Below are 144,179 nucleotides of genomic sequence, written 5' to 3'. Positions count from 1 at the left end.
GGTCCTGACTGTTAGAAGGAAAACTAACAAACAGGAAGGACACCCACACCAAAACCCCATCAGCACGTCACCATCATCAAAGACCAGAGGCAGATAAAACCACAAAGATGGGGGAAAAGCAGGGCAGAAAAGCTGGAAATTCAAAAAATAAGAGCACATCTCCCCCTCCAAAGGAACGCAGCTCATCGCCAGCAATGGATCAAAGCTGGATGGAGAATGACTTTGACGAGATGAGAGAAGAAGGCTTCAGGCCATCAAACTTCTCAGAGCTAAAGGAGGAATTACATACCCAGTGCAAAGAAACTAAAAATCTTGAAAAAAGTGTGGAAGAATTGATAACCAGAATAGTTAATGCAGAGAAGGCCATAAACGAACGGACAGAGATGAAAACCATGACATGAGAAATACGTGACAAATGCACAAGCTTCAGTAACTGACTCGATCAACTGGAAGAAAGAGTATCGGCGATTGAGGATCAAATGAATGAAATGAAGCGAGAAGAGAAATCTAAAGAAAAAAGAAGAAAAAGAAATGAACAAAGCCTGCAAGAAGTATGGGATTATGTAAAAAGACCAAATCTACGTCTGATTGGGGTGCCTGAAAGTGAGGGGGAAAATGGAACCAAGTTGGAAAACACTCTTCAGGATATCATCCAGGAGAACTTCCCCAACCTCGTAGGGCAGGCCAACATTCAAATTCAGGAAATACAGAGAACACCACAAAGATACCCCTCGAGAAGAGCAACTCCAAGACACATAATTGCCAGATTCACCAAAGTTGAAATGAAGGAAAAAATCTTAAGGGCAGCCAGAGAGAAAGGTCGGGTTACCCACAAGGGGAAGCCCATCAGACTAACAGCAGATCTCTCGGCAGAAACTCTCCAAGCCAGAAGAGAGTGGGGGCCAATATTCAACATTCTTAAAGAAAATAATTTTCAACCCAGAATTTCATATCCAGCAAAACTAAGTTTCATAAGTGAAGGAGAAATAAAATCCTTTACAGATAAGTAAATGCTTAGAGATTTTGTCACCACTAGGCCTGCCTTACAAGAGACCCTGAAGGAAGCTCTAAACATGGTAAGGAACAACTGCTACCAGCCATTGCAAAAACATGCCAAAATGTAAAGACCATCGAGGCTAGGAAGAAACTGCATCAACTAACGAGCAAAATAACCAGTTAATATCATAATGGCAGGACCAAGTTCACACATAACAATATTAACCTTAAATGTAAATGGACTAAATGCTCCAATTAAAAGACACAGACTGGCAAACTGGATAAAGAGTCAAGACCCATCAGTCTGCTGTATTCAGGAGATCCAATCTCACGTGCAGAGCCACACATAGGCTCAAAATAAAGGAATGGAGGAAGATCTACCAAGCAAATGGAGAACAAAAAAAAAGCAGGGATTGCAATACTGGTCTCTGATAAAGGAGACTTTAAACAATCAAAGATCAAATGAGACAAAGAAGACCATTACATAATAGTAAAGGGATCAATTCAATAGGAAGAGCTACTATCCTAAATATATATGCACCCAATACAGGAGCACCCAGATCCATAAAGCAAGTCCTTAGAGACTTACAAAGAGACTTAGACTCCCATACAATAATAATGGGAGATTTCAACACCCCACTGTCAACATTAGACAGATCAACGAGACAGAAAGTTAACAAGGATATCCAGTAATTGAACTCATCTCTGCAGCAAGCAGACCTAATAGACATCTACAGAACTCTCCACCCCAAATCAACAGAATATACATTCTTCTCAGCACCACATCACACTTATTCCAAAATTGACCACATAATTGGAAGTAAAGCACTCCTCAGCAAATGTACAAGAACAGAAATTATAACAAACTGTCTCTCAGACCACAGTGCAATCAAACTAGAACTCAGGACTAAGAAACTCAATCAAAACTGCTCAGCTACATGGAAACTGAATAACCTGCTCCTGAATGACTACTGGGTACACAACAAAATGAAGGCAGAAATAAAGATGTTCTTTGAAACCAATGAGAAAAAAGATACAACATGCCAGAATCTCTGGGACACATTTAAAGCAGTGTGTAGAGGGAAATTTATAACACTAAATGCCCACAAGAGAAAGCTGGAAAGATCTAAAATTGACATCCTAACATCACAATTAAAAGAACTAGAGAAGCAAGAGCAAACACATTCAAAAGCTAGCAGAAGGCAAGAAATAACTAAGATCAGAGCAGAACTGGAGGAGATAGAGTCAGAAAAAACCCTCCAAAACATCAATGAATCCAGGAGTTGGTTTTTTGAAAAGATCAACAAAATTGATAGATCGCTAGCAAGACTAATAAAGAAGAGAGAAGAATCAAATAGACACAATAAAAAATGATAAAGGGGATATCACCACTGACCCCGCAGAAATACAAACTACCATCAGAGAATACTATAAACACCTCTACACAAAGAAACTAGAAAATCTAGAAGAAATGGATAATTTCCTGGACACTTACACTCTCCCATGACTAAACCAGGAAGAAGCTGAATCCCTGAATAGACCAATAGCAGGCTCTGAAATTGAGGCAATAATTAATAGCCTACCAACCAAAAAAAGTCCAGGACCAGATGGATTCACAGCCAAATTCTACCAGAGGTACAAGGAGGAGCTGGTACCATTCCTTCTGAAACTGTTCAAATCAATAGAAAAAGAGGGAATCCTCCCTAACTCATTTTATGAGGCCAACATCACCCTGATACCAAAGCCTGGCAGAGACACAACAAAAAAAGAGAATTTTAGACCAATATCCCTGATGAACATTGATGCAAAAATCCTCAATAAAATACTGGCAAACCCCAGCAGCACATCAAAAACTTATCCACCATGACCAAGTGGGCTTCATCCCTCGGATGCAAGGCTGGTTCAACATATGCAAATCAATAAATGTAATCCAGCATAAAAACAGAACCAAAGACAAACACCACATGATTATCTCAATAGATACAGAAAAGGCCTTTGACAAAATTCAACAGCCCTTCATGCTAAAAACTCTCAATAAATTCGGTATTGATGGAACGTTTCTCAAAATCATAAGAGCTATTTATGACAAACCCACAGCCAATATCATACTGAATGGGCAAAAACTGGAAAAATTCCCTTTGAAAACTGGCACAAGACAGGGATGTCCTCTCTCACCACTCCTATTCAACATAGTGTTGGAAGTTCTGGCTAGGGCAATCAGGCAAGAGAAAGAAATCAAGGGTATTCAGCTGGGAAAAAAAGAAGTCAAATTGTCCCTGTTTGCAGATGACATGATTGTATATTTTGAAAACCCCATTGTCTCAGCCCAAAATCTCCTTAAGCTGATAAGAAACTTCAGCAAAGTCTCAGGATACAAAATTAATGTGCAAAAATCACAAGTATTCTTATACACCAGTAACAGACAAACAGAGAGCCAAATCATGAATGAACTTCCATTCACAATTGCTTCAAAGAGAATAAAATACCTAGGAATCTAACTGACAAGGGATGTAAAGGACCTCTTCAAGGAGAACTACAAACCACTGCTCAGTGAAATAAAAGAGGACATAAACAAATGGAAGAACATACCATGCTCATGGATAGGAAGAATCAATATTGTGAAAATGGCCATACTGCCCAAGGTAATTTATAGATTCAATGCCATCCCCATCAAGCTACCAATGAGTTTCTTCACAGAATTGGAAAAACTGCTTTAAAGTTCATATGGAACCAAAAAAGAGCCCGCATCTCCATGACAATCCTAAGTCAAAAGAACAAAGCTGGAGACATCACGCTACCTGCCTTCATACTATACTACAAGGCTACAATAACCAAAACAGCATGGTACTGGTACCAAAACAGAGATATAGACCAATGGAACAGAACAGAGCCCTCAGAAATAATACCACACATCTACAGCCATCTGATCTTTGACAAACCTGAGAAAAACAAGAAATGGGGAAAAGATTCCCTATTTAATAAATGGTGCTGGGAAAATTGGCTAGCCATAAGTAGAAAGCTGAAACTGGATCCTTTCCTTACTCCTTATATGAAAATTAATTCAAGATGGATTAGAGACTTAAATGTTAGACCTAATACCATAAAAACCCTAGAAGAAAGCCTAGGTAATACCGTTCAGGACATAGGCACGGGCAAGGACTTCATGTCTAAAACACCAAAATTAATGGCAACACAAGCCAAAATTGACAAATGGGATCTCATTAAACTAAAGAGCTTCTGCACAGCAACAGAAACTACCATCAGAGTGCACAGGCAACCTACAGAATGGGAGAAAATTTTTGCAATCTACTCATTAGACAAAGGGCTAATATCCAGAACCTACAAAGAACTCAAACAAATTTACAAGAAAAAAACAAACAACCCCATCAAAAAGTGGGCAAAGGATATGAATAGACATTTCTCAAAAGAGGACATTCATATAGCCAACAGACACATGAAAAAATGCTCATCATCACTGGCCATCAGAGAAATACAAATCAAAACCACAATGAGATACCATCTCACACCAGTTAGAATGGCAATCATTAAAAAGGCAGGAAACAACAAGTGCTGGAGAGGATGTGGAGAAATAGGAACACTTTTACACTGTTGGTGGGATTGTAAACTAGTTCAACCATTATGGAAAACAGTATGGCGATTCCTCAAGGATCTAGAACTAGAAGTACCTTATGATCCAGCCATCCCATTACTGGGTATATACCCAAAGGATTATAAATCATGCTGCTATAAAGACACATGCACACGTATGTTTATTGCGGTACTATTCACAATAGCAAAGACTTGGAATCAACCCAAATGTCCATCAGTGACAGACTGGATTAAGAAAATGTGGCACATATACACCATGGAATACTATGCAGCCATAAAAATGGATGAGTTTGTGTCCTTTGTAGGGACATGGATGCAGCTGGAAACCATCATACTCAGCAAACTATGGCAAGAACAGAAAACCAAACACTGCATGTTCTCACTCATAGGTGGGAACTGAACAATGAGATCACTTGGACTCGGGAAGGGGAACATCACACACCGGGGCCTATCACGGGGAGGGGGTAGGGGGGAGGGATTGCATTGGGAGTTATACCTTATGTAAATGACCAGTTGATGGGTGCTGACGAGTTGATGGGTGCAGCACACCAACATGGCACAAGTATACATATGTAACAAACCTGCACGTTATGCACATGTACCCTAGAACTTAAATTTAAAAAAAAAAAAAGTATATACTGAGCGTCTACTAAGAGAGAGCCAATATCTCCTAAATATAAATAGTTATCAAAACAGCATTTATTTTCAGGTTGCAAACATTTTAAGAAGATGACAGGAAAGTACATATAAATATGAATACTTTTAAAAGAAAATGCTTATGGTTTCATAAAAGTTAAAGGCCATTTTTGTTTGTAGTTTTCAGTACATTTTTGACAACTTTTCTGATGTTTAATTACTTTGGGATTTATTAAACAACTCCTTATGCACTCAAAAAAAAAAAAAAAGAAAGAAAGAATCACCTGTATTAAGTAAGATAAATAATTGGGCAATTCTAAACACTGGGCCCTACTAATGGCAAATATTTAAGCCCAGGAATCAAGCATCAGTTAAAGAATCTTTGTCTTTAAGAAACCTTATTTAAATGTATCAAGATAACTGAAATTCAGGTCAACATAAGCATCAAAAGTACATTTAAATATAACTATTTTTGTGTCAGTCTAAATTTGCCCAATTATTTCTTTCAATTGCAGATCAGGTGGAGAAAATAAGTATATTAGGTATCCCTTAAAATGTACATTACATCTCTGCTTTTACTGTAAAAAAAAAAGAAGTTTCAGAATATTGTTCTCTTTATATCCATATTCAATTCTCTGACATAAGCCATCTACCACAACAAGGCCACATTTTATAATAGGTCCGCAGTCCCATATAGAAACCCTTGGGCCCTCATGCTTTTGAACCTAACATTTTTCAAATTTCAGAAAACTAATACAGTGCATATGCCATGTTTTACATAATTTCTTCAGGGAACTCTGAGATGGCACTCTTGTAATCCAATATTAATGGTAATCAATGTATTGACTACTCTTGTAATCAATCATTAATATGGCACCAAACTGGGATAAAGACTCACATTACTTCAGACTAGATTTTGCCTCCCTATAAATTTACTGAAATTTTCTGGGGGGAAAAAATTGATTTTCAGAGCTTTCTGCTTTTGGAATCATGAATATATGATTCTAGATGTGTAATTTAAATGATTATGTCACCTCAAGAAGAGAACTAATAAATTTGTCATGGAATGAAGGAAAGGAGAACAGATGTAATCCTTCAGGTCTAACAAGAAATTATATATAATTCTCTTACCTTCTCACCATCCTAGTCCACCCTCACATTCAGGCCAGAATCAAGCAGGATGACATACTTTACAGATGTCACTTAGCTACATAGTATCATGAATTTAACATAGGATTAAATCTCTTTCTCTCTGTCTTCTTTCTCTCCCCCAGGATTTTGTCAGTAGTGTGGATTGGGACCAGCCTCATGCGAGATCCAGAAGTAGAAAGGACTGGAAAAGAGCTTCTGATGGACACATAACTCCTGCTACATCATATAGATTGACAGAACATATAAATATAAATAATCATATTTTATTGTTCTATTTAAGCATTATATTTTATTGATAGGTGTGTTAGAAAACAAGATTTTATAAAGCTTTCCCAGATGGCAAAATTTAGAGAAAAATATTTCACATCAAAATTTAGGGACTTCCTCCATAAAAATAGCACCATTTAGCTCTAAAGCAAAAGACTGCATTTCAGTTTGTTCATGACATACAGTGGGTGGACAGGTAAGAAACCAAGTGGGCAACTGCTTGATTTACATTTTTGTAGCCATTATAAACAAGACTGGTTCAGATTTTGATTTGATGACTAAATTGTTTTTTTTTTTTTTTTTTGCACAGGGAAATATTTCATTACTCACACCAGAATTCAGTTCTAAGAATTTTCTTGCATGTAATGTTTTCCAGTGTTTCAGTGAGACTTCCACTGTCTCTGACCCTAGAGAAAACTCTCATGGTGAAGCACAGGGCTTCCTGCAGAAGGCTCATATGGAGACACTAGCACCAATACTGCTATGAAACACATTCAATGCATGCTTTAAAATTCAAATGACTAGCATTCCTTTTAGCCATATTTGCTTATGATCCTGGCCTTTTATCTGGCAGGGATATTAACAAAAACTTAGTTTTCGAATAATTTTAGTTTCTCTCTTAAAAATGGAAAACAGCTCAAGTCTGTACTTGCTTGGGTAGAAGATAGAATGTCTTATACAGAATTCATTCCATATAACAGCTCTCAGAAAAAAGCAAAAGAAGAAGTTATTTCAATATGGAGTGTCATAGAAGTCATGGAAATCAATATTCAATATGCAATAAGAAATGTAGTGATATACAGATCATAGGATGATACTGAACTCTCCCATCTTTTTTCATTCCTTTGTCTAGAATTGCTGACAAATCAACATTTTTATCATACATATGCCAATATCTAGTTACAGATTAAATTTTTTGGATCTATGAGGGCAAAAGTGAGTTGCTGTAACTTTAAAGTACGGACATTAAGAAAGAAAAGAAAAGGAAAGAACAAAAGAAAGGAAAGGAAGAAAGGAAGGAGGAAAGAAAGAAAAAGCAAAGAAAGAGAAAGAGGGAAAGAGGGAGGGAAGGAAGGAAGGAAGGAAGGAAGGAAGGAAGGAAGGAAGGAAGGAAGGAAGGAAGGAAGGAAGGAAGGGAAGGAAGGACAGCAAGCCTCGATATATTTGGATTATGTTTATACCAAAAATATTGCCATATCTCAAAAAAAATTAAAACATTCCTTTTAGAATTCTATCCACAAATTTTTATATATGAAGAAATGGTATGTTTTAGTATTTGGAAACGTCCAGAAGTCACTTTTAGGCTTGTATAGTGAGTCAAATTAATCAGATTGTGTTTTGGATGTGCTATGGCTTAAATGTGTCCCCTCCAAAATTTATTTGTGGTGATATTAGGAGGTAGGGCCTTTTGGGAATTAATTAAGCCATGTGAGCTCCACTTTGATGAATGAATTACTGCCTTATGAAGGGGCTGGAGGTAACTAACTTAGGCCTTTTTCTCTAGCCCTTCTGCCTTCCACCACCTGAAGACACAGCAATAAGGCACCATCTTAGAAGCAGAGAGACGGGACTTTTACCAGACACCAAACCTGCTGGTGCCTTAATCTTGGATTTCAAATCTCCAGAACTATGAGAAATAAGTTCTTATTGTTTACAAATTACCCAGTCTGAGATATTTTGTTATAGCAGCACACATAGGCTAAGACAAAATGTTTCATAAGCGTATTATGAAAGAGGAGTCCCAAAATGTTTTGAGCAATGACAAAATTTTGGAAATACGTGTGTGTATTAGTTGAAGTCCCATCAGGAAAACAGCAATCACTCTACATATCTTAAAGGATATTTAATCCAGGAAGTTGGTTACGTAGCCAATGGAAGAGCTGAAGACACAAACAGGAGGCCAAAATAGAACCAGAGAATAGCAGGAAGTTGTACCAGCTCTGGGACTGGAGGACTGTGGGGGAAATGGAGTTCATAGGGTCCAGGCAGAATCTTGGAACATCTGGCAAGAGATAAAACCACCGGAGTGATGGAGCAGGCGACGGGAGGCACCAGTGTGAGCTCAGACCAGAGAGGGAAGGACTGGCCAAGGGAGCTGGAGCCACAGCAAGGTGTAGCTACTGATGGAGATGCTGCTCAAAGTAAAGGCTGGGGAAGGAACACTCTGGCCTATTCACCCCTCTCACACCAAGCTTTTCCAGGACTCCTGTTGATTGAGCTCCTGGGAAACCAGAAAGAGGTGAAATATGGAACTGCACATACGTATTCCTGGCAATAAAGTGCAAATGGAGGGTGCAGATTATAGCTGAGAGCAAACCAGTAAGTGTTAGCTGCTAAAGTACACTTAAAAAGAAGATTTATGTGGAATTTGGTATTTCTCTATGTCTGTTCATTTGTTCCTCAGATAACTGAGCACATTCTGCATTCGGGCACAATTTCAGGCTTTAGGAGGAAAAACACCATCTCCTGCTTCACAAAGCTTCCCTACTAATGAGGAAGACAGGCAAGAAACAAGAAAACACATAAATAAACACAGAACTGTAAGATAAAACAAAGTGTGTGATTGGGCAAAGACCCCTTTGAGGTCTTCACGTGTGAACTGAGGCTGGCCAGGTAAGCAGGACTGAGCTGTGGGGGAACCCGGCAGCCTGAGCATTCCAACTAACAGAGCCACAGTGCCTCTGGAGCACCACTGTGAGGGAAGACAGAAGGGTGGGAGATGAGGCTGGAAGGCTAGATGGCATAGGGCCTTGGAGGCCTCATTGATGTGTCCTGTCCTAAGGGTAATGAGAGGCCCATAGAAAATTTAAATCAAGGAGTGGCATGATATAACTTTTTATTCCAAAAATATTACTCATACTGCTGTATTTGCACAATATTGTGGGGACAGGGGGACAAAAGTGAATGCAGGCAGGCAAATTAAGACCTCTTAATGGTCCAGGAAAGATGATAGTGGTATGGACTATGGGGTCCTGACAGAAACAGAGAGAAATAGATGAATTTGAATATTATTTAGAAATTAACAAAAAAATGTTTATGGAGTGAATGTGGGGGAATGAGAGAAAAGGAGAGATCAAAGGTAATTCCTAAATTTTTGTTTTAAATAACTGAGAAGATAAGTGATATAGTTTGAATGTGTGTCCCTTCTAAATCTCATGTTGAGATGTAATCCCTAATGTTAGAGGTGGGGCTTGGTGGGAGGTGTTTCAGTCACAGGGGGATCCCTTATGGTTTGGTGCTGTTTTCACTATAGTGAGTGAGTTCTCTTGAGATCTGGTCATTTGAGAGTGTTGGCACATTCCCCCCTCACCTCTCTCTTACTCTTGTTTGCACCATGTGATACATCTGTTTCCCCTTCTGCCACAATTTTAAGGTTCCTGTGGCCTCACCAGAAGCCGAGCAGATGCCATACTCGTGCCATACTTGTACAGCCTGCAGAACAGTAAGCCAATGAAACCTCTTTTCTTTATAAACTACCCGGTTTCGGGTGTTTCTTTATAGCAATGCAAGAATGGCCAAATAGAATGGGGGTTCCATTTACTGAAATGGGGAGGATGGGATCTTCTAACTCTTCATTGTTGAAATGTCACTGAGAGGCTGCTTTGGATATGTTAACGTATGAATTATTCCTCAACAGCCAAGTGAAAGTATTTTATGCCATTTCATTAATAGAATTATACTAATCAGTGGAAATAAAGCTAGATATATAAATAAATTTAGGCAGCACTAACATTTCGATGGTAACATAAAGCCATAGGATTAGGTATGATCACCAAAAGAGAGGGCATAGATAGATTTCATGTCCCCCTGGAAGAAGCATGATTGGCTTATATTAAAAATTCAACATAAAAACCTCTTGTCTGAAGGATGCATGGGACACCTTTTGGAATAGATGTTTCCATATCTGAATTTCTTTCTATGGGTACTTTGAAGAGCACTAATTGAAGGGACCTTGGGCATTTGTCACATGGAAAATACACTGACAACTTGCCACTTAGATTCTTCTTCCTGTCATTTTCAAGACTTCTTGTCTTTTTCAGGACTTTCATTCGATTTGGAAAATTTTCAGTCATTATTTCTTTGAATTTGCTCTACCCTTGTTTTCCTCCTTCTCCTTCTGGATGACATAGATGTTACTCCAGTGACACAGATGCTACTCCAGTGACACAGACGTTACTCCAATGACACAAATGTTAATCCAGTGACACAGACGTTACTCCAGTGACACAGATGTTACTCCAGTGACACAGATGTTACTTCAGTGACACAGATATTACTCCAGCAACACAGACATTGCTCCACAGATGTTACTCCAGCAACACAGACATTACTCCACAGATGTTACTCCAGTGACACAGACAGTACTCCAGTGACACAGATGTTACTCCAGTGACACAGATGTTACTGCAGTGACACAGACATTATTCCAGTGACACAGACGTTACTCCAGTGACACAGATGTTACTGCAGTGACACAGACATTATTCCAGTGACACAGACGTTACTCCAGTGACACAGATGTTACTTCAGTGACACAGTTATTACTCCAGCAACACAGACATTACTCCACAGATGTTACTCCAGTGACACAGACAGTACTCCAGTGACACAGATGTTACTCCAGTGACACAGACAGTACTCCAGTGACACAGATGTTACTCCAGTGACACAGATGTTACTGCAGTGACACAGACATTATTCCAGTGACACAGACGTTACTCCAGTGACACAGATGTTACTGCAGTGACACAGACATTATTCCAGTGACACAGACGTTACTCCAGTGACACAGATGTTACTCCAGTGACATAGATGTTACTTCAGTGATACACATGTTACTCCAGTGACACAGACATTACTCCAGTGACACAGACATTACTCCAGCAACACAGACATTACTCCACAGATGTTACTCCAGTGACAGACAGTACTCCAGTGACACAGACATTACTCCAATGACACAGACATTGCACTTTTTGACTACATCCCACACCTCTTGCACACTTTGTCCTGTTTTTGCCCATTCTATTGTCTCTTTTTCTTTCTTTTGGATATATTTAATATACCTGTCTTCCTGTTTACTTATGCTGTTTTCTACTGTGTCCAGTGTGCTGTTAAATCCATTCAGTGAGTTCTTATTTCAGACATTAATTTTTCAGTTATAGAATGCTCACTGGATTCTTTTAATAGATTTTAATTCTTTTTTAAGATACTCCTTTTTAAGTCCATTTTTTGGTCCAGATTTTGCTCTATTTTATTTGACATATTAATGTCAGTCATACTAAATTCTTGTCTTTTATGTCCAAAATCTGGGTCATCTTTGGTATCCTTTGACTGACAGATTTATCATTTGATTATTGGTCACAGTTTCCTGCTTATTTACATTTCTAGTGATTGAATGCTGGATATTATGGATGACACATCATGGAAGCTATGAAATACATTATCCTCCTCTAAAGAGGGTTAAACTGTTCTAACAGGCAGGTTAATTACTGACAGATCACCTATATCCTGTCAGGCTAAGGCAGCCTGAATGTGGTTTTGTGTTTATTGCTTAGTTATAACTTTAACTCCTACTGTGTGATCTTTTCACCTGAGAGTGGTCTTTCTGGGGTCTCAAGTGAAGGCCTGGGATAAATATCTCCCCCAAAGGTCTCGCCATGCTAAGCTGGAACTCTAATGTCTCCAAAATATACTACACAGTTAGAGTAACTAAAACAGCGTGGTACTGGCATAAAAACAGATACCTACACCAATGGAACAGAATAGAGAGCCCAGAAATAAACCCACACATTTACAGCCAACTCATTTTCAACAAAGGCACCAAGATCATATATTGGGAAAAACCAGAAAACTGGACATTAACATGCACAAGATTGAAATTAGACCTCTATCTCTCACCATATACAAAAACCAACTTAAAATGGATTAAAGATTTAAACATAAGACCTGGAACTATGAATCTACTAAGAGAAAACACTGGGGAAACACTTCAGGACATTTGTCTGGGCAAAGATTTATTGAGTAAGATCTCAAAAGCACAGGCAATCAAAGCAAAAATTGAAAAATGTAATGACACCAAGCTAAAAAGCTTCTGCACAGCAAAGAAAACAATCAACCAAGGGAAGAGGCAACCTACAGAATGGGAGAAAGTATTTGCAAACTATTTATGTGATAAGAGATTCATAACCAGAGTACATAAGAAACTCAAACAACTCAATAGCAAAAATCAAATAATCCGATTTTTAAAAATAGGCAAAAGATCTGAATAGATATTTCTCAAAAGGAGATATTCAAATGGCAAACAGGTATATGAAAAAAATGCTCAGTATCACAAATCATCAGGGAAGTTCAAATTAAAAGCACAATGAAACCAAGTTAAAATGGCTATTATTTAAAAAAAGAGAGAGAAAATAACACATTCTGGCAAGGATGTGGAGAAAGAGGAATCCTCGTGCACTGTTGGCGTAAATGTAAATTAGTACAGCCACTGTGGAAAACGTTATGGAGCTTTCTCAAAGAAACAAAAGTAGAACTACCCTATGTCCCAGTAATCCTACTGCTGGGTATATTTCCAAAAGACAGAACATTAGTATATCAAAGAGATATCTGTACTCCCATGTTCATTGCAGCACTATTCACAACAGCCAGAATAGGGAATCAACCCAAGTGTCCACCAGCGAATAAATGGTTAAAGGAAATAGGGTATGTATATGTATACACACACGAAGAACTATCATTCAACCATAAAAAAATCAAAAACCCTGTCATTGGCAGCAATGTGATGGACCTGGAGGACGTTATGTTAAGTGAAATACCGCAGGCACAGAAAGACAAACACCACATGTTCCCACTCATATGTGAGACCTGAAAAGCGTTGATCTTATGGAAATAGGAATAGACTGGTTGTTACCAGAGGCTATGAGGGGGAGGGATGAAGAGAGGTTGGTTGATAAGTACAAAAATACAGCGAGGTAAAAGGACTAAGATCTAGTGTTCAGTGGCACAATAGGACAACTGTTTATCATATATTTCAATATAACCAGAAGAGAACATTTGGAATGTTCCCAACACAAAGAAATGATAAATATTTGAGGTGATGAATATCCCAGTTATGGACATTGATTATTACACATTCTATGCTTGTACCAAAGTATCACAAGTACCCCCAAAATATATACAACTGTAAGAATAGGTTAAGAGTTATATCCAATATGACATTCTGTGTCTTCTTGTTGTTGTAAGTTCATTTCTATTTTTTGTGACTATTGATCTATTTGAACTCACAAAAAGTAGAATAAAAAAGAGAAATGCCTGCTCTCCAGGATCTCTGGCTGGCTCTCAGCCCCAGCAGCTGCTTTTCTGTGTATGCACACAGCAGAGTCACCCAGGCCCTGAGACATTCCCACTCACATGCTGAGCTCCCCTCTCTGTGGTGCGCCCTCTTTGTGACTTTGCCTCCCAAATCTCAGTCACCTTAGTTCCTCAAACTCATCTCTGTCTCTTCTACCAGCAAGACCACTGCCTCCTTCCTGGGATCATTTTTCCCTCAGCAATGACCCAGAAATATGTCCACAAGATGCAAGCCTGGGTAAATTTGGCGCTAACCTTGTGTGTCTCTGTGTTTTCAGCACTGCAAGCCAGACTTGATTGCTTTCTAATGCCTGCAAACTGTTTTTCTAAATGTATTTTTCCAGATGTTACAGTTTTGTTTTTTTTTATGATAGGGTGGTAACTGTGATTTCCATCTACTTTCTCTATGGCTGGCAATCTAGTTATGCCTTTATTGTTTATTTCTAACCTAATTCAATTTTGATCTCAGAATGTGGTCTCTACACTATCAAATATTTGAAGTTTCCTGAAACATTTTTATGACCTAGTAGATAGTCAATTTTTATAAATAGTCCATGTGTGCTAGAAAATAATGTGTATTTGTAATGTGTGGCTATTGGAATCTACTAGTACCAACTATATTAAACTCACTAATTGTATCGTTCACATCATGTACATCATTATTAAATTTTTTTGCCTGTTTTATGTATCAGTTACCGAAAGGAGCATGTCAGTTGTTTCTGTTTCTCCTTGTGGTTCTGTTCATTGTTCCTTGATGTGTTTTGAGGTATTTTCAAATTCTGAATAATTTTAGGATGATTTTAGTTTCCTGTGTATTCGACCTTTACTAACCATTCTTCAGTAACGCCTTATCCCCATTGATACTTTGACTAAAAGCCTAGTTTGTCTTGTATTAATGTAGCAACACCAGCTTCTCTTTTTTATCCTTTTACTTTAAACATTTTTGTGAACTCGTATTTTAGGTGTAGGCCTTGCAAGAACAGGTTAACAGTTAAATTTTGTTTTTATATCCAATATGACATTCTGTGTCTTCTTGTTGTCGTGGTAAGTTCATTTCTATTTTTGTGACTATTGACCTATTTGAACTTATCTATCATTTTATTTTTTTCTATATTTTCAGCTTTTCCTATATTCTTTTTTCTTTCTTTCTTTCTTCTTTTAGACTGACTTGGTTTTCAACATTTCATCCCGCAACCTCTACTCTTTCTGAAATTATTCCCGGTTTTGTTATTTACTTGGTGGTTATCCTTAGAATATTAACATGCTCTAAAAGTCAGGATGCTGGTAGGAAATTAATCGCTTATATGAGAACATTTCAATAACGAGGGTCTTCTCTGAGGCACAGTCAGGGTTTAGCTGGGTTTTATAAGGAACAGTAATCAATCATTGTCACACTTGGGTTTGAAAGGTCAAGGAAAGGAGACAAACCCACAAAGGGTAGAGATAGCTGTGAGAGCTTTAAAAGAGGGTGTCTTGGGCTGGACATGGTGGCTCACTCCTGTAATCCCAGCACTTTGGGAGGCCGAGGGGGGCGGATCGTGAGGTCAGGAGATCAAGACCATCTTGGCTAACACGGTGAAACTCCGTCTCTACTAAAAATACAAAAAATTAGCCAGGCATGGTGGCGGGTGCCTGTAGTCCCAGCTACTCGGGAGGCTGAGACAGGAGAATAGCTTGAGCCCGGGAGGCGAAGGTTGCAGATCGCACCATTGCACTCTGGCCTGAGAGACAGAGCAAGACTCTGTCTCCAAAAAAAAAAAAAAAAAAAAAAAAAAAATATATATATATATATATATATATAGGGGTGTTTTACAGAAGCTGCCTTTGGAGAGCAAAGCTGCCACCTGGGATGACCCAGCAGAGGGAGCCCGGGAGTACATCCCTCTTCCTCACGCCCTTCTCACCTTCAGTGCCTTCCAGAGCAAACCCACGAAACAGGCACAAGGGCCAGTCTTTCTGCCCAGAGCGGGACAGGCCTGAGAGGATAACTGAAGAAATGGAGCACACAAACGTATCTGAAGCTAAAGTAAATCCACCACTCCTCTCTCCCGAATAAAACAGGAATCCTAGAGCACATCAGTCCGACCACTTCATTGTAAATTAGTATAATATTGTTGTCAGCCTTTTACTTGCATGTTAACCCTCAAACTTCACATTTTTCCTTCTTTTACTCATTTATTGCTTTTTGCACCCTAAGCCAATGTCTTTCTTTCTCATACTCCTTCAAGAGTTCTTTCAGTGAGGGCCTGGTGGTTGCGAATGCCTTCAATTTTTTTTTTGTTTGAAAATGTCTCTATTTTGTCCTTATTTTGTAATGAAAGTTAAGCAGACCAAATAATTTAAAAGTAAGAGTTATTTTCCCTGAGCCCTCTGCAGATATTATTACAATTGTTTTTGGGTAACAGTTGTAATAATTAATGTCTTTTAATGAAGAATTAAAAGACATTAATGTCTTTTAATGAAGTCAGCGCTGGTCTAATTGTTATTCCATTGTAGGCAGTCTGTCTTCTCTCTTCATCTGCTTTTAAGATCTTTGTCTTTTTTCTTTCAGCTGTTTAATTACAGCTTTCAGGTTTCTTTTAAAAAATCTATCTTTTTTTTTTAACTTCTCAGCCATGCTTTTCTTAAATATTCCCTCTTCTCCACTTTCCCTATTCTTTCGCTTCTGGAATGTTGATGAGTGTGTTTTAGACCACTGTTTCCCATTTACTATCTCTCTTAACTTCTCTGACATATTTACCATTTTGTCATCTCTTAGTGCCATATCCTAAGTACTTTCAGATTTCTTTTCTAGCTTACCAATTCCCTCTAAGCTGTATCTAATCTCCTGTGTGAATTGTCTATTAACTTTATAATTTCATTGACTGATTTTTCATTTCTAAATCTTGTATTCTCTCATTTGAAAAAATCAGACTTTTTGCGCGGTGGCTCCTATTTGTAATCCCAGCACTTCAGGAGGCCAAGGTGAGTGGATCACCTGAGGTCGGGAGTTCGAGACCAGCCTGACCAACATGGAGAAAACCCTTCTCTATTAAAAACACACAAAATTAGCCATGTGCAGTGGTGCATGCCTGTAATTCCAGCTACTCGGGAGGCTGAAGGCAGGGGAATCGCTTGAACCTGGGAGGTGGAGGTTGCAGTGAGCCAAGATCGCACCATTCCCAGCCTGAGCAACAAGAGCGAAACTCCATCTCAAAAAAAAAAAAAAAAAAAAAAAAAAAAATCAGACTTTTCTTATTTGATGTCCTTAACATTTTTATTTCATCCTTCATTGTATTAAATATTTTATGAATGGCTTTATTTTAAGGTCCTGTGTTTGATATTACAGCATCTGTGTTCCTCAGAATCTTCCTCTGCCATTGCTGGATCCACTGCAGATGTTTTGTCATTTTGACTGTGAGGGCATGCCCTGCAGAATTTTATAGAGGGTAATCCTAAACAAGATTGAATTGAGAGCATTTTCACCCTGTATTTTTTTTCCTAGGGAATCCAGGACATTATGATTCTGGGGATATTTTAATTTAATCATTAACTTACAATTTTCTGGATCACAAAGGCAACATAATTAAAATTACAAGCAAATATAAGGGTATTTTCAAGGCTACACATTCTCCAGAGAGGGAAGAAAAAGTATTTTCCAATCCAGAGCTATGGGCAAGACAGGCAAGTCATTTTGTCAGATCCTTTTGCCAGAGGGAAGATTTCTTCTGGCCTGAAGCACTGTCCTGCCCTCTGCTCTGAGCACTGCTGCTTCCTGGAGGTGGCAGCCCTGCAGCAGCTCACTGGGAAGGTGGGCTGGCTGAACAGATAGGATGATAGGTCTGCTATTCAGCTTTGGCACTCAACTAATCACCCCCTCAGGGCTGCATGGCCCCCTCCTCCTCAGCCCTGTAACTCCAGGGTCCCCTCTCCCTGGCAATGCTCCATGCTTGCTGTTATGCTCTGCCATGGCCCCTGTACACACCCTCACCTGCTGGCTTCCTCTGTGACCCACTGTCACCTGCATCCTTTAGTTTATAAACTTCTGAAGACTCCTGTCATGTTGCTGAGCAACGTTTTGTATTTACTCTACAAACAAGCATTGTTTCTATTATTTCATTTAGAGAGGGAAGATCAGTTTGTACTCAGTTCACCCTCTTGCAATGGAAATAACATTTTACATAACTGATGTATTATGTTTGGTCTTTTGCTTTAAAAGTCTAGAAAGTAAGTAATGTACTTAGTCATGATTCGGAGTAAAGATGGGAAAATGTAATACAGGAGGAAATGAAGTCTTGGGTGGGAAGAACACTGAACTGCAGCCATAAAACCTGAGTTCTGCTTCCTGTTCAATCACGAAAGCACAGTGTGCCATTGTCAAGGTGATTTATTCTATCTTGGCATCAGTTCACTCAACTGTCAATAAGGTGGATTTTCTTAGATGCTCTCTAATGTGCCCTCCTTTTCTAAACTTCTATAAATTTTAGCTACTTGAAAAATTTATGTATGTATGCTACCTACTTCCCTGAGAATGTTGAGTAAGAGAGAACACTACCTACCAATCTCATTATAAAGACCAGTATAAAGACCTTAATATCTCCTACTACATCTCCTTTGATTTAAAAAGAGGAAAAAAGTTAAAGTTCTTAGATCATAGTTCAACATAGTTTTAAAGATTCTTATCCAGCTTGCTCAAGTATAACAGATCATTCCTGGTGATAACATAGGCAGCAAAATGCAGCTGGATGTAAAACCAATGAATAAGGATTCCCAGTTATGAGCTTGCCAAATAAGCAAGAAAGACTATAAGTCTTCTGTCAGGTAGTTACTAAGCATGGAAAAGGCAAAGCTGCCATGATTTACTCGCTATCTGTTACCAACTTGCGACTGCTTCGCTTGGGTTCCTGCTCTGGTAACCAATGGCCATCAGGTGTAGCCCGAGAGCACCTCACCTCAGCTATACCATGTAACTGTTTTCTCCATAAGAGTAAGGATGTTAACCCTTGTCCACTGGGGAATGAAGCCCATCCATTTTCCATGTCTCAGATGGATGTTTCTGTGTATTCTGCAAAGTCCTTTGGAGGGCTCTCAGCAGGAGCTCCCCTCGTCCACAGCAGTCTTGCTCAATTATGAACCAGTGAGTGCCCCCTTATGTTGACTTCCTCCTCCTCTTCCATTTATTCTTCTTAGTCCCCCCACCAATCTTTTTCTTTGTGATCACTTTCCAGAATAGTCTACCTTTGCTGGGATACTCCATCCAGTCCTGCTTTGAGCTGAAGGCACTCATTTCCATAGACATCGGAAATATTGCTTGTGGTGAGAACTGCTCTGAGAACTGCTGTTGACTGAAGGAGCTGCATTACTCAAAGCTATGCTGCTATCCTGGGGCCAGTTACTACTTCGTGACTGGTCAGTATTGCAGTACAAAGACCTAACCCCTCGACTTAGGTTGGACAACTCTCAAAGGCCGCCTCAGAATCAGCGTTCCCCATAGGTCAGTGGACACCTCTATGGCTGTCACATCACAACCCAACTTCTCCATTTGTTTAAATCCACTTCACCCACTCCCTTAGCTGTGTTGTTACTCAGAACACAGTGACTGACAAAACTGCTCAGCAAATTTCTGTCTTAGGGCCTGGTTTCAAGGCAGCTAAGACACAGCTCTTGTCTTGGGCTTGTTGTTTTGAGTTTCTGTTGGTGGGGAATGGCAATGCAAACTAAGACATTTAGAGTGTGTTTGTGTTTGCATGTGTGTGTGTGTGTGAGAGAGAGAGAGACAAAGAGAAAATTTAGGGGTTTTGATGATCAATTCCTTATAGCAGGAATTTCTTAAGTTTATAACTACAATATTTTGGGCATAGGAAGCAATCGTAGTGAAAGAGAGAGTCATAACTTTTTAAGATGGAATTCAGGTCTAATAACTAAAGCATGCCAATTAGTTATTGAGTAGGTGAAGAGCCATAGAAAATACATGCATGTCAGTACAGTATGTAGTTTTTTTTTCCAATGTCACTGAAAAACCATATTTATGTATCCTTATTTTAAGACATAACAGACAATAAAGTTGCAGATTTTTCTTTTTTTCTTTAATCTTTCCAAGGCAGTGAAGATCTATAACAATATTCACCTTTCTCCTTCTGTATATTCCTCAAATTTCTTGGCACTTTTGCATTTTAGCTGCTCTCAACTCTGTAGTTCCAGTTGCCAATTAAGTATACATAATAATTTAAAATTAACAGGTAATATATAACATTTTCAAAATTACTAATACATTGATAGGGATGTTAAATTCAAGTCTAAGGCTGATTCCTGCAGGGCCATTTATTTTTGGCATTTAACACCACCTGCCTATGCAGGAAATTAAGTAATGTTCTTTCCTTAACTATAATTTTTTTTCTTTTAATGATGGCAATTGCAAAGAAGAAATAAATCACAAAGAAAATAAAAACAGAACTATGTATGTGACTATTTGTTATTACACTGCCTTTTCCAACAAGGCGCAATGAAATTGAAGATCAAGCAATAATGTAATTATTTATGGACAATCAATCTAGAGCACTCAGACTCCCAAGACAATGCATTTCTTTTGAAAGGCAATACATTTAAACTGTATGATTCACAACTTCTAATACTAATTTTACTTTGCCTACATTAATGTGGTTGGTGTTAAAGGAAAATAAGGAAATGCTTTGGCTTTTATATTTTTGTGGGTTTGTATATTTCATGTAGAGCATCAATACCACATTTTGTAGTTATGAAGATTATATCATTTAAATAATGCTTCTTAAAAAAAAGCAAATATTGGCAAGCAGGACCTAGTTAAACTAAAGAGCTTCTGCACATCAAAAGAAACTATGAACAGAATCAGAATAAACAGATAACCTATAGAATGGGAGAAAATATTCTCAAACTATGTGTCCAACTAATGTCTAATATCCTAATCTATAAAGAACCTAAACAGTTGAACAAGAAAAAACAAATAACCCCGTTAAAAATGGGCAAGAGACATAAACACTTCTCAAAGCAAGACATACAAATATAGCCAACAAACATGAAAAAGTGCTCCTCATCACTAATCATCAGAGAAATGCAAATGAACACCACAATGAGCTACCTTCTCACACCAGTCAGAATGGCTATTACTAAAAAGTCAAAAATAACAGATGCTGGTGAGGCTGTGGAGAAAAGGAAATGCTTATACACTGCTGGTGGGAATATAAATTAGTTCAGCCCCTGTGGAAAGCAGTTTGGAGATTTCTCAAAGAATTGAAAACAGAATGATCATTTGACCCAGGAACCCCATTACTGGGTATATACCCAAAAGAGAACAACTTATTCCACCGAAAAGACACATGCACCCATATGTTTATTTCAGCACTATTCACCATAGCAAAACCATGGAATCAACGCTAACACAGGAAGAGAAAACTAAATGTCACATGTTCTCAATTATAAGTGGGAGCCAAGCATTGGATACTCATGGACATAAAGGTGTCAACAAGAGACACTGGAGACTACTAGAGTAGGGGGTAGGGAGGGAGGGGGAAAAGAGTTGAAAAACTAACTGTTGGGCACTCTGCTTAGTACCTGGGTGATGGGATCATTCATACCTGAAACCTCAGGATCACACAATATACTCATGTAACAAACCTGCATGTGCACCTACTAAATCTAAAAAGTTGTAAAAGAAAAGTAAATAAATAAATAAATAAATAAATAAATAAATAAATAAAACTTCTGAGATTTAAAGCGTCATTGTTAACTACTTGAATTTTTTGAGGACACAAAAATACTTGGAATTTGTTGACAGGCAAACACCTTATTTGTCACTTTGTTTCTCTATTATAGAGAGGTGATTGCTCTTGTTAAATGCAAATAAAATAGGTCAAGGCCAGACCTAGGTGATGTTCCAAGGTAAATTTACATTGCATTTTCCCATGTGCTCCCCTCTCATTGATCAGTGCCTCTTGCTGTACCCCTAGCCCAGGGCAGCCAGGAGCATCCTAGAGCTCTGAAGTAGTCCCTATTTATCCCATCCCCTTCCTTGCTTTCTTCTCCAGTTCATCTATCTTGCTTTCCAAACACTCAGTCAAGGATTATCTCAAACGTAACTGAAGGTCCAATCTATATGACATAACTTGATGGACACATGTTTCCAAATATGGACTTATCATAATAAAGAGCTCTATTAGGGCTCTATTCTTTTCATCTGTGTAGGTGTTACAGGACAACCAGATTCATATGCCTACTGCACAGTAACAGACCAATACACAGGAACAGCAGGGTTTGCAGCAGAGAAAGAGTTTAATGATCACAGGGCAGCTGAGAAAATGTGAGCCTTAAATCCATCTTCCCAGGAGTTCTGGGTTGGGTTTTTAAGGAGATCATGAAGGGTGAGGGGCTGGAAAATTAGAGTAATTGATTGGTTAATGTAAGGGGGGATAAAATCATCAGAATATGGAAACTGCTCTCTTTGGTGTCAGCTCTTTGTGGGATCCTTTACCAGCTGATGCAAGTAGTTCCACAACTATTCAGGACCTGAAGGAATATCTCAAAGGGAAAACAACATTTCACAATGTTCCCGTTGTTATTTATAGAGCAGTTAAGGGGAACTAGAACCTTATAACAGGGTCTGTGTGATTCTGGGGCAATAGGTACCAAACAACTATGAGGAAGGGGTCAGAGAGCAGCTGACCTCATGACAAATGCTGATAGCTTATGTTTGTTTTTTTCCCTCCCTTATTCCATGATTAATTTTATAAAGTTTACAGGGGCAGTTTCATAGGTATATCAGACTTGAAGCGTCCCTCATTAAAAATTCATGACTCTGAGGTAGCAAAAACAGCTAAACTCATCATTGGCACCTAGAGAGCAATTTTCACTAAGCAAGGCCACAGATACCTGTGCAAAGAGGAAAGCAGCACTGAAACCAATCTCTGAGATAACCTCACCAATCTAGTGTGCAAATGCATGGATGGTGCATGGTAGGGACTCAATAGACAGTGAATGCAATTGTGGGTTGACAACACAAAGTGGCAAGTGTTGAACTCATGTTTCACCTCATTCTCAGCTTTCTATGAGATTTTGTTCTTAGGCACTGTTAGAGGGCCAGAAAGTCAATCTCATAAACAAATGCAACTTAATGTAAGGTGTTAATAAAGAATTTCCAAAAATACTCCTCCAATACACCACACACACACACACACACACACACACACACACACACATGTCCCCATGATATCATGTAAATACATCTGTTACTGCCTTTCTCCACATGTAATCACTGACTGGATCTACTTCTCCTTCAACTTGGCCACATATCTCAAATTCAAGTGCTTACTAGGTCTTGGCAAACGACATGATTGTCCAGGCCAGGTGGAGGCGGTGAGAACTGCATCTTCTAAAGCAGCAACACTGCCCAGCTGCCAACTGCCATGTGTAATGTTGGCCTGATGTGCTGTATATTCTGACTTTTTTAAGTTGAGAAAGATATATTAGCCTAATGTAAAATTAATGGGCAACCAATTCAGCTCTGCATCAGCTAATAGAGTGTTCATCTTTGCCCAAATTGGACCACAGGTTGCCAATAAAGTAGAACATGATTCTCTGAAAGCGTATCTAAGTTTTGCTCTTCTCTCTTTCACACGTAGCCTAGTATCTCACGAGTAGTAAGAGCTGGGTCCATGGAGGAGCTAAGTATGCACACAGTGCTAACTGTTCCCAGGAGAGTTCATTGCTTAGAAACATCCCTGGGGCCCAGGGAAATGATTATCTGCAGTTAGTCATTTCTCCTCTAACAAGAAAATTTATATTTTTATAGACACTTCCCCTTACCACAATACATCAAAAATAGAAAAGAAGACGTAAAGATCATTCAAGGCAATATTATCAAAGACCATAAAGTAAAATATTTTCTTAAAATAACAAACCCTTGATATTTTATTATGTCAGGTTTGACTAGAAAAACAAAATCAGCTAAGACATGTCTACACAGTGCCAAGTCCTCCTTCAACTTGCTCTTCTGAGCACAAATGATACTTCGGGTGCTTTTATGCATAAACTCTTGCCCACATTAATGTTTGCAGTGCTTTGTGTTCATAAAGTTGCTGCCCAGGAAATTATCAGAAAGAAAAAATTGTAAGTGTCCTGAAGAGAGTGAAGAATCACTTGATTTTATGAACTTGCTCTTTGTTGACAGAGTAAAATAACACTTAAAGTATCATTCAATCTACTCTACCAAAGTACAGTACAGATTTAAGGAAATTACATTTAATTCAGACAAAAAGAAGAGCTTAACACAAATGATTCAAAAATTGATGAGATCTATTTGTTTCAAATTCATTATCTACTATTAGTTTTTTACTTATTCAGACGGCCTAAGTTTAATCTCCTTACTTTCCATTAATGTTGGTTTTATCTGTTGAAAGAAAGAAAGAAAGGAAGGAAGGAAGGAGGGAAAGAAAGAAAGAAAGAGAGAAAGAGAGAAAGAGAGAGAGAGAGAGAGAGAGAGAAAGAAAGAAAGAAAGAAAAAGAAAGAAAGAAAAAAGAAAGAAAGAAAGAAAGAAAGAAAGAAAGAAAGGAAGGAAGGAAGGAAGGAAGGAAGGAAGGAAGGAAGGAAGGAAGGAAGGAAGGAAGGAAGGAAGGAAGGAAGGAAAAGACAAGCCAAAATACTTCTGACTTGCTGGTCATTGCATCACATTACCTGGGTCTAGGGTATATACTACACAATGAGCTTCATGAGCTCCATGAAGCCCTTGAAATTGTGGGCAAAATAGTCTCTGTGTCTGTTTTCTCTTTGGGAAGAGAGTTCAGATCTTTTATTAAATTGTCAAAGAGACTAAGAAAATATTAATAATCATGGAGATACATGATCTCCCAGTTCTCTTCCAATACTGAAATTTCTGATTATTTCAGAAATTCGTGCAGATGAATGTGATCATGAAAATAAGTAAAAATTGTGTAAATACCTCACTGGAATAACAAATTAGTCAACTTAAGAATAATTAGCAAATGGCTTGTATGTATTAATACTGTATCCTTTGAGATTGCTTACTATTGTTACAAAATGCAAAACCAACCCTCAATATACAAAAAGTTTAACAAATCAATAATAAATGAATGAAATACTCAACAGAAAAAAATTGAGCAAATGGCACCCCCTCTTTCCAAGCACCAACCCGGTGTGATAGATATAAACATAAATATATCTATTTTAATGAGCTATATCTAATTGTCTGTTGCTATATAACAAACCAACCCAAAACTAAGTGGCTCAATACAATCAATAATTGTTTATTATAATGCATCATGAGTCTGTGAATTGGCTAAAGGTTAGTGGAAACCATTTGGGCTTACACGTCTGCAGGCTGCTAGGGATTCTACTCTTGGTTGAGAATGGCTAGGACAATATAGCCTAGGCAGCTCAGCTCCATGCTCCTCCTCAGACCACTGGGCAAATACAGGTGTGTCATACTCATGGTGATGGCAGATGAGCAGGAGGAAGCAAAAACTTTGAAGGTCTCTTAAGGTCTAGGTTGGAATAGCTTCACCATCACCTCTGCCTCATACTGTTGCCCAAGGCAAATCATGTGGCTGAGGGTTGAAGAAATACACCCTGCATCTTTAATGCAAAGAACTGAAAGTTATGGAAAAAAGCATAAATACAGAGTTCTCTATACTGAGTGTATTAATTAAGTTTATCACACTTCTGAAGAGTTCAAACAGGAAGCAGGTTTATTTTTCTCCTTCCATTGCCTTAAAATATGTTCTATTGAATCTCCCTTCTCCTACCCCTTGACCATACCTCGAATTTTAGTTCATTTGCATTGAAACATCTCATCTGAATAATGACTCCTCACTTTCAGGCACGAATATGTTCAGGCCAACCATATACAACATCCAATTCAGAGCTTCAATTTTGTCAGGGTTCTTTGCTCACAGACTTGTAGAGGGGACAAGGGTGAGAGTTCAGATCCCCCCTTCAAGGAAGGATGTGCCTCCCAGCTGCAAGGAGTGGACAGCAGACAGATCCAGCTGTCAGCCCCTTCAGGGCAGCCTCAGCTGCAGAGAGCCCCCACCCAAGCCCACACCCTGTCTGAGCACCAGCATCCAGTGCCTGCGGTGGGGACATAAAGGCCAGGCCAGTTGGCCCCAACCCAGACAATGCTGGTGGGCAGTTCTTGCTGCAGATTTCCTGCTGGGGTGGCTGATGCTTCCTAGGACCTGCCTCACTGTCTGCCTGAACTTGCTTCTTCCCTCTTCCTTTCACAAGTGTCAATTCCAATAAATATTTTGCACCCCAAACTCCAGCTCAGCATCTGTTTCCAGAAAATTCAGTCTGTAACAGATTTGTTCTGTAACTATTTCCCCTCTCCTCCTGCTGACTTCTCCAGGGTATGTGCCAGGGAATGGGAGACCAGGGGTAAGGATGGAAAGGTCGTGTCACGTGTGCTGCTGTAATTCAGATGCGCTATATCAATCTCTCTCTCCATGTAGCTATCTATACACATCGACACATACGTGTCTATATCTACCCATATATATCCATACATACGTATCAATATCTTGCCATATATGTAAACACATATATTTCTACAGCTATCCATACATATCTGAACATATGTTGTATCACTACCTCAGTGGTAAAGGAAAGAAGATGGTACCACTGCTGCTGTTGTAATCCAGTTGTGCGGAAGGCATCTAACTATATCAGTCTCTCTCTATCTAGCTATCTATGCATAGATATGTAAATGTACCTATATCTATCCATACATATCTACACATATGTATCTATATCCATACATATTGGAACATATATATACATCTATCTATGCATATCTACACACACATATGTATCTACATGTATCTATATATACATATCAAAAGAAAACTGTTTTTCTACTCAACAACACTTGTAACACTCAATGTGTGGGTTTTTTCTACAGTAAGAAATTCTCCAATTCTCTGTGGATATCAACTGAGTGTCCTAGAATTAATTTAATTTTGACACCATCTGGAGTCACTTCATTAGCATAATGTGGCATCAGATTCCACTAATTAAGGGCTCAGACCCACAAGACTGACACTTTAAACATCAACTGCAAGTCCTGGGCCTCCCACACTTCCAAACGCCTACAAATTAGGGGTTCCCACCATCCCTTTCTCAGGATTGGTAATTTGCTAGAATGGCTCACAGAACTCAGGAAAACAAGTTTACTTTCTACCACTGGCTTATTAGAAAGGATACTACTGACTGGGCGTGGTGGCTCAAGCCTGTAATTCCAGCACTTTGGGAGGCTGAGAAGAGAGGATCACCTGAGGTCAGGAGTTCAAGACCAGCCTCGCCAACATGGTGAAACCCTGTCTCTACTAAAAATACAAAAATTAGCCTGATGTGGTGGCACATGCCTGTAATCTCAGCTACTTGGGAGGCTGAGGCAGGAGAACTGCTTTAATCCAGGAGGCAGCAGAGGCTGCAGCGAGTCAGGACCATGCCACTGTGCTCCAACCTGGGTGACAGAGTGAGACTCTGTCTCAAAAAGAAAGAAAGAAAGAAAGAATGCTACTGAGGAACAGCCAGATGGAAGTCATGCATAGTTCAAAGCATGGGGGAGGGGCCCAGAGCTTCCATGTCCTCTCTGGCCACCCTCCCAGTGTAGCAGGACAAACTGCAGACAAAACCCCTCAGACACCGAGTTAAAGAAGGAAGGGCTTTATTTGGCCAGGAGCTTTGGCAAGACTCAGATCTCAAAAACTGAGCTTCTCGAGTGAGCAATTCCTGTCCCTTTTAAGGGCTTATGACTCTAAGAGGGTCCTTGTGAGAGGGTCGTGATCCATTGAGCAAGCAGGGGGTATGTGACTGGGGGCTGCATGCACCTGCACTTGTAATCAGAATGGAACAGAACAGTAAGGGGATTTTCACAATGCTTTTCCACACAATGTCTGGACTCTATAGATAACATAACTAGTTAGGTCAGGGGTCAATCTTTACTTCTTTCTTTGGAGGCAGAAATTGGGAATAAGACAACATGAGGGTGGTCTCCTCCCTTACCAGCACTTCAATGTGTTCACTAAACTGGAAACTCTCCAATCCTTTTTGTTTGGGGTTCTTATGGAGGCTCCATTACAAAGGCATGACTGATAAGATCATTGGCCACTGACAATGGAACTCAATCTTCAGTTCCTCAGGAGGTCAGGACTGGGGCCACATGGTTGATTCCTCTGGCAGCCGGGCCCCATCCTGAAGCTGCCTAGGGCCTACCAAGAGTCATCTCATTAGCATAAACTCAGGAAGAATTAAAAAGGGCTTGTTTTGAATAACAAAAGGTGTTCTTCTCACCCCTACCACTCAGAAAATTCCACGAGTTTTAGGAACTCTGTGCCAGGAACTGGGAATAAAGAGCAAATATATATATTTCTTGTTCTAGCACAGTGTCTTTCTCTATCATCATCTCCCAGCTGTCCACCTGCTTATCCTGCCTCCATGTATCCCCCTTCTAGGCATACCTTCACTTTTGTGGAGATAAGGGAAAACTGCCTCGTGGCTACTCTGACGTGGATGGGGGTAGATGCTTCTCTGCCCTCTGTTCACCTCTGCCTTGAGCCTCTGGTCCCATGCAGGGTGGCTTGGACAGTGGTAAGAATCTTGTCCTTCCTGTCTGCTCCTGCCCCTGTGGCCTCTGGCAAGAGGCCTTACCTTCCCTTATATATGTGTTCTGAATGCCCTACAATCCCATTGCTTTTATAAGTCAGTAGATTTTACTAAAGTTTCAGAAATAGCTGTAAAAAATTGCAATGTAGAATTAAAATTTTAAACTGGATGCTTAATAGAACTGATCAGAGTCCAAAGGATAAAGGAAGAAAAATTAAATCCTTCACATGAGATCTTCTTTGCATACACCTTGTAGTTAGTCTTATTTTCCTGTACAGGGTATTTCCCCCTCTCTGTCCCTCAGAAAGCTACCCCTTCAAACTTCTATACAACCTCCCAATCTCCTTTTCCTCTGGAATTTGTTCCTTCACCCACCAAAGAAATCCCTGGAATGAAGTATCACTGATGTCTAAATTATCGAGTAAAGCAAGATCTTTGGAGATGGGTAGGAAGGTGAATAACTGGATTGCAGCTTCACAGTTCACAGTGGATTTGGAAACTTTTTTTCTAAAAGAATCTTTGCATTTTATTTTAAACGGCAATAAATGCACTCCATTTTTGGCCTTGTCTCCTGTGCATGACAAAGGACATGCTCTGCCACTCTCATCTTTTCCTTAAACGTCCCCCCCCAACTCCTGCCCCAGATCTATCTACATGCAAGTTAGGCCTCATTCCACCAAAGAAAGCATGGCATTTAAAAAACAAAACAAACAAAACAAAACAAAAAAACGTATTGGCTGTCTCTTCTGTTCCAGAACACTGAACAAAGTTTCACATGATCTTTTCAAAATATTATGATGATGACTGGGTGCAGTGGCTCACATCTGTAACCCCAGCATTTTGGGAGACTGAGGGAAGCGGATCACCTGAGGTCAGAAGTTCAAGACCAGCCTGGGCAACATGGCAAAACCCTGTCTCTACTAAAAATACAAAAAATTAGCCGGTGTGGTGGCACACACCTGTAATCTCAGCTACTTGGGAGGCAGAGGCAGGAGAATTGCTTGAAACCTGGAGGCAGAGGTTGCAGTGAACCAAGATTCACACCATTGCACTCCAGCCTGGGCCACAGAGCAAGATGTCGGTTCCAGAAAAAACAAAACAAAACAAAACAAACAAACAAAAACAGAAAAGAAAGAAAAGACATATTGTGATGATATCCTTTTGTATTATACTAAATTTAGTTAAATAACTTTTTCAAATATTATGTAGTACAAACAGAATATATCAAGCTTACTTGGCTAGGTAGCAAGAAAAACTGACTTGCAATAATCAACCCTGAGACATATCTCAGCAATATGATCAAACACTCAAAGCTAACATTTAAACAAGACGACACTGGATCCATCTTTCTGAAAAAGTAAGGCAAGACAATGCAAACCAATGATCTTATATTCAGCTAAACTCTCCTTCAACTATTGTGGCTACAGAAAAGAGGTTTTGTTTTGTTTTAACTTTTATTTTAGGTTCAGAGGCATATGTGAAGGTGTGTTATGCAGGTAAACTCCCATCATGGGGTTTGTTTCACAGATTATTTCATCACCCTGGTTTTAAGCCCGGTGTTAAGCCTTAGTTATTTTTTCCGTTCCTCTCCCTCCTGCCCCTCCACCCTCAAGTGGACCCCAGTGTCTGTAGTTCCCTTCTTTGTGTCCATGAGTTCTCATTTAGCTTTCACTTATAAATGACAGCATGTGGTTTTTGGTTCTCTGTTGCTGCATTACTTTGCTAAGGATAATAGCCTCCAGCTCCTTCCATCTTCCTGAAAAAGACATGATCTCATTCTTCTTTATGGCTGCATAATATTCCATGGTGTATATGTATCACATTTTCTTTATCCAGTCTGTTATCGGTGACCATTTAGGTTGATTCCATGTCTTTGCTATTGTGAATAGTGCTGCAATGAATATTCACATGCATGTGTCTTTATGGTAAAATTATTTATATTCTTCTGGGTATATACCCAGTAATGGGATTGCTGGGTGGAGAGTTCTGTTTTTAGCACTTTGAGGAATCACCGTACTGCTTTCCACAATGGCTGAACTAATTTACACTCCCACCCACAATCTATAACTGTTCCCTTTTCTCTGCAACCTCACCAGCATCCATTTTTTGACTTTTTAATAATAGTCATTCTGACTGGTGTGAGATGGTATCTCATCGTGCTTCTGATTTGCATTTCTCTAATAATCAGTGATATTGAACTTTTTTTCATATAATTGATGGCTGCATGTATGTCTTGTTTCGAAAAGTATCTTCATGTCCTTTGCTCACTTTTTAATGCAACGTCTTTGTTCATAATATTTTATGAACAAAATATTCATAAAAAATGAATATAATTATATTATGAATATAATTATATTATGAATATTATAAATATTCATTTATTTGTTGTTTGCTTTTATCTTGTTTAAGTACTTTATAGATGCTGGATATTAGACCTTTGTCAGCTGCATAGTTTGAAAATGTTTTCTCCCACTCTTTAGGTTGTCTGTTTATTCCGATGGTAGTTTCTTTTGGTGTGCAGCAGCTCTTTAGTTTAATTAGATCCCATTTGTCAATTTTTGCTTTCGTTGTTATTGTTTTTGGTGTCTTTGTCATGAAATCTTTGCTCATTCTTATGTCCAGAATAGTACTGCCTAGGATGTTTTCCAGGGTTCCTGTATTTTGGGTTTAACATTTAAGTCTTTAATCTATCTTTAGTTGTTTTTTTATATGGTGTAAGGAAGGAGTCCAGCTTCAGTCTTCTGCATGTGGTTAGCCAGTTAACCCAGCACCATTTATTGAATAGGGAGTCTTTTCCCCATTGCTTGTTTTTGCCAGCTTTTTCGAAGATCAGATGGTCACAGGTGTGCAGCTTTATTTCTGGCCTCTCTATTCTATTCCATTGATCTACGTGCCTGTTTTTGTACCAGTACTATGCTGTCTTGGTTACTGTAGCCCTGTAGTATGGTTTAGAGTCAGGTAACATGACGCTTCTAGCTTTATTCTTTTTGCTTAGGATTGTCTTGGCTATTCGGGCTCTTTTTTGGTTCCATATTAATTTTAAAATAGTTTTTTTCTAGTTTTGTGAAGAATGTCATTGGTAGTTTGATAGGAGTAGCATTGAATCTGGAAATTCTTTGGGCAGTATGGCCATTTTAATAATATTGATTATTCTTATCCATGAACATGGAATGTTTTTCCATTTGTTTGTGTCATCTCTGATTTCTTTCAGCCGGGATATGTAATTCTCATTGTAGAGATCTTTCACATCCCTGTTAGCTGTATTCCTAGGTATTTTATTCTTTTTCTGGCTATCATAAATGGGATTGCCTTCCTGATTTGGCTGTTGTCTTGGCTTTGTTGGTGTATGGAAATGTTAGTTATTTTTGTCCATTGATTTTGTATCCTGCAACTTTGCTAAAGTTGTTTATCAGCTGAAGGAGCTTTGGGCCAAGACTATGGGGTTTTTCTTGATATAGAATCATGTTAATCTGTTATCTGCAGACAGGGATAGTTTGACTTCCTCTCTTCCTATTTGGATTCCCTTTCTTTCTTTCTTATGCATGATTTCCCTGGTCAGAATTTCCAATACAGTGTTGAACAGGGGTAGTGAGAGAGGGCATCCTTGTCTTGTGCTGGTTTTTGTGGGGAATGCTTCCAGCTTATGCCCATTCAGTATGATGTTGGCTGTGGGTTTGTCATAGATGGCTCTTATTACTTGTCATATTATGTTCCTTCAGCATCTAGTTTATTGAGAGTTTTTAACATGAAGGGATGTTGAATTTTATCAAAAGTCTTTTACACATCTATCCAGATAATCATGTGTTTTTTGTCTTTAGTTCTGTTTATATGATGAATCACATTATTGATTTGCATATGTTTAACAAACTTTACATCCCAGGAATGATGCCTACTTGATTGTGGTGGATTAGCTTTTTGATGTGCTGCTAGATTCTGTTTGCAAGTATTTTGTTGAAGATTTTTGCATTAATGTTCACCAAGGATATTGGCCTGAAGTTTCTTTCTTTTTTTTTTTTTTTTCTTTTTGTATCTCTACCAGGTTTTAATATCAGGATCATGCTGACCTCATAGAATGAGTTGGGACAGAGTCCCTTCTCCTCAATTTTTTGGAATAGTTTCAGTAGGAATGGTACCAGCTCATCTTTGTACATCTGGTAGAATTTGGCTATGAATCCATCTGGTTCAGGGCTTTTTTTCATTTGTAGGCTATTTATTACTGATTCATTTCAGAGGTTGTTATTGGTCTGTTCATGGAATTAATTTCTTCCTGGTTCAGTCAGTCTTGGGAGCATGTATGTGTCCAGGAATTTACTCATCTCTTCTAAGTTTTCTAGTTTGTGTGCATAGAGGTGTTTGTAGTAGTTTCCAATGGTTATTTTTTATTTCTTTGGGGTCAGTGGTAACATCCCCTTCATCATTTCTAATTGTTTATTTGGATCTTCTCTCTTTTATTTTTTATTAGTCTAGCTGATGGCCTATCTTATTAATTTTTTTAAAAAAATAACTCCTGGATTTGTTGATCTTTTGAATTTTTTTTTGGTCTTGATTTTCCTCCAGTTCAGCTCTGACTTTTGTTATTTCTTGTCTTCTGCTAAATTTGGGGTTGATTCGTTCTTGCTTCTCTAATCTTTCTGTTGTGATGTGTAGAAGACATAAATGGCATAATCTACATGGCAACTCATAAACAGATGTGGAACTTCACATCTTGGTGATAGCCAAGACATCTTATTCCCAAGAGCATAGAGAAAATTCTTTAAAAAATTGATTGTATATTTGGTTACAAATAAAACATTAGTAAGTTTGGTAAAGTAGAAATATTACAAGCATGCTGTTTGATCACAATGCCATAAAACTCAAAATCATTAACAAAGTCAAAGGCCCTCCTACATAGAAAGTTTAATTCTTAGAGGAAAGGGGAAATAAAGACTAAAATAAAAGAATTCTTAAAACAAATTTAATGAAAGCATGTACATCAGAATCTCTGATGCATGAAAAGCAGTGATCAGGGAGTTTATAATAAACATTCTTATTTTAAAAATTGAAAAAATTGAAACAAATTCTCAATTCAAGAGACAACAACAATAAAACAGAAACAGGAAGAAAGCATAAGACAAATAATAAAGATAAATGCAGAAATTAATGGGTTACAAAAGAAAAAATAATATACCTAATTAGTAAGTCAAAATAAATATAGTATTTTATTTTTAATAAATAAACATTAGTTATCTTAATTTAGAAAAAGAGAGGAAGCACACATATACAAAATGAGAAATTACAAAATTACAAAATAATTTCAAAAACGTAGATGAAATAATGTCACTGAGAAACAAAGTTTAGCAAAATTAACCCAAGTAGAAGTAGATAAATCAATTTACTGAAGACAAAGAGAAGGCTATTAAGGAACTATGTTGTAAAAGAAGCACTGACCCCAGGGTGTTCCACAGGGGAATTCTACCAGCCTTCAAAACCTTATTGTCCCAGTGCTCTATAAACTGTTCCAGAGCATTGACAATGAAGGAGAAAGTTTCAGTGTTTTCATGAATCAAGTAAAACATTAAGAATTAAACAAGATTAAGAGATCACATACATAACAACAAAAATTCAGACAAATGTAATTTATAAATATCAATACAAAAATATTAAATAAAGTATTGGCAAACAGAATACCACTTCTTAGGAAAATAACAATAACCAATTGGTATCTACTCCAAAATGCAAGGTAGAGCAATGTTAGGACATCCATTAACATAATACAGCTTCCTGAAAGACCTAAAAAGAAAAATTGTGATTATTTCTATAGGTGCTGAAAAAGACTTTGACAAAATTTGATACTAACACAGATGAAAATATTCAAGAAAATAGGAATTGCTATATCCTTAACCACATCTTACTTAATAAGGAAATGTTAAAGTTATTTACACTTAGATCAGGAACAAGGCAAGAATGTTCATACTAAATTCAGCATTCTACTGAATGTGCTGGTAATTGCATTAAATTAAACAAGAGACAGCAAGGAAAAGCACCAGAATTGGCAAACTACAACTTGTAGAAGATATGAGAATCGATCTGGAAAAGTCTGGAGAATCATAAACCAACTCAAATAATAAGAGAATTCAGGAAGTTGGAGGAATATAAACTTTATAACATACAGAAATTAATAGCCTTTCGCTGAGTGTGATGGTGCACACTGGTAGTCCCAGCTACTCCAGAGGCTGAGGCAGGAGGATCTCTTGACCCCAGGAACTCAAGGCTGCAGTTACCTATGATCACACAACTGCCCCAGCCTGGGCAACAGAGTGAGACTCCATCTCTTAAAACAAACAAACAAACAAACAAAACAAAATGAAAAAAACAGAAAAACAGAAATTAAAATTAATGACCTTCATATATTAAGCCAATAACAAGCAGGAGAAAAGTCTGGTTTTACAATCACAATTAAAAAGATAAAAATATTTAGGAATAAACTTAAATATACAGAACCCATACAAGGGAAAAATTTAAAATTTTCTGAAAGACCGACAAGTAGTTGTGAACAAACAAAAATGCATTCCTTTTTCTTATATAAAATGATCCAACATCATAAGGTATCATTTCTCCCTAAATTAATTTGTAAATTTGATACAATCCTCAAAAAATACCAAAAAGCTTCTTTACCAAGGTAGACATGTTGATACTAAAATTCATGTACAATCAAAAATGCAAGAATAACCAGAAAAACATTGAAAAGAAAAAACTATGAGAGGAGGCTAGCTCTTTGAGAAATTAAAACGTAATTCAAAGTATCTATAATTAAGTAGTATACTATTGGTTTATTGTGTAATAGACAGTAAATTAGAATTAAAAGTCCAGAAACAGAACCACATACATATGGATTACTATAAAGGTGACATTTCAAATCACTGTTGCAAAGATGTACCTTTTTAATAAAAGGTACTGAGAAAACTGGGTAGTCATTAAGGAAAAAGTAAAACTATATCCACAATTTATATCATGCACAAACTGTATCTATAACTTACATCATACACAAACTATATCCATGACTTAACGTCACACACAAGAACTATCTCCAGGTAAGTCAAAGATGAAAGTATGAAAAATGAAACCAGCAGGGCATGGTGGCTGACGCCTGTAATCCCAGCACTTTGGGAGGCTGAGGTGGGTGGATCAACTGAGGTCAGGAGTTCAAGACCAGCTTGGCCAACATGATGAAACCCCGTCTGTACTAAAAATACAAAAAATTAGCTGGGTGGGGTGGCAGGCGCCTATAATCCCAGCTACTCAAGAGGCTAAGGCAGGAGAATCACTTGAACCCGGGAGGTGGAGGTTGCAGTAAGCAAAGATCACACCATTTCACTCCAGCCTGGGCAACAAGAGCGAAACTTCATCTCAAAAAAAAAAAAAAGGAAGCCACACAAGTACTAGAAGTAACAATAAAGATTTTGTAACCCAGATTAGGGAAAGACTTTCTAACTATGCCTCAAAATCTAACTGTAATAAAAGTTAAACTTAATTACCTAAAAAAAAAATTTTAAATCTTTAAAGTTACAAAAAAAATCATAAAAGTCAAAGATAACTTAGAAATTGTGAGAAAATAATTATAACACATATTATAAATACAAGGATAACATCCCTAATACATAATAAACTCAAACTGCTGGGGGGGAAAGGCCAAAAACCTCATCAGAAATGGGCAAAATCTATGATAATTTATTCATTCAAATATTTATGATTTAGACCCTAAAAATATGAAAAGGTGCTCAAATGTATGCCTCGTTAGCAAAATGCAAATTAAAACTACCTTGAGACACCATTTCTCACCTAAGAATTTGGCAAAAATTAAAAAGTATGACAACACATTCAGTTGTGGAGATGGGAAAACAGGACTCTCATAGCTTACTGGTGAGAACAGATAGACACGATTCTTTAGAGGAGAATCTGGCAATATCTAACGAAACTACATAAGTGCTTACTTTTTGACTTAAATAACTCACCCTAAAGTTACATCCCCAACAATAAGAAAATACATATGAACAAGATTGTTACTTGCAGCTATGTTGGTAATTATAAAATATTGAAAATAATCTAATGCCCATACCTAGGAGAGCAGTTGAATAAACTATGGTACATCCACACATAGTCTACTGTGCAGTGTATAAAAAGATGGAGATCTTTCTGAACTAGAGAGAGGAAAGCTGAAAGCCAGGTACAAAAGTGCATGTATATCGTGCTTTCTTTTTCAGAGACAGGATCTTGCTCTGTCGCCCAGGCTGGAGTGCAGTGGTGCAATTAAAGCGCCCTGCAACCTTGAACTCTTGGGCTCAAGCAATCCTCCCACTGCAGCCTGAGTAGCTAGGAATACAGGCGCATGCCACCACACCCAGTTATTTTGCTGCTTTTTGTATAAGAAAGAGTATGAATCTGCTCGTTTCTATTAATAGAAACAGAAAGAATAAAACATAAATAAATGAAATAAGTTACCTACAGGTGTTGGTGGAAAATGAGGTAGAAAAAATGAAAAGGTTAAAATGGGTTTGAAGGGAAGGGAAGAGATTTACACTTCTCTGAATGTGCTTTTGTGTACAGTTTTGATTCTTAGAACCATCTTATATCTAGATGTCGAAATGCTAAGGTTGTAAAAGACAAAGAATTCCTGAGGAATGTTTCCAGATCATAAGAGATTAAAGATACAAAACTACATTCAATGTGTAAGCCTCTTCCTTTTCTTTTGTAATGAAAGGCATGTGGAACAATTGGCAACATTTTGAATAAAGTCTGTAAATTAGACAATAGTACTATATCAATTATAATCTCCTGATTATGGTATTTATCCTGTGGGGAGGTAAGAGAATGTCCTTATTCATAGGAAATACATATTAGAGTACTCCTGTCTCTGTCTTTCACTCTTTCTTGGTTTCTTACACATACACCTGCATACAGAAAGAGAATAAATTTTAATTATCTAAAATTACTTTATATATTTATATAAATTATATAAAATTACTTTGATATATTTATGTGTCAATTAAGATTTTTTATTGTCAAGTTAATCTTAAGGATTTTCAACTCTAGTTATACATTAATTAAAATGAAATTCTAGAATTCTTAATAAAAACTATAGAACAGTCAAAATATGTTGGTGTGTATCAGGCTAAAAGCTGATAGCCTAGAAAATTTGTGCCTGGATTCCATCAAAATTTGAGGAATTTTAATGAGATTAAAAAAATGAGTCAGCTGGGCACGGTGGCTCATGCCTGTAATCCCAGCATTTTGGTAGGTGGAGGCGGGCAAATTGCTTGAGCCCAAGAGTTCAAGATCAGCTTGGGCAACATGGTGAAATGTCATCTTCACAAAAAATACAAAAATTAGCCAGGTGTGGTGGTACATGCCTGTAGTCCCAGCTACTCAGGGGGTTGAGGTAGAAGGATGGCTTGAACCCAGGAAGCAGAGGCTACAGTAAGCTGAGATCACGCCACTGCACTCCAGCCTGGGCGACAGAACGAGACTCTGTCAAAAAAAAATTTTTTTTTGAAAGGTCAATCAAAGTAAGAAGAAAATAATACAGACTGGTGAATAAAGTTTGGCTGTGCCCAGTCTCTTATGTCTTCTCTTCTACCACAAGTCACACCAGCAATAACAACTTGAGAATCTCAAACATTGGAAAAGTCAAAACAAGGGAGAGGTAGGGAACCTCCAAGGTCTCATTTGGCCACTCAAAGCTCCTATGACAGCTTCATGTTCTGCCTACCCATTGTCAAAGTGCACCAGCTCAGCATCCTTAAGCATCATAAATTCTTTAAGCAACGCGATCTCAACGTGGTTAGAGACCGCCTCTAATTTCATGTCAAGACGCGCCTCTTTGTGCAAACTTTGGACTTGAAATGGTGAATATAACCAAAATGCTTTGCTGTGTGAGCCCAGCCTTAAACTGCTGTGATGATCCGTGCAACAGCTGTCATTCCATAGACACTTTTGTTTTCCCACCTTCAGGATTACTCAGGGCCCCCGTGGAAAAAATGCAAACCTCTGCTGAATAGCTTACTGCAAAGTCAAACTTTGAACTGATTTCATGTTTTAATAAATGTGTCAAAGGGAATTATGTTTCATTAAAATGACTTTCATGACAACCACTGTAGATACTAGTAGTAGATCCTGATGAAACTTTCCCCATAAGTCTTCCTAGGTATTTAGACATGGCCGACAGCAAAACTTCCCTTATGGGAGAGAGGCTTTGTAAAGTTCTCCTGCGGAAGAGGAACAATTCTCTGTCTCTCGTCAACTGTCAGTCTCACAGGACAAGGCTTTCTCAAGATATTAATTTCTTATTTTATTTTATTTATTTTTTTTTTTTATTTTGAGACAGAGTCTTGCTCTGTCGCCCAGGCTGGAGTGCAGTGGTGCAATCTCGGCTCACTGCAACCTTCGCCTCCTGGGTTCAAGCGATTCTCCTGCCTCAGCCCCCCAAGTAGCTGGGATTACAAGCGTGCACCACCACGCTCAGCTAGTTTTTTGTATTTTTAGTAGAGACGGGGTTTCACTACGTTGGCCAGGCTGGTCTGGAACTCCTGACCTCAGGTGATCTGCCTGCCTCGGCCTCCCAAAGTTCTGGGATTATAGGTGTGATCCGCCATGCCCGGCCTCAAGATATTAATTTCTTATTCTCAACTTAACTCTATGGTGCCAATGTAATTGGAAAACCTTAAATGTCTTTGTTCTTTTTTTCTTTTTTCTTTTTTTTTTTTTTTTTTTTTGATACGGAGTCTTCCTCTGTCATCCAGGCTGGAGTGCAGTGGTGTGATCTCTGCACACTGCAAGCTCCACCTCCCGGGTTCACGCCATTCTCCTGCCTCAGCCTCCCTAGTAGCTGGGACTACGGGCTCCCGCCACCACACTCGGCTAATTTTTTGTATATTTAGTAGAGACGGAATTTCACCATGTTAGCCAGGATGGTCTCGATCTCCTGACTTCGTGATCCACCCGCCTCAGCCTCCCAAAGTGCTGGGATTACAGGTGTGAGTCACCGTGCCCGGCCAAATATCTTTGTTCTTGCTATATATTTCTTGAGTCCCTCCCATAGCTCAGGCTCTATGCTAGGCCAAATTTTATCCTAACACCATGGGATTCTTCAATCAAAGTCCCACACAGGCCAAGTTTAGCATTGGTAGAAGATGACAAAGGCAAGGTGACGTAAATCAGCCAAGATGTTCAGAATGTCCAAGGCATGGAGAATACTTCATTGACAAGGCAGCATTTTTGCAGGATCTTGAGATAAACACTGAATTTTTTAGAGACTTGACCTTCATTACAGTTGCTAAGCTCTACACCTAGCTAGAATTTCTACCCGTGTGATCCCAAGGCAATGCTCACATAGTAACCTATGCCTGGGTCCTCTTGCCTAGAAAGCCTCTGGGTATACAAGATGCCAAAAAGAACATGCCAGGCTTAATATTCCTTTCCCTATGGAGAAAAATGTCTTTGAAAATTATGCCATGATATTTAGAAGGAAACAACAAAATTATTTCTTATATCAATGATTTTTTAAAAAATTAAATTAGTAAAGTTGCCTGTAAGTTCTTTGCTAAACACAATCTATCATAACACATGAGTTGTTAAAGTTATAATGCCATAACCTCAAACAAAAGAAATAAAGATGATTTAATGAAAATGGACTTTCAAAACTGTATAGAAATTACCTATAAACATTTTAAGTCATTTCATATGAATACATCTTTACAGATAGCATCCTCAGAAAAGAAGCACAGGATGAGAAGATGAACTAACCTGAAATTAACATAAATTAGACAAGTTGACATTTTACTCCAAACCAAAGTAATGATTTACCTAGTTCTGCATGAAAATGTGTCGAAGTATTCTCTCTCTCTCTCATTGTACTAAACACGGAATTTTTTTCTAAACTTTTCCTCCTACTTGACTTTTTCATGTTTATTTGGTTTTGAATAACACTTTGACAACTTGATATTCCCTGCCCTGGTTTCCAGCGTGCTCTCTGTATCATAGTTTCATTTTTTATTGTCTCCTATTTTTGCCCAAATTGAACAAAGTTTCTAAGTCTTTTTCTCTTATGGAACTGATCATTTACATAAGTGATAGCCAACAGAGACCAAGTTGGCATGAAACCAAGAGGGAGCTTCCATTTTGATGACTACTTTCAAAGAGCCTCAATACACCTTTCTCCATATCCATCCCCATTCTGAAGGACTCAGTGCAGCCTAGCTATTACTCATGACGTTTCACCTCAGTGATTCAACTGCTCATCAAATTGACTTTTATAGCTCCTAAAAAGAATGTTTTGTAAAGCTTGAAAGTGTCTCAGGAAAATGAAGACCACATGTCTAGAGCTGAGCCACCTAAAGCCTTAGTAGATGCAAATCCTCTGGAATTGTGCCAAATGGCCTCATGCCAGTTGCAGAGATGACACTCCGTGGTTTACTGGTTGTACATCTAGAGATGAATTTAGTGATGGAAATGAGGCAGTGAAAAACTTCAATCAACATATGATATTAATGGTATATAAACAGTAGTTCCAGGAATAGCATGCTTCAAATAGCTAAATAATATGCCCACCTGGTACCAAACAACCAGAACCAGAAGTAGCAAGTTTGTTTCTAATTAAAATACTTCAAGTATGACCAAATAAAACCCACTGGTGTATCTGTGCTGCTCAGATTTGGAAAAGAGTGGCCCAGTGGGCATCACAGATGTGGCAAGAGGAGAGAGCCCTTGAGATAGCGCCTGCCCTTCCACTCTCCAGCTCTCAGGCTTACTCACATTTTTGGCCACAACTAAAAAGGCTCTGTTTTATATAATTTATAGATGAGCCATCAGATTTATATTTATTGTAATTTATAATGAACCATCAGATTTAATTTTTATAAGATACAGTACCAGAATCAAAGATAACCATAACAACTTCTCTAAAATGTTTTAGAACAATCTACCTGGAAATAAAACTTCAAAATGTCACCCTCAATCCCATGTCAGTTAGCCAAAGTGCAACACATGTGTGTGAGTACACATGTGTGTGAATGTGTGTGTACAGATGAGGGCATGAACAGTCTAAGAACAGTGAGAAGGTGAGTCTTCTCAAAGGACTGTGAGTTTAATTGTTTAAATTCCAAGTGAACTTCAAAGAAATAGAAATAATAGCTTTGGCTAGAATGCAGATTGACAGGGAAGTGTGGAGCATAATAGTGACAGGAAGTCAGCATGTTGTAATTTGCTTTGGTTTTCACATGTTCCTTTCTTCATAAACCTGTGACTATGTATGAAGAATACACTTCATTTATAATGTAAATTATCTTTCTCATAGATTCAATTCCCAGTGTGACTTTTTTAGACCTAAATTGTCTAACAAGACTGCTTAATATTTTAAATATTCACTTCACTCTGTCTTCGTTACAGACCAAAACTGCACTGTGGGCCCAAACTACCCTCTTGACTCTGCATATTGACCAAGTTAAGTGAATAATAACACATCTCTTTCCCCTGCCTTTTCAGGTAGTCACACTATGAAAGTCATACAAACAGTTTGTGTGTTGGAAAAGCCAAAATAATACGCTATTGAAATGCAAATGCCAGGGAAACTCTGGCAGTTTTCCCTCATTTCTAGACACTAACTACAGGGAAAGTGCATGATACATAAACAGTAGTGCATGATATATAAACAGTAGTGCATGATATATAAATGACAGTGCATGATATAAAAACAGTAGTTCCAGGAACAGCGTGATTCAAACAGTGTGCTAGTCCATTTCTACATAGAAGTGTGTGATGAAAGAAAAAGAATAGTGTAATTTGTAATATTTTTGAGAAAGACACACTATATCCTCCAAAATGGCATACTCTGCAGGTTTTACTTAGACATTTCTGAATGATTTATCATAAAGAATATAACGTCTTTTGAGTAAAATAAATAGAAGCAGGTAATTTAAATAACAAACAGAGCAGTAAAATTCTCAATGTTCTCAAGGCAAACCTTTATTCCCTCATTCCCATTTGTGATGCATTGACTCCAAGCATCCAGGTCAAAGTTGGTACAGTCTCATCCTGTTGTCAAAGCCAACTGGATGTCAGAAATACGTATCATCCTAGTTACTGACTGACTCCTGCGCAGTTCCTCCTTGCCGGGCACTAGGCTAAAGCCTGAGGATATAAAATATGAATAAGTCATCATCTCTATTCTTGAATCAGTGCTGAGAGCAGTGAGAGAATCAAAGGTTCAAATTTATAAGATGTTTTAAAGCAGAGTGTCAAAAAAGGGCTATCGATGCAGAAAAAGGGCAACAGAATCTATGGGGACCATCAAGAAAGGATTCATGGACTAAGTAGTATTTGAGTTGGACCTTTGAAAGAAGTTTGCTGGGCAAGAAGAGGAAGCTCAAAGCACCATGTTCAGAGACACAGCACTGTGAGAGTGGGTGTGCTCCAGTAGAGGCTAGTGCTGCTCAGTGCAGCTGCAATCCTCTTTGTCCATTTGCCAACAGGCATCTTGAAGCTGGGCCAGGATGCTTTGCTGGACTATTCAAGAGCTGTTCCTATCTGGTTTGTTTACCACTTGGGTACAACTCCATATTGGATGGCCGCTGAGTGGTTCTTGGAGATAGAATACTGCTAATGCTTTGTAGTTCAACAACCCTTTTGTTTTTAAAAACTGCTTTTAAATTCTCTTTCTGGCATATATCCAGTGTCTGATTTGAGCTCTTGAGGTCTGATCTCAGTTGAAAATAGATTATCTATGTAACTCAAGAAAATGACCTTCTTTATAACATTTTCTGGAAAATGTAGGCAAGAGATTGTTTAAATCTTTCCCCATCAAAGAAAACCAACCCCGCCTATGTTCCATGTATCTCTCCTTAGTAGATCTCACCTATCTTTGACCTCCCCCAGCTTGGATCCCTGCCCTTCATCTACTCATAAGTTCTCCCATGTAGACACGTTTACTAGAGGGCAAACATGCTTTAAAATAAGTCTTAGTCCATGTTATCATGTACAAGAAATAAGTATTTTATTCAAGTTTCTGTGAAGTGTGTGTGTTATACATGCTTTCATAGCTCCTCTTATGTCCATTATCCAGGTGCAAAGCTTTGACACTTGAAAGTAATCAGACCATAGTTCGGGTAGAATTGAAGACAACTAAGACCTTTCCTCAAAATACCAAAAATGGATTAATAAGAACACCTTAAGAAATTGTTTCCTTCACTACTATGGCACGGTGCCCATGGCAAGCTAGTGTCCTCCTTCATTATAGGACTTGTTTGTGTGAGCAGTGCCTCCATTGGGGAATTATTAGATTTCTACTGAATCTCCCAATTAAGCAAAACTGATACACTAAAACCCCATCCTGCTTCTATTTTCTAAGATGGGGAAAATATTTTTTCAATAGTATTGTAGTTTCTTACTTGACATGCACAAATGGTACTATTCATGTACCAGCTAATTCCAACAGCTTATACATACACATCTACAGTTCATATTATAATATGAAATATATTAAGGGCACAAGGTATTTTGTACATGCTTCCACATACAAGTAAGACATTTAACATGGTTTAATGTGCAAAGCACATGTGGGGTTATGAGTCTGTTTCCATCCCTCCTTCCTCTTCCATTTTCCCATGTACTTCCTGCCACATACTGTCCACCCTGTGCCCTGCTAGGTAACAGTCCTGTGGTACTGAGCCAAACCTCACATTGTCACTAGAGGAATGTAGCTAGAGGAACATGAGTTTTGAATTTATTAGGAAGTCAATGTATTCTCTTATCTATCACAGAGAAACCTCAGCTCTTTCTAGGTTCTCTAAATTCGTTCCTTCAAGCTTGCTCGTTGGTTTTCAAGTCTGTTTTCTTTTTAATACATTTACCAATTGCTACTATGTGCAAGCACTACATGCTCCTGGAATCTGTTCATCTTTGCAAATGTCTGGCTCTGTCTTGCCTCACTGGCTAGTTTTCCCTGGTGATGAGATCTCTATTCTTTATTATAGGGCAAGAGAACAGACAAGGACTGAACGCTGAAAGGCATTTGACAAGAACGATGACAGAATGCTAAAATGACAATTCAAAACAAATTGAAAACCAAATTCATTTTGTATTAGCAATGCTACTTATTTTATTAAGCAAAAGAACAGAAGGCATTTCCACCACTGTCTTGGTGACCAGGTCTGAGAGAATATTCTATGGCTCATTAGCAGGAAAGAAGAGCAATTTAAGGATACACAACAGAAGCATATTCAGCTCATGCTGCATGCACACACACAGCTATACAAGAATAAAGCTTTTTCACACAGTTAGAACATTTAGTAAATGCTTCTGTGCCTCACAGCTGTCCTGGCCTAAAAGAACACAGGATTTCAATGAGGGCACAGTCTGGGAAAAGATCAGCACCCCTCACTGCTCCCTTTAACAAAAACACATTAAACAATTCAAGGTATCACAGAGATGATAAAACAGGGAAGGAGGAAGGGGGCTAGGACACAGATGTCACACAGCAGCTCGCCACAGCAGAGGAACAGGAATGACAGCCACAGTGTAACACAGAGGACAAGAGGGGTGGGCTCTGGGAGGTGGACAGTCAGCCGAGCTGCAGGAGGGGTGCAGCTAAATTCTGTCTCCTGTGTGCTTTTTAAAGTAAATCAGAGGAGCAGAGTGGTATCTGATTCGCATCAAATCAAAAATAGATTGTTGTCTTAGTCATTACAGGCAGCTAAAACAAACTTCCACAGACCAGGTGGCTTAAACAGGAAGTATCTATTTTTCACAGTTCTGGAGGCTGGAAGTCCAAGATCAAAGCGCCAGCATGGTTGGGTTCTGGTGAGGGCCTCTCCCAGATTGCAGAAGACTTCTCATTGTGTCCTCACATGGTAGAAAGAGAGCCAGGGAGCTCTCTGTGGTTTCTTCCATAAGGGCACTCATCCCATCATGAAGCTCCACACTCACAACCTAATCGCCTCCCAAAGACTTCACTTCCTAACACCATTAAACTGGGGGTTAGGGGTTTAACATATGAATTTGCGGGCAGCATGAACATTCAGTTCATAACAATCACATTAGTTCATTCATTGAAGTAGAATAATGTCTTGGAAAACAGGAAGCATGGGATAAAATAAATGCCTGCAAACCATCACTTCTTGCATTTCTGTAATTCTTTTCTTCTCAAAATTTGAGAGTCCACTGAGTATCTAAAGAAACATTCCATCTTGCACCTGAACAGAATTATTCAATGCTAATATTTTCAATATTAACTAGGATTATTGATTCATATTATTATTTATTCACAAAATTATCATTCTCATGCATTCACCTACTATGCACCAGATGCTAAGCTGCCCGCTTGCAGAAGATAAAAATGTAAAGGGAAAATAAATGATTAGCAAATGAAGACAGTGCATCATCAGGAAGGCTTATATAAGGCTTCATGAAACCTCCAGGAGTAATTCCTTAACCATATTGGGATGGTGTTGGGATGAGGGAGGCCAGGGCAGAGAGGCCTCAAATAGGGGTTGACTTTGAGCCTCCATCTTAAAAGATAAGGAGAACTTAATTGAAGAAAACTCAAGAGAAAGAATTCCTGGGAGACAATGCACTATGGCAGGCTCTGGGAATGAGCGAAAGTGGTAAGTAGAATTTCACTGGTGTGGGGAAGACGGGTAGGGCTGCGTGACCAGAGGCAGTGACCAGGATGATATGAGCACAGGCTCTGCAGACTCCTAACTCCTTCACTAACTGGTAGTTCAGCTTATATGCCTCAGATTCCTCCTCTACTCATCCAAAAAGCGTAGTAGCACCTGTTAGGAACACATCGGTATCTCCATTGAACTACAGAGCTTAATAAATGCTAACTTTGCCTAAATGTCCAGTGCCTTCTGTATAAAGGTATTTCTTCTAAACGTCCTTTCTGAACACTGCTGGAAAATTCTAAAAGTTGTTTGGCTTGAGTTTTGTGTTTAGGGTACATGGAGCCCACTCAAACCAAAGAGGCCAACAAAAGGGAAGTTTGTTGGGAAAAATCAGAAGGCAAGAACAGTCTCCAAAAGGAAAGTCTGAATGTGGCACTCCCTTGCTTCAAGGCCATCAGTAGCTTCTCAGAGCCTACAAAAATGAGTCTAAGCTATATTTTTCCATCAAGACCTTGCTAAGATGTGACCTTCCCCATATGTATGTTCACTCCCCTCCCTAACCCTAAGCAGTCAATCATCTAGTCTTGAACATACCTTCCATAGCTTACATATACCATTGTCATTGGGCATGGAGTGATTTGTTTATGGGTCCATCTTTCCCACTGTTCCCATACTGCTTAATAGCAACAAGTAGGACACAGCCACTTTGTGCTTTTAGTGACCACCTCAGTGAATCGCTCAGATAGCTTCTAAGTAGCATTTGCTTATCTGAACCATCCTAAAGATTTTGGGATGCCATAAGGAATAGGGAGAAGTATGATCATATTTATGTAGCAGAGATAATAATGTAAACCACAAAGAAGAGTATGGACTTAAGGAAGGAGAAAAAAGATGCAGAAAGATCAGTTCAAAAGCTTTCAAAATAATCCCCACTGAGAGATGATGAGTGCTAGAGTAAGGTGAGGAATGTAGAGAACATGTATTCAGAGCTTCGCACCTGGCAGAATGCTCCATACTTTTCAAATGTGACTGCAGTCTATCCTCACAGTTACTGTATCAGAGGAATGCTATCTTTATCCCCATTTTATTTTTAGGTATTTATTTATTTATTTATTTTTTGAGACAGGATCTTACTCTGTGGTCCAGGCTGGAGTGCAGTGGTGCGATCTCAGCTCACTGCAACCTCCATCTCCAGGATCCCTATTTTAGACATGAAACCAAACTATTGGGCAGTAAGACAACTTGTCCAAAGTCACATAGCTAATATGGAGTGGGAAGTGTGTTGGAGAAGAGGTAAAGAATTTAAGAGATATTAGTAGGTTTAAAAACTCAATAAATAAATAAATCCTGGGGACAGACAAGAGGAAAAATCATAGTGTCTAATTTGTATGCTTAAGTAAGATCTTTAAAAAGCCAAGTGATTTAGAAAAGAAGGATCAATTAGGGAGGGAAAGTCTGACTATTATGGTGATATTCTTGCACAATAACTGACATGGAATTCAGACATCTACTCAAATAATTTAGACATGAATACTTTGAAATACGCAGTTAATTGTTGCAAAGGTAACTTAAGAAAAGGAAATGTTCATGAAGTGTTTTCAAAATTTAGCTTCACCTTGTGTCTGAAGTATAGAAAGCCTGATAGTTTCTCTGCTATAATGTTCTGCTTTTTCTATTATGACAGATACAATTCAACCAAGCAAAGTTGCTGCAGGACCACACGAAGGCCAGGCGGCAAAGTCCTAGATGAATTCTATAAAGAAAAGAGCCTGTTAAACTCTAGGAAAAAGGGGGAAAAAATCACCCAGAAAATGCAACTCAGCTTCAGTGTTTGCAGAGGCACTGAGAAGCACTTCTGCAGAGGCTAAGAGTTGGTAGAAAAAAGCAAGTAATATAAAAGAAGATTCCAGAAATGCTTCAAGGAGCTGACAAAAGCCTAAGTCAGTTTTATAAGAGACTCTATAAAGCATTCTGACTTTACATCCCATTTAACCCTGAGGCTGCTGAAAATCAGTATATAGTGAATACTTCATTTGTAAAGCAAGCCCATGGTAACACCAAGCAGAAGCTGCAGGCATGAACACCACCTAGTCTATAACAGTGGCCACCAAGGTGTATGTTAACTGTGACCAAGGAACAAAACTGGGAAAGAGCAAAATACAAAGAAAGACTAAATATAAAAAAAAGAAAAATTAGCAATGTGAGAGGACGTGGACATGGATGTAGATATGAAAGAAGTCAAGTTAGGCAAAGATTCAAGAGCTAGACAAGGCTAGAGAGAGATTAATGTGTGAGATGCAAAAAGAAAGGACACTAGAAGGGTAAATGTTCGAAAGGCAATGAAGGAAATGGCCAAGGCCGCAAGACAAAGAGGCCATCGGCCAAGGGCTGCCTCACCTTGGAGAAACCAAATACTGATCTGATCAGACTGACAGGAGCTGAAGAATGTAAAGACTAGGGCAGACTACGCCCTTCTCATTAGGCTCCCAGGAGCCCATGGTCACATTAGAAGTTAAAAGCAGCAAGATTCTGCCATATCTGGATTCCAATTTCTTACTGAAGGCTAAGCCACTAAATAGAGTTACAAAGGGTGGGGTGGGGGGAGAAGAACCCCTCCTCTAAGAAACTTAAACAGTAAAAAGAGCCATACCTTGTGAAAACTTGCTTATAGACATTACAGAACTGCCCCGTGCTGGAGGCTATCGGTACATGCTAGTGCTTGTTTGTTCATTTAAAATAAAATCAGGTTTTTGCCCATGGTCCTCCTCTGAGTCAGGTGCACCCCCACCAAACAAACTAGGTATTTTCCCTATAAGATTTTGTTCGGTCGGCCACCCCCAAATCATAGGTCAAATTAAAGGTGACCTCCAGGAACTAAAGAAATTAACCTTCAGAAAGCAAATGCAGGCTTTAAAAATAGCCAAAGTGTTCGTAATTAAATAAATGAAAATGCCTATAAGCCTGACACCCTTTTAAATCTAGTGACTCTGTTTAAAGTAAAATCTAATTTTTCTAGGACCCATATAGGATGGGCTCTATACTGTAACCTTGTCCACTCCCACTGCTGTTAAAGTTGCAGGTGCTGTGTCTTGGATCCACCACAGTCAGCTAACACCAGCAGCTCAGGATAAGTGGACCAGCCAGCAGGACGAAGATCATCCAACCCGGCTGATCCTGAGATGAGACCAAGCTGCTGTTGAGGACGACAGACCTGCTCTGGTCACTCCAGAGGCTGACCAGTCTACACACGACTGAAGGTTGAGGAGACAACAAGCCCTGCTCTAGTCACACACCAGCAGCTGACTAGTCTATGCACGGCCCAAGCTTGAGGACTCATCAAGCAAGTAAATGTAGTTAAAAATCTTAATAGTTTTCCTGTAATACTGTTTTCCTATTGTTCTGTTGCTGTATTCAACCTTTTTCCCAGGTAAGGACCTCTTTTGTCCTTGCTGTACATTGTTTTGCTGTTTTTACCCCCATAACCACGCTAGAAGAAACACCTATATAAGGTGTCCCCACTGTACACATACTACTTAGGAAACCCAGACCGGTCCAACCCAGCAACAATTCTGAGTCTTTCAGTCATCCTTTAAACATATAAACCAGAAGTTACCCCAACCTCTTCCTTTAGCAAAAACAGAAAAAGCCTATTTGCTCAGTTGACTGAAAACATTGCTGGCAGCCTAGATGTTTCTTCATGTTATGTTTATTAAAAGGCTAACATAAGAGACCAATGGCCTTGAAAAGCAAAAGAGTGAATGCCTCAAGATAACTTATATTTTAACTAACTTTTTCCCCAAACAGATGCCACAAGTTCAAGCATCTGACTCTTAAAAACTTCTGTTATTAAAAAATACTGTGTTACTCACTAAGAAAAAGCTTTTAAGACCCAGTGACAAAACTAACCTGCTTAGGACATGACAAAGTTGATACATGTGCCTGTACAGGTTTAACACAGGTCTGATCCTAGGTCTTCATTTAGAAAATAGTTTCCAGCTATAAAAATTTAAAACCCTCATTATAAGTGTATTACTGGTAATAGAAAGTTGCTTGCTGCTCCCCTGTGTACTACGTTTGCTCCTTCAAATGATAAAAGGTTTTGTAGCTACCATGGTTCATCAGAAAACTTCAGCACAGGTGTATTACATAAAATGCTAGCGCTCTGTCTCGCAAAAAGACTCAGAGAGTAAAAATAAAAGTGAGAACTCCCACTAATTAGTGAAAATTCTCAAAGGGGGGATAAGAAAGGAGACCACTACTACTCCTGCTGCCCTCCGCCCCCCACCTTGCTTAGTTCACAAGACAGGAGGAAAGAGAGAAAGAAACAAAAGTAAGATAAATAGCCAGACAACCTTGTCACCACCACCCGGCCCTAGGAGTTAAACAAAGTAATAATAATAACATCAACCCCTGGCCTAAACTACTTGTATTATCTGTAAATTCCAGACACTGTATGAAAAGAGCATTGTAAAACTTTTTGTTCTGTTAGCTGATGCATGTAGCCCCGGTCATGTTTCCCACACTTGCTCACTTGCTCGATTTATCATGACCCTTTCACGTGGACCCCTTAAAGTTATAAGCCTTTAAAAAGACGAAGAATTTCTTTTTCCGAGAGCTCGGCTCTTAAGACACGAGTCTGCCGATGCTCCCAGCCAAATAAAAAACCTCTTTCTTCTTTAAGCTGGTGTCTGAGGAGTTTTGTCTGAGGCTCGTCCTGCTACAGGAGGGGTGAGGAGAGTTTGCTCCTGTTGCTGGAGAAATACGTCATTGGGGACACCTTTATCTGAAGGTGACAAACTACCCAATTCAGGAAAACCACTTAAATAATAAGAGCATTCATTGTCTCACAAAATACGAACAGAAGTCAGAAGTGCAAAGATACCATCAAAGACTTGGCCTCTTTCTGCCACTCTGCTGTGCCATGTAGAGCCTCAGATTCTGCCAAGGCAGGCGCCCCAGATGCCCTCTGGGCGCTGGCAGCAGGGAGGGCAGTTGTGTGCTTCATCTGTCCTCATCCAGGTGCGCAGGAGAGGCTCGCCTGTGCTGGCTTCTTCTTTAGAAGGGAAACCATTTCTCAGGACAGTCGGCTAAGGTTGCCTCCCATCCCTGGTCAGCATGAGTCACAGCCTCATCCTAGATCCTGGAGATGGTCTTCTGCTGGTGGGAGCGGGGCTCACCCGGAGGAGTTTAAACTGGAGCTGGCTTTCCCTCCTTGGAGGAGCAGGGGATAGCAGAAAATCACTACCTCTCTTAGGAAAGAGAAAAAAGGACATGAGGTAAAGCTGCAGGGAGAGACAAGCTAGAGCTAAACCAGCCCAGAGGAAGAGAAAGACACTCCCAGCTAAGATCCGGCTTCACTGTAAGGATTAAAATGAAAGAAATAATCTGAATTTGATCCAAAGACCAAAAAGACCTTTCTCTTCCTATACTTATGTAAAAGATAAATGCAGGAAGTGGCGGAGCAAAATGCAGAAATAGGACCCTCTGTTTCTTCTGAGAGAAACACCAATTGGAATGATTCTCTACGCATGGAAAAACCATCGCAAGAACCAGACAAACTGGTGAGAGACCACAGTACTTGGTTTTAGTGTAAAAACAGACAAAGACGCATTGCATAGGGAAGGAAAGACAGAGTCACAGTGCCCACCGCACCCTTCCTCCAGCTCTAAGGGATAAATGTAGAGGGTGCAACACAATTTATCACCTACACCAGGCCACTTCTGAGCATGGAGGGTGTCATGCGCATTCGTGTGAAGAGACCACCAAACAGGTTTTGTGTGAGCAACATGGCTGTTTATTTCACCTGGGTGCAGGTGAGCTGAGTCCAAAAAGAGAGTCAGCAAAGGGAGATGGGGTGGGGCCATTTTATAGGATTTGGATAGGTAAAGGAAAATTACAGTCAAAGGGGGTTGTTCTCTGGCGGGCAGGGGTGGGGGGGTCACAAGGTGCTTAGTGGGAGAGCTTTTGAGCCAGGATGAACCAGGAAAATGAATTTCACAAGGTAATGTCATCAGTTAAGGCAGAAACAGGCCATCTGGATGTGTATGTGCAGGTCACAGGGGATATGATGGCTTAGCTTTGCCTCAGAGGCCTGACAGAGGGAAGCATATAAGTTATTAAAATCTTGTGTGTATGTGTATATATGTGTGTGTGCATTTATCTTTATCCAGACCATAGCATTTTTAAATGAGAAAATACTCTTTTTAAAGGAATAGAGATTGTTAAAGTAAATGAAAATGGAAACACGACCTGAAGAATTCCTGAGCATATAAAGCCAGCCAGGCCTCCTCATGACCTCAACCTTGCTTGATTTGCAAATATAAGTGAAGCTGAAGCTATTCCTTATAAATGCCTGTATTAAAGAGAAACAGAATGCAAGTTCAGCCAAACAGAAGCAACCAACAAACATACAACTATTATAGGAGTTATTAAGAAATTATTTTAGGCAGATAGAGAGGAAAAGCGGTCCTTGGGAAGTTTTTATTTCTTTTAAAGCAGCTCCAGAAATGTTTCTCCTCTAGCAGGAAAGCCCTGGCTTTTAGAGCCAGGAGGCAAGCTTTGATATGCAAATGCTGGCCATTAGAAACTGGGTACACCCAAACATGGCGCTTCCCGCTGTCTTCTTCTTGCGCTTGCCCCTACAAGGGCCTGGCAACATGGCCGCCCCCACATATCCTCAAGTGTGTGGAACATCAAGGCGCCCTGCATTAGCATATTAAAAGCTAGGGTGGGAGGGCCAGTTTTTTCCCTGGCTATGTGAATGACAGGCCTGGTCAAACCAATCCTCTGAGCCCTATACAAACCAGACACCACCTCCTCCAGCCCTCTGATATAAGCAGCCACTCTTCCATGGCACTAGGGGTTTTTTCTTTGTTCGAATCCCCGTGCCCTCTGTCTCTGTAAGGAGCGAGCTGTTTTCTTCTTCCTTCCTTCTTTCTTGCCTATTAAACTTTTTACTCCTTGAAACCACTCCACGTGTCTCCATGTCATTTTATCCAAACCGGCTCGAGACCAAGAACCCTGGTGTTCCTTCAGTCATCGGAGCCAGATCATAACTAATGACTTTTTATTGGGATAAACCAACTAAGGCAATTGTACAACTGTAAGCAACCAAATACTTTCCTTGTTTTACTTCCTTGTTCATCCTATGAAAGCCTCCTCCTTGTGTTCCCTCTATGGAGTTCTCAAACTACTCTGGTTTGGAACTGCCCAATCATGAATCACTGTTTGCTCAAATAAACACTTTAATGTTTTATTATATCGCAGTTTACTTTTTAATAAGGTACTTGGTAGGCTAAGAGCAAATTATGCTAAAAGTTTTTCTTAACTTTCTTTCTTTCTTGGTGAAATGTAGAGAATATTTCAGCCCAATTATCTTCACAGATGCTGTCTTTTGCCTCCATTCAGAGTATTTTACCTTGACAAAAATACTTGTACAAAAAAATGTCTTCAATACTTTTCTCTATGACTCTTTGGAATGGTCTGACAATAATTGTAGGCCATCTCAATTTCATTTCATTCTGATAGAGTATATAAGTTTATCCAGTTAGAAATAGGAGCTAAATCAAAAGTCCTTTCTTGGCCAGGTGTGGTGTAAAAATTAGCCCAATGTGTTGGCACACACCTGTAGTCCCAGCTATTCGGGAGGCTGAGGTGGGAGGATCACCTGAGCGGAAGGTCAAGGCTACAGTGAGCCAAGATACCACCATTGCACTCCAGCTTGGGTGACGGGAGTGAGACCCTTCTTGCCCCAAGTTAAACTATTAAGCACAAATTATAGAACTTCAAATTAATTTTGTACATATTTAAGTGCCCATTTAATCCATTTTTATTCTTCCCTTGCTCTTTTACAGACCATTTTCAATCTGTTCTTGTTGGCAAATTTTGTTTTTAATGATTACAATTTGAAAAGCTTCAAACTTTTTCATACTCTATGAATTGAATATATTGATAAAAAATTTTTCACCCAAAAGATAAGTATTGGCAAGAGTATGGAGAAAAGAAACACCTGTGCACTGTTGGTGGGAATGTATATTAATATATCCACTATGGAAAACAGTATGAAGGTTCTTCAGAAAACTAAAGATAGAATTACCCTATGATCCATCAACCCCAGTACATCCAAAGGAATAAAATCAGTGTGTTGAAATAAAGTGTCATCACTCACATACTCTACAGCATTATTTACAATAGCCAAGACATGGAAACAACTTAGGTGTCCATCATCAGATAAATGGATAGGGAAAGAAGAGATGTGGATCAAAGGGTGCAAAGTTTCAGTTAGACAAGACAACTAAGCTCCACTAATCTATTGCACAAAATGGTGACTATAATAAATAATGACACACTATATATTTCAAAATTGCTTTTAAAAAGTAGATTTTAAATGTTTTCATCACAAAAAAAATTGTTAAGTATATGAGGCAAAAAAACCTCATTAATTAGCTTGATATAATTATTCCATGGTCTAAACAAATATCAAAACAACACGTTGTGTATGATAAATAAATATAAATTTATACAATTTATGACCCATAAATATATACAATTATTATTTGTCAATTAAAAATAAAATGTTTAAAAAATTTTCTACCATTTTTAAATACATCGTAACCATAATATAGAGGACCAATTCACAGAAAGTTCACTTTTATCATAGGATCTACTGTGAGACACACACACATAAAATTTTTAAGTAGTTTTTTTGTGGTTCAAACACCTATACCCCGACTGATGAAGGGTCTCAAAGAGGAAAAACCCACACTATCAAGCTGAAACATTTTGCTATATTCACAATAGCTGTGTCATTAAAGCTTTGTAGTGTGATTACTTACTGCTCAAAGGAAATGTTTATAAACACGGATAACTGCAATGTCCTTTGTAAAAGGCGGAATATCTCATCTTGTATGAGCGCAATTATACATTACGTGTTCACCATTATGAAGGCTAAGTATATTTTCTGCTCCACTGATTTCTTAATCTAATAAGAATGCTACATTTACTACAATTTTGTGTTTCGCTAAAATTTATCTTTCCATTATCATGACAAAAATACGACTTTATCTTCAGTGTCAAATTTTAAAACTGAATTTATAACAGTCCTCACCTCAAAGAAGTCAATTTTTTTTTTTTTTTTGAGATGGAGTTTCAGTCTTGTTGCCCATGCTAGAGTGCAACGGCGCGATCTCGGCTCACTGCAACTTCCACCTCCCGGGTTCAAGAGATTCTCCTGCCTCAGCATCCTGAGTAGCTGGGATTACAAGTGTGCGCCACCACACCTGGCTAATTTTGTATTTTTAGTAGAGATGGGGTTTCTCCATGTTGGTCAGGCTGGTCTCGAATTCCTGACCTCAGGTGATCCACCAGCCTCGGAAAAGTCATATTTTTAACCTCCAACAGAATGAACTTCCACGTGCTCTACTTTGACTTCATGAATTAGATGAAATAAATCAAATTTTACTGGAAATAATTGATTTTCTTTATGAAGCATCTTATAACTTGAGACAACTAGCTTTACTTAATTCTTGCAAAGTTCTTCTGTTAATGGTGCTAACACATTAACAGCTTTTGTTTCACATTTCTACTTTCACAAATAAAATGCTTGAAATTGATAATATATGACATTAACTTAGGACATTCACTTGATCTAAATGATGAGTCTCGCTTTATAGGGGGCTATGCAAACACATCTTCTGTGGCTGCAGTCTAGCCTCCTTCATAAATGAACCTCTAGCCTATGAGGCAGAAGTCTGGTCTGTGATACAATCTTCTGGTTTTTAGGTGGTCAAGGACAACACGTCAGCCACCATGGAAGAAGGCAAAGCAGTCACACTATTTTAATGTTACACATTGTCATTTGCTCCCATATTCATTACCCAAGTTTCCCGGAAACATGAATTTTCATCTTTTAGTTTATTACCATCAAAATGGTTTACTGAAAATATTTTTTAAATCATTGCCAAACAGTATTATAAGTAAAGGGTAGATCTACTTACTAAGATTCACTCAGACTACTCCAGAACACTCAGCATCTGTTTCTACCACATTTCTCATTCACTTACTCTATCACTTCCCACAGTTTCCACTGACCCCATCTAATGGTGACCTTGATAGATCGATCTCTGGCCACAGCACAGATTCAGCATGACAGATTCGGTACATCAGGTAGTCAGCAGAGAGGCAACACTGCACAGTTTCCTGTTGCTCAAATTGTGGTCTGAGGGGCCAGCACAAAGATGTCACTGGAAACTTCGTGGAATGCAGAATCTCAGATACACCCCTGACCTACTGAGCCAGTATCTGCTTCTGAGCGGGATCCCAAATGGTGTGAGTGCACCCAGCAGTCAGGAAGCTCTAGAATATTTTTCCTAACACCACTGAGAAAGACAGGAAAAACTGGGGAGAGAGGTGTCCCTAACCACTGGCATTGGAGCACACTCCTTTTTCCCAGTGAGCACCTGCAATGCTGTCTTTGAAAGGGAGGGGTTAGCCACATCAGGTCTGCAAGGGGCAGGAGCTCAGAGTGGTCACTGCTCTCTTTCCCAGTACTATGATAAGGTGAGGGCTCTACATGGCACAGCTAACTCCACCAAGTGGATTCGCTAAATCTATTCCAGTTTATGTTACTGCAACTTTTGATCATAACATTTCTTTGAAAACTAAAGAATTTAAGTAAATGTAAATCCAGAGAGGACCCAAGCAAACAGGGTAGCATAATAATCTGACCTTCAGTAAAACTGTGCCCGCTCCACATCTCTTCTCAGATGCAAAGGCATTATAAACTCTATTCCCTGGATTATATTCTCCACTACTGTTTCAAAGGCAAAGTCAAAAAGCATTTATTTATATTTTCATTTAGAATTTATTTATTCTTTTCATTCAGTAGCTTTTCTTATTTACTTTAAAAATATTTTAGGGGAGATCAACTAAATTCAATCTTATGTTCAACTGGTGTGTGTGTGTGTGTGTCTCCATTACGTGTTCTACTTTAGCAATAAATCAGATTTATGATTTAAATAAAAAGGCTCCTAGAAATGAAAGGTGAGTTAAATCAAAGAACTATAAAGCCCTCCTAGGAATACACTAGCTGAAATATTCAAGTAGTGATAGCATTAAGAGGAAATTACTATGTCTGTTCATCAGTTTAAAACATAGAACAGCTCTTGAATATATAAAGATTTTAAACAATCTTCCCTAATGAACGTGTACCATTAACAGAAATTACAAAGTTCTGTTAACATTTAAGACAAATAGAACTTGCCTCTCCCGTTTTCCTTTTACAAAGATATGTGTTAAATCAAGCAAGGAGATTTAAGAATGCCACGATCAAAAATTATGGTCAAACTAGGAACCCTAATGCTAAAAATTGGGGGCTTGAGATTATTTTTTCTCTGCAGGAGAATACAAAGGTAAAGAATTGTTGCTATTTCTAAAGAATTTTTTGTGATTTCTAGGTAGTTTAAATCTAACATGTTGTTTCCTAAACTCCTTATTTTAAATGAAGAGTGTAATATTTTAAAATAACATGATTAAATTTTATGAATATTTTCATTCTTCTTTCATTTTAAGGTATTACAATCACTTTCTTGGGTCTCTCTGAGATTCCTTATATAGATTGTTTCCATGAAAATAGTTAAACTTACTAGGCAGCTGCTATGAGTCAGGCATGGAATGTACATTATCTCAGTTCTGTATAACAATTCTTCAAAGCTGATGTTATTAACCCCATTTTACAGTAAAAGTAAGTTGAGGTTTAGTGTGGTTAACTCATTTGCCCCAACCATATGCCCAATAAATTAATGTCTCTTTTACACTTACCTATTTGGTAGTATTTCCACATGTTTTACTTTGGCTGTATAATTTTGTTAATTATTTTTCTTGAGCAATTTTACCAGATAATGTTGAAAGTGTTATTGCTGAGGACCTTGTTAAGATACTATCCCCCCAAAAAAATTCAAAGAAAATTTGAAATTAAATAAATAGAAAGGGAAAAATGGCTAATGTTATGGAAATAATAACTAATATTTTGAAATAGATTCATCCAGAATTTTCCCCATGCAAATTTAAGTATATGCATACACACAAATAGAAAGGATACAGATGCATAGAGCAATTATGCATTCATTTGGCCAAGTACATTCATTCATTCATTCATCAATCCATCCATGCATTCCTCCAGCAAATACTGATGGAGCAGCCCTCGGCAGCCTGGCATTGTCAGCAGTCTATGTACGGAGGGAAGTAACACAGACATGTCCTCTCTTTTCATGAACAGATAAGCATTAAATAAATAATTGTAAAATAATTCGTTACAAGTATGGTAAGTGCTATAAGAAATATTTAATAGGAGTTCAATTCTTTCAGGAAGTATTTAGTGCTATGAAAGGAAATATGATTGGCTAGAATAAAAAGAGCAAAGGTAAAAAGCGCGAACAATGAAGCTAGAGAATTGTTCTAACACCCTGCTGGCCACGTGGAAGATTTCAGACTTCAGCCTAAGAACTGAAATGTCTAAGAAAGAGAGTGATCGTGTCACATACACATTTTTTTTAAATGACTCTGACTACAGAGTGGTGATTTCTAAGATACCAAACGTAGAGAGACAAGAGTGGGAAGTGTACTGTGGCAGTCCGTGCAAGCGATGATGGTAGCTCAGCCCTGTGGGGCCCGAGAGACCCTAAGATGTCGTAGGCAAACAAGGCTCCGTGGATGGAGGTGCCCCTAATTAAACTTTCACTTAACATATAGTGACTGTCCTTTCCATGTTAATTAAGACAGACCTGCCTTGTTATTTTAATAGTCACATATTAAATGTCATGAGTATAGCATGGTTCATTTAACAATTCATATCTTTTCAGAAAATTTTTTCACATTTTTCTATATTAGAGAGAAGCTAGGCCAGGTGTGGTAATTCATGCCTGTAATCCCAGAGCTTTGGGATGCCAAGGCAGGAGGATCGCTTGAGTTCAGGAGTTTGAGACCAGCCTTGGCAATATTGCAAGACCTATCTCTACAAAAAAATTTTTTTAAAAGAAGCTGCAGTGAACACATTTGTCCATATACCTTCATAAACTTGTCCAATTATTTCTTTATAATAAATCTTTAGAACTGGAATTGATGCATCAAAGGTTGCAGGGAGGGAGTTTGATCAGAACTGTAACCTGAATAGTTTGCACAATTCACATCTCCACCAGGAGTGTGGGAGAGTGACAATTTTCTCATATTCCCAGCTCACTTGTTCTAACCTTTGCCAATTTAATAGCCTTTTTTTTTCTTTTCCGGAATATTGAATAGTTGGACCACTTACATTCTCCTGTGGTTGACCTTTGCTTTTTTCTTTTGTCCTTAGCTCACTTTTCTATTGGAAGTCTAGTTTTATTAGACTGATTTAGAAGAAGTCTTTAAATGGCAAAGATACAGCTTTTTGTCAGTCACATATAGACTTCAGGTCATTCTTCTTGGCATTTAAAAGTGTTTCATATTTGTGATTCTGTTAAAATCCTTATAGGAAGCAAATCTATCAAATCTTCATGGATTCTAACTTTGGTAACCAACTTAGCAAAACCTATTGTGGCCTTTTGAATTTGGAAAGGAGGATTTTCCTAATAATATTTCCAAAAAAATTTGCCACAGGAATATATACATGTGGTTACAAGTGACAAACATGTGAGCCATTTTCACTTCAAAGCTAATCACTTAACGCTTTTAGCTGGTGTTTTTTTCCTCCATATAGTAACTCCCTGTCTTTTAATGTTTCTGATTCTGCTTCTTTCCAGTGTTGGTTTCATGGTTTCTGGATCTATACACTACCATACACTATCTCAGTATATTCTTTGTGAATCCTTGCATTTCTGAAAGCATCATAACCTATTCTTAAGCGTAATAGATAATTTAGCTAAAATTAACCAATAAAGAATTCTAGATCCCAAATAATTTCCTAGGTTAATTTAAATTCAGATGTTACCATGAACTATTGTGTATATTTACCTATGCATATGCCCATGTCTACACTGTGTCTGTAACTCCCCATGTCTGCACTTATGTGACTATTACAGTAAGAGAGTATACATGGCCCATTTTCTATTTCTTCACATTTTCTTTCTGCCTTTTGTTTTATGTATTGAAGTTTTGGACTTCCCAAGCCTATATGTTTCTCTAAGCAATGTTTTTCCAGTACTTAGTCTGACACTTTCTACTACATGGTCAAAGAAACATTAGCAAGACAAGAAGTAGAAAAATTTTTCTATTTCATGAAGCTGCTGAAAAGCAGATACATTCTTCAGAACACAACTGTTGTCAGAATAACAAGGCATTTATGAAAAGGGAGTATTGCAAGACATCCAGACTTTAGAAATTATTATGTTCTGTAAAAATAACCTTTAAACTCTAGAAGTCTATCACTCCTACTAATTAGTTGCCATGGTAATAATACATGAATTGACATCTATGTTGATTGAATGCATCATTAGTTGCAAATTTGCTTTCTTAAGCCAGACAAGGGTCCTTGGCATTCCACCTTCTCGTGGGTGGCATCTGGAGAGACCAGGTTTACGGAAATTAGCAATGAAAGAAATGCAGTTTAGTAAGAAAAGTAACCATAACTAAATTCAGATAGATTGACCAGTTTCCCACAAAATGGCCTAAACCATTTATGTAGTCCTACCAATAGCATATGAGGGTACCTTTCTCCATACTCTTGACAACTTCAGATATTACCAGTATTTTCACAGTCTGAAAAATGAAAACTGATCATGTGTTGTAGTAGTTTGGACTTGATTTTTAATGTTCTATAAGAAGTGTGGGACACTGGTTTTTCTTCTTCCGTATGTGCCTCTTCATATCTGTTGGGAACAGGCCCCCAAATCTGGCCACAAACAGGCCCCAAAACTGGCCATAAACAAAATCTCTGCAGCACAGTGACATGTTCGTGATGGCCATGACACTCATGCTGAAGGTTGTGGGTTTACTGGAATGAGGGCAAGGAACACCTGACCCACCCAGGGCAGAAAACTGCTTAAGGCATTCCTAAGCCACAAACAATAGCATGAGCGATCTGTGCCTTCAGGACATGTTTCCTGGTGCAGGTAACTAGCCAGAGTCCATCCCTTTGTTTCCCCTTTTTAGTTAATCTATAATCTACAGAAACGATGCATATCACTAGCTTGCTGTCAGTAAATATGTGGGTAAAACTCTGTTCGTGGCTCTCAGCTCTGAAGGCTGTCAGCCCCCTGATTCCCACTCTGCACTCTATATTTGTGTGTGTGCGTCTTTAATTCCTCTAGCGCTGCTGGGTTAGGGTCTCAACAACCCAGCTGGTCTCGGCAGATATCTTTATATGTTATTACTTGGCTGTGTTTTCATTTATATTGTATTGTATAATGTATTATTATTTGTGTATGTTATATGTAATATATGTTGCAAATATAATTATATATTATAAAAGTAATTATTAAAATTGATGATATTTAAATGTGTAAAATAAATCAGCGATCTTAAAACTGTTAAAAAAATCCCCTTGGAACTTTGCTCCAGTGTCTGCTCACCTCCAATAGCGCTGTTTAAAAGGTGATGCTGTTTTTAACTTCATTCCCTCACGTGTGCTGTTGTTTATGATGATACCAGTTTGTGGGTGTGTGTGTGTCTAGAATTTTGCATCGCTTCCTTTTATTCTGGGTGTTATGACTTTATAAAATGGTGAGTCTAGGTGTGTGTGTTTCTTAATTCATTGTACTGGATATTTTCACTGTTTTTAATAAGAATTCTAGAATTCTTATTAGTTAGCTATAAAACCTAGATTACTTTTCTGGCTGTCGTATCTTTTTGTATTTTTGTTATACTTTCAAGTCATTTATAAGTCATTTAAATACGAGTTTCTTTGTGTTAAAATATGGAGATAACACAACTTATGTTCTGTGATTGTTGCAAAAGTTAAGTTGAATATGAGAAGAACTTTGCCAGAAAGCAAGCACTAAATAAACGCTCTGAAAGATTTTGCGTGGGAGATTTGCTTCAAATATCTGAGTAAGCCTTGGTTGTCTATGTATGTTTAATGCGGAGGCCCTACGGAAGTGTAATTTGTGAGTCCCCTGCACGCAAGTGGGACTTGTCCAGTAGGATCCCTTTTGGGGTGGCCTTTTCTTTTTTTCTCTTCTTTCCCCAAAACCTTTCAATGTTCTAAAGAGAGGCCTTCAGATATTTTGACTGAGTGATAAATGCTTGGCCACCAACAATCTGCACAGGAGGGTGGAGAAAAGATCAGGGCCGGAGGCCAGACAAGCTGGTTCCTTGACAGTGCCCGGCTCCCGCACCCTGGGCCGCGCGGCCTCCTTCCACATTGGCCCAAGCCTCCTTCCACGCTTGGCCCAGGCCTCCGGAGGCGCGCTCCACTCTGGTTCCCTGGAGCTGCCACTTTGGTTGCCATCCACAGCCCTCTCTGCCCCTCCTTCCTGTAGTGCAGGGAGGGCTCTCGCCCGCTTCTGTGCAAGGCTGTCCCCCTCCTCCCTGCAGTTACCCCCCACAGTGGGCCTGGGGAGGGAGATAAGTATTTTATGAAAACGATCTTAGAAAATACTTTGACATAGCACAAGAAAAGTTCTAGACTCTGTTCTCAAGTCTCTCCTAATTATTCACTTTCGTTTTTCTGTAACCTGCTATTTTCACAAATTATGGCACATATTTTTACAAAATAGCAAGAAAGTGGCACAGTCAAGGGCAAATGGGCTTAAGCCTAAAAATGGGCTTATTCACAGGAAAAGGAAGGGAAAGTGGCCAATGCGATGGGGTAGACACACACTGCGGTGGGACACTGGGCTTTGGAGTCAGACGGGCTGTGCCCAAATCTTGGCTGACTGTGTGACTTTGGACAACTCTCTGAGCTGTGCTTACTGGCCTATGGAAAGGGTATAATAAACTTCCTGGAAAGTTTGGAAGATCCAGTGAGAAAAATGTATGTAAAATACCCCAGCCTTAGTTGACTACCGGTAAATATTGGCCCCCAACCCTCACTTTTTTTCTTTTCAGCTTATTGGAGCATAGAGTACAGTGAAAACATAGGCTCTCTAATTATAATTTCAAATATGGTATGATACTAATTAACAATGAAAGTATCATTTATTCCATACTCTGGAGAGGGTATTCTATTTCTCATCAAGGAAGAGAAGCTACAGCACCAGTGATACTAACATCATTTCATAATCAACATGATCCCACCATTGTGGATCAGAAAATTAAGGTAAAGAAAAATCACTGGATGTTGACACAAACAAAATTGCACTTTTTCCCCCCCAAGTACTGCCATTTTAATGTTGTTTTGCAGTGCTATGGATACATATATATGTACATTTATGGCATCATTAGACACTCAATTTGGTTGGCATGCTTGCTTTCATGTTAAGTTTTTCAGTTATACATTAGAAGTTACAGCACAGGCAATGTCTACACAGCATAGAGTTAACTTCCCCAAACATCATCCATCGTTAGAATAAGAACAAGAGGAAAAAGATAAATAATTCAACAAAAAATAGCCATACCCTGCCAACATCTACGCAATAAGAAAACCCGTTGATTAAAAGCACCCTCAAGCCTGTAATCGCAGCACTTTGGGAGGCCGAGACGGGCGGATCACAAGGTCAGGAGATCGAGACCATCCTGGCTAACATGGTGAAACCCCGTCTCTACTAAAAATACAAAAAACTAGCCGGGCGAGGTGGCGGGCACCTGTAGTCCCAGCTACTCCGGAGGCTGAGGCAGGAGAATGGCGTGAACCCGGGAGGCGGAGCTTGCAGTGAGCTGAGATCCGGCCACTGCACTCCAGCCTGGGCGACAGAGCGAGACTCCGTCTCAAAAAAAAAAAAAAAAAAAAAAAAAAAAAAGCACCAAGCTCAGTTTGTATTTCTCTCATGTAAAATAAAAATTGGTCTATATTTTCCCAGGCAATTACTAAATACATTAGAATTTACATAGAAACAACCCAACAGAGAGACCCAGGAGGCCTTAGAGCTAAGGAAACTGTCTATAGAGTATTAAAATGGAGATTGGACAATTAGCCACTGTATGTCAGTTTAAATAGTCACATCAGATAATACAAACCTCAAATTAACATTATTAGCCTGAAGTATGCTACCTACATTGTACATTGTAGAATACCAAATTAAATAATAAACAAAATCATGTTTAATATACACTAATGAACTTCATCAATCTCTTCCTCTTTCCATCCTGTTTTTACTCTCTCTTTTCCTTTGCCCACATTTTGTCTTTAAACCAGAATCAATCAGCTGCATTATCTCTAGATTGCCAGTCTCCAGAGGTTGTGTGAGGGGAAAAACAAATACTGGGGTTCAATTTCTAATCTACTCCAGCTGTGTGACCCTAAACAACTTCTCAAAAATGGAACTAGTAGGATCTGGAACTGGCCTGTTTTATTTAGAGTTATATCCTCAGTTTCTCGGAAAGCTCCCGTGCATAAAGAGTGCTCCATAAATATTGGTTACATGAATGAATTACTAATGCCTGTCTTATTAGAATCATTGTGAGGACTTAGTATGTGTCTGGGAGAGTGGCACATAACAAGTACTCAATAGAAGGCACCTGTGGCTGATGCTTGTTTACTGCAATCCACTTGCCCCAGAGAATGAAAGAATAGACTTGTAAACAGCAACTTAATCACTTGTAACATAATATCAACTGGGCTAAGCAAATCATCCAGTCTCATGTCTTGCTCAGAATTCTCACAAACAGACACAGATCTCCCTTTCCACCCTAAGATTATTTCTTGTTTTTTTTTTTGGCTGGGGGATGGCGGGGGACAGAGTCTCTCTCTGTCCCAGGCTAGAGTGCAGTGGCACAATCTCAGCTCACTGCAACCTCCAACTCCCTGAATCAAGTGGTTCTCCTGCCTCAGCCTCCCTGCATAGCTAGGATTACAAGCATGCACCACCACGCCCAGCTAATTTTTGTATTTTGCGTAGAGACGGGGTTTCACCATGTTGGCCAGGATGGTCTCGATCACCTAATCTCGTGATCCACCCGCCTCAGCCTCCCAAAGTGCTGGGATTACAGGTGTGAGCCACCATGCCTAGCCAAGATTATTTCTTAAAAGCTTTATAATTGACATAGCATAAAATTGTCTATTTAAAGTGTGCAATTCTGTAGTTATTCACACATTCCACACTATGCAACCACCACCACTACCTAATTTTAAGACATTTCCATCACCCCGCAAAAGAAACCCCATACCTATTAGCCTTCACTCCCAATCTTTCCTACCTCCGAGTCCTAGGAAAACACTAATTTGCTTTGTGTCTCTGTAGATTTGCCTATGTCAGATATTTAATATAAATATAATTACATAACATGCGGTCTTTTGTGATTGGTTTATTTAATGTAGCAAAATGTTTTCAAAGTTCATCCATGTTGTATCATGTATCAATATTTCATTCTTATTTTTATTGTGAAATAATATTCCCTGATATGGATATGACACATGTTATTTTTCATTCATCAGTTGATGGCCATTCGGATTATTTCTGCCTTTAGGAATAAGGCTGCATATGGACATTTTTATACACATTTTTGTGTGATCATTTGTTTTCATTTCATTTAGGTATATAACTGTAAGTGGAATTGCTCGGTCTTGTAGTAATTCTATGTGTAATATTTTAAGGAACTGCCAAACTTTTTTCCAAAGTGGTGCACCATTTTACTCTCCCACCATGAAGGTTCCAATTTCTTCAAATCTTAGCCAGTGATTTTTAGAATTACATCTTCTACTGGGTGTGAAATTGTATTACACTGAGGTTTTGATTTTCATTTCTTTAGTTACTAATCATGTTGGACATCTTTTTATTTGCTTATCAGATATTTGTATATCTCCTTTGGAGAAATATTTATTCAAATCATTTGCCCATTTAAAATTTTTTTGTCGTTATTGTGTTACAATATTTCTTTATATATTCTGGATACTCTTATTAGATAAATAATTAGATTCTTATTAGATATATAGACTCTTATTAGATATATAGACTCTTATTAGATATATGATTAGATGCTTATTAGCTATAATAAGTCTTTTTAGATATATAATTAGACTCTTATTAGAGTATATAGACTCTTATTAGATGTATAATTAGACTATTAGATATATAATTAGACTCTTATTAGACATATAATTAGATTCATTAAATATATTATTAGACTCTTATTAGATATATAATTAGACCCTTATTAGATATATAAATACATAATTAGACTCTTATTAGATACATAATTTGTAAACATTTTGTCCCATTCTATAGGCTTACTTTCCACTTTCTTTTTTTTTTTTTTTTTTTCTGAGATAGAGTCTTGCTCTGTCACCCAGGCTGGAGTGCAGTGGTGCAATCTCAGCTCACTGCAACCCTGCCTCCTGGGTTCAAGCAATTCTCCTGCCTCAGCCTCCTGAGTAGCTGGGTTTGCAGGCACCTGCCACCATGCCTGGCTTATTTTTGATTTTTAATAAAGACAGGGTTTCACCATGTTGGCCAGGCTGGTCTTTAACTCCTTGCCTCAGGTGATCAGCCTGCCTCGGCCTCCCAAAGTGCTGGGATTACAGGCATGACCCACCACGCCCGGCCTCCACTTTCTTTATGTTACTCTTTGCAGCACAGAAGTTTTTAATTTTGATGAAGTCCAACTTATCTATTTTTTCCTATGGTTGCTTGTTATTTTACTGTCATTTGTTTAGAAACCATTGTTTTATCCAAGACTACAATGATTTACATTTATGTTTTCTTCTAAGATTTATATAGTTTTTAGCTCTTACATTTAAGTCTTTGAACTCTCCACCCAATAATAGTAACACATACTTATTCTTTTCAAGCCTATTCTAGACATTTCATGTAAATGGGGTCATAGAATATTTGTCCTTTTGTGACTGGCTTATTTCATTCAGTGTAATATTTTCAAGGTTTGTCCATGCTGTAGCGTGTGTCAGAATGTTATTCCTTTTATGGCTAAACAATATTCCACTGTATGTATAAACCACATTGTGTTTGTACATTTACCTGTTCATGAACACTTGTATTGTTTCCACCTGTTGGCCATTGTGAATAATGCTTCAGGGAACATTAGTATACAAATATCCCCAAGTCCCCATTTTCAATTCTTTTGGGTTAACACCTAGTAGTGGAATTGCTGGGTCATATAGTAATTCTATATTTAGCTTTTTGAGGACTTGCCAAATTTTCTCTACAGAGATTGCGCCATGTTACATTCCCATCAGAAATGTACAAGATTTCCAACTTCTCTGAGTCCTCACCAACACATGTGGACTTACGATAATTATAATAATAGTTGCTGTGATAGTCATCCTGGTAGGTGTGATGTGGCATCTCATCATATTTTTGATTTGAATTTCCCTAATAACTTTTTCATGTCCTTATTGACCATTGATATTTCTTCTCTGGAAAAGGTGTACTCAAGCCTTTGCCTATTTCTAAACTGAGTCATTTGTCTTTTTGTTTTTGAGTTTAAGTTGGTTTTGAATATATTCTGGATATTAAACCCTTGTCAGATATATGATTTGCAATACTTTCTGCCATTCTGTTAGTTGCTTTTTTCATTTTCTTGATAATGTCCTTCAATGCATAAAGCTTTTATTTTGATGCGATCCAATTAGTTTTTTTTTCTGCTCATGATTTCAGTGTCATATCTATAAATCCATTACCAAATGCTAGGTGCATACATATTTAGGACTGTAATATTTTCCTGTTGGACTATTCCTTTCATCATTACATAATGTCCCTCTTTTTTTTTAACTGTTGTTATTTTAAAGTCTGTGTCTGATATAAGAAGAGCTATTCCTGCTCACTTTTGGTTTCCATTTGCATGGAATATCTTTTTCCACCCCTTTACCTTAAGTTTATGTGAGTCCTTACGTGTTAGGTGAGTCTCTTGAAGACAGCAGATACTTGGTTGGTGGATTTTTATCCATTCTGCCATCCTGTGTATTTAGGTGGAGCATTCCAGCTATTTACATTCAATGTGAGTATTGAGATGTGAGATATTGTTTTATTCATAATGTTAGTTGTTGCCTTAATACCTTGTGAGTTTTTTTCCATTGTGTTATTGTTTCACAGGCCCTGTGAAATTTATGCTTTAAAAAGGTTCTATTTTGGTGTATTTTGAGGCTCTGTTTCAAGATTTAAAACTTCTTTAAGCATTTCTTGTAGTACTGTCTCAGTAGTGATGAATTCTCTTAGCATTTCTTTGTCTGAAAAAGACTTTATCTCTTCATTAATGAAGCTTAGTTTTACTGGATACAAAATTCTTAGCTGATAATTATATTATTTTGAGAGGCTAATGATGGGACCCTAATTCCTTCTGGCTTGTAAGGTTTCTGTTGAGAAGTCTACTGTTAATCTGATAGGTTTTCCTTTATAGGTTATTTGATTCTTTTGTCTCATAGCTCTTACGATTCTGTCCTTCATCTTGACTTTAGATAACCTGATGACTATGTGCCTAGGTGATAATCTTTCTGTGATGAATTTCCTGAGTGTTCTTTGAGCTTCTTGTATTTGGATGTCTAGACATCTAATAAGGCCAGGAAAGTTTTCCTCGATTATTACTTCAAATAAGATTTCCAAACTTTCAGATTTCTCATCTTCCTCAAGAACACCAATTATTTTTAAGCTTGGCTGTTTAACATAATCCCACATTTTTTGGAGGCTTTGTTCATTTTTTTTATTCTTTTTTCTTTGTCTTTGTCTGATTGGTTTAATTCAAAAGCCTTGTCTTTGAGCTCTGAAGTTCTTGCTTCTACTTGTGCTAATCTATTGCAGAAGCTTTCTATTGCAATCTGTATTTCTCTATGTCTTTCATTTCCAAAAGTTTTGATGTTTTTTCTTTATGATATCTATTTCTCTGCAGCATTTTTCATCCATAACCTGTATTTTTTAAATGTAATTTGGTTTTCACCTTTCTCTGGTATCTCCTCAAGTAGCTTAATAATCAACCTTTTGAATTCTTTATCTGGCAATTAAGAGATTTCTTCTTTGTTTGGATTCACTGCTGGGAAGCTGGTGTGGTTTTTTGGGGATGTTATAAAACCATATTTTTCCATGTTACCAGAATTACTTTTTTGTTTCCTTCTCATTTTGGTAGAGTGTTTCAGTGGAAAGATCTGGAACTCAAGGACTGCTGTTTGGAGTCTCTTGTCCCATGTGGTGATCCGTTGATGTGGTGATCTCCCTCTTCCCCTAGTGATGGGGCTTCCTGAGAGCTGGACTGCTACCGAGTCTGTCCTGCAGACTCTAGCTGAGCGACAGATGGAAGAAGTTCGCTAACACAGGTATTTTGCCTGACAGTGCAGCTAAGGGACCCCATGGCTTAGCACCACCGACGAGAATGCAGTGCAGCTGCAGCAGCCCCCATAAGCCAGAGATGATCACATTTATTTAGTACAGATTTAATGACAAAGGCTTGGAGCAAACACAGTTCGTGGGTAATAAACATTGTCAGTTCCCTGAGTAGAGAGCAGTCCTGTATGCAATGAGCAAAGGTTGGTTTCTGGAGACAGGAGTAAACAAATTTATCTAGATAAGTCCCTTTACATTCCCTTGTTATCTACCCTTTGCTGTCAGGCTCTGGATAAGAGAATTTGGCTGCCTTCAGCCAAATTTTCTTTCAAAGCTTTTGCAAAACCTCCTGGCCTTCCAAGAAGGTTTGCATCTTTCCGTATAATTTCTATAACTTTTCCCACCACCCTGACTGATCTCCTAGAGACTACAGTGATTGTTACTGCTCTTCTGGATCTAGCCACTCAACGGGTCTACTAGGCCCTGTGCTGGTGTTGGGGGATGTCTGCAAAGAGTCCTGTTATGTAATTCATCTTTAGGCCTCCCAGCTGTGCATACCAGCACCTGCTCTGGTAGAGGTGGCAGGGAAGTAAAGTAAACTCTGTGAGAGTCCTTGGTTGTAGATATGTTTAGTGTGCTGGCTTTCTTAAATGCTGGTTAGGTTAGCAATGAAGTTGTCACATGGACACACTCAGGACCTCTGATTAGCCAGGATGTTGCAGGCAGTGGAAGTAGCTGTTGTCTTCTCTTTCCTGGGATCAGGGTTGTTCTGTCATGAGTTGTTGTAATGACCTACATTGGTTGGCCTCCAGCCAGGAGGTGGCACTTTTGAGAGAGCATCAGCTGTGATAGCAGAAGGGGGATATAAGCTTGCCCTAAGATGGCCAGAGTATTTTGATTTCTCAGAAGATGGGTGGGGCCATAAAGCTACCAAGAGTTTCTACGTTTTGTGTTTGGCTACTAGGGCAGGTAGGAAAATACCATCAGGTTGGGGCAGGGTTAGGCAGGTTTGAGCTCAGGCTCTCCTTGGGCAGGGCTTGCTGTAACTACTATAGGGGATTGGGAGGCTGGTTCTCAGGCCAATGAGATTCTATTACAGAGGGGACCCTGGCCACCTTCTTCAGGCCATAAGCCACACTGCTGAGAAAGCAAGCATGGCTTTCAGACCTCACCCTCCCGCACCCCATCTGCCTACTCTGTTCGTGGCAGCTCCTATGCTCCTGCACTTGCTCATATCCACAGCAACTCCCACTGATCCCCTGGACTCCACTCAAGACAATTTATGTCCAGTCAAAACCACTAACAATTATACTTGGGAGCCTCCTTCATCCTGTGATCCCTCCCAAATTCTTCTGGCTGCCTTCCCTGAGGGCCCCATGAGATACAGTCAGGGATGGCTTCCGTGGGCTCAAACTGGAGACTGGGAGTGCATCAAGGCACTTCCCACTGGTACTTCTACTTTTATATTTTGCATGACTCCCTAAATCCATTTCATCTCTAGGTAAGGTTACACCCTTTACGTGTGATCTGGATTTTCAGATTCCCCAGTGGAGACATGTGTTCAGATGTGCATCCCCTTCTCACACTTTGAAAATTCAGTTTTTTGCCTGTTTCATGGAATTTGCAGTGCCAAGTCACTTCTTTCAAAGGCTCTGTGAATTCTTTCAGTTTCTGATACTATCCCGTGGTGGTTCTTGGAGCAAATATCAGTGTGAGTTTCCACATGCTGTTCTGTCTATCCATGTGGGAGCTGCACAATAGCCCTGTTTCCTATCTGCCATCTTCCCCTGATCTCTAACCTCATCTAGTACTGTCCTGTGAATCACTCAACTTCAATCCACACTGTCTCCATGCCCCTCTTAGAGCAAGTCAGACAAATTCTACCTTAGGTCATTTACATTTGTTTTTAACTCCGTCTGAGAACAATTTTCCCAGATATCCAAATATTCAACTCCCTTACCTCCTTCAAGTGTTTGTTTGTGTTTTATCTTCTCAATGAGGCCTACATTGCTCACTGTTTTATAAATTGCAGTCTGGTCTCCCTCTACCCATAGCATTCCCAATTTTCTTACTCCTGTATGTTTTTTTGTTGTTGTTCCATAATTCTTATCACTTTCTAACATAACACATGTAATCTACTTTGCATTTGCTGTGCCTTTCTCTGCTACTACAATATTAGCTCCATGAAGGAAAGGATCTTTGGCTTGTTTACTGATATTTTCTAAGCACACAGAATAGTACCTGAAAGCGCAGTTGGTACTCAGTAAGTATTTGATGAAGAGTGAATCAATTATTCTATAACTTTGATGGAACATTTTAGAAAAAAAAAATGCTGCTGTGTTTTCAAATCCACAAGTTGTAAGTTAGAAGACATTTAATTAACCACATTTTCTGAAAAGCATTATTCGCACCAGGAGATTTAGTACTTATTAAGAGAACTATTTGAATCTGAGTATAAAATGTGGTCACACAACAAATTCACACATATAGACATTAATAACTTCCCATTATTTATGAAGAGGTGGTAATAAACTGATTCAACATAAAAATAAAACAGCCTAATAATAGTCTTAACAGTTATGCAAGAGAATGTAATTAATGGACAAAAGTACAGAAATCTATTACTCAAAGAGACATAAGACTCCAAAATAAGATAGGTTGTTAGAAGTCATTTCAACTTTTAAAATAGTATGTTACCTGCAGATTAAATTCATTGAAGAAATTAATCAAACAGAAATAAAATTTGAATGATCAAGATTAGCATTTCAGTGGCATCAGGATGTATAAGTCTTTAGAAACCTGAGATGAAGCAAATTTGCAGTGTTTATCACAGGTTAAAACTGGATATGAGGCTAATATGGGTTATCCCAAGGTACACACATAGGAATGTGAGTACAAATTCCAAATTTATGTCTAAAATCAAAATCTCAAGTAGTAAGTCAATGACATCTGAATCTAGGATCTAAGATACTGGTCCAAACAAAGGTCAGGGAGGCTATGATAGAGCAAAGATTAATAAAGAATAAGCCAATTCAAACACTTAGAAATAAATGTCATAAGATGGCATAAAGATAGGGGCAATTGTTAGATTGGCAAAAAGGAAATCATTCTTGAAAAATGGAAGCAAGGACTGGGAACTCCAGTTATTGGGGATTTATGGTCCAGAGAAGGAATTCAGTTAAATAACCAGAGAACAATAGAAGAAAGAAAAAAAAAAAAAAAAAAACAGGTACTGGAAGATGGCTACCAGGCTCAAATCATTCTTGGTAGTGAATCAGCAAAAACCTATCTGTGTGTTTTCTATAGAGTTCCTTTTTTTCCTCCCGGAATCAAGCCAGGTCTAGCTGCATTTACTAGAGGTCCAATCACAAGATACAGACAAACTAGGAAAGAAAAGAATTTATTGCTGTAACCAGAACAGGGAAAAGGCTGGAACTATTTGACTTTCTGGTTTCCTGGTTTCACAATTGGTAACGATGGGGGACATATGGAACTAACCACACCCTTAACTAAAAACCCAAACCTTGGCTGTAGTTAACCCACAATTAAAATAACTTACCAAGTTTTACCTTAAAGTTAATAAATGCTAAGAGTTAATTGAAACTACTGGAAGTAGATTTATATGCAAGGTGTGTAAGAACAGCAAAATGTGTTTTTAGTAAAAGGTTAAAAGAAGGCATGGAAATGTAAACTTTTGCCTAGGGTTAAGGGATTGTTTTGAGTTAAATTAGAAAAAAAGCTCTGAAGTTTCAAAGAAGTGGTGGAAGAACTGTGGAAATCAATTTTGCAGAAGAGGTTCTCTGTGTGAAGATACTGACTAAATTCAAAAAAGGGTATATTATGGGTTTTCTGTAAATTAAGCATTGAAATAAAAGCATAACAAGGTTTTCCTAAGGCACTAATCTGCTCTGTGGCAAAATTTTTAAAGGGTTATAAAAGGTTTTTTGCTTCTTTAATATTTCTGAGTCATCACCTTGGCAAAATAATTAGTTTATGGTAATTTGGAACTCTGTTTCATAATATCAAGTGTTTTAAACCTTGAACATATTTGACAGCCTTACCAACATCAAATTTCAGTTTCAAAATTGTCTTCCCTGGTGCCTGGCTTTTTGAATACTTCAGACAGCCTCTGAAGTGTCCCAAAAGAGAGGTAAACAGGATCATTTGACGTGTTTTGCTACATGGGATTGCCAAAATGATGTTCCATCTTTTTTAGGTTATATTTTTGTGAATAATATAAATATATGTTCCATAACATATGGAATTTCTAAAATTCTAATGTCTAAATATATGTTATCAATCATAATTAAGGTTGTTATGTTAAGTTATTGTAAACCATGGAGATAATCAAATTTATTTCTCAATTGTGTTTCTAACTGTAACTACCCTGGACATTTTGCTATTCACAGACAATTGTCTTGTTTAATCCTTTTCAAAAGATGGTTTATAATGAGCTATAGGACTCTGACAGGTGCTCTCAAATACAATTTCTGATTATATTTGATATCGTTTTCTAATAAGTTTAGAGATTATAACATTGGAATAAAGGAAAATGTACAGGACTCATAAATAGCTGAAATGTTCACGAATATCAAACAAAACAGGAGTTAACTAAATGGACTGAGCTCAGAAAGCTGAAGCAACCTTTTTGACATTCTGCTTGGAATATTGCTGATCCATGTGTGATTTTTCAGACTCAAGGAAACTGATTTTGAACTACTTACCGCCTTTAATATTAAGTAAGGTATATATTCCTGTGATCAAGATTTGGAACATGTTTGTTTCTCTCTGCCTGGTTCCTCTAAAATTTAGAACCTATCTGTGAGTATTCTTAAGTTATGGCAATATAGTTGTTTGCAGCAGTGCAAAAAGAATCCATTTTTCTCTTGCAACAGGACACAATAGAAAAACCAGGTAATTTTACCAAGGCTTTGACTGGAAGGGTATGCTTCTCTTTAAGGAGTCAGTCTAGACTTGCAGAGCTGATAAAAGCCCAGTGGGGATACTGGCCTCGTACCCTCATCTACACAGTGCCTTACAGGGTTACTGACTTTTGGTCAGTAAAGAATATCACTTTCTAACAGGCCTAGGAGCTGCAAGTTTATCTTGGGCCCTTAAGAGGAGAGGCTCACCCAACTCACAGGTATTTGAGGGTATAAACCCGTGGTTGGGCTTGGCTTTAAAAGGGCTTATCCCATCAAAGCCAATCCAAAGGACCTATGTAGAAATAATTATTCTTGCTGCACTTTATGCAAATAATCAGGCCAAGTATAAGACTAAAGTCTATTTAAACAACTCAGTTCTAAGATCATTTGTTTCTTAACAAAATGAGGACTGGAAAGAGAGAAATTATGTTCCAAAACTTATCATACATTTGTCATTAAATTCTAAACCTACTAAGTGCAAAGCTTTTGCTTACATTTTAGACTAACTCTGCTTGTTCCTGTAAACCTATCAGCAATCTGGCTGCAGCTCAGAAAGAACAAGAGGGATGATTAATGCAAAAATCTGGATCAATATATTGGTTCTGAGCAATTATCCTGCAAATCCTACCAGGTGATGGGAATAAATAGGATGTCCATCACTTCGAGGTTTCATTTTGGGAAAAGTAAAGCCAAGGGAGCTAACCAAAGGCAAGCACCATGCACCCAAATCCTAGCAAGCATAGCTATAGCTACCTGTTATCAAGTCATCCTTTCCTCTTGCTTGTTGGAGGAGGACTCAATTCCACAGTTTCACCTTAGCATTTGGCTTATGATAAGGAGTCCACGCAACTGCCTATATCAGAGACAAACTTTTGTTCCAGACTCAATTCCAAGCTTTGGGTCAAAGCCCTAGGAAAGAAAACTGGATCTGAGGGATCCAGAGGCAGGTAATAATGGAAGTTAAAAGGGACAGCACAGGTGAGCATGGCTGATTCCTGCCAATTAAGCCAATCCCAAGCTTCCTGTTTCATGGATAAAGGCCACATTAATATCCATGGCATAAATGAGGTCTAGGGAATGCCAAGGCTACTGACAGGAGGTGGGAAAGAGGCATAGGTGAAAGCAAATAATTCCTATTCTCTAGGTACCCCTGCTTCATGGGTGCAAGCCCCTTTGGTACCTATGGCGGCACCTGCCAAGGTTGCCGGAACTCATGGATGCAAGGACAGAAGAGGGAAAGAGGATGCTCTTCCCTCTCTCCCTCATGTACCCTGGTTATCTTCTAGGAAGAGAAGGGAACCAGTGATGCCTGATCCCCTCTTTCTAGATGGGTAGCCATTCATCTTCAGTCTGTACCCACTTTTGAATGCATCCTGAAACCCTGGGACTCCTTTTAAAAATGCATTCCTTTTTCCTTTCTCCTCCTTAGTTCTCTCTGCACAAATAGGTAATTGGATCTCCATACTATGAGACACTTCCCTCAGATGCATCCTCCAAACTGGAAAGAATTAATTTCCCAAACCTTAAACTGGTTGGTTTAGGATTGGGCTCAGGGGAAAGGAACCCAGAAGCATGACATGCCAGCAAAAGGGTAAAGTTTAACCAGTTGGGCTTTTGGCCTCCCTCTCCCTGTGAAAACCAGTAAAAGGCCTTGGAAGTTTTTTAGCTGTCCTTCCCCGAACTTTGTTTCATTTTCATACATGTTTTCTAATAACCTGGTTTGCCTGTTCTCTCCTTCAGGCCATCAAACTCCAAACAGTAATGCAACTGGAGCCTCTGACAATGGCCCTTTCTGCCAGGAAGCCTCAGGTAGGTCTCCGAGGGAGCACTGACTGCCAGTTCCCCCAAACAGCACTACCCTGTCAGAGGGAAGTAGTTAATATAGGTCTTGGTCCTTATCTTTAATCTAATAGCAGTTAGATTTACTTCTTTAGAGGTGGGAAGGACAGTCAGGTGGGAGGGCATCCCTAGAGAAACTCCAACCAGCCTGCCCACTAGGGTGGAGCATTGGGACGTTCATGACATTTGCAGCAGGAAGGTGCCTGGCCCCTGCTCTTCCATTGTGGAAACTGAGATTTGAATGGCTAGGTGGGAAGAGCTCTGGCAGGGACTCTGGCCTTGTGAGAGTCCCTGTTTCCCCCTTTTCTTCCTTTTCATCCAATAAAACCCTGCTTTACCCACCCTTTAAACTGTCCACAAGCCTAAATTTTCATAGCCATGGAATGGACAAGGACCTTGTCTTTAGCCGAACTAAGGAAAAGTCCTGCAACATTGGCACTAGGAATGTAAGGCTGTCTCTATTACTTTAGCTTGCTCCAGGTTAAGGAGAAGTCCATGCAAGGCTCCTACGGACCATATGTTTCATTTCTAGCTTTGATGTCTGGACACTGATTTCCCTAGGTTTAACTATTTAGTCAATGTTAAGGCAGTGCTGTAGAAATTTGTCTGTGTAACTGGAGTGCTATGCAGGCCTCTCTGTGTGGCAGTCCTGCAGGCCTGTCCATGTGATTGGGAGAAATGGCCTGCCACAATCCCTACTGTCAATTTGTGCATGATTTCTATCATGCTTGTGCATTTATTTATCATGAGAACTGTAGGGAGATGAGGCATTATAATCTTTCTGGCTACCTCCTGCTGAGAGGAGGTCATCGATACGGGGCACTGAGCACAGCAGTGGAGTGGAATAGGTTGGTTTGTTCCCAGTAGCACTCTCTGTTTCAAGGGCTTAGAGACAGTGCCTGCTGAAACATAATAGTATGCAACAGTAACACATGTAAATAGGTTGCTGCTGTTTTCTTCTGAAGTTTAAGTTGCCTAGTCTTCAGTTCACAGAACTTTAAGAAAGCTCAGCTTAGATTTCAGTGATTTCTAGTTAGGAAAAGTGGAAAAAAGGAAAAGAAAAAGGAAAAAATTAAAAACATTATTTTGGAGACTTGCAGCCAGAAAAATTAGAATTTAATTTAAACTGTAGAAAATAATAAAAATAGAAAAACATCAGGCAAGATTCTAATTTAACAACAGGTGTACTATAGTTTTGAAACATAATTTTTCTGTCTTCAGTTTCCCCTTTTTATTAAAAGACAAATTATGGTAAAACTGGTTTGTTTTATTATACTTGGCCTAATTATTTGTACACAGTGCAGTAAGAATAATTACTTTTACTTTTCACATAGGCCTTTTAAATTGCCTTTGATAGAATTTTGTTCCATAGAAGGAATCTGAGATAAGATCTTTTTAGAGCCCAGCCCAGGCATGGATTTGTACCAGCACATACCTATGAGTTAGGTGAATTCTTCTCTTGAGGTTCCAAGATATTGGGGGTTCCTAGCCTGTCAGAAAGTGACATTCTTTACTTACCACAGATCAGAAACCCAGTAAAGGGACTGTGTACACAAAATATAAGGCCAATTTTCCAAGGGCTTTATTGACTTCATAAGTCAAGTTTGATTCCTTAAAGGAGAGCATAACATTCTAGTTAAAGTCTTGGTAAAATAGCCAGGTTTTCCAATTGTGTCCTGTTACAAAAGAAAACAGATTCTCATTTCACTTATGCAAATAACTACATTGCCATAAGTTAGGAATACTCACAAATAGTTTCCAAATTCTGGAGAAATCAGGTAGAGAGAAACAAATATGCCCCAAATTTTGTTCATAGGAGTATGCTGCACTTGTTAAAAGTTGTTAATAGCTTAAAAACAAGTTTCCTTGACTTCGAAAAGCAAAACAAAGTATCAGCAACATTTTAAGCAAAAAGTTAAAAAGATCACTTAAGTTTCTTATTAGCTTAGTTCATGCAGTTAATTCCTGTTCTCCTTGATATTAATAAACATCTTATCTCTCCAAGAGTCCCAAACTTTTTTTCTCTATTCTGCTGTTACAATCTCCAAAGTTATTAGAAACCTGCTTTCAAGAACACCTGTTAGAGCTTTATAGCTGATTGTAAAACCACTTTGTAAAGAGGACCAAAAGAAGACAACTGTTTATGGATGACAAAAAGTTTTAGGGTAGCCATAGTTAAAGACAAAATTGACAAGAAATCTGTTACCTCTGGGGCACACAGTAATTTAACATAACCATTATAATTATTATGGATAATCTACACGAAGATACATCAGAATTATAGGAGTTTTCCATAATTTTGAAACATATACTAGAACATACGGCCCAAAGAAAGCCAAACCCCATTTTATACTTGGCAATGTTTTGTATATGATTTTTGTAACAAATATGCCACATTTTACCCTTACATTAGTGTACTGTTAATGTTAAACTTAATTTTTAATAAAACTTTATAGACATTTACCCAATTTTAATGTCTGACTTTAAGGTAAGGTTTTTACAGACCTTTTATAACCCTTTATAATTTTTGTTAAAGAGCAGGTTAGTGAACTAAGAGAAACGTGTTGTGCTTTTTTTAATGCTCAATTTACAGAAAACTGGATGATACCCCTGTAACTTTAGCCAATATGTTTACCTACAGAATTTTTACAATTATCTTATAAACTTTCCACAACTTGCTTAAACTTTTAGCTTTGTTTTATTTAACTTAAAACAATCCTTTAACCTTTTAATCTAAGCAAAAAACCCACATTCTCATGCCTCCTTATAATCTTTTTACCAAAAGTATATTCTACTTTCTTTACACACCTTGCATGTAAACTGTTTCTTCAATAGTCTTAAATATATGTTACACTGTTACGTCTTAGCAACCTTTACTTTGGGTGAAAACCTTGGTGAGGTTAGGGGTTTTAATTATGTACTAGGTGCGGAGCCTAGGACCTAGACAGAAGTGCAGATAAGGTCTGACTCTTCCCAGCATTTAGCTTAATGTGTCTCAGGCCTTACTTAGCTGTAAAGCAGGCAAGTTGTACAGCTAAGAGTCACAGTGGCATTTTAAAAAGCATTAGGAGGCCTAATAACTTTTAAGTTGTACAACATTTCTTGCATAAATTCCCTTTCATAAATTATTTCGTGACTTAACACAGATGAGCTACAACATGCTTTTACTTTCTGACTTGTTTTAAACATCCCTCCATTTTAAACAACCAGTTATTTTACTGTAGGACAAGAATTTACCATACAAGATTCCTTCTTATATAAAATGACAACAATCCTTTCCCACAACAAACTTTTCACACTCATGGACTAGACTGCCTAAGGCCACAAGATTAGAAGTTACAGTATGTTACTAAATAATTCAAGATGTGGCTATCTTCATTAAACCAATATTAATGTTTTATTTATCAAAAATTACACAAGCAAAGATCATTCTGTTTTGGGCTGAGTTTATAGTTTTGTAGCCTCTATGCCAAATTTTGACACCATATAGTATTTGGTTGGGATAAGTATGAAATTGCTTGATCAATAAATGCAAACAAAATGTATGCTGGAAATTCTTAAGATATTTCTAATATTACTTTACCAGTAATTTAAAGCTAGCTATTAAAGGTTTTACTTAAGTCACATAAACTTGAAAAAGCATTTGACCAGTTTTTTCATTTTTTCTGTTAAAGCATTTGATTTAAGCACTTTTTTCTTTAAGCCAATTAATTAGAGCTTTTATTTTTTTCAGTAGTGAAACACTGTGTATACAACATATAAATATATAGACATATTAGGCATCCAAACAGAAGTACATTTTATAGATTCATAAGACTTCCTTTTTTCCTATCTTAGACTTGCAAACTCTCAATAACCCGGTATATTACCCTGGCGGTTATCAGCTAAATAGCCCTAAATCTTCATATTGAAGGAAACAACTCTTAGGTGAAAACTGAGTTGGCAAGATTTACATCTCAAGGTACAGAGAGAAAAGTCTGGTGGTGCTAGAGGGAGGTTACTAACTTTATTTAGATATTGACTATCTTTTAACTGGCTCTCTGAGCTCTGGGCAGAGCCCACACTAAATCCTGGGTTTTCAAAAGGAAGGAATATTATGAGGCTGGATCATGTGATGCTTTTACAGTGCACTTAAATTTTTTTTTCAAACAAAGACATTTCTAAGTGTCTAAACTACATTTTTCTTACAGATACCAGAGTAGCTTCTGTTGCAATAACTACTAATGAAGAAAACAGAATTCAGTCAACTGAGAAGAAAATTAATCCTTTTCTCAAAAAGACAAGGTCCTAGGAGAGAAATAAACAAAAATATGCAGGCCTTTAAAATACAAACACGCACATATGCACACATATATATACACATCTCGGATGCTAGCTTTTAATTAAGTTGACTCTTAACAATTGAGTTCCTATAAAAATCTTTTTCTTTCCCAGAGGCCTCTCAGCAGGAGTTGTGGAGGGGTACCAGTACTGTTTCTAATCTGACAGTCTTCCCAGAGGACTCTCTGAGGGAATGGAAGCAGCGTTCCCTATCTTAAATTCAACAAGACTATAGGTACAGACCCAGAGATAGTTTAGACAGACACAGACACAGGGATAGTTTCAGATAGACACAAAAGGAGGTGCACCTGGGTGAAACAGGCCTGCAAACCAAATACCAAACGGGTGTACAAACGAGCCCTATTAGCTTCCTGATGCTACCGAACAAATGGCTTAATAGCCCAAATAAGGAAATAATAGGCTCCAGGTATACGGTCCGGTTTTCACTCGTCCTTTGAGCTAGTCTGCTCCTGCCAAACTTCCGTTCTTTCCCAGTGATGAAAAGGACGTGCAGTTTTGCCCATGGGCCAGCCCTCAGGAGATTCCCTGGGACAATCTCACCCGGCAGCTGCTGGGAGTCTCCTATTGACCGTCTCGCTGCAATCCGCTGGCCACCGAAGGCAGCATCCTCCTGGCTGCCTCCTGGCTGACTCGACAAAATTTTCATTACCGGAACCAAGTCGGGTCTGGCTGCGTTTTCTCGAGGCCCAATAACAAGATGCAGACAAACTACGAAACAAGGGAATGTATGGCTGTAACTGGGTACAGGGAGAAGGTCAGAGAAAATTCCACCAGACCAATTTAAAGTGTTACAATTTTCTTAGTGCTTATATAGGTTGGGGTTATGTGCCTATGTGCAGTATAGCGTTCGCCTAAGTCTGCTGGTAACTAATTTTGTTTCAACTAGAAGGTCAGAGGCAAAAAAAATGCTTGCTGAGTCCTATTAAGCTGTGAGGGCCCCAGTACCTTCAAGATCTGTCTATTGTGTTACTGGAGTGATTATTTCTTTTCTTTTTTTTTTTTTTTTTTTTTTTTTTTTTAATGATTATACTTTAAGTTCTAGGGTACATATGCATAATGTGCAGGTTTGTTACATATGTATACTTGTGCCATGTTGGTGTGCTGCACCCATCAACTCGTCAGCACACATCAACTCGTCATTTACATCAGCTATAACTCCCAATGCAATCCCTCTCCCCTCCCCAACCCATAATAGGCCCCGGTGTGTGATGTTCCCCTTCCCGAGTCCAAGTGATCTCATTATTCAGTTCCCACCTATGAGTGAGAACATGTGGTGTTTGGTTTTCTGTTCTTGTGATAGTTTGCTGAGAATGATGGTTTCCAGCTGCATCCATGTCCCTACAAAGGACACAAACTCATCCTTTTTTATGGCTGCATAGTATTCCATGGTATATATGTGCCACATTTTCTTAATCCAGTCTGTCACTGATGGACTTTTGGGTTGATTCCAAGTCTTTGCTATTGTGAATAGTGCTACAATGAACATACGTGTGTATGTGTCTTTATAGCAGCATGATTTATAATCCTTTGGGTATATACCCAGTAATGGGATGGCTGGGTCATATGGTACTTCTAGTTCTAGATCCTTAAGGAATCGCCATACTGTTTTCCGTAATGGTTGAACTAGTTTACAATCCCACCAACAGTGTAAAAGTGTTCCTATTTCTCCACATCCTCTCCAGCACCTGTTGTTTCCTGACTTTTTAATGATTGCCATTCTAACTGGTGTGAGATGATATCTCATTGTGGTTTTGATTTGCATTTCTCTGATGGCCAGTGATGATGAGCATTTTTTCATGTGTCTGTAGGCTGTATGCATGTCTTCTTTTGAGAAATGTCTGTTCATATCCTTTGCCCACTTTTTGATGGGGTTGTTTGTTTTTTTCTTGTAAATTTGTTTGAGTTCTTTGTAGGTTCTGGATATTAGCCCTTTGTCAGATGAGTAGATTGCAAAAATTTTCTCCCATTCTGTAGGTTGCCTGTGCGCTCTGATGGTAGTTTCTTTTGCTGTGCAGAAGCTCTTTAGTTTAATGAGATCTCATTTGTCAATTTTGGCTTTTGTTGCCATTGCTTTTGGTGTTTTAGACATGAAGTCCTTGCCCATGCCTATGTCCTGAATGGTATTACCTAGGTTTTCTTCTAGGGTTTTTGTGGTATTAGGTCTATCTTACCTTCTTTCTAGCTTGATCTGGAGAGCTGCCTTAGGCTCTCCAATGAATCTGTTCAAACAGCTGCCTCTGTTACCTTGTCTCATCTCAGATTTCGTTGACCCGAGACAGGTCCTGGCACTAGGAATGTAAGGCCGTCTCTATTATTTTGGCTCGTTCCAAAGGGAGAAGGGAGGGAGAAGGCCATGCAAGGCTCCTACTGACCATATGTTTCATTTCTGGCTTTGATGTCTGGCACTGATTTCCCTAGGTTTAACTATTTGCTCAATGTTAAAGCAGTGTTTTGTCTCTGTAACTGGAGTGCTATGCAGGCCTGTCTGTGTGATTGTCAGAGAGAAATGGCCTGCCACACCCTGAACTAGGAGAACCATTTTTTTCATGGTGACAGGCAGGAATGAGTCACAGAAGTGGTAATTGATAGGGTCCAGCTATCTGGACCCTAAAAATCTACAGGAATGCAAAAAGCATAAGGCTCAGATGGCTTCAGAGCCAAATCTTCAAAGACCAGACAATCCCATTGCAACTTAAATTGTCATAGAACATAAAAACAAGGGAAGATTTCCAAGTTATTTTTCTAGAAGCAAATATAACTTTGACATCTAAGTTGTTACACAGCACAAAAGAGACTACAAACTTATCTCACTAAAGAATAGAAAAGTAATAGAATTGTAGTGACAATCAAAGCATATTTTGAAAATACACATTATGACCTGTATTAGTTTCCCAATGCTGCTCTAATGAATTATCACAACTTAGTGGCCTAAAACAATACAAATTGATTATCTTACACTTCTGGATGTCAGAGTCTGAAGTGGGTCTCACTGAGCTAAATCAATCTTTTGGCAAGCAGCCTGGCCAACATGGTGAAACCCCGTCTCTACAAAAAATACAGAAATTAGCTAGAGGTGGGCACCTGTAATCCCAGCTACTCAGGAGGCTGAGGCAGGAGAATCACTTGAACCCGGAAGGTGGAGGGTGTAGTGAGCTGAGATCGCATCACTGCACTCCAGCCTGGGCAACGGAGCAAAACTCTGTCTCAAAAAACAGACAAACAAAAAAACCTTCTGTCAGGGCTGTTTCTTCCGTGAGTTCCAGGCAGAAATCTGTGCCCTTGCTTTCCCAGCTTCAAAGCGAACAATGCTGCGTCTTCTCTCATCTGATCTCTAATTCCATTTTTATTTCCATTTTTATATCTTTTCTCTCTGATTGTGATCTTCCAGACTCTGTCTTATAAAGATCCTGTGATTACATTGGGCTTAACTGGACAGTCCAAGATAATCTCCCCATCTCAAGATCCTTAACTTCATCACACCTGCAAAGTCCTTTTTGTCATGTAAGGTCACACATTCACAATTTCAGGGGATGAGGGTGCGGACATCTTTGGAGGCCATTATTCACTCCACCACATGCTTCAGTTGGGATTTATTTTAGAATTGCAAGGATAATTTGATATTAGAAAAACTATTAATATTATTTACCATATGAATAAATATAGAAAAAATAATATATGGTAATCTCTATAGATCTGGAAAAGACCTTCAACAGAACTGAACATTTGTGCCTTTTAAAATCACTCAATAAAATAGGAGTGAATACTCCCTGAACATCATATATATAATGTATTTATATACATTATATGTAATGTAATATATGTAAATACAACATATTTACATATATACATATATTTATGCATAATGTATATAAAATGTATTTATATATTACATATATGTACATATTGCATATTTATATATAAATGCATACTTATATATTACATATATGTACATATTGCATATTTATATATAAAGTGTATATAGATAAATTTTATATACATTTTATATATGAATATGCTATATGTACATATATGTAATATATGTATTTATATATTATAAATAAATGTAATATAAAATGTACTCATACATTTACATATAAATATATTTATATATTTTATAGACATTTATATATAATATAAAATATATATTTATAAATAAAATAATGTATATAAATACATTTTATTACATTCTATTTACTTATAATTATATAAATCTAATTGTAAATATAGATTTATAATGCATATAAATATATAAGTAATATATGTAAAAATACATTTTTACTTATACATTTATATATATATATATTTATATACCTAAGACCAAACACCAGTTTCTAAGGAATATGACAAGAACACCACTATATTCTCTATTATTTATTATTATACTAGAGGCCTTGCCAATGTAATTAGAGAAGAAGAAATAATTAAAGGTATAAAAAATGGTTTTAAAAAGTTATCTTAATTTTCAGATGTTAGGAAACTATATCTGAAAATGTCAAGAGTACAATCATAAAAATACTACAAATATTAAAAGAACCAAGATAGATAAATATAAAATTGACATAAAATATAAACATACAAATTATTTAAAATATTTGCTTTCATACATACAGAGACACCTTTAAAAATATTTAATAGATAAGAAAACTCCCATTCATAATAGCAATAACAAGGCAAAATATTTAAGAATAAACTTAACAAGAAATTTGCAAAATTAATAGGATGAAATATTTAAAACACTCTTGAAAGATAAGACTTGATCAAATGTAAGAACATTCCTGTTCTTAGATTGGATATATTAACCTCATAATTATGCCAGATTGTCTAAAGTAAATAATATACTCTCAGTAGAAATATCAACAAAACGGTATTCTGGAGCTTGGTAACTTCATTTCTAAATTTGTAGAAAATAAACATGCTAGAATAGCTAGGAAACCCTCACAAAAGATAGACAATGAAGAGCAGATAATAAAATAAATATCCCTCATAATTAAAAGTATGGTGCTGGCATATGTAACAAATAGGCCAATAGATTAGAAAAGAAAATGTGGAAATAGCTATAAGGGAATTTAACATATGATTAGAAGTAGAATCTAATATCACCAGTGGAAAAAATGTAATTTTTCATAAGTGGTATGTGCACCTAGATTGCCTTTTTGCAAAAGATAACATTGGGTCCACACTTCATGCCAGAATAAATTTCAAATGGATTAGAATTTATAATAAAAATGAAACCATATATATATTAGAAAAAAATGGGTAAATTTCATTATAAGCTGAGTATGGAGGAAACTTTCTCAACTTTGACCCAAAATTTGGATATAATATTAAAAACAGAAGATGTGTAAGTTTAACTACATAAGTTTATTAAAAAGTGGCTAATTCCAGGCCTGGGGAGAGAAAGGACACAATGATTCTGGCACATCTCATTGCAACAGAAGGCTAAGAATTGTACAGAGACTAACAGTGGCATTAAAAAGTCACGGGAACTGAGTTATATAGACTCCTATTGGCCTAATTTGGGATTATTTAGCCACCAAAAAGGAAAGCCATGGTAGTGGATCATTACATATCGAAATTTAAAAAGAATCCATAGTACATTTGTCAAAACTAAGAGACTGACACTGGTACATTACTATGAACTTACAGAACTCTCTACATCTTTGCAATTATTCTGTAATTCTAAAATCATTGAATTTAAAACGAGAGAGAGAATTCATATATTGATCATGATAATGATGCGGTGGCAGAGTGGCGGGAGGGGTTCAGAAGAATGTGAACTAAAAAGAAATGAGGAGAAAGAAGGATAGAATTAACAAATCACTATTTTATAACTCCAAAGGGAAGAAATTAATTCAGGCAAAGATGATCAATAAATGTTAGTACCATTTGGGGAAAGATCTTTGGTTAATAATGCATTCCCACGCCTCAGAGTCACACTCTAGGGATGTTCTCTTAATTACAAATTAATGAGATATCTTTACAATGAAGAGATCTGGGAACCCCACCTTATTCAAGGGACAAAATTTAGCATCACCAATAATAGAACAAACTGGCTCTATCGACCTCCTGGTGTGATGCAATGAGAAGTAAATAGCCCTCTGTCACATTCTTCCAATAATATTTTAACTGAAGCTAATGATGAGAAAACAAGCAAAGATGTCCAGAACGTGGCACATTTCACAGCACAAGTAACCTGAACCCCTAAAAGACATCAATGTCAGAAATGACCAAAGCATAAGAAAGCTGGTTGACCATTCGAAAATTAAAGAGACCTAAGAGATATGATAAAACAGAATGCATTACTTTATTTGGATTATCTTATTAGAAAAGAATAATAACAAAACCACTGCGAAAGGATGTCTTGAAACAATTTGGATAATTTTGGGGGGTGGTGAGAGGGACAGGGTCTGGCTCTGTCATCCAGGCTGGAGTGCAGTGGCACAAACACAGCTCACTGCAGCCTCTGCCTCCAGGGCTCAAGCCATCCTCCCAACTCAGCCCCCCAAGTAGCTGGGACTGCAGGCATATGCCACCACACTCAGCTAACTTTTTAATTTTTTGTAGAGATGAGGTCTCACTATTTTGTCCAGGCTGTTCTTGAACTTCTGGGCTCAAGTGATCCTCCTGCCTCAACCTCCCAAAATACTGGCTCATTACAAGCATGAGCCACCATGCCTGGCAATTTGGAAAACCTTAATAAGGGTGGCATATTAAATTATATTATTGAATCAATGATAAAGTGTCTGGATGTGAGAAAGTCCTTGTTCTCATAAGACACAGGCTAAAGTATTTGGAATGAGGTATCATGAAGTCTGCAGTTTATTTCCAATAGTTTCAGAAAAAAGTGTGTATGTATACACATACTGAAAGAGATAAAATTAATATGGCAAATGTCAATAACTCATAAGTCTAAGTGAAGTGTAAACATACGTTCAGTGTTGATATTTTAACTTTTTCTTGCTTTGAAATTTTCAAATTATTCATTTGAGGGTAAAAAAATCTGCTGGATGAAGAAGAAAGAGGTAGAATAGAGGAAGAAACTAGTTGTCAGATCTAATAAGGATCAGATACTGTATCTGTCATTTTCACAATTATTGTCTTATAAAAACCCCCATGATAAGCTTTTAAATAGTTATTGTTATTCTCATTTTTTTTTTTTTAACAATTGAAGCTATAGTGGCCCAGAGATGCCACACAACATGCCTAAAATAATAGATTTTGGTACAGGTGGAGCCTGGATTCAAAACCACTTTTTTCAGGCATCCAGACTTTCTCTCTTCCATTTAATAATACTGGGGCCAAGGACCTTATGTGGGTAGCTCCAGACAAGATTTCCACACTCAGCACAATAGTCAGGAGCCCAGGATGGCTAGAGACTCTAAAGTTCTAAGAACCACAACCTTCTCCGTTTGCAATTCGACCTCTGTCAAATAGCTCTTACAGTCGTGAGTTGCTTAACCGTAGGAATATGTTCTGAGAAATGTGTCTTCAGGTGATGTCATTGTTGTGCGAACATCACAGTATTCTTACACAAACCTAGATGGGATAGCCTACTACCCACCTAGGCTATATGGTATCGCTCATTGCTTCTAGGCTACAAAGCTGTGCAGCTTGTTACTGTACTGAATACTGTAGGCAACTGTAACACAATGGTAAGTATTTGTGTATCTGGACATATCTAAACATAGAAAAAGTAAAGTAAAAATACAGTCTAAAAGATAAAAAATGGTACACCTGTGTAGGGCTCTTACCATGAATGGAGCTTGCAGGATGGAAGTTGTTCTGGGTGAGTCCGTTGTGAGTGAGTGGTGAGTGAAAGTGAAGGCCTAGGACATTACTGTGCACTACTATGGACTTTACAAAACTGCACACTTAGACTACACTAAATTTATTTTAAAATGTTCTTAAATATTATTAAGGCTAATAAGTTAACATTAGCTTACGGTAACTTTATTATTTCATGTAGTTTTAAGTTTTCAAGCTTTTTTAATCCTTTGTAATAACACAGCTTAAAACACAAACACATTGTACAGGTGTACAAAAATATTTACTTTATATCCTTATTCTATAAGCATTTTTCTATTTTTATATTTCTTATTTCTTTTACTTTTAAAACTTTTTTATTAAAAAACTAAGACACAGACACACACATTTAGCCTAGACCTGCACAGGGTTAGGATCATAATATCACTATCTTCCACCTCCACATCTTGTCCTACTGGAAGGTCTTCAGCGGCAATAACAGGCATGGAGCTGTTATCTCCTGTGGAATGATGCCTTCTTCTAGAATCACCCCTGAAGGACTTACCTGAGACTGTTTTACAGTTAACTTTTTAAATATATAAGTAGAAGGAATACACTCTAAAATAATGATTAAAAAGTACAGTATAGCAAATACATAAGCCAGTAATATAGTTATTTCTTATTATCAAGTATTCTCTACTGTCCATAATTCTATGTGCTGGACTTAGATGACTGGCAATGCAGGAGGTTTACTTATACCAGCATCACCACTAACTGGTGAGTAATGCTTTTTACTTACACCAGCAACACCACTAACTGGTGAGTAATGCTTTGCACGACAATGTTACGATGGCTACAATGTCATTAGGCCATAGAAAGTTTTCAACTCCATTGCAATTGTATGAGACCATGGGTCATATATGTGGTCCAGCATTGGCCAGAATGTCATTATTTGGTGCATAGCTGTATATTGTCATGCTACTGCTTCAAAAGGAAAAGCTGCAATACCACCAAACTCATAGAGTGAAACTAAGTTAAAACACTGCTTCAAATAACTGAAAATACTTCAGCTTTTCCATCCTAAACTAAAGGTAATCCAAATGCCTCAAATGTTTCCCATAATATGGTTTAAGGACTCCTAAATATTTATTTAGAATTGTTTTTAATATTCTTTTTATTGAGATATGGTGCACATACCATCAAATTCATCCCTTTATAGTATACAATTCAATGGCTTTTAGCATATTCACAGAATTGTACAACCGTCACTTACAATAAAATTTTAGAACATTTTCATCATCCCAAAAAGTTGCTTCCCATTTCCTCTCAAACCCCTCCATACCCTGGCAACGGCTAACCTACTATCCGTCTCTATGATTACCATTTCCCTATTCTGGACATTTCAGATAAATGGAATTGTGCAACATGTGGTCCTTTGTGACTAACTTATTTCACTTAGCATCATGTTTTCAAGGTTCTCCCATGTTCTAGCACGTATTAGTATTTCTTTTTATTGCTGAATAATATTTCCTGTTTGGATATACCATATTTGTTTATCCGTTCATCAGCTGATGAACATTTGGATTGTTTCCACTTGGGGGTTATTATGAATAATGCTATTATGAATAAGCAGCCATGTACAAGTTTGTATGTGGATGTAGGTGTATTATTCTCTTGGGCGTATATCTAGAAATGGGATTGCTGGGTCATATAATAATTCTGAATTTAACTTTTTGAAGAACTGTCAAACTCTTTTCCACACTGACGCTACCATTTTACATTTCCACAAGCAATACGTGAGGTCTCAATTTCTCTACATCCTCGCAGACACTTGGTGATTATAGTCATCTTAATGGCTGTTTGGTTCCATCCATCCAACTGGGTGTGATGTAGTGTCTCATTATGGTTTTGATTTGCATTTCCCTAGTGACTAATGATGTGCATTTTTTCGTGTGCTTATTGGCCATGTGGATGACATCTTTAGAAAAATATATATTCAAGTTTTTTCCCATTTTAAATTTGGGTTTTTTGACTTTATTATTATCTTTACTATAAGTGGCCTATAATTTGTCTCAATTCTGCTGCCTACAATGCATATAATTATGGGCAAATTATATAAATTCTTGGCACCTCAAAATGAGATCATATTATCAATATCATAGAGTTTTTATGAGGGTTAAGTGCATATAAAGCATTTTTGGCTGGGCACTGTGACTCACGCCTATAATCCCAGCACTTTGGGAGGCCAAGGCAGGCAGATCACTTGAGGTCAGGAGTTCAGGACCAGCCTGGCTAACATGGCAAAACCCCATCTCTACTAAAAACACAAAAATTAGCGGGTGTGGTGGCGTGCACCTGTAATCCCAGCTATTCAGCAGGCTGAGGCAGGAGAATCACTTGAACCTGGGAGGCACAGGTTGCAATGGGCCGAGAGTATGCCACTGCACTCTAGCCTGGGCAACAGAGCAAGATTTCATCTCAAAAAAAAAAGCATTTATTACAGCAACTGAAGCATTATAAGTGTTCAGGAAATGAGACTCAAATCTGAAAGGACTCATTGATTGTATAAAGTCACCATGGTACAATTAGGATTCTGCAGTTGGGGATTTGAGATAGCATTTACGGAAATAAAAGATAACTGTGCTCAAAGTCCTGTCAAAAAGAGTTATGAAATATTTATATATCTTCAATAAGGATATTATTAAATATCCCCAAAAGACACATTGAGTTTTGCTACAATTACATAAATACAATGAAAACTATAATACTGTAACTAGATAGGAAAGTTTACAAAAAAATATTTAAAAACAAGACAAGTTTAAATAATAAACTAATTACTTGACATGCATTATTATAAGGTTGTTGTATGTTTTTGTATGCATTTTACATGGTTTTGTGCTCAATAGCCGTGACTGGCGAAGAATGATTAAACATTTTTCTTTAGCAGAACTAAATAGTTTCTCTATTAAGAAGTAAAATATCTTAGGAGGTTTTATTTACTTCTTGGAAAAGATTTTGAAACCAAAGCCTCCATTCATTTCAAAGGATCAAACCAATCCTGCAAATGTAGCCCAGCTGTGGATTTGGTAACAGTGAGCAAAGTAGGCCAAGTGGAGAGTACTGTATTTGTTTTTCACAGAATCTCCTTAAATTGATTGATTGCCTATAGCTCTCTGTGCTAGTTGTCTGTTCAATGGCCAGTGTTCCTAAGCAAGCTGGATTAAGGTGGGTTAATTGACTGGTATTTCAAGAAACAGTCCACAGAGAAGAGTTAACTCCATATGCCATTTCAAAGTTCAGTTGGACCAGGTGGCACCACTTAGTGAGTGAAGCTGTATACAAGACATCAAAGGGGGAAAGGACAGTCAGTGTAGGGAGCCCCTGAACAAAGAGCAGATGACAGTTTTGCTGAGACTTTATTGGACTTCTTTAGAAATTATAAGGACCATTGTATCACCAGGTCGTTATATTTTAACCCTCTTAGTTTTACATATAAAATTTAAAAGAAGCATTTTACATGAATTAAGATTGTCCAAATATAAGTCAGGAAATAAAATCGGCTTAAATTTAGAACATGGCCATGACATAATTTTTCTTTGCTCTATCTCTGCAAAAAAGAATCAGAGGGCACCTTCTGTGACATAGGCCCTGACTCTCTTCCTTCTGATGAACCTCACACTGTAACACAAGGGAGAATCCCAGAGGACAAGATTCTAATGAAGCACAGACCAAATCAGTTCTCTCCACCATTAACTGCAAACAATAAAGGTAGAAGGTGGCTTAATCAGCCTCTGGGCTAAATGCAAATTATGTTCCTCCTCTTTCAGATCAATGTCATAAAGAGATAATGCTGTTACTCATTTAGCCTCATGCAATCTCTGTCATTGAAAGGAAGAAAACATGATTATGTTCATTTACCAGGTTAAAAAATGACGTGCAAAAAAATTAAATGCCTGACCTAATGTCATGAAGCAAATCAGTGTGACAAATCTCTTAGATGTTCTGACTCTTAAGCCAGGTTTCTTTTTAATACAACATGCTCTGTTTTCTAACATATATTATCTGGAGCTAAGTTGTTTTAAACATCTGGTTAGAAAAAGGAGAATTTAAAGGTAAGTGTTCTTTCCACTCTTGCTTCTCTTGACATCAGTATATTGGAAGTATCAGTGGATTAGAAATAGTTCTAGCTCCGTCTCTAACTAGCAGTGGGAGGTGAGCTCATCACCTGAATGTGAGCCCTGCTCGCACAGTTCTCATCTATAACAAGCTGTGCTTGCCTTAGCCTACCCACACACTGGTTTGAGGAAAAATTTGGTAACATATCTGAATATGCTTTGAAAAGTATGAAGTACTACAACATTATAAAGTCTGATTTGCTAATGCAACTCTGCCCTTTTCTGAATTCCCATCACTCTTTGTCTATACCTCCCTTAAGGTGCTTATCATTTTGCACCTCATGCATTAAAACAATTAGTGTTTTTTGGCCGGGTGTGGTGGCTCAAGCCTGTAATTCCAGCACTTTGGGAGGCTGAGGCAGGCAGATCACAAGGTCAGGAGTTCCAGACCAGCCTGGCCAACATAGTGAAACCCCGTCTCTACTAAAAACACAAAAAATTAGCCAGGCGTGGTGGCAAGTGCCTATAATCCCAGCTACTTGGGGGCTGAGGCAGGAGAACCGCTTGAACCCGGGAGGCGGAGGTTGCAGTGAGCCAAGATCCTGCCACTGCACTCCAGCCCAGGTGACAGTGTGAGACTCCCTCTCATTTAAAAAAAAAAAAAATGGTGTTTGTTATGCAGAATACATTCTTTGATGGCAATAACCATGAGCCACGAGACTTTTAGACTCTTATATCTCTGAAGTGTGCCTACTAAATGAATGAAAGTTTTCCCAAAGGACTGGATTCTAACAGAGGCCGTTCCCACCATTGATGTGGATGTGACATTCCCAGTGCAGCCGTGCTTCAGGAGAAGAAAGGTATGCTGGACACGCGGGCACCCTGGCAGTGACCCAGAAGGATGGTAAGGCCATTGTGCAGGTCACTTTTTCATGGCCAAAGACATAGCCTAACTCTTCTGTTATCACCTGTATGGAAATCGTTGTTCCTTCCTCCTAACCCCTTAATAATCATAGAGTGAGTTCATGCCTATAGCATGGAAAAAAATATTAAGAATTAATTGTGGGGGAAAAGCTCCATTGCAAACAGTTTATAAAAAGACAGCTTGCTCGGATACAGTTGTTAGTGACTGTATATACGTCAGAATTTGTGCTTGAATGTCCACATGCACTGAGATATATGTAAGTTCTGAAGGTATTTTACATCAGATACTCCATGTAAGCCTATACCATTGTGTAATGATGTGTATCACTGTGTTCTCAATGTTTTTTAGAAAAGTGAATAACATTAGCAATGGGAAAGGAAATAGAACCATAAATGGTTTGTTAATTGTTTTTCTGTGATATGGGCATTAACCTGTGTGTGGGTGGGTGAGTGTGGGTGTGTGTTCATATTTGTGAGTGAGATCTTTGTCTTCTGTGCACACACAGTACCACTCTCACCTGGTGCTTTGAGTTGTGCTTCCAGAGACAATGAAGAATTTATGCTAGTATACGCATTTGACTAAACCCCCTTATAATTAAGGGGCATGAGTTTTCCAGACAAATGACCTGGGTCAGCTGTGACCACTGCAGCTTGTAACCACTGAAAAGCTAAAAACTACTTGGCCCTAAGGTCAAGTTCCTTAACCTCAGCTAAGAATGCCAAGTCTTCGCTGAGCAATGCTGTTCAGCAGAGACGGCAGAAGAGGACCGCTCTATGCACCCTAGATCTGTCTTACTTTACATCTTCCATTTTATTTTATTGTAAAAGTTCTTCAGTTTAATCATCTTCCCTTTAGAAAAGGGCCCCGTTAACACCTGCAATCATTCCTTTCAATTACCATGTTAGGTCTTCAAAAAGAGGGCACTTCAATTTCATGGTCAAACACAGGATGCAATTTTATACTTGAAAATAATGGCAAGAGCTAGACTGGGACATGGAGGCGGATGACATTTTAGCTACCAATGACCTAGCATGTTACTGACTGAACAAGAGCATCTGAAATATCCCCCAGAGTTTCTAGGAAATTTTAGAACTAGATTTATATTTTGGAACTCCAGATTAATGTATTGAAACAATTATTATCCGACAGACACAACAAATTAGTACTTGGACTTCAGAATAAATGCTGTTGGCAGCAATTATTAAAACAGTAACCAGTGCTGTTGATCTGGCCGCCACTTCCTTCCCTTCCTAAAGTTTTGATGAAACATATCTTTTTTGATGTCACAGGACTAACAAAGATCTTGAAGTTGAACTGATGCCCACTGGCATACTGAAGACTGGCATTCTCTCTTCTAAAGGATCAGCATGAAGTCTTGACAATAAAATAGAAAGAGATGCATTGAAATTAAAGTTTGTCATTTTAAAACCACAATTTACTATTTTTGAATGCTCGAATCTTAAAATGATAAAATGCAGTCCTTTATTTCTTTTTTTTTTTTTTTTTTTTTTTTTGAGACGGAGTCTCGCTCTGTTGCCCAGGCTAGAGTGCAGTGGCCGGATCTCAGCTCACTGCAAGCTCCGCCTCCTGGGTTCCCGCCATTCTCCTGCCTCAGCCTCCCAAGTAGCTGGGACTACAGGCGCCCACCACCTCGCCCGGCTAGTTTTTTTTATTTTTTTAGTAGAGACGGGGTTTCACCAGGTTAGCCAGGATGGTCTCGATCTCCTGACCTCGTGATCCACCCGTCTCGGCCTCCCAAAGTGCTAGGATTACAGGCTTGAGCCACCGCACCCGGCCTGCAGTCCTTTATTTCTAAAAGTGCCTCTTCAGGAGTGACTCCTCTTAATCTGAGGATGAAGAGGGGTCCCAGCATCACCCAGAAGGCTTTGTCCCTTGGTCATGAGCGCCAGCCCAGGGGCAGAGCCTCGTGCCTCAAAGACAGGGTGAGCGATCCCGCTGTGGGAAGTGTCCTCTCACCTCCTTGAGGAGGACTGTGCTTTCATGATTGATTTTTCACATTTCTCCTTTACATTCCACTCTATATTTCCAATAGAGCAGTTCTACTCATAACAGCAAGCTCTAGGTGCACATTTTAAAAATCTGATTAACTAAATGATTAACTGGGTTTCATTTCCTATTTTGCATCACAGTCCGAAATGTCTAGGTTTTAAAAGGCTACAAACTCCATTATGACTATTCATTTTCAAACTATTATACAAACAACAGAAACAACAAATCTAGGTCAAAAGCACTTAGAAACATGCTTTGAAGCACCCATGTGTGCACAGAACCATCCACAGAGTGGTATAGCTGGTTGAAAACCAGAACCAAAGCAAAATTAACCTGATCCTATCCCATCTAACTGTGTGAACAGCCTCTCAGCCAATCACCCTATAAAAACTGCATGGGTGTCAGAAAAAGGTGTCTGCTAAACAACTAACAAACATTTGGCTTTTAGTGCTTGGCTAGTTGAGTGAACGTGGCAGACACCAAACCATGTGCCTGGAATTTTAGAAATCAGAGTAGTGGCATTTATTAGCCAGAATGACTAGAAATCTAGAGGAAATGCTGCCAATAATACAAAGCACTTTCACAGATAGATTTTGCCATAAAAATGCTCAGTTGTTCAACAATGTTAATTACCTACAGCCAAAACTAAAGCCGAAATGGATAAGATGACCTGCTGATTCATAGGGTGAGTCACAACAGACATGCAACTCTTAGTTCCCTCCTAGGCAAATCTAACAACCAAGTCTAATTTAATTGTGAAAATGCAGTCTAGTTCATTTGAGGAAACAGGCTTCTTTCTTAAGAGAACCAGTGACTGATTTTCCAAGTTTAGCATCAGAAGGAGAACTCTCATTTATATGTGGGCAGTTATATTTTCTGTTGTACACATATATCTGCATATATGTATATATACACTCACATATACATATTTAGTCATTAATCCAACAAATATTTATTACATAGGAGATACTATTTTAGCTCCCAGAGTTACAAAACAGAATAAAACAAAGTCCCTTTCCCTCGAAGCTGACACTCGTGAAAGGAGAAATTGAGTAAGCAAATACCTAAGTCTACAACACATCAGATGGTAATATGTTCCATGGAGAAAATCAAGGCAGGGAGAGGGGAGAGGAGAATGGGGAGTACCTGGGGAAGGTGGGCTGCTAATTCATGCAGTATCCAAGGAAGGCCTCTCTGAGGTAGCATGGGAGCAGAAACCTGGAAGAAGTGAGGGTGAGATACGCACAGAATTCTAGAGGAAGTGGGCTTCAGGCAGTAGGAACAGCCAGTGCAAAGCCCTGAGGCAGGAGCACAATTAGTGTGTTGCAGAACAGCAGTGGCCCCATAGCTGGGATAAGTGAGGTGGGAAGAGTGGCAGAAGAAGCATCTACATGAATGCATTTGTAGGATCTATCATTTTGATTGGTTAAGTTCTCTTTTTTCTCTTCTCCCATTTCTTCCCTTCTCCATTTCGTCACCATCATTCTCCAGTGAAGCTCCTATTACTAACTCAGAATATATCTTTCCAAAATATTCTCTTTGCTTATATGATTATATTGAGACACATATTAAGACACATAAAAGTTGTATTCTGCTTTGTTGCACAAAAATGATATCATATTTTTCATACTTTTCTCCATGTTGTATTTCTAATTTAACTACCTCAGTCATATTTTCCATATATCTAAGTCAGATGATAGTTTTAATTTATTATTTTCCAAGACCATGTAAAACTTCATGAATTCAAGATATTCTATTTTACACAGCACTTCTCCTATTGATGGATGCTGTTTCTTTCTAGTTACATTTCCTTACAAGATTTATATCATTTCTTTTCACTTAAATATTTAATTCATCTGGAAGTATTTCTTTTCACTTAAGTATTTAATACATCTGGAATTAATTTTTCTATGTAGAGTAAGATAGGGGTTCAATTTTATTACCTTACCTATGGGCAGACTGCTGTACCAGCACCACTTATTAAATAAATACCAAATGTTATGTTTTCTCTTCTTGCATGCTGTTGAATTTTCACAATTAAATTAGACTTGGTTGGTAGATTTGCCTAGGAGGGAATTTTCTAGCCCTCGGTTCTATTCCACTGTGCTATTTTCCATGCTGTCTTTATAGTGTTGTAATATTTGGTAAAAATCAAAATTCCTTAGTCGTCTTTTTTTCCTACTTTCTTATTCTTTAAACATGTGTCCTTCCTTATGAATTTTAAGATAATTTTCTCCAACTCCATTAAGTTTTTCTATTAAAAAGCTAATTGTAATTTAAATTCACAGATAAGTTTTTGGAGAACTGACATTTAAGTTACCTCAGTTTTCCCAACCCTAGAACGTGCTGCATGTTTCCGTGGGCTCAGCTCGTTCCTGTTCCTCCTAACTTAGCAGGCACAGTGGCTTTCTTGTCAAATTTGTCTCCATTTGTAGAGATTTCTTTTCACTTTTGGAATAAAACATTTCATCTTATATTTTTGTTTCCAAATCTTAATCATTATTGAAGTGAAAACTCCTGGTTTTATGTATTAAATATCTATTCATTTTACTACATTTTATTTATTTTTATTTATTTTTTTAAAGACAGCCTCCCTCCGTCGCCCAGACTGGAGTGCAGAGGTGTGATCTCGGCTCAGGGCAACCTCTGACTACCACCTTCTGGGTTCAAGAGATTCTCTTGCCTCAGCCTTGGGAGTAGCTGGGATTACAAGCACACGCAACCACCCCTGGCTAATTTTTGTATTTTTGGTAGAGACAGATTCTTCTATGTTGGTTGGCCAGACTGGTCTCAAACTCCTGACCTAAGTAATCTGCCCACCTGGGCCTCCCAAAGTGCTGGGATTGGCTGGGCCCGTTGGCTCACACTTATAATCGCAGTTACTCTGGAAACTGAGGCATTAGAATCACTTGAGCCTGGGAGGCGGAGGTTGCAGTGAGCCAAGATCAGGCCACTGCACTCCAGCCTTGGTGACGGAGTGAGACTCCATCTCAAAAAAGGCCGGACACGGTGGCTCACTCCTGTAATCCCAGCACTTTGGGAGGCTGGGGCGAGTGTATCACCTGAGGTCAGGAGTTTGAGACCAGCCTGGTCAACATAGTGAAACCCCATGTCCACTAAAAACAAAAAATTAGCTGGGAATGGTGGCAGGCGCCTATAATCCCAGCTCCTCAGGAGGCTAAGGCAAGAGAATCACTTGAACCCAGGAAGCGGAGGTTGCGGTGAGCCAAAATCACACCATTGCACTCCAGCCTGGGCGACAAAAGCAAAACTCTGTCTCAAAAAATAAATAAATTAAAAAAGAGACCAAAATGCTAGGATTACAGGCATGAGCCACCCCACTCAAAATTAGAACTATTAATTTTAATAGCTCTAAATTTCTCAAGTTTTCCTCATATACAAATATAATCTCAGCAAAAATGGAAATAGTTATGTTTCTAATGTTCCAATGATTTTTCTAATTATTTCACTCACGTTTCTCATTTTATTTGCTGGAATTGCCAAGCAATGTTAAATATTAATGGTGATTATCTGTTATCCTTCTCTATTTTCTGACTTCAAAAGAATTTTTGCTTTGAAATCTAGAATATTGACTGTTAGTCTTTCTGGAAAATATTCTTTAATATGTTTAAGTAATCATGCATGATTAATTTTTATTTTGTCCTTTTTATAGAAATGGCTGTTAATATTTTTAATGAATAGTGTCTCAATATATTCATAAAGTTTTCAACCATTCATCTTTATGTAGAAGAATATATTGATAGTGACAGTGGTGGCTCACCTGTTATCTCGGCTACTCAGGAGGCTGAGTCAGGACGATTCCTTGAGCTCAAGTCTTCTAGCCTGGGGCAAAATAGCAAGACTCCTGCCTCATATATATGTGTATTGTTTGTGTGTGTGTGTGTGTGTGTATCTTAACTCAAGATATTATTAAGTTAATTTAATATTTTATTAAGATATTAATTTAAAATAAATTAAGATATATATCTTAATATGTAAGATATATATATTCTAGGACAATATATATGTGTGTGTGATGTATATATACACACACATATATGTATCTTCCTAGAATAAACCATACTTGGATTTAGAATATTATACAGTTGGTAATTTGGGGATTCTGCTTCCACATCTCTTATTTTCAATTTTTAGTATTTATATTCATCTATAAGTTGGTTTATTATTACTGTTTTTCAATGTCTTTATCAGGCTTGGATACTAAAATTAGGCTAGATGATTTTCATTTTTTTCTATAATCTTGAATTATTTACAAATATTAGAGTTCTTTATGGTCAGACCAATTTCAAATTTAAGCCTATCTAATCCTACTGCTTTTTAAAATGATAGAATATTAGTCATCTTTCTAATCACTTATTTGGTAACCTACATTTTGGATTTTTTGATTCAGTTCTGAAAAATTGTATTTGCTTTATAATCATCTAATTTTAGTATATAATTTGATGTAGTAGAGTTGAATTCATTACTGCATAATCTCACTTATGTGTGAAATCTAAAATGCTTACAATGTTTTTGGTCTTTTGTCATTTTTTTCTCCTCATTCTTGACACTTTAAATTTTTGTTCTTACTTTTTTTATCTAGTCAGACTTACGAGTCGTTCATCTATTTGTATTTTTTTTCCAAAAACCTGCTTTTTTTTACTTTCCAGTCAAGTAATTTCAGCTTTTATCTTTATTAATTTCCTCTTCCTAGTTTATTTTGATTTATTCTGTTAGTGATGTTTTTTGAAATTATTAGAATAACTATAAAATTCTCCCATTTTTCTTTATTCTTTAGTTATAATTATTTATTAGTATAATTTTCTTTGCATAGAGCTTTTATTATTCCATAGATATTTTTCTGTATTCAAATTGAGGTGGCAAAAGAACAGGCAACAGAAGCAAAAATACACAAATGGGATTGTAAAAGCTTCCACACAGCAAAGGAAATGATTAATAGATTGAAGAGACAACCCAGGGATTGGGAGAAAATATTTGCAAACCATATATCTGATAAGGGACTAATATCCAAAATATATGAGGAACTCAACTCAATAGCAAGAAAACAAATAACCCAATCAAAAAATGGGCAAAGGACCCAAATAGATACTTCTCAAAATAAGACATGTAATGGACCAACAGATATATGAAAAAATGCTCATCACTACAGGAAAATGCAACGCAAAACTAGACATGTTAGGATGAATGATTGTTATCCAAAAGACAAAACATAACAAGTATTGGCAAGGGTGTGGAGAAAAGGGAATCTTTGTGCATTGTTGGTGGGAATGTAAATTGATACAGCCATTAAGAAAAACAGTATGGAGGTTCCTCAAAAAAAAAAAAAATAATATAATTACCATATAATCTAACAATACCACTCCTGGGTATATATCCAAAGTAATTGAAATCAATATGTCAAAGAGGTGTTTGCACTCCAACATACTGCAGCATTATTCACAATAGTCAAGATACAGAAGCAACCTAGCTGTCCATTTTCAGATGAATGGATAATGAAAATATCTATGTACACAACGGAATACTATTCATACTATTCGACCTTTAAAAGGAAGGAAATTCTGTCACTCGTAACAACATTAATGAACTCAAAGAACATTATGTTAAGTGAAATAAGCCAAGCATGGAAAGACAAATACTGCATAATCTCACATATATGTGGAATCTAAGAAAGTTGAACTCAGAAAAGTAGAAGAAGAGAATGGTGGTTTTCAGAGGCTGGGGAAGGGGAATGGATGGGAAAAAGGGAGATGTGGATCAAAGGGTACAAAGTTTCAGTTACAAGGAATAAGCCTCAGTGATCTATTGCACAGAATGATGACTATAGCAAATAATGATGTATTAGATACTTCAAAATTGCTAAGAGAGTAGATTTTAAATGTTCTCACCACAAAAATGAAAATTATGAGAGGCAATATATGTTAATTAGCATTATTTAATCATTCCACATTGTAAACATATAGCAAAATATCACGTTGTACCCCACAAATATATACAATTTATGCTTGTCAATTTAAAGTAAAATTTTATAAAACTTTTTAAAAATTGAGATAAATTTTACATATAGTGAATGCCAAGATAGTAAGTGTTCAGTTCAATAAGTTTTGACAACTAGAGACACCTGTGTAACCTGACCCAAAATAAGCATAGAGCATTTAAGCCCCACAAGCGTTCTCCATGTCCTTTCTAGCCAATCCCTCACTCCACTTCACCAATTGCAAACGATGCATGATTTTTTTTTTTTGCTCCTTAGCTAATCTAGGTTTTTGTCTCACAACCAGGAAGAATTAGGAATGTGGACGTACTGAAGGGTGAGGGGGGCCAGAATGTATTAAGCAAAAAGAAAGCTCTCAGCAAAGAAAGGGGGTCCTATAAGCAGGTTTCCACCTCCCAAATTGAATGCCAGAGCCATCACACATGAGTTGAAGAGGCCAGGCTCCTCCCCTGCATAATACATGAATTCCTGGTGGTTCCACCCCATTGCCCCAGTGCATGTGGGTCTCCAGTCTGCTGTGGACATGCCCAGGAAAGCCCCCTGTGCAGGTTCCCTGATCTGCACAAAATATCTTGTGTAAATATTTGTGGGGAAGGTTGAAGGTTCTCCAGGGACTCTTCCCTATCTGCCTAGGCCTCTGTCTGCCTCTTGCCTCTATCACAACCACTGCTCTCATTTTTGTCACTGTAGATTAATGTTACCTGTTCTATGAATTTGTATAAATATGTTCACACAGAACACATTTTTTTTCTGGCTCCTTTTTCTCAATATCATGTTTTTGAGATTCGTCAGTGTCAAGACTTCTCAGCCTTTATTGATGAGTACTGTTCCATTGTATAAATAGACCTCAATTTGTTTATCCATTATCTCATTGATAGTTATTTGGGTTATTTCCAGTTTGGGGCTATAATGAATAAGGCTGCTATAAAAATTTTTCAAACAAGTCTTTTTGTACACATGAATGTGTATTACTCTTGAGTAAATACTTATGTTAGTGGAATTTCTGGGTCATGGCTTAGATTATGTTTAATTTGATAAGAAAATGTCAAAACAATTCCCTAAAGTGTTTGGACTTTTTTACAATGTCCAACAGTACCCGCAATTGAGAGTACCCACAATTAGTGCTGTCAATCTTTTTTATTTTAGCTACTCTAGCTGATGTGGAATTTTATCTCATTATTGTACTGATTTACAATTCCTTGAAGACTAATTGCGTTGAGCATGTTCCCTTGTATTTATTGGACATTCATTTTTTTGTAAAGTGTGTGTTCATATCTTTTGAATGTCAATTAACTGTATGTTGTAGATCTAATCTACAACTTTCTATTCTCCACCACTGAACTGTATGTCTCTCCCTACACAAATATTGCACACTCTTGACTACTGTAGCTTCAAAGTAAATATTGAAATCATGCAGTAAGAGTTCTCCAACTTTGTTCTTTTTTAGAATTATTTTGGCTATTCAAGATCCTTTGCATTTCCATAAAACACTTCAGTGTGAGCTTACCGATTTATTCATAAATGTCTGCTATGATTTTATAGAGACTGAGTTGAATCTATAAATCAATTTAGGAAGCATGGATATACTAATATATCGAAACTTTCAATCATAAATATGGTAGTATATCTCTATTTGTTTAAATTTTTAATATATCTTGGCAATGTTTTTCAGTTTTAAAAATGGATATCTCACATTTTATTTATATTTATTCCTAAATATTCCTAATTTGTTTGTAAGGTGTTGGGTTTTTTTCAAATTTTTTTGGACATCTATTGAAATTATCATATGGAAAGTAAGTAGTGAATTACATTGATTGATTTTCATACATTAAATCAATCTTACATTCCTGAGATAAATCCCTCTTGTCATGATATATCACCCTTTTTATCTCTTGCTGTATTTGATTTGCTAATATCATATGGATAATGCTAATTTTTATTTCCTAATATTATAGGGACATTGTTATGTAATTTTCATTTCATATACCTTTGTCAGTTTGGGGTATTGAGGGTATACTAGCCTCATAAAATACATTTGGAAGGTTTCCTTTCTCCTTCATTTTCTGAAAGGGTATGTGTAATATTAGTATTATTTGTTCCTTCATAGAACACAGCCCGAAGCCATCTGGGCCCTGAATTTTCTTTGTGGATAGAGTTCTCATTACAAATACAATTTCTTTCATAAATTCGGGCTTTTTAAATTTTCTGTTACTTCATAGTCAGTTTTGCTAAGCTGTGTTTTTTAAGGAGTTTATCCACTTTAGTCAATAAAGTAACTGGCATAAAGTTATTAGTAACAGTTTAATTGTATCTTCTTTTTTACTATTGATGTTGGTAATGTGTTACCTATTTTCTTGTCAGGTGCCTGACATTCCCCTGGGCAGCACTGAGGGAGTCTTGACACTCCAAATGAAATACTGCATGACTTTGCCACCATATGAAGTCATGAAGTCACCAGAGATGCTCGCAGTTCCCTGGCCGGTGGAGAATGACTATCCATGACTATTTCTATAGCAGAAGACAGCACCATGCAGCCAACTGCCTTCCCAGGTCTCTGATATCCTGCATGCTAACAGCACAACTGAGCAAATATTTGAGTGATATGAGTAAGTTACACTTGAATGGGAAGGTTGTCAGAACTTGGTGAAGTGGAGAGTCTGAGAAAGTGGCAATCTTCCCTTATTAGGAAAAACAAAAAGAAAAACAGAAAAACACTCTCGTGTTTTATGGGGAGAGACTGCCTGCAACCAAAGGCTAACAGGCTGGAGGTTCAAAACCAAGAGGATGAGTTAACAGAAATCCAAACTTGGATAGGGTTGGATGGCCAGTCCCTCCCACCTGCTCTCTTCCATGCTCTAAGGAGTATGGAATAGACACAGAAGCCAAATAGGAAATAATAGTAATGGCCAGAGAACTACTAAATTACAGAATTTCCGATAAAGCTTGTTTGAAAGATAGAACACAAGCCTGAAACTAAAACAGGGCTTCCAATCTCTTCCTCTTTGAATTTCAGGCCTACCCCCAGGGCTCTGAACCAGAGGTGTCTGGTTGTTGAAGGGCAGGGAGCTGCTGGGAAATGCAGCCCTGGGCCCTGAGGAGGCCCAAGGTGTAGCAGGAGGAGAACCCTGTGTATCACAAGGAACCTGCTGGAAGCAGGAGTCTTGCGGCCTCTGGATGCACACACATTCAGGAGGAAGCCAGGGAAAGAGACTGGTGCACGTTGCCTTTTTCATATACTTTGTAGGCAACAAATGCAAAAATTGAGCTAGCCAATTAGCAGCTTCTTTGCAATGAAAGCAGTCAGATCATCTGTGCCTGAGGGTAAGGTCATTAGGGAGCAAAACTAAAAATGCTTACTCTAAAACTGCCCCCATCTGCACCATGACACTCACACCCAGGAGAGGAGCAAAATTTCTACTTTCTTCAGGGAAATGTGAAGACAGAGGACATTTACCCCTGAATACCAACTCTGTGCACAAAACCAGCGTGTGAAGTCCAGAAGCACAGCAGCCATCCAACCGGCAAGTGTCAGTGGGCTCCTCCGTAAAACAGGAGCTAACAGCAGGACAGTGGAGGCCCCTGCTCCAACCCACAGCTGAGCACCTTTAATGTACCACGTGCTGAAGCAGCCCCAAGCATCTCTGAAACTAAGTGAAACCACCTTTGCAAAATTATAACTGAGGAAATCATGACAGTGAAAGAAATCAGACCTAACTGACTCCATCTTGCTTCTAACTTTTAAGCTGTCCTTGTTCATTCCTGGGCATAGGCTGAACTAACTTTGGGAGGGAATTCAGTTCATGGTTTGACTCTGAAACAAAATTGATAACAGCCCTTTCCTGAAAAGACCCCCTACTTGCCAGGGGACCAGTCTGCCTCTGCAGGACTAACAAATTAGCTACAAGATTAGAAATTACAGATTCGGCATCATGCAGCATCTGGCTCCAAGAGTCTGAACCTCCCCAAATTGTTCCTGGGGATAACATCATTATTGTAAAGCCACTCAACTAGTTCTGCCATCCCACCCAGGAACAGAAGACAGCAAGAGAAACTCACTTCCACCACCTATGATTACATATCCAACCTGACAAATCAGCACTCCCCAATTTCTAAGCCCCTACCCACCAAATTATGTTCAAAAACTCTGATCCCTGAATGCCTGGGGAGACTGATTTGAGTAATAATAAAACTCCAGTCTCACACACAGCCAGTTCTGTGTGAATTACTCTTTCTCCATTGCAATTCTCCTGTCTGGATAAATTGGCTCTGTCGAAGCAGTGGGCAAGGTGAACCCAATGGGTGGTTACATAATGAAGCTCAATAATTCCCTCAGAAATTATCAATAAAATAATAAAACTACCAAAAACCTTTTTAGGAAGGCTTTTATTCCTTGTAACAGTAGAAAGAATCACACAGTCTTGCAAACTGGACAAGGGAGATTTCCTGAGAATAAAATGGAAAGGTCAATCTCATTGACCATGGCAATTTGCTGAATGATTTGGAAACTGGGTGATACGATAGAAGAGAGCAGGATTGAAACAAATAATGGACTACAGTTGGGTTCTGATTCCACTTTAACTTAATGTACAGCCTCATCCCTTGTTTTTCTGGAGATTCTCTTTTTCTGCTTCACTGATTTATGTTTACATTAAAATCAAATGGCGCCATGTTTCTGAAATCACATTGTCCCTACATGGTCATCACAATGAGTCTGTAATGTGACTGAAAGACAGCCATGGATACAGGTAGAGGATATCTAACTAGGATTGCTTAAATGTGAAGACTCAGAAATCTAAGAAGAGGGTAAATTGCAACAGGAGGCTGCAGATTATGCCATCTGTGGAGGCACAGGTCCCAGGAACCAGAATTTGCTTTGGGAAGTAAAGCTATGGATGACCATACCCTTGTGGACTGGGGATCTCACCAAAAGGGAGAGGCTCTCCAGTTGCCTTTGCCATTCATGTGCAGGGCAGGGTCATATGCCCATCCACCTCCCTTCACTGCTGCCCCAGCCTGGCTGTTCTGGAGACTCTGACTTAGCTTAGGCTGCTATAACAAATCCATAAGCTGGCTGGCTTACATTTATTTCCCAAGTTCATGAAGCTAGAAATTCAAGATTGGGGTGCCAGTGTGGTTGGGTTCCAGTGAGGACCTCTTCCTGGCTCACAGATGGCTGCCTTCTTGTGTCTTCACATCATGAAAAGCAGAGAGAGAGGAAGAAAGCTCTCTCAGGTCTCTTCTGATAAGGGCACTCATGCCATCATGAGGGCTTCAGGCCCATTAGCCAATCACCTCCCAAAGACCCCAGCACCTAATGCTATTACATTGAGGGTTAGGATTCCAATGTATAAATTGGGGGGAGGACACAAACATTTGGTCCATAAGACAGGCAGTCTAGGATGTGTAAATAATGTGAACATTTCTTAGTGTTTACTGGGAGACTGGGTGAAGTAAATCTCGATTTTTGAGGCTTACTATTTCTCAGTAGACCTAAACTTCAGGCTGGCCTGAGATCTACCTCAGCAGTAGTGAATAAAAAGCAGAGAGATCCTATTAGTTCGCAGGTACAGTCTGAATCTTACTTGCGAGCTCATCAGGCATTCAATTCGGTCACTCAACAACTACTTAATGAGCAAGGCCCAGGTGCAACCACTGCATTGAGTACCCATGACAGACTTGGTGGCTTTCCAGGGAGGGAAGGAAAGGAGGTATCTATAACATATTTATCCCTTCTGCTAGGGAATTTGGAGATTGTGTGGTGGAAATATAACCTTATTCAGAATGGCCAAACAAGCTTGTATATATTTACTGATTTTATTTAATATTTAACTTTGAATATCTAGAAGCTTAGAGGAAAAAATTTAAATGTTGAAAAGGTAGGCCAGGATCAAAGTATAGATACATTCTTAGGACTGCCGGAGAAAATCCAAGAAATTCTTTTTCCAGGTTATTCATTTGACATCACAATTTCATGGCTTTTCTATGCCTGACATTGTTGCTAACCATGGGAAATGCGTGGTGCGTATTAACTGCATAATGCCCAGTGGAGTGTCTGACACACAGCAAAGAAGATATACTGTTAGTAATTAGCACTATTTTTGCACCTATTGTAGGCCAAATAACTATTTTCATTGGTCAATATGTAAAACCGTTCAGTTCCTACCACCAGGAAAAGCAACTAACCTCTCTCCCAGGCAATATTCCAGGATAGGCTGCCAATTGGACTAAGGAAGCCACTCCTGCAGAACCTGAGTTTTTTTTTCCCACTGCTCAGTTATAAGGTCTGATCAAAATACGTGATCACCTTTGAGACCAAATTCCCTCATATTACGGGAGCTGAAAAGATCTCAGCTCTAAATAGGTATCCATAAATATTAAGGCAGGAATATGTGAGACTCGCAAGTCCCGAGTAGACTTCCTACGATTCTCAGCCTAGTGAAGTTGGTAAAACGAGTCCTGGGCAGAGGTTGGAACTTCTTGAAGGGCTGCTCCACCCTCTCCAATACTGGGAGTATTGGTCACTCACTGGCTACCCAGCCTCCATTTGCCCACCTTGGGTAATGGCAACCTTGCTTTGCTTCTGATAGGGCAAGTCACTGTCTGAATTTGCCCAGGACCTGAGGGTTTCCTAGGATGCAGATCTTTTTGGTGCCAAAACAGGACAGTTCCAGGCAAATCAGAAGGCAGGATACTGTGCTCCTGAGACACCCAATTCTCTGCACTCATCTATGTGAGCTGGCAGGTTTGGCTCTGCTCCTGATCCAGAAGCTTCCAGGGCTTATTTCAGCTATCTTTCAGGAACTTGAAATATTTTATTGTGCTGACTATCCCCTGAGAAGATGGGGTGCCTAGAGCTGTTGGAGCCAACTTGCTCTGCTATCTGAGAAATTTGGAAATGGAGCCAAAAAAAAAAAAAAAAAGGAGACAGAGAAACCAGCCACTCGTGATGTCATTTGAACACTCACATCAATCCACGCTTCAAACAAGACCACATATTTTTTGAAGAGCTATAGTACCCTACACATATCCCATCGTGTAAGTCGATGTGGCTAAAAGGGAATTTCTAGACTTTTTCTCACTGTTATCTAGTCAGCATCTGATGAGTCCAGTATAAGGAAACGTCTAGATACACTCCTAGCCCTCAAGGAGTTCAGCATTTATTGGGCCACAAGACAGAAAAAAAAAAAAAAAAAAAAAAAAAAAAAAAAACAAACCTCGAATCCTGGGATGACATATGATGAGAGGTGCCAACAGTAAGCACTCTTCAGTTATGAGAAATCAATCTGCTCTGCAAGGATTGAGTACATTAGCGAGCTGGTCCTTAGAGGACAGGTAAGCTTCCATCAGTGAGGGGGACAGAGGGCCACCAAGTGGAGGGCCTAGTGGGAGCCACTTATTACCTACAGCATCAGGCAGTCACTGTTAGTCATGTGCCCCCTGCTGGAGTGGAAGCCCTTGAAGACAGAAGATTTGTCTCTCCCCGTACCAAGCAGAATGCCTGGGACAAGACAGGTACTCAAAAAAGACAATGTGTTTGCACAGAGTCTTCTAAGAACATAAAGTAGATACATAAACTGGAGTAGAGGTTTGATGTGAGATACAGTTGAATGATTACTGTTTTGAATGAAACTCTATCCACTTAACTGGTCACTACCCCAGCAGCTAAGAGGCCTGGACAGCAGGGGATCCACCTACATGGGTCCCTTCCAGGAGGCCTTGCCCTCAGGGTACAGTATGGGGACCCGGCTTCAAAGACACAACTACAATATGAAAGTCTAAGTGTTTTTAGTATTTACAGACCCTCTGGGATACAAGGCAAGCCTAGAGACCACACACACACACAGGGGTCAGGGAGCACAGATAGGGAGAGAGAAAAGAAACCCATGGCTCAGCGCCTTTCTTGGGTCCAGGGTGTTATCCAAACAGGTTTCCTGGGGAGCTTTAATTGGTAGGTTGAAAGCAAGCAGACATTGGTTCTAGGAGGTCATGCTGGGCTGAGAGGCGATCACTTTGAGTTCTCGTACAGATGTCTGAAGGGCTTCTTCAAAGGAAGCAGCAAGAAACCAGGGAGCCCAGCCTGCTTAGGTGTCTCTGAGAGAGATATTTCTAAATTTTACTTCTGGCCACCAGCAAGAGCCATTCTGGTGGGGAACAGTATTGGAAACCGTGTCAAGGGTGGACTGAGCCCTGCTTCCAGTATGAGAAAGCTCAACTTATGTTTTACAATGAATGTAACATAAAATTATAAATGCTCACTTCAATCACTTCCTCAGTTCTTCTGTTTTCTTGACAGCTTTTATTTTCTTAATCACATCAGTCATTCCCTATAACTATTTGTCCCCACTAGAGCATAAGTTCCACAAGGCCAGGGGGACCTTATCCACCAGGCAGAGCCAGGGAAGGAGGGAGCACAGACTCTGGGCCAGGGCTGCTTTGGTGGAAAAGCTGGCTGTGCCTCTTACGATGCAATCTGGAACAAACTATTCACGCTCTTTGTGCCTCAGTTTCCTCATCTGTTAATAGGGGATAATATTGGTCTCTTCCTCACAGTTTGTCATGCAAGTAAATCAAGTAGGTCACTTAAAAGTGCCTGGCACGTAACAGACACTCCACAATTGTTAGCTATAGTTATGGCTAGTAATGTTCATCCCTACTCCTGCACCTAGAAAAACGTCTAGCATGTAATTCATGCTCAGGCAATATTCTTAATTTGAATGAATGAAAAAAAGAGTAAATGGAGTTCAGGTTCAGGAATTTCTTGAATGTAAGGCAAAGAGTTATGAAATACACCATGCTGATCAGTGGTTTTCAACAAAGGAGATTTACATGAAGGTCCCAAGTGCACACACTCTGTTCCAAGGGTAGAATGGGGCATTTTTAATATGGCTTGAAAAAGTTCCCATGTGACTATGATGGACACACCAGGCCTTACCTTAAAAATCATTTCTGTAGACCAAAATGGGTGATAATACAGGGGAGCATGATGAAAGTAGGGCCTGGAAACATTAATCCAACATTGGCACAGAAGATTCAATGGCAGAGAGTAAATCAAGAGTAAGGAGAAGAAAGTGAGCTGGCCTAGATACTAAGCGGAAAGACGTCCCTTCCCCTAAAAGCAACTAGATGCTTCATAAAATAAATGTTTTATTTACTCGCTGGGCTTACTACAGAAAGTTAATTAAAGAAAAAAAAATTAGAAGGCTCAGTTTTTTTGTTTTTTGTTTGTTTGTTTGTTTGAGATAGGGCCTTGCTCTGTTGCCCAGGCTAGGGTGCAGTAGCACAATCCTGGCTCAATGCAGCCTCGATCTCCTGGGCTCAAGCTGTCCTCTCACCTCAGCCTCCCAAGTAGCTAAGACCAATAGGTACATGCCACCATAGCTGGCTATTTTTTATTATTATTATTATTTGTAGTAATGAGGCTTCCTGTGTTCCCCCAGGCTGGTCTCAAACTCCTGTGTTGAAGAAATCCTTCTGTCTTGGCCTCCCAGAGTGCTGGGATTACAGGCATAAGCCACTATGCCCAGAAAATATCTTAGCCTTGGTCCAGAAAACAGAGGCTGAAGAAAGGATTAAAACACAGATATCTTATCAGAAGAGGCCAACTATATGCCTTATGCCATTTGCCCTGGAGGACCCCCCAGCATGAATTCTTGGTTCTTCCAGTGGTTAAGGTCTCATCCTGAGGAACGGAGGAGCAAATCCTGGCTTAAAATCATTAAAACACTATTGCTTAGTAAAGCCAAAATTGGAGGTGTGATTGTTCTTGGAATGACAACCCAGGTAAAAGAGGGAACATGTTTTTCTGGAAGATCCTACTGAAACAACTCAGTCTCAGTGAAGCCCAGCTCATAGTGGTTTTATACAGCCACACCTTAGCAGAAAGTAGTTTGAAGAGAGAGGGCTTCCGAATGCCAATGCCTTCAGTTTCCCAGCTACAAAACCCTCTAGTGCTATGAAGGCACACCACAGAAATCAGACATTTTTGGACAGCCTTCTGATACATCTGTAAAGACTGAAATAACCAGAACATAAGAACAGAATCCCATGTTTGTGTTTATATCTCACATTTGGTTGGACCAAGGAGAAGTATCAGAAAAACTTCAGATTATGTTTCCTGGTTACTCACGAGCACCTCCAACCCACCTTCTCCTGTGTGGTAATTTTTCATCTGCACCACATAGAAAATAATCCAATTCAATCTTTGAAAGCTATCACTTTGGGTTTGTACACAGTACAAGCATTTCGGATAAAAAGTATCACAGATTTGATTCCATCTGACCAAGGCCACCACCAGCTGAAAACAAAATTAATGAACTTTCACAAAGTATCATATTTTTAGTTTTTACTACTGATTCTTGTAGAGTTAAGCATGGTACCAAAAAAATCATTATTTCATGAAAACTTTGTGAATTAAAATGTGCAGAAGCTGGGTCTGTTATTCTAACAGCAGTGTAGATTTTCCTTATCATTTTATCTCAAGGACATGGGAGTCCTTACCCATCTTTGACTGCCCAGTATGTGGGGCATCGGACCATGCCCTGAGAGTGCGTGCATGCTGAGTATCATCAGCTGTCACTGCACGCCAATATCAGATTGCCTCTGCATAAACCTTGCTGCTTTTCCAAGAAGCGGATTTTCATTCAAGGTTTTTTATTCTAAGGCGGAAAAGATAAAAAACTTCAATGCCTTTGAGATTCTTACAGACCATATGAAGAAGCAAAATTCATCAGTTTTCTAATTTTCACATTTTTCATAATTTTGATATGTTATAATAAAGTTATGGAAAACTTTAAGTCAGCAAAGATGACTTCATAAGTTATTTATGGCTTCATAACATCAAAATGCAGCAGCTTGAAGTAAGAGTGAGCATTTCTCAGGATTCTGTTGGTAGGCTGCTATTCCTTCTGCTGTCTCATCCACCAGCACAGTGGGGTCCAGATGACCTGTTCTGGCCTCTCTCTCATATGTCTCAGGGGCTGGCAGGGATGGCTTGTCCACATGCTCTACCTGCCCCTTACAAGATGCTCTGATGGTAGCACTTCAAGACAGTGAGAGGGAAGTTGCAAGGTCTCTTGAAGCCTAGGCTTTGCAACTTACGCGATGCCACTTCTGCCACATTTTAGAGTCAAAGCAGGTCACAGAGCTTGCCCTGAGTGAAGAGGTCTCCTAGACATCACCTCTTCATGAAAGAAACGGCAAAGTCATATTTTGGAGAGGCATGAATGAAGAACAGGAAGGTTTTGCACCCATCTTTGTAACCCATCTGGCCCAGGTTTCCCTCTGACTACAATAACTCACAACTCTCCTGTGAACACACTCACCTATTCCCCAGGGCAAACACATTCACCACTTTCAAAGACACCCAAATCTCATCCGATAGGACCCAACTTCCATGATCCCTGTCCTGCAGTAGCGGGGATGAATGCGAATGAGAGGCCCCCTGGGATAGCTCCTTGGATGTGGCCCTTCATGGTCCAGGGACCTGAGAACTGAATAGCCAAGTTATCTGCATCTCACAAACACAAGTTAAACAGATGCTACAAGGCAGGAAGTTCCCAATAGACACTCCCATTCCAAAGGAGCATAATAAGGAGTTACACAACAACCACACTGCTTCACAGTAATTCCAAACCCACTCAGCAGCTGTGTTTGGTTCTCCCATGCTTGCAAAGGAAGGAGCACAGATTTGAGCCTCATTCTGCTCCATGGAAGTCATTCTCTAATCCATTGTTCTCTATGCTTAGCTCCACCTTCTGAGACATCTTTCAACAGGAAATGGACCATGTCTGTAGCTAAGTAACTTTCTTAGACTACTCTCGTTCCATACAAATTTGGGGTCCTGGAAGCTTCTTTTCAAATGTTTTTGCCCTTTCAGTTCAATTGGGCTATGCTTTCATTCATATGACTCTCTTACAACTTTGTGGGGTTCACTCTATGCCTCAAATTTCATAACCATAATTATTTTTGAGACAGACTTCTTTCAAATTTTGGTCCGTTGGATTGCTTTGGGAAGACACTGTTAAGACTTTTAGAAGCCCTTTTGTCTTCTAAGAGGGTCTGGCATGATATTAAATCTTTCTGAGGAATCAGAAGTCCCCTAGCCACAACTTCGATTTTATGTTTCTTTACCCTGAGGCTATTTCTTACTTTTAAGAATCTTTTGTCAGTTGGAGAGACTGAAAATGTGTAAATGAGAAACAGTTTTATTTTCAACCCAGCAAGTACTATTGTTAAACAAAAGCACATAAACAATACCTGTGTACATGTTTGTTGTTCTTATTGCTTCTACGTGCCTTCTTCCTGAACTCTTATTTTCTCAAAATTTTGTTTACAAATCAAACAGTTCCCTCTATAGCTTCTTTATAGTATTGTGCATGTTGTCATACCTACACAGAACTGCCCAACTGACCTTTTCAACATTTTGTCTAGAGATCTCCTTAGCCAGACATAGGAATGCATTAGGAACATGGCATTTCCTATCTTCCAGTTACTGCAGGTGACATATTTGCCAGTTATTCCCCCACTACATAACACATGTCACCCTTTTCCAGCCTCAAAAAGTGACTTTCTTGGCTAGGCACGGTGGTTCATGCCTGTAATCCCAGCACTTTTGGAGGCTAAAGCAGGTAGATCATGAGGTCAGGAGATCGAGACCATCCTGGCTAACATGGTAAAACTCCATCTCTACTAAAAATACAAAAAATTAGCCGGGTGTGATGGCAGGTGTCTGAAGCAGGAGAATGGCATGAACCCGGGAGGCAGAGCTTGCAGTGAGCCAAGATTGCACCACTGCACTCTAGCCTGGGTGACAGAGTGAGACTCCATCTCAAAAAAAAAAAAAAAAAGTTATTTTCTCACACCAACAGTCCTAATTGCCACCTCATCACTTTTCCAGCATCACTCACTGTCCAGTCCTAAAAACAATGACACTTGCTTTACATTTTCTTCAGTAGCACCCCACTCATGATACTAACTTTGGCATCAGTTATCTATGGCTATTTGGAATAATTAATATTCCAAAACTTAACAACTTAAAACGACTATGGTATATGACCTAGTGGTTAGAGTTTCTGTTTAGGGTGATGAAAAAGTTCTGGAAATAGATCATGATTATGGCTTCACTATATCATGAATGTAAATAATGCCTCCGAATTATACACTTAATGGCAAATTTTTTGTTATATGTATTCTACCACAATAAAAAAAAATTGTTAGAGGTGTTAACAGTAGAGGAATGGATATGTAAACTATGGAACATCATTCAATTGAATACTATGATTTTATTAATCTGATTACCATTTAGTTAATCATTAGGAAGCCATTAAAATCTTGTAAAAGAATACTGAAGTAGAAAATGTTAATGATATTGTAACATCATTCTGTCACTCTCTAGAGCATTTATAAATACAGAGAGATTTATTTTAAGGAATTGGCTCATGAGGTTGTAAGAGCTGGCAAGTTCAAAATTTGTAGAACAGACCAGGAGGCTAGAAACTCAGGCAAAGGTTGATGTTGCAATCTTAAGTTTAAAATTTGTAATACCAGATGGTAGGCTGGAAACTCAGGCAGGAAAACTCAGCATTTGTTCTTTAGGCATTCAACTAATCGGATAAGGTCCACCCGCATCCTCAAAGGTAATCTCTTTTACCTAATGTCAACTAATTCTAAGTGTTAATTACTTCTAAGATACCTTCACAGCAACATTTAGTGTTTGACCAAACAACTGGGCATTATAGCCCAGCCAAGTTGCACATAAAATTAACCATTACAGATAAAGTATTGAATTTTTTAAAAAAGCTACAAAACAATATATATGATACACTATCTTTAAAAAATGCATGCACATATACATATACGTTAATAGAAGAAACACTGTAAATGTTTATCTTACAGTGGTAAGATTATAAAGTATTTTATTTTGTCTTTGTGCTTTTCTGTGTTTTTCAGCTATGTGCATAGAATTTGTATTTGGCTTATAATTACTAATAAAAGTTAGCTTTTTAAAATTATGTAAAGCATTAGAAGATTGTTACGACAAAATATTGAGTGAAATAGCAGAACATTCTCGTTGCTTCTCGAGTGATGGATGCAAGAGAGACCATTTCCCTACTTTTTTCCTCATCCAATTTTTAATCAGCACTTTTTTTTTTATACTGAAAACATTTGAAAACTTTTTAATAACATGGAAAATGATCGTGATATACTCAGGTGAAAAAACGCAAAATTCAGAATTGTACATACAATAAGATTATAGCCTAGTTTAAAACATATATAGAAAATAGTATGGGCCAGGCACAGTGGCTCATGCCTGTAATCCCAGCACTTTGGGAGGCCAAGGCAGGCAGATCATTTGAGGTCAGGAGTTCAAGACCAGCATGGCCAACATGGTGAAACCCCATCTCTATTAAGAATACAAAAATTAGCCAGGTGTGGTGGGAGGCACCTGTAATTCCAACTACTCCAGAGGCTGTGGCATGAGAATCCATTGAACGTGGGAGATGGAGGTCGCAGTGAGTCGAGATCACGCCACTGCACTCCAACCTGGGCAACAGAGAGAGACTCAGCCTCAAAAAAAAAAAAAAAAAAAAAAGAAAGAAAGAAAAAGAAAAAGAAAAATAGTATAGAAAGAAGTACATCAAAATACAAACAAAGATTATATTAAGATTGTGGGTTGATGAAAAGGATTTTTTTCTATTTCTTAAAAAATGTTTCTATAATGTGAATATTACCTATACAATTAAAAAGAGTTTCCTGGAAAACATATGGTAATATGCCTCAGTGGACTCTCAAGATTTTGTAAACATCGTCCTATTTGTAACTTGCCCTTAAGTGGATCTGTGGTAATAAGTCAGCTTATTCTAATCATATCACCCTAGTATTTTAGGAACATCACTGGCTCCTCTTTATAATTAGATAGGCCAAGTTTTCAGCTGGGCAGTCCTCTCAAATAACTGTGTCATAAGAAATATTTTTTAATCGCTAAGCTTTACTCATTATTACAATGAGGCTACTAATAGCTATAGATTGTTTAACAAAAGCACATACACAATGCCTGTGTACATGTTTGTTGTTCTTATTGCTTCTACATGCCTTCTTCCTGAACTCTTTTTATTACAGCACTTTAAATTGTGGTAACAATATGAACCTATAGCTTTAAAGGCATATAAAGCAATACGAGTATTTCTTGCTCAGCAAACATTCATGGCAGGAGTTTCATTGGCTAAGGTGGCTCTCTGCCAGGTGATCATTCAGGAACACAGGCTCCGTCCATCTTACGAGCATTTCTCAACTCCCAGGGTCACTGTCATCTGCAGCCAGCTGGCAGAAAAGGACAGCGAAGGACATTCATGGAGGGTTTGTATAGCAGTCCTGGAAGTGGCACACATTCTGGGAAACAGTCCCCCATGGAGAATGTCATCCAACTGTGGACCCGCAGAAAGCTTTCTGCACGTTTCCTTAACACTTTGTATTTTTCTCATTTGCAATTATGTGTATTTGTCTCATCCATCTGAAAGGATATGCGCTAAGGGGATTGCCTCATGCAGTGTATCTTCTTTGGTGCATATATAATGCTGAGTGGATGCACATGTACTGAGTGGAATAATGCTCCTATTCTGAAGCACTCCTGTTCTGAAGCAGGGATTGATGTTAACACCAAAGACAGTTTGCCTTTTTTTTCTTATTGTTAAGTCCACAATCATCTAATTATGAAAAAAAAGTCAATAACAAAAAAGAAAAACATGTAAATCTAGTTAAACATACATTATTGATATTCACAGGAGAAAAATATCTGGCAGCTATGGCTTATAACTGGAAAATTAAAACACTGAAGAGAAACTGGCAAATGCTTTGTCCTTGGGAATTGGCATTTCTGTAGCCAATTAAAGAAGCAAAGCAAAGTGAAGTTCAATAACACTCTTCTCATTTTATTAGAAATCATCCAAGACGGAAAAAATAGAAAGAATTTTTGTGTATGAACCATGCAACAAAACCCGGGTGCATATCAAAATAGTTTCCATTATAACTCCCCAAATAAATAATTATTTCATTATGTAAGTGCTTGTTTCAAATTTATTTTTCCATTTTGTATTTTGTCTTCTTGAAATTAAATTGGCTGGGAGCAGTGACTCATGCCTGTGCACTTTGGGAGGCTGAGGCAAGCAGATCATTTGAGGTCAGGAGCTCCAGACCAGCCTGGCCAAGATGACAAAATCCCACTTCTACTAAAAATACAAAAATTAGCTACAAAAGAATATATCCAATGAGGTTGGTTGTGGTGGCTCACACTTGTAGTCCAAGCAGTTTGAGAGACTGAGGCAGGAGGATTGCTTGAGTCCTGGAGTTTGAGACCAACCTGGGCAACACAGTAAGACCCCATCTCTAAAAAAATATATATATATACAAAAATTAGCCAGGTATGGTAATGTATGCCCGTAGTCCCAGCTACTCAAAAAGCTGAGATGGGAGGATTATTTGAGCCTAGAAGCTTGAGGCTGCAGTGAGATGTGTCTGTGCCACAGCACTCCAGCCTGGGCAACAGAGCAAGACCCTATCTCAAAAGAAAGAAGAAAAGAAAAGAGAAAAGAAACAAAAAGAAAAGAAAAGAGAAAGAGAGAGAGAGAGAAAGAGAGAAGGAAGGGAGGGAGGGAGGGGAGAGAGAGAGAAAGAGAAAGAAAGAACGAGAAAGAATGAAAGAAAGAAAGGAGAAACAGAGGGAATATGTCCAACAGTGTCAATCAGACATGGAGGAGTAAGGCCTTTGCCAGGTACCTACCTCAGTGCTAACTAGATGCTATTGACCTAAAACCCATGATTTATGAAAATCGTCAAAACAAATTCTTCATTGAAGTTTAGCAAGTATCTACAAAGTGCATCCCAGTCCTTGTCATCCCGCTGAAAGCCGAAATCTGAATATTTCTGGTTGGGGGGTCTCCCCATTTTTGAAACCCCCGACCCAGGACAACACCCTTGCCATGCTTTGCAGCTCCGGAGGCGCATGTCCTTGGGAGAGAGGACTTGAGACTGAGAGAAGCAGAAATGGAAGGTGGCTCGGTGAGCAAGGAAGCTAATTACTCAGAGCAGATCAGGTAATAGGCTTACCAAAAACATGACTGCAGAAGTCTCTTTTCACTCACTTCAGTGTTCATGATGAAAGTTTTAACAGCAATTCAATAATGCGAAACTCATATTCTAAAAGTAGAATAAAGCAAAGCCTGAATAAAACTCCCAGTAACCTTCCCCACATGAAAACAAGACAAATAAGCAAAAGGATAATAATTATAACTCAGATGTGAGACCTATCAACCCCATACATTTTATTTTTTTAATGATGTGATTCTTTCTTAGTACAATGTACTATCAGCCTAATTCTAAACCAAATGCCTGTAAAATCCCAAGCTGTGACCATAGAAGTCTGTTAAATAAATAGCTGATTTATCATCCATTGGTTGGGAAGTTAAATATCTGCTTGTCAGGGTTATGACAGTTTAAATGTCATTTTCCCTTTGGAAGATACAATTCAACTATAATTTATTTTCCATTTACATTTTTAGATTATTAATTCAAAAGAAACTTGAGTGAAGTCTTAACTTAATTTTAAATCATCCGGTATATGGCTATAAAATAAACATCTGTCCCCAATATATAAAGATTAAAATGGTGTTTCATGATTTTTTCTTTCTTTTCAGCTTTGACACATAATTGACATATAAAATTTTATATATTTAAGGTATAAAATGTGATAATTTGATAGAGGTATACATTGTGACTACCACAATCAAGTTAGTTAACACGTCCACACCTCACACTGTTCGACTGTTCTGTTCCGTTTTTGGTAAGAACATTTAAGATCTATTTTCTTAGCAAATTTCAAGTACACAATACAGTATTGTTAACAATAGTCACCAGGCTGTCCATCAGCTCTCCGGAGCTATTCACCTCGTAACTGAAGGTTTGTGCCCTTGGGCCAGCATCTCCCGTTTCCCCGCTCCCCAGCCTTGCAATCTCTGTTCTACTCTCTGTTTCCATGAGTTTGTTTTTAACATTCCATCTGTGAGTGGAGTCAGGCAGCATTTGTCTTTCTCTGATTCACTGATTTCACTTAGCATGATGCTCATAAGGCCCATCCCTGTTGTCTCAAATGGCAGGGTTTCCTTCTTCTTTACTCATTCATGAGTTTTTATAGTCACAAAATCACCCGTTTTCCCTTGCACCTCAAATTCTTAGATGCTCTCTATCCTTGGAGGATGGACAGCCACCTAGATGACGTGGTCTAGTAGTTCCTCTCTCGTGGCTTTCCAAACCCAGACACATATAACCTTCCACAGCGGAGTCTGAAATTCCAACTTAGAAATGCATTCCTTTGGTTATGAGCTCTAAATAACTAATAGGTATTTAAAATCATTTGGGAATTTCATGGTTCTAAAACACTAGAGCTTGAAAGATCACTTTGCAAATCAGGAAAGTGAGAGGCCTGGAAGTATCTGGGCCAAGTTGTATGACTCATGACAGGTAAGTTCCAAGCAGGCACTCAGGATCATAACAAAAGTTCTTTTAAAAAAATTAGTCAGTCATGGAGAAAGGCTGTTATGGGGCAAAACTCATCACAATTAAGGTGCTTTTGTTTTGTTTTGTTGATAGAATGAAAGGCAGGTGGTTGGAGAGAGCAGACAGCAGATAGAGGAACTCCCAGCACCTTAGAAATGGAGGAAGCCTTGGAGAACACAGGGACACTCAGGCCCTGGAGGGCTGAGAAGAGAGTCTGAAATCCAGAACTCAAAAGGAACAAATGGGAATATTCCAAGCACATATCATGTTTTTGCTAACATGTTTAAAACATGGGATTTCTTTTTCCTGCTCACTGATTCTTTGTTCATTGGCTTAGATGTAAAATATACTTTACTTTCATTATCCAGACTAATTATTTGTTTCTGGATTATATCCACTATTTGTTTGATTTTGGAGTACTTCTATCCTTTGTTCAATTTTTGTGGTCTGGCAAATATCATAATTTCCCACAGGACAAAATTTTGGTCTCCACAACTCAAATTGACCTGCTAAATTACTAAATTCAGACGGATTAGCAGCTTTGGACATTGGGTAGTATTTCGAGATTTGGGCTTGACTTCTTAAGTCTGGGTCCTAACACAAACCAACCATATCATTTTAGACACGCTATTTTTCTTTTTGGAGACAATGTACTCCTCTACAGAATGAGGGCATAAGAGTATATAAAATGTTTAATTTTTTCCTACTCTGAATTCTGTGGCTCGGTATAGGACATAAATAAAATGAATGATATGGTAAAGACTTCAGGCCAGTTTCCATGTTAAGTTAATTAAACATGTGCATAAAATTTTTCTCCCTGCTGAAATTTCTTTAAAACTGCATTCACACACAAAGACGCATGTGCCGGATGATGAAGAGAAGATAAGAGACAGCAGCAACAGATGGACAAGTAGTAATTAGCAGCTCAAGAGAACTAAATCCAGTGCCTCCAGAAGAGAAAGCTGAGATCCAAACCAATTTAAATGTCAGGATCCTTAAAAGATGAGAAAATGGTGGCACCAGTTACCTCTGGAACGAAGAACAGAGGGAAGGGAAGAAAATACAGACACGGGATGAAAGTTCCTTGACAGGCTTTTAGCCCCCAGGATATCTTTCCTACTCAGTGCTCTTTGGGTGACTGATCTAACCCCACCCCAAAAGTTTAGCCCTTTATTCTATAGTAAAAGTTAAACAAGGAGTATCTGATGCCTCGCAAATAAAAGGAGTTGTGTCCTACAAAGACAAAAAGGAGATTAAATGATTATAGGGGTATTGAAAGTTAAATTTTCAATGTCCAGTCCTCTTATTCCTGCATCCTGTCTCCTAGGACACTAGAAGCCAGACCTTTAACTTTGAGACACAAGATGCCAAGAGTCTTTTCCACAGACTTTTAACAGAAAAGACCTAGTGAATCCGTGAATCGCCCACTCGAATTACGTTGTAATAAACTCAAAATCAATCAGTCACTGCTGTACACCACCACTTCCGGTGAGATTTTCAGTTCCCTCTTAATCATGAGCAGCAAAACAAAAACTAACAAGTTCTTGAGAAAAACTGATAACATAGAGAGCAGAAAAGAAAACAAGCAGAGAAAAGCAGTTGTATAAAATCGACATTAAGCAAAATAAAATCCCGTCAGCCAAAAGTTAATGTCATCAGGGTTATAAAATATCACATGCATGAGAAAAACAGGATACTATGAAGAGAAACATACAGAGAACAATAGAGAGCATCTGAAAAACACTTGAGAAGTAAAAGCACAAAATGAAAACACAAATTTAAAAAAGTTAAAGAAAGTTAAAGGGTAAAGTTGAAGTTCTCTCCCAGAAAGTAGAACAAAGAGATGGAATATTGAAGAAAACAAAAAGTGAGAAAACTAAAGAACTAGATCAGGAGGTCCAATATTCAAAGAGGAGTTCTGGAAAGAGAGAGCAGAGATTGCGCATTGGAAGAAATTATAGATGAAATAACTCAAGAAAGTTTCCCACAACGGAAAGGACCCATCAAGAGTCCAACAAAATGGGTAAAGCACACACACAACAAAAAACATTTTCTTGAAATTTCATAATATTGGGGCCAAGGAGAAAATTCTACAATCTTCCAGCAGGGGTCGGGGGAACAATTTATATAGAAAGCATGAAGAGTTAAAATAACTTTGAATGTCTCAACAGCCTAAAGGAAGAAGATAAAGGAGAAACCTATCAAAACACTGAAGGGAAGTGACTTCTAACCTAGAAATTCATATCCAAACTATCAGTGAAGCATGGGGGTTGCATAGAGACATTTTCAAACCTGTAAGACCTCGAAAAATGTATCTCTTTTGGAACTTCTTAAATATCTCCAGGAGAATATGCTTCACCAAGGTGGGAGAGAAAAACTAAGAGAGAAAAAGTACCTGGAATGCTGGACGCCAGTAGCTCACACCTGTAATCCCAGCACTTTGGAAGGCTGAGGCAGGTGGATTACCTGAGGTCAGGAGTTCGAGACCATCCTGGCCAATGTGGTGTAACCTCATCTCTACTAAAAATACAAAAATTAGCTCGGCATGGTGGTGCACGCCTCTAATCCCAGCTACTAGGGAGGCTGAGGCAGGAGAATCACTTGAACCCAGGAGGCAGAGGTTGCAGTGAGTCGAGATTACACCACTGCACTCCAGCCTGGTGACAGAGTGAGACTCTGTGTCAAAAAGAAAAAAAAAAAAAAAAAAACACTAGAATGGAGGACACAGGCGATACAATTCAACACAGACAGAGGCCAGCCAACGCAATCCCCAGGAGGGGAGGAAATCCCACAATGACAGCTTGTCACCAGCGTGATCAAGAGACAGACCTGTTGAGGCTGGTGTCCCAGAGTGCAGACCTGCTCTCCCATGCATGCCTTCCTGCCTAGGTCACCTGTGCTCCTTTTCTACTTGGCTCTGTGAAACCCTAAGGGGTGAAGGAAGACCACAGTGGGCTTAGAAGCTGATGTGCAGAGCACCCCTTCTCCCACTGAAGTTCTGCCCCATGTCACTTTTTGGCCCATGCCATAGCCAGCATAGTGCCCAGTGTTTCCATGCATGCACTTAGGACCTTGTTTGGCGGCTTCCTGGCAGGCACTCTTCCACACGCTCTGGGATGCCGAGGTCCCACCTGCTCTAAGAGGATCATTTTCTTCTCCAAACCATCATCCGATCCTGGCCATGATGCCTCTTGCTTCCAAAGCTAGGTGTGTGATCATTATTCAATTTTTCAAAATAAAACAAGATAATGTTGAGAGATACATAGGTGTTAAAACTTACTTTTTAAAGTAAGGGAGTAATTGAAACTGAAGATAGGACCGTGGTTAACTTGCTGCAGGACCAGATGGAAATGCAAGGGGAGGAGCCTGAAAGGGGGACTCTAGTCCCACCCTCAACCTGGCATTCGTTTTTATATATCATCAATTATACACAAACCAATGGGAGTCAAACTGAGTATCACTCTGGTGATCCCTTCCAGGTGATCCATTCCAGGTGACTTCTTCCAGCACACTCTATGGAGGAAATTCACCGGACTGCGCACTGAAACCATTTCTCTGCTTGGAGGTTACTGTGAAAAACCTACCTTGCTTGTTTTCCCCCAAGAACTGTATTATATAGCTCTCTTATTAAATTTCAAAAAACAAAATCCCAGTTTGTATCAAGTAACACCGTTTGCTAAATAAGAAAGACTGTAGAAAGATTGAGTGGGAGGCTTAATAGTGCAAAAACAACTCAACAGTTCATTTATGACCCTTAATTTACTGATAATGGCAATGAAACTGTCATCATTTGTAATGTTGATTTTTTTATCAATAAAAAATCTTTACTGAGCTCTATTTTCATCAGATGGCCTAAGTATCATTTAAAAAGGATGCCAGAAAATATTGAATTTCATATTATCCTTCACATCAATAGAATACTTTTTACAGTAATTCATAATATCAATATACCAATATATCAATACAGTATAGATGTGTGTATATGTGCGTGTGTATATATAAATAGACATATATTTTTTATATATATATAGATATATATATATATATAAAATAACACATTTGGAGATGTATAACAAAAGCTAATGCTATGGCCAATTATTATCCAAATGTTAGAGTTACCAATGAACTGAAATTACCCATTTCTCATCTTGCACACCCACCCCAGAACAGATCAGGGATGGCACGCCCTGGCATCCTGGAGGCACTGTGCATGGCATAGAAAGGGAAGCTGAGCCAAGAGCACCAAGATGCTGAACTCCACTTTTCCTCACTTGGACGCACACTCCCTCCCCTTCCAACAGCCCATCCTCCTCCTTATAGAAACCTGTGAGAAGGAAAGCTCACTTCCTCCAGAAAGCTCCCCCAAGTAATGTAACCCAATTCCTTCAGAGAGCATGAACCCTTAGGGACCTACCACCCCAGCGCCAGAGCTGAGGGCTCCAAAGGTTATGGGGCTAGATGTGATTTGGATGTGTGTTCCCTCTGAGTCTCAGGTTAAAATGTGATCCCTGATACTGGGCGTAGCCTGGTGGCAGGTGTCTGGGTCATGGGAGCGGATCCCTCATGACTGGGTTGGTGCCATTCCCAGGTTAATGAGTGAGTTCTGGCTCTGTTATTTCCTGTGGGAGCTGATTGTTAAAAAGGGCCTGGCACCTCTCCCGCCTCTCTCTTCCTTCCTCTCACCACATGTTTGCCTTCTCCCATGAGTGGAGGCTTCCTGAGGCCTCCCTAGAAGCCAAGCAGATGCTGGAGCCAAGCTTGTTCCTGCACAGCCTGCAGAACCGTGAGCCAAGTCAACCTCTTTTCTTTATAAGTTACACACTGTTGGGTATTCTTTTATAACAGCACAGAGCCCAAGCCTGGATCTAAGTGAGCATGATGAGCTCAGGCCAGAAAAGGAACTGATGGGGGAAGTATGAAAACTCCCCAAGTATGTGAGAGACTCTCCACTTCCTGGCTACATGTTTCCTTCTTAAAGAATTAGGAGAAAAACTCAAGAGAAAGGGATGAAGATAATAAGGATATAAGTATCTGTGAGTGACTTATAAGGGACAAAGTGCTGGACACACATTACCGCTGCCCCTCACATCCTCCTGTGAGGTTGTGTGCTCAGCTCTTAACACTCTGGCAGACGTTAAGAAAGGGAGTTGCTCGAGGTGGTGGGCGAGTGGGCCCAGGAGCCAGGTGTCAGCTGCAGGCCTTTCGCTCCACGGTGTGGAAAGGGCTCCCTCTTCCCGGACCCTACTGTCTCTGACACGCAGTAGCACCATCAGGTCACCTCACTGGGTGGGTGGTCACACTGCTTCTCTGTATTTACCTTTCTCCATTCTCTGACATTTACCTCTTTTTGACCTATTCAAGATTTGAGCCTTCAAAGAGTCTAGGCATTAAAAAGAAAATGAGACAATTAATCCATTTCGAATCCGACTACTGCAGCAAAGTTCAAAAACTGGAATATTTAAGAATGAGACAAGTGCAGAGCCTTTGTAAAAAGTGCCATTGGAACTGCAGAATGAGGCCGAGGGAGCCGCCCTCCTCTGACTAAGTCTTTACAGTCAAAAGGAGGTCGGGGTGTCTGCAAAGCAAACAAGTGCTCCAAAGGTTTCCTCACTTACTCCTCACCCCTGAACAAATCAGACAGAAAAAATCTTTTAGCTTTTTGGCTCCACCATGTCCCTTATGTCTTTCTACACTCTTGCTCTTGGCAGTGTAAGGATGGAGAGCAGGAGGGGAGCGAGCTCACCTATGACAACTGAGAGTAACCTCAGGAAACCCACAGATGCAGGGTTGGATGCTCCTCGTTCCTTAGTTCCTGGCGATTGCCTGTACTTGTCTAGGGAAACACAGCTGGATGTGAGAACTTTCCCCAGTGGCTCCACGCACACGTGTGCCCCACAATGTGCTCCTCATACTAGCTAGCAGGCATGGACCCAAACATAGCTTCCCCCTGCCCCTCACACGGTCCCTAGAGTTGACAGCCCAAAGGAATCAGAAGGAACTTCGAGACAAGCCAACAGGACCTTGGAGGAGAGAAAGTGAAGAAGAGCGAAGGGAGAAAATGAAAAACAAGGACATAAGAGGGATTAAGTTGCATTAGATGCTATCGCATTTGCCTGTTGAAAACTATGTGGAAAGGAAATTTTCCACCAATCACGGAGATGTGGAGCAATAAAGGGTGAAGGCCAGGAACGCAGGAGTAGGGGAAGATAGGGGACCCATGGATTCAGCCACCAAAAATCAGATACTGCCCACTGCTGCCCACCTTAGCTAGTTCTATTTGGCTGCTTTTCTTAGTGAAATTGAAAGTGCAGTGCTCATTAGATATATGTTTGAGCAGTTGAGGAAAGGAAGGGAAGAAGGGAAGAAAGGAAGGAGAGGGGGAGGAAGGAGGGAGGGGAAAATGAGAGAAGGGATTCAAAATGTCAATGACTTTCCTCATAGACATAAGAAAAGCAATCTTAAAATTTATATGGAACCACAAAAGACCTTGAATACCCAAAGAAATCCTGAGCAAAAAGAACAAGCTAGAGACATAACACTACATGACTTCAAAATTTACTACAAAACTATAGTAACCAAAACAGCTTGGTACTGGCACGAAAACATACACCAATAAGACAGAATAGAGAACCCAGATATAAATCTACACATTTACAACCACCTCATTTTCTTTTTTTATTTTTTGAAACAGAGTCTTGCTGTGTCACCCAGGCTGGAGTGCAGTGGAACAATCTCGGCTCACTGCAACTTCCGCCTCCCAGGTTCAAGCAATTCTCCCGCCTCAGCCTCCCAAGTAGCTGGGACTACAGGTGCATGCCACCACACCCGGCTAATTTTGTATTTTTAGTAGAGACAGGGTTTCACCATGTGGACCAGACTAGTCTCAAACTCCGGACCTCAAGTGACCCACCCACCACGGCCTCCCAAAGTGCTGGGATTACAAGTGTGAGCCACCACACCCAGCACAACCAGCTCATTTTCAACAAAGGCACCAAGAACATACAATATGAAAAGGATAGTCTTTTCAATAAATGGTGCTAAGGAAACTGGATAACTCTTTGTAGAGGAATGAAACCTCTATCTCTCACCATACACAAAAATCAACTCAAAGTAAATAAAGACTTGAATCTAAGACCCAAAACTATGAAACTACTACCAAAAGAAAACTTGAGGGAAATGCTCCAGGACACTGATCTATGCATAGATTTTGGGGGTAAAACCTCAGAAGCATAGGCAACCAAAGCAAAAATAGACAACTGTGATTACATCAAGCTAAAAAGCTTGTGCACAGTCAAGAAAACAATCAGCAAAGTAAAGAGATAACATACATAATGAGAGAAAATATTTGCTAACTATTTACTTAAAAAGGGATTAATAACTAGAACATATAAGGAATTCGAACAACTCAACAGCAAAATAATAATAATAATTCAAATCAAAATGGGCAAAAGATCTGGAGACATTTCTCAAAAGGAGACATACAGGTCAGGCACAGTGGCTCATGCCTATAAGTCGCAGCCCTTTGGAAGGCCAATATGGGTGGATCACTTGAGCCCATGAGTTCAAGACCAGCCTGGGCAACAGGGTGAAACCCCATCCCTACAAAAATAAAAAATAAAAAAAATAAAAATTAGCCTGGCATGGTGGCACATGCCTATAGTCCCAGCTAGTCAGGTGGCTGAGGTAGGAGCATCACCTGAGCCCAGGAGGTTGAGGCTGCAGTAAGCTATGATCATGCCACTGCACTCCAGCATGAGTGACAGAGTAAGACCCTGTCTTTAAAAAAAAAAAATGGCCAACAGATATATAAAAAAAGTTCAACATCATTAATCATCAAAGAAATGCAAATCAAAACTACAGGCCAGGCATAGATGGCTCACACCTGTAATCCCAGCACTTTGGGAGGTGGAGATGGGCAGATCATTTGAGGCCAGGAGTTCAAGACCAGCCCAGCCGACATGGCAAAACCCCATCTCTGCTGAAAATACAAAAAATTAGCTGGGCATGGTGACAGCTACTCAGGAGGCAGAGACACAAGAATCACTTGAACCTGGGAAATGGAGGTTGCAGTGAGCCAAGATTGTGCCATTGCACTCCAGCCTGGGCAACAGAGTGAGACTCTTTCTGGAAAAAAAAAAAATGAGGTATCATCTCACCCTGTTAAAATGGCTTGTATCAAAAAAGCAACAACAGATGTTGGTGAGGATGTGGAGAAAGGGGATCCCTCATACACTGTTGGTGGGAATGTAAATTTTAAACAGTCTGGCTGTTCCTCAAAAACTAAAAATAGCATTATCATATGATCCAGCAACTCCACTCTGAGTATACAGCCAAAAGAAATCAAAGAAGGATCTACACTCCCATGTTTATTGCAGCAGTATTCACAATAGCTAAAATATGGGCTCAGTCTAAGTCCCCATCAACAGGTGAATGGATACAGAAAATATAATAGATATACACAGTGGAATATTATTCAGCCATAAAAAAATGAAGTTCTGTCACTTGCAGCAACATGAACAGAACTGGAGAACATTATGTTAAGTGAAATAAGCCAAACACAGACAAACATTGCGTGTTCTTGTGCATATGAAGAGCTAATAAAGTGGATCTAATGAACATAGATTCGTGGTTACCCAGAGGCCATTATGGAGAAGGGGAAGAGGAATGAAGGAAAAAAAGAATGTAAATGAATTCATTACTACTGTAGTGTACATTTAAAACTAGTAAAGTTGGTAAATTATATATGTATATTTTACCTCAATAAAAATTAATTAAAAAAAAAAACTCTTTCCTCTTCCAGTGTTTATAGGGTGAACTTTCTGCTTCTTTTTTATTCCTTCTTTTTTTTCTTTCTCGAGACCAGCCTGGTCAACGTGGTGAAACCCCGCCTCTACTAAAAATACAAAAATTAGCCAGGCATGGTGGCGGGTGCCTATAATCCCAGCTACTCAGGAGGCTGAGGCAGGAGAATTGCCTGAACCAGGGAAGCAGAGTTTGCAGTGAGCCGAGATCATGCCATTGTACTCTAGCCTGGGTGACAAGAGCAAAACTCTGTCTCAAAATAATAACAATAATAATAATTAAAAAAGAGTATGAAAGTATTTATTATAATCACAAAAGCATGTGCTCATTATAGAAAAATAAACATACAAATTATAAGGAAAATTTAAATCACCTCTACCCTTACAAAGAATGACCATCTTTAGTATTTTCTGAGTTATATTTTTTCAGAGTCTCAGATTCCCATGTCATTAAATATTCCTTGAAAACATGCTTATTTGTGTACATAGTATTCCTCTGTGTGTGTATATGCCATGTTTTATTTAACTACTCTTGGACATTTAGATGATTTCAATTTTTCCCAAGGTATTTTTGCATATGCTGCTACTAAGTCACATATCTTACTCTGCCTTATCCACATAATTTCTGTCCCAGTTATAAGGCTTCAGTTTATTCCAGATAAATTTTATTTCATTTGGATATCCCCATTCTGCCCCACACTTAAAATGGCGACTAGAAGAAGGGAGTATTATATGAATCTGCTTGCATCCATTTCAAGGAAGAGTAGGGTTTGGGGACATATCCTAGAGCTTAGGGCTTCTCCTGTGCCCATGTTGACTTCCTTTCCATCTTCTTAACCTCACTTTTGCTAAGCCTGTCTGAAAGTAACACACATGGCCAAACCATCACAAAAGCAACAGAAAAGAAATTGTGAAATATATATTACAACTATTATTAGAGTAAAATCACACTCAGGTAAGTATTTACGAGTACGGAGAGTATTTTGAGAACTTAACAGTTTATAAACGTAACCAAGTTTCTAAGTCCAAGCTATTTTCCAACCTGGCTTTCCAAGAAGGCTATATAGATTATCCCTTATCCAAAACGACTGGGACCAGAAGTGTTTCAGATTTCAGATTTTTTTTAATATTTGCATTGTATTTACTGGTTACATTATACATTCCAAATCAGAAAATCCGAAATCTGAATGCTGCAGTGAGTATTTCCTTTGAGCGCTGCATCAGTACTCAAAAAGTTTCAGATTTTAGAGTCATGTGGATTTCAGATTTTCAGATTTAAAGTGCCCAACCTGTATTATTAGCTTTTTAATTCAAATAATAACTGTTCCCAGTTAAAACTAAGAAGTTTTCATCTTTTGATCTTCATGATCTCCATCTCCCCTTCTCCACCAATACTAAAATTGCTGCCCTTTTTCCAATGTTGTTCTCCCTTCTGCCTAGAGTGTGTAGTCCTATTTTTCTCTTCAATGCATTATCATGTTGTCTTTTCCAGAAAAGGCAAAGGACCACGTCTTGTTTTCTCACAAACAGCAAACTGCTCACACACCTCAACAGAAACAGTGAACACGATTGTGAAAACATTACTATATAGTCACGCATATTCAGTAAATCTATATGCTATAAACCTGTAACAAAAAAGAACAATTTATATCAGAAATAAGAAAATGTTTATGATTAAAGGTTGTGGCAAATTGGCATGAAATTATGAAATTCTATAAAACTAAGATAAATTATTTTCTCATGTTTATTTTAGACTCCGTTAGAATGACGTGTTCATAATTAAAAGATGTTAAAAAAGAAATGTTTGATTTTTAGAAATTACTTATGCTGAAATTTAAGATCATTTGTTGCTATTTTTAAAGGGATTTTTAATTCTTTAAATGTAAACAGAATTTATGTTTTACACAATCACTTGGTTATCTCTTTAACGTGAATGAAGAAAACACTTAAATGTGAACATTAATTTCAGTAACTTCATCACAAATAAGAAGAGAAAAAAAATAGCAAGTATATATATACATATATATATACTCAAATTGTAAAAAAGAGGAAATCTTCCTATAGAAAAAATATGATCACTGATATGATTTGGATCTCTGTCCCCACCTGAATCTCATGTTGAAATATAACCCCCAATGGTGGAGGTGGGGCCTAGTGGGAGGTGACTGGATAATGGGGGCGGTTTCTAATGTTTTAGCACCATTCCCCTAGTGCCGTTCTCCTGATAGAGTTATCATGAGATCTAGTTGTTTAAAAGCGTGTAACACCTCCCACCTCCCTCTCTTCCTCCTGCTCCAGCTTCACCTTCTTCCACGAGTAAAGGTTTCCTGAGGCCTCCCTAGCCATGCTTGCTGTACAGCCTGTGGAACCATGAGCCAAATAAATCTCTTTTCTTTATAAATTACCCAGTCTCAGGTATTTCTTTATGACAATGCAAAAATGAACTAATATAATCACTCAATTAAATGTTTTTAATTAGTTCAAATGTAAATCATTTCATTTTCAATTTTTTTAAGAAACTCAGTCTTGGCTTTTTAATTTCAGAATTGGCAATCTAAGTAATTAGGACAAATCCTCCCACTAAAAATAACTAAAAATGGGCAGGTACAATGAGTCACGCCCACAATGCCAGCACTTTGGGAGGCCGAGGCAGGCGGATCATCTGAGGTCAGGAGTTCGAGACCAGCCTGGCCAACATGGTGAAACCCCATCACTACTAAAAATATAAAAAAATTTGCCAGGCATGGTGGCGCCCGCCTGTAGTCCTAGCTGAGGCAGAAGAATCGCTTGAACTTGGGTGGAGGTTGCAGTGAGCCGAGATCATGCCATTGCACTCCAGCTTGGGTGACAGAGTAAGACTCCATCTAAGAAAAAAAAGAAAAAATATATATGTGTGTGTGTATATGTATATATGTGTGTATATATGTGTGTGTGTGTATATATATAAAAGAATTATGTCTAAATTCAAAAGTAGGTAAGAACCCACAGAAGTAAACCCTATACTCTTACGCATTGTTTTCCTATGGAAATTTACCAATTTTAAAAAACCATTAGAAAATGAAACCACAATTTTACATAAACAAAAAAACAAAAGCAAATGCTGGATTTTGCCAAATAAAGAGATGCTGATAAAACAATCATTTAAACAGTAATTCGGAAAGGCAGATGAGGACAAACCATAGATTTTCAGAGCAGCATCTTAACACTTCTAGTCTAGAAAATCTCAAGTCTTAAATTTAGAATAAGACAGTTTTCTTAGTCTATTTCCTGTTACTATAACAGAATACAATAGACTGAGTAATTTATTAAGAAAACAAACATATTTCTTGCAATTCCAGAACTGGGAAATTCAAGAGCATGACACTGGCATCTTGTTAGGACCTTCCTGCTGTGTTATAACACCAGAAGACATCATGTTGCAACAGTGAAAGCCTATATGTCCCCTCAAATCTCTCTTCCTCTTTCTATAAAGCCACTAGTTCCATCGTAGTGGTCTCAATCTAATTTAATCACCTTCCAAAGGCCCTGTTTCCAATCAGCCTATGAATTTGTGGATTAAAGTTTCCAATATATGAAATTGGGGGACATATTCAAACCATAGCAGCAGTCTCACATGGTAGCACCTCTAATCCCTGGCAGAAACAAATAAGATTATCTCAGGAATAGGATACTATAACCCTGACCTAAAATTATTTCTACAACATTTTAAGTTACCATGGCTAGCATACAGTCAAACATAACCATGTACACAAACAAACAAGACACAATGAACCAGTATTAGCTGCAATAATAGAAAGAAACATACCCGTAACAACTTGAGATGTTGAAATACTCACACACAAACTATAATACAAATATATTAAAATGTTAAGAGAAAATTTTTAAATTGAAAATTTAACATGCCATCAGAAATGAAAAAGTGACATACTAGATTTTAAAAAGAATCAAGAGGAAAAATCGTAAAATTGAAGAATACAATGAAGTGTAGAAATCAATAAATGGGTTCAATAAGAAATTAGATTTCTCTAAATAAAAAAAGATGAACTAAAATATAGATGCAAAGAAAGCATCAAGAATTCATTCCAGATAGACAAAAGATAGAAAATACATAAAGATAAGAATACAAAGGATATAATAAGAAGTTCTAATATATTTCATTAGAGTTCCAGAAATAGAGGGGAAAAAGAATAGGGGGAAACAATATTGGAAGATATAAAGGCTGACAATGTTCCAGAACTTATGAAAGACATTACACCTGGAGAGTCAACAGGCCCAACAAATCACAAACAGGAGAAGTAATAATAAATTCCTATCCAGGCACATTTTAGTAAAACTATAGAAAACCAAAGAGAGACCATCTTAAAAGTAATCATAACAAAAAGATTACCTCCTCAGGAGCAAAAATTAGATGTCCCAACTCAGCTGGATTCTTAACAAGAGAAATGGAAGAAAGAAGACAGTGAAATGACTTTAATGTGCCAAAATCATAGCCAATTTGGAATTTAATACTCAATGTAGATATCCCTTAAAAGTGTGGGTGAAATAGACAAATGGAAACTGAAGTAGTTTATCCCTAGAAAATCTACACCAAAGAACATTTTAAGGGTGATACTAAAGCAAATTAAAATGATCCCAGATAGGCCGGGCGCGGTGGCTCACGCCTGTAATCCCAGCACTTTGGGAGGCCGAGGCGGGCGGATCACAAGGTCAGGAGATCGAGACCACGGTGAAACCCCGTCTCTACTAAAAATACAAAAAATTAGCCGGGCGCGGTGGCGGGCGCCTGTAGTCCCAGCTACTCAGGAGGCTGAGGCAGGAGAATGGCGTAAACCCAGGAGGCGGAGCTTGCAGTGAGCCGAGATCGCGCCACTGCACTCCAGCCTGGGCGACAGAGCGAGACTCCGTCTCAAAAAACAAAAACAAACAAACAAAAAAAACAAAACAAAAAAACAAAAAAACAAAAAAATGATCCCAGATAGAAGGTTAGAAATACAAGAAGTAAAAGAGAATGGTAAATGATGGTATATCTATGTTAACTCTATAAACAATCATCATAAGGTCTTGTGGATTTTAAGTCCCCAGGCCTTACCAATTGGGAAACCAGGAAACCAGCAAGTTGAAAAGCTCTTAAAAACCAAAAAGGCAGTTTATAAACTCAATACGCTTAGTAAATCTAGTATCTGACCTGCATAATTTAGTTTACCTATTTAGATTTTGATGACATCTGCATTTTATCAACAATTAAGGCTGTTTTTATTTCTCAAAGATTAAAGTCATGTGATCTAAAAGGTACCACAGCTTTTATCTTCTCTTTAAAAAATATTTGATCCAAGCACTTGTCTTCTTTTAGGCCAATTAATTAGAGCTATTTTTTATGGACATCACACGCACAACATATATATAACTACACAGGCAGGCAAAAGAAAACCCAGCAGCCATAAGATTTTTCATTTGCCAATCTCCTAATTAGATTATTGGACTCCCAGGGAAGACCTCTGAGTTAGGCTAGGAAAACCTGCAGCTTTTAAGACCTAACAGGCATAACTGGGAAGCAAAAACAAATTTTGAGAGGGGTCTATCTGCCTTTAATTCCTGGGGTTCCATGAGAAAAACAGAGGTCTCTCCCCACTCAGGTGTCCATTAAAAGTGGCAAGGCAAAATGGAGAAAAATACCTCAGTCGACAAAACAAAACAAAACAAAACAACCACCTTTTCCCAACAAAATGAGGTCCAAGAAAAGAAAAACATAAAGGCCTTTTAAATATACCTATAACTCGGATATCCACTTTTAATTAAGCTGGGTGCTCTTTAAGAAAATCTTTTTAAATCCCCTATTACCCGACTTTAACCAGGCCAAGCAGACAGTATTTCTGACTTTCAAACTTTACTAAAGACTCAGAAAAAGGAAAATCCAAGGCAGTTTGAGAGGGAAAGAGAAACAACAAATAGCAAGGGTCGCACAGACACCAAACCAGAAAGGACTCATTCCCTAAGCCAGGACTGAATCTGGCTGCCATTGTAAAATGGGGGACGCTAAACAAAACACTGCCACCTGGTTACAGGTCCGGTTCCCAAGGAGGTAAAACAAGATGGACGCCCGCAGCAAAGTTTGCTACTGACCATACACAATGTCAGGCAAAGCACACTGGATTCGCTGCAGCTTAAGGCCAACCTCGCAAATCCGTTTTCATAATTAAAACTTTACAGAGAATATAGACAGTGACAGTTGGAGTCCTGGCCTAGTAAAACATCTTCTAAAAAGCAAAATAGCCTCACTTAAAAATTAACTCCTGACCCGGTGGAGAAAAGGAAAAGACGGCTTAAATGCAGACCTGGGTTAACTACTGACAGGGTGGAGAAAAAAAAAAAAAGATGTCAGCCAGGCGCTGTGGGTCACGCCTTTAATACCAGCACTTTGGGAGGCTGAAGCAGGAAGATCACCTGAGGTCAGGAGTTTGAGACCAGCCTGGCCAACATGGTGAAACCTCATCTCTACTAAAAATACAAAAATTAGCCGGGCATGGTGGCGCGTGCCTGTAATCCCAGCTACCTGGGAGGCTGAGGCAGGAGAATCACTTGAACCTGGGAGGTGGAGGTTGCGGTGAGTCTAGATGACGCCATGGCACTCCAGCCACCCAGAAAAAAAGAACAAGGAAAAGATGCCTGGTGAAGAACCTCTTATTCTTATGCAAATGGTTCCTCCACCAGGGAGAGAAACTTAATTGCTGTCTGACAGAGTGGGTCCCCTTGGCCAGGGGAGAGAAAGCCTCCATGGACAAGTGGCGGGAGTGCTGGCCAGCCTGCTGGTGGGCACCCTCGAGCCATACACTCCAGCCCTGGCCAGGAAGGGAGCAGGGGAGCCGCCATTCACTGGTCCATCCCGCGCACACCTGCGGCCCTTGGGTTGGGGTGGTGCGCAGTTTCCTCTACCCCCAGAAGAGGTCCAAGGACAAAAAGGCTTAGAAGTAAAAGGAAAAAAAAAGACTTTTTTATTTGCATGTACTCACCCTTCCTCAAGCCTCACGTCTGGACACCAAAAATGTTGCAGAACGTTCTTCTTAGGTCAGCTAAAACCAGGCTCTTGTCACACGACCAGGAAAGAGTAGGCTCACAGACATATAGAAGAGTGAGAAAACGAAATTGATTGGATAAAAAGGAATAGCAGGTTTCCTGCTAGCAGGTTTCCCGCCTCACAGATTGAATCCCAGGTCACCACACAGGAATAGGAGGGGCCAAGCTCCTCTCCCCTGCAAAGGGCATGAATTTCCCAAGGCTCCACCCCGTCTTCCCAGTTAGCAGGTGGGCATTATTTAGAATCAGTCAGGAAAGGGCAGGCTTCATCAGGCAACAGAAGTCTGGTTTTTCAGTCTTCAGGCTGTTTTAGGCTTGAAGGCGGGGTCTCACCAGGGACCCTTGGCAGTGTCCTGTCTCCATCAGTTGTAAATGCAAAAGGCATTACTTGGAACAAAGAGGGTCATATATAATAAACTTCAGTTTGCCAGAAAAAAAAATTATTTTATTTTATGTACCCAATAACATGTTCTCAAAATATGAAGCAGAAAGTGACATAACTAAAGATAAATTGACAAATGCATTATTATAGTGTATTTAATATACCACTTTTAGCAACAGAATAAACAGACAACAGTTAGTAAGAACAAGGAAGTTTTAAATTATACAATAAACAAGCCATACCATAAGCTTATATAAAATACTTCTTGTAAAAATTGCAAAACACATTATTCTCAAACATACATAGAAAAATCATGGTTGGCCATTGAGACCGTAACACAAATGTTATATTTCAATAGTTTAAAATTTTCTTTGATAACGTAGTAAGTTAATATTCTATGAACATTTCATAGGGATTTCTTAAGGTTGCAAACCATTTGGCTCATAATTTAATGGGCCTGTTATCAGTTCCATCTGCTCTTCAGAGTGAACCACTATCATGCCAGCTGGCCTTTTGTAATAACTGTGTGCAAGCTTCTACTTCCACTGTCTAAGCCTCTACTTCCCCACTGTCTATCGTGGATGCAAGCTTTTCAAGGTACTTCAAAAATTCTGTGTATAAAAGCCTCCAGTCCCCACAATATGTATCGTGGATGAGGCAAGAATAAACACCGGGACTTTTGCAGTGAGCTGAGATCCACCACTGCACAAAAATTCTATATCCGATTTATAAAAAAAAAAAAAAAAAAAAATCTAGTAACAATGCCATACATATAGTACACATTCAATAAATTATGGTTAATACTTTATGAAAGCAGCATTTGAAAATACATATTCAGAGGGTTTTAAAGATCACTACATGGCTCTCAAGTCTGTCTCATATTTTTCTGCATGGTAGTCTCCTGTCCATCCTGGCCATAACTGACCAGCATTAAGAGTCACTAAAGATCTGATTTAAAAAAAAAAAAAAAAACCCTAGACTAACTAAATTTAACAGAGTTTAATTTGAGCAAAGAATGATTCGCAAATCAGGGAGTCTTCCAAGCCAGGGTAGGCTCAGAGAGACTCCAGCACAGCCACGTGGTGGAATGGAGAGAAGGAAAGTGACTTACAGAAAACTAAAATGAGGTACAAAAACAGCCCAGTTACAGCTCAGTTTGTCTTATCTGAACATGACTTGAACAGTTGTCCACCTGTGATTGACCAAAGCTCAGTGAGTGGCACAAGAGTAGGTTATAGTTTATTTACACATCCAGTCAGGTTAGACTTTACAGTGTATGGAGAAACCTTTAGACCAAACTTAAAATATGTAAGGAGGCAGCTTTAAGCTAAACTTCATTTATCAGGTCTAAGAAGGCACCACCTCCAAAAGTTAAAGTGATCCAGTGCCATTCCGTAGAGATTAAGTAATATGAACAAACATTTAAGAACATTTGCAAAAGACGCTGTGGAGATCACTGTCAGGTGTGGGGAATTAAACCCAAATAATTACAAGATATGATGGAAGATGAAAGTTTCCATTATAAAGATACAGTGTAAGCAAATTAAGTGGCATTTGAGATAGGGTTTGAAGCAACAGCATACAGCCCAGCAAATTTAGGGTGGACCCATACAGTTTCTGTTCACCAGCCCATGAGCAGTATAGAGAGGCAGGTACCCAGAAAGAACACTTTTGTCTTTACACAAAGCCAATAGGCATTGTGGTCTAATACATACAAGTCACCCTCAGGTGAGAAAACATCCAGGGTGGGGGTTCAAGGCAGGGCATATGTTTCCTAATTAGTCTACGTGTGCCCTCTAGGCTAACAGAAAGACAAAGACACTGGAAAGAATCGTTCTTCTTCCTTCACTCTACATTGTGGGTCTGAAGTCTGGAATTAGTGTAGTCAGATTCAGCCAAGAAAATGATAAATAAGGGAGACAGCATTTATTCCTTATATTATCGCAACTGCTACTTAATTGGGGGGCATTACATTGAGGCACCTCCAGCACCCTGGGGTGCTTACTTCCTGTGTAAGTAAACCAAAACCCAACTCAGTGTTGAAGTAGAACAAAACTTAAGTTTAATCAGAAACTGCCAAGTAAACTGTAAATAGAACTGTGCACTGAAATGAATCAAATTAGGCTACTGCTGCACTTAAACCAGTCAGATGTTTTCTTTGCCTTGCTTCTCCGTGCACCTTATAAAAATCCTCCCCTCAGGATCCTTTGCTGGAGCTGTGGACTGCTGGCAATTCTGGAGCTGCCTGATTCATGAACTGCTGTCTGCTCGAATAAACTCTTTATTATTTTAATATGCCCCAGTTTATCTTTTAGCACAACCAAGTGGGCTAAATCCCTCCATTTTCCTCTACTTTGCATATGAGGAGACTGAGGCATGGTTTCTAAGCAAGAGAACTGAGATTTGAACCCCCGTCCATGATTTAGTCTTGTTAAACTGAATTTAGTCTACAGCTTCTTCTTTAGATATTTTCAGTCAGGCCTAAAGGTTTCTTAGTACATAGTGAACTGGATGTGTAAACACACCACGACCTACTCTTACAACAAGCTGCCAGTCTCAACCAATCACAGCAGCTGAGATTTGGCCGATCACAGGCAGCCAACTGTCCAAACCACGTTCAGATAAGACCAACTCTGAGCTGTAACCTGATTGTTTCTGTTTATCTCACTTCCATCTTCCGTACGTCACTTTACTTTTTCTGTCCATAAATGGTATTGGACCATATGGCAACCCTGGAGTTGCCCTAAGCCTATTCTGTTTCAGGGGGCTGCCCAATTCATGAATCATTCTTTGCTCCATTAAACTTTGTTAAATTTCTCTACAGTTTTCCTTTTAACAACCACCATACTACACCTCTATCAGCAGCCCTAAAAAGGGAACAGGTTGAGGACAGAGCTGGGACACAGGTTGGAAGGACAGAAAGATGGAAAGAACCTGTTGGTTTTCAGAAACCAGTACCCCGAAATATGGCATTCTGACATGCTGAACTGAAGAACAAGACTCAAGGTCTCTCTAACCTTCCACCGTTTCTTCCAAAGATACTGAAGTTCCATTATCTGCCTAAGATCCAGACCCATCAGGGAGAACAGTTTTCTTCCCCTCCCTGTAAGACCAAAATGTAACCAACTGAATGGACCCTTTTTCCAGATGATGACTATCTCCAAGTATCACTTAAATTCCAAAGAGAATTATTTACAAGTTAATTTCTGTTCCCCATTCAATCATTCTCCTGAGTAATCATTTGTTCCCATCAATAGAATTCCTCTTCTCCATGTTCCCATAACCTGTTTTATCCGAATCCAAGGCCCCTTTCTTTATGAAACCTCAAGTTGGCATATAAGCTTCTGTACCTTATTGGGAAGTTGAGTCTTCATTCCGAAGGCTCCTGTGTATACACATTAAATACATTTGTACACCTTTTTTTCCTATTAGCCAATCTGCCTCATGTCAGTGATTTTTCAGCCAACCTTTAAAGGGCCAAGGGGAAAGTTCTCTCTTGGCCCCCACAACCTCAGTCCTTGTGACATTACATAGCCACTGAATCAACCTTGCCTGTGTTCACCACATCTGGGGCCTGTTCAATTTGTAGGTAATCAGTCTGCCTATTGTTTGAGCCCCCTTGTTGCCAGTTAACTGAGTTCCTTTCCTACTTTGTACTGATCACAAAGAACACCCAATCCAAAAAAAAGACAAACAGGTTTTATTCCTGGCCAGGAATGCAAAGGAGCCTCTTCTCCCTGAGACATGGGAAGCTGGGTGATATGGTTTGACTGTGTCTCCACCCAAATCTCATCTTGAATTGTAGGTCCCATAATTCCCACATGTTGTGGGAGGGACCTGGTGGGAGGTAATTAAATTATGGGGTGGGTCTTTCCTATGCTATTCTTGTGATAGTGAATAAGTTTCATGAGATCTGATGGTTTTATAAAGAGGAGTTCTGCTGCACATGCTCTCTTGCCTGCCACCAAGTAAGATGTGTCTTAGCTTCTTCTTTGCCTTCTGCCTTCTGGATGATTTTCTTTTCTTTCTTTTTTTTTTTTTTTTTTTTTTTTTGAGACAGAGTCTTACTCTGTTGCCCAGGTGGGAGTGCAGTGGCACAATCTTGCCTCATTGCAACCTCCACCTCCCAGGTTAAAGCGATTCTCCTCCCTCAGCCTCCCAAGGAACTGGGATTATAGGTGTGCACCACCACGCCTGGCGAATTTTTAGTAGAGATGAGGTTTCACCACGTTGGCCAGGCTGATCTTAAACTTCTGATTTCAGGTGATCCACCTGCCTCAGCCTCCCAAAGTTCTGGGATTACAGGTGTGAGTCACTGCACCCAGCCCTTCTGCCATAATTGTGAGGCCTCCCCAACCATGTGGAACTGTGAGTCAATTAAACCTCTTTCCTTTATAAATTACCCAGTCTCAGGTATGTCTCTATTAGCAGCATAAGAACAGACTAATACACTGGGGAGTTTTAAGGAGTTAGCCATGGGTTGGGAAGGTATGTGAACATGTGCAAGGAAGAACCCTAGACACAGGTGTAGACAATAAACTCACCTTTTCATGTGACATATGTTCAGAAAATGGGGGTGATTTTCGTCTAAGTGTAAACCAAGAGTATCTGAGACAAGTCTCAGTCAATTTAGAAAGTTTATTTTGTCAAGGTTAAGGACATGCCTGTGACATACCCTTAGGAGGTCCGGATGACGTGTGCCCAAGGCGACTGAGGCACAGCTTGGTTTTACACATTTTAGGGAGACATGAGACATCAGTCAATACTTGTAAGATATACTTTGGTTTGCTCTAGAAAGGTGGGACAACTGAAAGGAGGGAGGGGGCTTCTAGGTCATAGGTAGATAAGAAATAAATGGTTATATTCTTTTGAGTTTCTGATTAGCCTTTCACTTAATACACAATAGGTTGTAAAATGTTTCTTATTCCCAGAAAACTCATGAATAATCCACGCTTTGTTTAGCATATAATCAAGAAATAACTACAAGAATATAATCAATAAATAACTATTATACTTAAGCAACCCATACCACTGCTCTGCCTATGGAGTAGCCATTCTTTTATTCCTTTACTTTCTTAATAAACTTGCCTTCACTTTACTCTGTGGACTCATCCCAAAGTCTTTCTTGCATGAGTCCAAGAACCATCTCTTGGGGTCTGGATCAGGATTCCTTTCTGGTAACAGTCTTTAAGCAGCTGTGCTTATAAATAAAAGAACGGAATAAGAACTTTCCCAGTTATTTCATTGAGGCTGCTCTGGTAACATTTTTAGGATGGGATTTTCCGTTACTTGCAACTAAAACCATAATAAATACATACAGATAAGGCAAGACAAGACAGGTGGTGCAAGATTATGAACAGGATCCCATGCTCCACTGAGAGGTCTGGACTGAGGACATATTTGAAACCGCCTTTGCAAAACTATGATTGAGACAATGAAAGAGATCTAACCTGACTAAGTCTATCTTGCTTTTAACCTCCAAGCTATCCTTGTTCATTGCTGGGTGTAGGCTGGACTAACTTTGGGAGGAACTTAGTTTATAGTCTAAAACTAAGACAATAACAACCCTTTTCTAAAACAAACCTTCTTGCCTGGGGACTAGACCACCTTTGTAGGACTAAGAAATTCGCCACAAGATTAGAAATTATGGTTTAGGAGTCATGTAGCTGGAGGCTACAAGATTCCAACCCTCCCTAAATTTCTCCTAAGATCAGGGCTTGAGATATTTTGAAGACCCTGCACTTGATGGATCAGCTGACACCACCCATATCGATAAACTGGCCCCTCTGATCTTGTGGCCACCACCCAGGAACTGACTCAGTGCAAGAAAACACGTTCAACTTCCCATGATTTCATCTCCTACCTGACTAATCAGCACTCCTGGCTCACTGGCTTCCCCCTGCCCACCAAGTTGTCCTTAAAAACTCTGATCCCCGAATGCTCAGGGAGACTGATTTGAGTAATAATAAAACTTCAGTCTCCCGCACAGCCGGCTCTGCATGAATTATTCTTTCTCTATTGCAATTCCCCTGTCTTGATAAATCGGCTATGTCTAGGCAGTGGGCAAGGTGAACCCATTGGGCAGTTACATACTTGTAATGGGAGGGTTGATAGAGAGGGGAAGGCAGAGTCTTCTTCAGGAAGCTCTAGTGCTTCTGGTTTGGGAAAAGCAGCTCAACAAATGCCCAAAAGAAAGGATCTGAGGAGAAACGGTTCACAGCATGGAGAAGGAGTTCTATAGCTGAATATTCATGATCTCACCCTTTTATTGCACTCTTTGGCCACATTTCTATCCAGTAACTCTCCATTGTAAGGGTGTCTCCCTCTCTGCACCAGGAATAGAAGAATGACTCCAAATCATTAGTGAGCTTAGACAATGGATAAGGCACTGACGTAAATCTGCATAACAAACCCTCCTTTGTTTAAGGTGCTTTTTCCACAGTCATATCCTTTTAACTGGGACTTTCCCTGTATCCTTTCTTTGTTTCAGAAAAGTCTGGTGGTTAAGCCAGAAGTTTATACTCTTTCTTTGAGATCAACTCGAACAATTTACTCATTGCTCTGCATTTTCTCCCATGTATATAAGAGGCATAAATGTTTATAAACTTTGTTTTGCTCTTGTTAACCTTTTGTTACAGGGAATTCCAATTAAGAACAATGATAGGAAGAGAGATCAGTATTTTTCCTCCCCTATATGATAAATGAAGTTGATAAAAGCCAGTCACAACACACCTCAGCTCAGGACAGGCAGCACAGTCTTCAGGTGGCAAAATGATTGTCAAAGTAATTATTCTTGCTACCCTGTCCCATGTAAATTAAACTCTCTGCAGAAGTGAACTATCTGAGCCATGTGAACTGCCATTGGAGATGCCTATAAGGTAGAGATAGAAAAGCAGTGGTTTGGCTTTTTTTTTTCTTTGCGTTGTTTTTACCATTTATAAACTGCTGCTGCCAAGCCTTAAGAAAACACTTTTTTAACGAAAACAGTGCAGCCTTCCCACAACTACTCTAAATAATTAGAACACTTAAAAATAACCTATTAATCTGTGCTCCCAGAGGTTGACCAAAAAAAAGAAATAAAATAAAATAACCTATTAAAAAGCCAGGAAAGGATTATCCACAGCAAATTACACAAATCTTAGCTCACCAAGTGCAAATTAGTTTCCTTATGTTGAGAAGCAAAGAGGGTCAAGTACAGAGCGTAAGAAAATAACCCAGGCTCACCGTGTTTCCCAGTGATGTCCTGCGGCCATGCAAAAGGCAATTGCGCATTTACAAGTGATTTTAGATGGAGGAGGGGTGCATAGTTTTCCCTAGTTAGCCAACCGAGCATTTTAAATACAGAAAAGGTGTATGTTGAATTCACTTTCACAGTGAAGAAAGAGCACCAAGTTAGGACTTAATTATAAATACTGAAGAGCAAGGAATAAGCCATAATTTCTACCCTAAGAAATGCATAGTCTGCGGCCTCTAATCTGAGAAACCTGGGTGTTGAATTCTAGCTCTAGCCTATTGTGGCCTTGGGTTCTCTGCCTGGGAGAAAATTGAGTTTCCTCCAATTGACAAGCAACTTGGAGAGAGTCATTCAAATTCCTATGGCCTCAGCATAAAGTGAGTAATTTGGGATTGTTGTAACAGAGCAAGTTATAGAGAAATGCCACACTCTGAGACGAATTCAGGGGTCCTTTATTAGCCGGCGACTGAGAGATGGCTATTCTCTCAGCCCTGAAGACGGGGCTAGATTTTCTTTTATACTTTGGTTTAGAAAGTGGGGAGAAGAGGCCGGGCGCGGTGGCTCAAGCCTGTAATCCCAGCACTTTGGGAGGCCGAGACGGGCGGATCATGAGGTCAGGAGATCGA

Source organism: Macaca thibetana, chromosome 8 (assembly GCF_024542745.1).
Source record: "Macaca thibetana thibetana isolate TM-01 chromosome 8, ASM2454274v1, whole genome shotgun sequence".
Taxonomy (NCBI): Eukaryota; Metazoa; Chordata; class Mammalia; order Primates; family Cercopithecidae; genus Macaca; species Macaca thibetana.
This window is presented reverse-complemented; position numbering follows the sequence as displayed.